The 144,179-nt window shown below is 40.4% G+C and overlaps 3 protein-coding genes across 3 annotated transcripts in view; 1 reads left to right on the top strand and 2 right to left on the bottom strand.

The window, feature by feature from the left end:
• Roc1a (Regulator of cullins 1a) overlaps positions 1 to 3,642 on the bottom strand; it is a 12,338-nt gene extending 8,696 nt beyond the window's left edge. Inside the window, exons 1-3 of the mRNA XM_071597100.1 lie at positions 3,498 to 3,642; positions 3,385 to 3,412; positions 415 to 536 (exon numbers count right to left, since the gene is read on the bottom strand). Of these exons, the coding sequence (XP_071453201.1) occupies positions 415 to 536; positions 3,385 to 3,412; positions 3,498 to 3,590 (243 nt within the window). The 5' untranslated portion in view covers positions 3,591 to 3,642. The remainder of the gene's footprint in view (positions 1 to 414; positions 537 to 3,384; positions 3,413 to 3,497) is intronic.
• A 98-nt stretch (positions 3,643 to 3,740) lies between these two features.
• On the top strand, positions 3,741 to 12,452 carry LOC139698173 (transmembrane protein 237). The gene is made up of 4 exons (XM_071597099.1): positions 3,741 to 4,890; positions 4,973 to 5,094; positions 6,773 to 6,962; positions 8,736 to 12,452. Exons 1-4 carry the CDS (start codon positions 4,060 to 4,062, stop codon positions 8,907 to 8,909), a joined length of 1,317 nt encoding a protein of 438 aa, XP_071453200.1. The 5' UTR covers positions 3,741 to 4,059; the 3' UTR covers positions 8,910 to 12,452.
• A 2,436-nt stretch (positions 12,453 to 14,888) lies between these two features.
• LOC139698119 (DNA-binding protein D-ETS-4-like) lies at positions 14,889 to 91,129 on the bottom strand. The gene is made up of 5 exons (XM_071597043.1): positions 90,654 to 91,129; positions 26,281 to 27,280; positions 17,951 to 18,114; positions 16,918 to 17,032; positions 14,889 to 16,245 (listed from the first exon to the last, which is right to left on the bottom strand). Exons 1-5 carry the CDS (start codon positions 90,693 to 90,695, stop codon positions 15,893 to 15,895), a joined length of 1,674 nt encoding a protein of 557 aa, XP_071453144.1. The 5' UTR covers positions 90,696 to 91,129; the 3' UTR covers positions 14,889 to 15,892.
• Between the last annotated feature and the right edge of the window lie 53,050 nt (positions 91,130 to 144,179).

Raw genomic sequence — 144,179 nt, forward strand, 5'->3', positions numbered from 1 at the left:
CGAATTAAATAATTCATAGGCTTATTTTTGGATAGTAAAACCAAAAATATGCTCACCTCAAAGAAGAAAATGGAATTGTCAGGGTTAATTAATACAAGGGAAATGATAATGGAAAGTGCAGATAGTACAAAAATGTTTAAATCAATAAATTAAATACTACTCACAACTTTCTATTTTTAGTAACAAATGACTTTTGGAGAAGCCCTGGTATTTCAAACTTACATACTTCATCAATGTAAATAAATGATTCGTGGTCGTCAAAAGACCACCACGGACCATTTATTTACACTGATGAGACATCTAAGATTCATTTCCAGTTTTAATGTTCACATTACCAATACATGCACATAAAAATAAGCAAATGATGAATCACTACGTTTGGCTTGTATTACATAAAACTTATATATTGCTCACATTGCAAACACCCCATGCTACTGTACATTCCTCACTGGTCGCAGAGGCTTGATTCGCTTGGCATTCGATACAGAGATCCATTATGTGGTTTCTACAGATCGCACAATTATCCACTACGATGTCTGCAAAGTAAAGGTATAAATCTCAATTACAAAACACTTTAAAAACAATTTTTCTTCATTCAGCAGATGACAAAGAAATTGACAGCGTTATTAAAAAAATAATTAAGAAGCACTCAGCTGCATATGATGACTGGATGACTTACCTTACTCTCTATTAAAAGAAATTGAAAATCATTCACTAATCCATGTCATAACACATTTAGTCAATGAATCTCTATAATCAGGCATATTCCCTAACAGGCTAAAGACAGCCAAAGTCATCCCAATATTTAAAGGAAATGATCAAAAAAACATGAATAACCATAGACCTATTTCTATTTTATCTGTTTTCTCCAAGTTACTAGAACAAGTAATGTTTAATAGATTGTTATGCTTCTTAAGAAAATTTAATATTCTCACTTATTCTAAATTTGGTTATGAAGAAATGAAGAAAAATCACCAGAAACTGCAAAAAATAAATTAATTCATGATTACCTATTTGAACTTAATAAAAAGAACAATGCAATTGATATGTTTCAAGACTTTTGAGGGGTTTTTCACTCAGTTGATCATGCAGTATTGCTGAGGAAACTTGAGAAAAATAGAATCTCTGGGATAGCCAACCACTGGTTAAAATATTTTTAACAGGCAGCTCAGAAGTAGTTGTACTCAGCTGAATCGCAATCATTCACAAACTCACATCACTTGATGATCGAGTAAGGTGTTCCCCAAGAATCTATACAGGGTCCCCTACTTTTCCTTCAATACATCATCAACCTTCCTAATTATTTTATCAATGGGTCAATGTATATGCATGCAGATGATAAGAGTCACCCAACCTCCTCAAAGAATCTACAACCATGCTATAGCAAAGAGAAACATTGACTCTATGAGTAAATGACATGAAGGCAATTTAATGCTATGAGAGGGGCACTCATTTCATGTGCCTCTTTAGACTACAAGAATGGACATTAAGAATCCTAAGGAAAGTTCTAAGGTCCAAGTAGTTGTAGACCTTACTTTAAAAGATAAAATGTTCAATCAAACTCTTCCCTGTTCGTATTTATCTCATACTATAATCTTTGTGCAGCAAAACAAAGCCATGTTCACTCTGAAAACCGATGCTGATATACATAGTTATAGCACAAGAGGTTGTAATGACTTTGGAATAATTGCCCACAACTCATCCATGTTTGCTAAGCACCCTCGATATGCTGTTGTGAAATTCTAGAAAGCTCTCCCAAGAAAATTAAGGAAAATAGATAATTTTTTGTTATTTAAGTCTAAACTAGATCAATTCCTTTGTGATCATCATGGTATACAGTTGATGTGTTCATGGCCCTTTCTCTAGTTAAATGATTTTCTTTTTTAATAACTCTACGAAAATATTCTCATTAATGTCCCTGCCCCCTTTTTTTGTTTTTACTCTCTAAACTTAATTTAATTTTTATTTTGATATAAGCCAACTCAATAATATCCACTCTGTGATGCCTGCAAATAATATGAGCACACAATGTGAAGTGTTCCATGCTTGTTATAAACATGTCTTATAGGAACCAATAAACATTATTATTATTACTTAACAATGAAAGAGAACTCAAACTTGAATGTAATTTCTATAATAATATTGGATAATACATATGTTAACTGCCAGATGTCAAAATATTCAATTTGACAGATCATTTTAACATCAATTTAAATTTATATTTAGTTCATTTAAAAAAAATGCATAGTTAAATTTCTTAGAGGCACATGATAAATTTTTAACACACAAAATAAAGTAAGTTAAGAAAGAAAAATTAAGTAAAAAATGAAAATTAATAGAAATAAGTAAAAATTTAGAAAAACAACACAATCTTAATTTTAAAATATAACGAATCACTGCGGAAGAAATATTTTCAAAATCCTTGTATAGTGTTGTTGTAAAAATTGCATTTGTGTGTTAAATTCTAAAATATATAGGATGGACCAGTCTCCTATGTTTTCAATAAGATTTTTTCAAGAATATAATGATTTATTATTAAAGGGAGCATCTTAAGTATACTACTAGGGTTTACATTAAAATGTGCACTATAACCGTTTAAAAACGTTGTCAACCAGAAATGAAATTGTCGATGAACGATTCATGTATTTCAAAGCAAAAAGCTGTAATTTTGCCCTAAAACTTTTCCTTTCCTTCCTCTTCGGCAGCAACATTCATATAATATTTAAACAACCACCGATAAGAAAGTTACAATTATATGAGTATCGGCAAACAGCTCTAAAAATTCTGTTTAGTTTGAACATACTAAAATCAACTGAAAGTCCATTAAGTGATTGCCTTGTTATTAAAATCGGTAGAGAACTTTCTACGGCAACCAATACCTTTAAATTAAAATATGGCCTAATACACTCAAATACTGAACGTGTTTAAATTTTAATATTCTCACAATTAATTCCAATAACGTACATGCCGACACACTACTCTCAGCATGATTTTAAATATATTTTTTTAAAATTCCATCGGTATTGCCTTTAATAATGTCCAATATGATTATGCATTACTTCACTCGTTATGGTTTTCGATTGATCAAGCATGTCTATTGATCATTTTCCCTTTACATGATCCTATGTAAAATCAAATTTCCTGATACTTCATGTACTGTATCTTACACAATTGTAGTGCTCTACATGATTTTAAACCTACTTGTACCTCTTTGAGCTACAGGCTCCTTGGGACGTACGTTACAAAATAAGTAAAATTCCCATTTATTTTGGTTTAAAACACTAGATATCTTGCTGAAAAAACTGGCGAATAAGTAGCGACAGTATATTGTGCATTACATTCCACAAGTAACGTCAGGCATAGAACAAAATTCGAAAAACTTACCCCATGCCCACAACGCCACAGCGTTCCACTGAAACAAAATGACATGATATTACATATTATATCCACACACGCTCAGTACAAAAAACGAGTCAGCAACTAGAAATAATTCAAACCTTTTTCACTTCAAATCTTTTCTTTTCCCCTTTACAACTACTGGATGTGGGTAATTCAATCTCATCTTCATCGATGTCCATAGCGGATGCCATTATTTGCAAATTCACAAGGGATAACAGTCCTCGATTGTTTTCTTGGTAATCCTCGTTATCCTTGAATCCGCGACTTTCAAACAATTGAACAACCGATTTATAAAGCGAAATCCGCTGACTCAAAAGAAGGAAAATTAAAGGTGGCTCATTGTGGTGCCTCGTTAGTGTATTCACACCAAGTGGTGATCTCAATTTCCTGCAGGATTAGATATAAAACTAACGCCTCCTCTCAGATTGTAGAAATACATTAACGAGCAATATGCACGATTACTCAATTTTTGTGAGGCATTGCTGGTTGTTCAGTTGCAAATATTGGAGTGGTAGAGTTGGATTAGTAACGTAATAATTATAATGTATTAAAGGTAGAAAGAAATTGTTATTGATTTAATGGAGCCACTAGAAAAGTAAATTGCGAATAAAATGTTTACTTTTATTCGATTTTAAGAGCCGAGAAAAGGTAGCGGTTACCATGGTAACAACTGTCACAACGCAGTTAGAACTAAGATCGATTAGATGTGCTGAGGATATTAGTAGAGTTATTTGTAACGAGTTCTGCATTTTTTTGTCCGATGCTTCGTGCCTTGATTGCTCTTTAGTACAAATGTCATTGAATTCTGATGCTTTAGCAGTTACAGAGAACCCAACGACCCGAAATGTAGGCAACAGTGCTATAAATAATGAAACACAAAAAATCCATAGGAACCGTAAAAGAAGCGATCGAAGTAAAAGAAACAGTGGGACAGAAAACCAGCGAAGAATTGATTCGGAAAAAACAAGACGCCGCGTAGTATCTCTGCTAGAAATAAATAATTTGGAACATGACCACAGCGATCCTTCTTACAGTGAGAGAGCTAGAAGAGACGTCGGGGAATCTTCTGTAGCCGACCCGACCATCAGTTCGGCCCGAAGAAAGAGGCGAGAACGCCAACGACGAAAGGCTTCTATTAGTAATTCATGCACTGATACTATTATCACCACTGTTCTCGGGGATTTGATAGAAAAAGAAACCCATTCATCCACAAAAAAGCAAGACGAAGATGTTTTAATGGGCGATTGGGAATTCACTTTCGCACCGCCAAAAACTAAAAATATTTCCTACAAGCAATATGTGGAACAGAAAAGTAATAAAAAATTTTCACCCCGTGATTTGGATGATTTAGACGAAGATGAAAGTGAAAATTCACCGCGGAATACTTATTCCCCTGTAACTGTTGCTATTGCAGTTCAGAAATGTTACCGACCATTCGCCAGCTTTTGCTGCGGCGTACTTGGGGGAATGTCACTATGGCAGTGTTTCACCGTAAATATTGTATTTTGCGTAACAATACATGCCAACTTATTTTATATTTGATTGGGATGTAATTATTTCCTTCTTTTTCCAGATGCTGCATTGGAATTCTCCTTATCAGGAGTCCTTCATGAAATATTATCCCGAATGTGCTCGAGCTTTTCAATGCTTGTATTACTTACTTGCAGTCATTTCATTAGTTTCAATTCTTGACAGGTGAGAGCTTCTATCAATTTCCAAGAGTTACATGTTAGTTGTTATTTTCACAAGCACATTATTGGTCAATGAAGGCCAACGGTAAAAGTTATCTTACCCTACATAACATCACAACATAGGTGCCAATTATGACCATGAGTTGAAGCAAGCCTGATCAAAATTGGATAGGTAACCATTCTCCTCACAATTCAGAGATATTTTAGCTTGAGTAATATTTTCACCGTATTGTAGAATTGTCATAGATTTTGTTCATCATTTGTAATGATTATTTATACCAATGAGATGATGTTACTGAAAATGTGTGTACAGTGGGGCTGTGACCAATAAAAAAGAGTATTGCTTAATTTTTAGATGGAACGAATAATTAGATGATAGGTAATATGGTGATGTTTGTCAAATATTTGCAGTTCAATGGGTGAATGCTTAGAAATGTTTTCCCCATATTAATGATAAAGATGTTTATTGTTTCCTAAAAGAAATGTTTGAGACATGTATGGAACATGTCACATTGATTGCAAATATTTCAGTCTAACACAATGCAGTGTGTGGATACCAATGATACGTTCGCCAAAGAAAATCGTAAACATGAGCAGTAACATGAAAATAATTAATTGCTAGAGAGAGACTTGAATTCATCCATAGTATATCCATGTTCACACACAGGGACCGGTATTGCTGAAGTTTATGCTTTCCCATATTAAGACAGATTGGCAATTGCAGATAGTGATATACGAGTGTAAGATTGAATTCCAGCCGATGCCTCTGGGCACCTTTTATGTCAGTGTTGAAATTTTGGGAACTTTGATATTGAGTCAATACTTTGATGTGGAGAATGTTTTTTTTACGGCTCAGAAACTTGGCCATCAGAGCAATACACAATAGGCATAGATTGGATGGATGTGGGTATGGAGAAGGATGGGAAAGGTGAAGTGGACAGAATGGAAAACAAATGAGGAAGTGCTAGGCATGGTGGGGGAGGAGAGGGGATTGTTGGGAGAAATCAAAAGGTGGTAGGAATGATAGATGCAGGTATTTTGATTTTTGATGTGATCTTAAAGACTGCTTGAGGATAGAACGTTAGGCAAACAAGAAAGGGGTAGGAACGGGATAGGCATATTGGATGGAATGAAGGAAGTATGCAGAGTTGAGGAGAGACTTAATGTAGTAGATATGTCAGGTTGTTTTATTGGGAGAGGCAAAGAAATATATTGTCATTTTACAATTAATTGTATAGGCTTGTTTCCACCAAAACCATACAGCACAGTTATGGTTAAATGTACTTAATTTTTTTCATTTACTGAATTTACAAATGTATCATTTTCTTAATATGGTTCTGTATTGAAGATTATAAGGTTATTTGTGTGTGGCATTAAAAAAAAATGTCATCACCACTGGCAGAGTGAGGTAACTTTCTTCATTGTTGACTACTGATGTGCAGCATTCTCACAGTTCTCTCTTGGCTTTGCTTAATTGCACTTGAAATAATTGGCAATAGTAGTATGTAGGTATGGTCTAGAAAAAGCTAGAGAGAAATTGATTCACATTGTGTCATCAGATATTAATTATAGATGAATGTATTGTTATTAAATATGTTCTGCAAAAAAATTAAAGTATGTCTTTGTATGCTATTAGTCAAATTTTTACTGTAGAATTAATGATAATATTTTATTTTTCTCAGCTGTGATTTAAGTAATGTGGCAAAGAGAAATTTCTGGTACTCATTACCCTCCAGGCCAGCACCAGTATTGATCAGTTTTACTTTAATGGCATCATTAATTGTGTCTCTAATTTCTGCACCCCTGGATGACAAACTTGCTTTGGCTGTGAATAATAATTGGAATTTTGAGTACAACATCACATCAGTTTCGGTGAGGATTTCCATTGATTTGGCATGAAAAATAGTATTCAAATTAAGTGGCATGCATGTTTTATCTAGATTGGGAATAATAAGTTCACGAGAAGTTAGCTGTTTGTTAAGTCACTGCTTGAGGGTATGTTTCAGAGGGGAGGCTTCAGCCACTGGTGGTTGGTATATCAAAAGAGTCTGAGGTCATATATTGTATGTAAACACGTTGCCTGCTTGAAACACAGCAAATTCAAAAATATGTATTACCTCAGAAATATTTTAAGAGGAGTTTCATGCCCTGGATGCTAAAATGGCATCTCAGAACAGGAAATTTTTGCTGCTTATTGATCAGCCCATTCACCAATGTAAAATTGGGAAACATACAGTTACAATTTTTTCCTTCATTTTTACTGGTGAGCAACAACCACTGGATTTGGGTATAATTCCCTCATTTAAGGTGCATTATGAAAGAAAAAGTCCATTACCATCACTCAGGATCTTTCCTGGATGAAACATATACGGGGAATACAGGACAAGCTAACAAAAAATTAAGATTTATTAGAAGAGTACTGGGGTGAAAAGGATAAAGAGAATTGTTATCTTTCACTGGTTAGGCCTCGTTTGTAATATGCTGCTAGTATTGTATATGGGATTCTTGTAGTTGGATTGATTGCCGAATTGGATCGTTTGCTGTGTACAGTTGCTAGGTTTTTAAAACATTGTTATGATAAACCTATTAGCGTAACAAAAATATTAGAGGAGCTAGGATGGGAATCACTCACAAAACAAAGGTCAAGTTACAGATTAAATCTTTTGCATAAATTGGAAGGATGTCTCTTCAGCAGTGATGTTGAAAATATATTCTTACCCCCATCGTAGTACAGTAGGAGAGGTCTTATCAATAAAATAAGAGAGATCAAGTGTAGAACAGATAGATTTGAGATGTCATTTTTTTTCAATGAGCAATAAGAGATCAGAATAACATTGTCGGTCCTCGATAAGAGTAAAAATATTTAGGTCAAAATTAGTCTGGTGTGTGTTCACCCCACTGCCATACACCCTACTTGCTGGGTACTAGAAATTAAACTAATAAAAATAAATTAAAGATCGGCAGTTGAAAACTGGAGGGGAGAATGTTTGGCAAAAAAGGAAAGGGTAGGAATATGACAGGGATGTTGGATGGAATGAAGGAAGGATTTATGCGGAATTGTATAGGGAATTATGGTAGAATTAGATGTCAGGTTGGGTTTTATGGCAGGAATTGTATTGCTGTGTCCAGGCAGACCTATCTTAATGGATAAATGCCAATATTAGTAATACACCATGATTAACATTACAAGTTATTAATTATTTTCCAAGATAAGAATCAATGCAGCAGCAGACAGTATAGATATAAATAGAAATTTATGTACATGGGGTATCTTAATTTGTCATAAATAAACACCGAAATTCTTCGGTAATTTTTCTCAGCTAGAAACATCCTTACAGCATTATTGAATTTCCCGTTTTCCCAAAGCTACACAATGAAAAGTTCATGGCTTTCCATTCTATAGCTTTGGCCCCATGGACTGGGATCCTAGAGTAAATGTATACTATAGTGCTTTAATATGGTTTTTTATAGTAATTCGGTGTTCTATTTGTTGAAAATTAATATTATAGTTATTTATTCCTTTGTATCACTTATTTGTTTATAAAGAAAATATATGCATACATGAATGTTTCCTCAAATGTGTTACAATAGTTAGTAGAATGAAGGCCTATAGCTCTAAATTGTGACCCCTGTCTTTTTTTCCAGGTCGATTGGGATGTTGAGTGGTGGGTCACCATAAACTATGTGAGGTGTGTTGGTGCAGTGGTAACGTGGGTGATGTTCTCTCTCTGCCTTGGCTCTGATGCTCTACAGAACCAGCTCATAAGGTTGCTGGATTTACCAAAGCAGAATGAAAAGGAAATAACTGAAAATAAGTAAAAATCATCAGAGGAAAATGTATATGTGGTAATAAAGTTAGAGATGGGTATTATGAGCTGTTAAATACCTTAGGATTTTAATATTATGAAATTATTCCATTATTTAGTATATTCTATGTATTCTTAGCATGAATTTTTATCATGTTGTCAGCCATTCTGTGTAAAACCAGAATAATACTTCACATAATTACCTGAGAAATGCCAAAAGATTTACACAAGAAACTTAGCTGGATTTTGGAACATGTAAGCATATATAATTGTTTGGGAAAGCAAGTGTGGGACATTTTGTCTGGTCAAAAATCCAAATAAAAATGTCCTTAAAATTTTTATGAAAGCTGAGGACTGATATGATTTCTGCCCTGACAATACTTAAATGGTACAAAAATGATGGTGTTCATAGGATACTACTGTTTGTTGTTATTAACATATATAATCATGTGTAAAAGAAATTACCTGTTTAGTTTGAAAAGATGACGAATTATGTATTTGGTATTAAATCATTGGGGATGGTGTGCGGTTTTACTACCAGTGGAACTATTTTTTAGTGTAATGTAGAAGATCGTCTCACTCTAAGCTTTTATTTAACGTTTAATATGCAAGCTAGGCGGGGATCGTGGTAGTCTAAGGGTAGAGCGTTGGACTACTGACCGTTTGGCCCATGTTCAATTCCTAGGCAAGCCTATCTGGGTACTCTCAGCTCCACTGAAGCTATGTGATTTTTTGGGTACCAGATCTTCCTGGGAAACCGTAATCGGCACAGGGAAAGAAACTGGCTTCCCTACCGTGTGAATTTCACACGCAATTGGGCTTAGTACTGGGTGAACTCCACCATCACCTACCAAACAGACCTTCGAGTTGATTACTGTGTGTATGGTTTTTTTTATACAAGCTAGTTGCATAAAAATGAACCCAAATTTTGCAGTAACTATTGGAAAATGTATTCATGATTAATTATTTGTTAGTTGGACAGCAGAGAGATAATTTCCTTAATGGGATGGCATGTTTCATGAATGGACATTGGCTCTTTTGTTGGAAACATGTTAGTATATACTGTAGAACCCTTTATTTACACTTTTCTAGCCACCCCAGAAAAGAGTGAAATGCTGGAAAATGCAAATAGCGAGAATAGGAGAATTTTCCTTTTATATGCTTAGTTAATTTTGTATGGTATCATCACCAATAACTTCAAATATAATTTATTCATCACAAACAACATAAAATCCTGGCTTCCTGAAGCAGTTATACATCGTAGAATCCTTAACTTATTTCCAAGCCCATGATGTTATGTTGTGTGAAATATCCAGTACATTCAATTTGATTGCCTTTATATTCCTATCAAAATCATGCAGAGAAATGAATTTCAGTAAATTGTTCTTTCGTAATGCACCTTAAATGAGGGGATTGTACCCAAATCCAGGCTGGAGCTCACCAGTACATATTGCAGGAAAAATTTTTAAATATGTTACTCATGTGTGCATTGGTGAATGGGCTGATGAGTAAGCAGCAAAATTTTCTTGTTCTGGGGCTCCTTTTTTAACATCTAGGGCATGAAGCTCATCCGACAATATTTCTGAGGTCGTTCATATTTTGGAAAATGCTGTATATCTTGAAGGCAACAAGTTTCCATGTTTGACCTAGGACTCCTTTGATTTACCAACCACTAGTAACTGAAGCCTCTCAGTTCGATTTGCGTTTTGATTAATAAGGAAGTAAGTCATTGTTTGCTCAGCACCCTTCCATGACTCAATTCCCCCGTGAAGACAGGTGTTTTTGCTTGCAGTATATTAAAAAATAACATTGTCTTGTCTGCACTGAAAACACCTTTTGGGCTACAGACCTCAAGAAGTTTACTTAATTCTGACACCTTCCACCGAGCTGTAATTTCGCGGTCAGCATTTCTACTTTCATCACACAGCCTTGTACACAACATTGTGCCTATTTTAAAAAACTGGACTACTTGAATGTTCGATTTCCAATTTCGAAGGAATGCGCGATATATCTTTTCTTACGATTACGTAATTCATGGGAATATAAGACGATCTGCGAATTAAAAATAGTATTTCACTTTACGTTACCGAGTAATTGAGCAAAACCTGACACATGATGATCTGAGTTACCTCGCCGTTTTACTACTGCGAAGTTGTTCAACCTCAAAATTGTTTTTCATTCGGTGTAGTTTTGTTACGATAAAGCAAGTTTCAAGATTTAAAAGCCGTTTCATTCTTCATATTTTCAACTTGTATGCGATAGGAAGGGTTTCAATAATGTTACTATAATCGGAAAATGACGTATTTAACACAAGTTGTACAATGTATACAGTGCATCACACGAATCTCTTCTGTCAGGCTGAGATTACGAGTCTAAGTAGTTCACATTTTTGTCACTAGTACCCGCTATGTTCAAATTCTTCGTTAAATGCGTTCATACTAAGGCCCTCTCTTGTCTTTTCAAAGTGGATATGTTGGAACGAATTCGTAATAGTTTTGTGATAAAAGTTGATGTACATGAGTAACTGTTTTAGTGAGTGAAATTTTTTAATCCAGCAATTAGCGGGAAAACTGAAAATGAGATCTTGTAAATACGGGGTTCCACATGTATTGGAAAAATATTAATTTGTAAGGTACGTGATATCAAATTTGCAAATTGCGGAACAAAGTAAATTCCGATAACACAAATACGTAGTTTTATTGTATTCAATCATTTATATTTTGCCAATCTGAAGAGCACCTGAATGCTAAATATTAATTGAACATTCCTCTCTACTCTGCCATAATCCATGTTCGTAAGATGGTGTAATGTATGATAATTCTGTTCCTTATTTAAATTTTGTTCATCAACTTGGCTTTTATGAGCGACCTTGTAGATTTTATGCATGATTTTTTTCGAAGAGGTAAATTTAAATGTATCATTAAACATTTGCCCTATGTTAGACATAACACATTTATTACTAAAGTTGATCTATGCCTGAAGAAATGATATTGTTTTAGTGTACACTCATATGAAGTAATCTGTGGAATTGTTAGTGCATTGAGCAGCTCACTTGAATGAAAATTTTAATGTGCAAGATTATGGGGTTTCGAATTTTTTACTTAAAACTAAGATTATAAAATATATGGAATATACCAGAAAATTTTCTTTCAAATCTGCTCAAGGCTACTAACAAAATCAGTCACTTATTTGTAATTGGTGAATTGGTGTTCTTCTTTGATGGCTGGGTGTGTGTTTCGAAACATATGTGAATGGAGGAATGTTGTCAGTAAATGTGAATGTAACTATCCGTCAGTAGAAAATGTAGAACTATCAAAAGTTGTTTTACTCATTTTGTGAAAATGAGATCTAACAATCCTATTTTTGTATATAAAAACATGTATCACTAACATTGTAGATTTACTAGCAATGTTATCAACTAGTATTGTTTCTGTATTACACATGATGTAATAATTGTCACATTACATCAATTTTACTCTCTAGAGCATTAAATATGTATGGCAAGGAAAAGAGGTCCTTCGACACTTATTACAATACATGGTTTAAATAAAGGTTCTATCAGAGGTCATTTAATCTCATTTTCTTTCCTTCATGTACAAGGTTTTGGTAATTTGCCTGTGGAGATGTGTTGCAGGAGTTCAATATTTTATTGCAGTAAATAGGAGGAAATGTGCCTGCATGTAAAAAGTGGAATTATATTTCATAATGTCATGTAGCAATAATACTTTCGATAATGTTCGCAATTTAGGTCGAAAAATGAGCAAAAATAAATGTGCTTTTTAAGATTAATTTCATCATAAGAGTGGGCATAAGGATTAATGAGCAAGAAAAGCTGTTGATCCTGAATATTAGACTCATTACATTCAAGTACTTGAAATGTAGTAAATGGCATTAACATGCAGCCAAAAGTAAAAAGGTTATGATAATCAGGTGTGTGCATGTAGCGAAATATTTAGTGGAATTATGAGAGAAAATGCAAATGTACGCATTTAATTTTTTTTATATGCACACAAAAATTTTGATTTTTTTGGAGGAATCTTTAAAACAGTTAGCTCATGAGGAAGGGTTGGCTTTATTGGATGCAGTAGTAACTCTTCATAGTGTTTGTTTATTTTATGGAGGAGCAATGTCAACCATTTTTATAGCAGAATTAAATTCTTAAATGGTTGATGATTGCTGGGAGGTTATGCTTTTCAACTAATGGTTATTCTCGATGATACCAATTGAGAAGCATAAGAGAAACAAGTTGTGGAATCAAGAAATATGTCGCAAGTTTTTTCCAAAGATATCCTACATCCTCTGTCATTTACCATTATGCTATGTCTTAGGGTTGCTGTTTGTGCTATTAAAATAGCTATTAGGTATTTCTGATATATATATATATATATATATATATATATATATATATATATATATATATATATATATATATATATATACAGGTACATATATACAATATATATGGGTTGCGGTAGTCCAGTGGGTAGAGCGTTGGACTGCTGACCGGAGGGTCCCGGGTTCGATTCCCGGGCAAGGCACTCTGGGCACCTGCAGCTCCACCCAAGCTGAAGTGATTTTTTCGGGTACCAGGTCTTCCTGGGAAACCATAACCGGCACAGGGAAAGGATCTGGCCCCCCTACCCTGATGTGTGAATTTTCACATGCCGTATAGGGCTTAGTACTGGGTGATCTCTACCATCACCTACTAAACCGACCTTCGGGTTGATTACTGTGTTTATGGTTTTTTATACAGTATATGCATGTATGTGTGTATGCAAATTCATACATATATGCATATATGTACTCAGATACATCTAAAAGTCAATTAGAAGCATTGATAACAAGAAAAATTGGTATTTTTTAAAAACAAATGCTAACATGGTGTGCACAAGGCCTCAACTAAATCATGGCAGGAAGCCAAATAAATTACAAATTATGATTGGGTCAGTGTTTTAAATTGAACAACCTATTTGATAGTCCACCTAAGGTGATTGAGAGCAAAATATAAACATTTCTAACTCTCCTCTGAAATTTAGGTGTGTAACGAATGCTCTTTGCAGTGTTTTGGTCATTATTTGGACATTCTGTATGTGCTTACTATAAAGAAGTAACTGTCACATACTAATCTTTTGTATTTTTGTGGCCAAGGCACTTCAGTCTTCCCTCTCTCATTGAGTGAAAATTGAAATTGTTTCTAACTCAGCTGTAGGCTTGTGAAGGGTTATTTTTCCAAGGCAAATAAATGAATGCAAACATTCTCTCAGCATTTCACATTAGTGCCTGAGGATACTTTCAGTCATTGGTCCAAATTTAATGTCAGTCCTGGATGTAGTCCTTCCCTGTATTTCTGAGGGATTTTTTTGAAAATGGTAATAATTTGGGTTAAAAATATCTCCCCTGCTACACTCCTCTACTGATATTTTCTCCAAAAAGTGGAGATTTCATTGATGCTATTGAGGTAGGTATTAAAGTTTGTTTTATTGAGTGAAGGAAGCTGATGATTCTTAACTCTGCATTGGTTTTGCTGGGTTGGTAGGAAATAATTGCCTCTGGGAGAGTTCCAAGAAACTGCGGGAGATGCCACAACATTAACTTTTAACGGAGTCATCCACTAATATGCATTTCAATGCAACAATTTCAGATGGTAAAAATTACTCCCATTGAACAGGAGTCGAACCCAGATCCCTTGATGTCCGGCTGAGTGCTTTAGCCAGTTACGCTCTCAAGGCATCTTAAACTTTCGATGTCTGACATTTTGATGTTCAAAGCACGCATTGAGGGATCCGGGTTCGAATACCGGTCAAGGGGATTGATTTTTACTCTCTGAAATTGTTGCATTGACTCTGGGACAGTGTTTAGTATGGTAGGGGATCCAACAGCTAATCCTACCCATGAAAAAAAAACCTACCTATATTTTCAATATTGCAGGTTATTTTTAAAGTTAAGTAATTAAAGATAGGAATGAAACTCAAAAGTTTGATTTGTACTCTGCCATTTTATTCATGCTGAAATAGCTCACATAGAACAGTTCATCACCAAAAATATTAACATATTCAATAATTTTTTTATTAGTTGTGAAGTAACATGCGTTATCTCATAATAATAATTGCTTTTAAAATCTTAAAACACCACCATAACAAAATTTTAATATTTTCCATGGTATGTTCTCTTAATACACTAGTAACAATAATAAACGTTACAGATCAAGAAGTTTTAAATACATAAAGATAGGTACTCAGATAAGTATTACGCTAATTTTCATTCATTTTGAGAGCACATTAAGATATTAAAATTAATCTGGGCAGTGACTCTGCCTCCACATGGATATATGCCTAACTTAAAACTAATCTGCTTTCACCTCTGACAGTCTCTCACTTGAGAGATCCGCAGAAGATGCAGAGCAAAACATCGATTACAAGTTATAAAAATTTGTTCATAGAACGTACTGGGAGATATATCATAGATATATGGGACTAAAAGTCACCGGCTTTCGGCTGCGACTGCCTTAGCATCCAATGGTGCACAAAATCGGCACACATGGTTGCATGGCTGTCATCAGACGTACTCGCCAGCAATTCACATAATAAGAGATGTACGTCGACAGCGACGGATCCCAACAATAAGGATTTAAAAATCAATAGCACTCTGTCCTTCTCCTCACTAATGGAAATTACCTTCCAAAAGTGGGAATTTAAATATTACATCTTATAAAAATATATATATTAGTATTCATTGATATGTTAATAGGAGCATGAGGGAGAAGGGATGTAGGAAATATAAATGGAACAATAAAATTAAAAAATATATATATATATGTATGATACAGTTATTACTCGGAGTGCCAAATTGGCATACACTGGCCTCCCACACATCAACTGTTGCAACATAATCTGTCCTTGCAGTGAAGGATAGGCGTTGCTCCAATTTGTGCAGAAGTATAATTAAATAAAGGGGATATGGGACTTTGTAACAAGGACTGAGTGCTTAAAGAGTGTTCTAAAGGCAGTAGGGGTGACAGAACTGGTAGACAAGTCGCTGTGACCTCTCAGTCTTGCGCATTATGCCCTTCTTGTAGTACTGCCGAATGGACCGCGACAGCTTATCGTAGTTCATAGCTGGGCGGTTTTTGCGTCGACCCCATAGCCTTGCCACTCGCACAGAGTCCTCAATCTTGAACACCCCTCTACTGCGATCCAGCCAACGGATGCAAGCACCATATGAATTGCCTTGGGCAAGCAATTCCTTGAGGAATTGCCATAGGTGAATGTGTGACCCGCTGCGGTTCGTGCCAGTTGATGGACTGCCTTCTGTCTGGGGGCTTGCCTGTGACATACCAGCCTCTTCCTCCTCTGCAATAGTGGAAAAAATGACAGGTTATGATAGGCAAATATATAGGTAATCTTTAGAGACTGCATGTTTTCATTGATGTCATTTCACTAATATGATCACAAATTTAAAAGAGCAAATATTTGTTATTTTTAGGTCTGAAATAACAGGTGTCACTTATCATCTTTGGGATAATCCAGATTTCAGAACATATATCTCTCCCAAAATCAGTGTGACACCAATGTTATGATGTTCCAATCTTGTCTTTGGAACAATATTCCATTGGCTAGTGCTATATCTTTATATACTGCTCGAGTATGCTGTAAAAGTTTCATTTATCAATCAAGAATACTAATTAACTATAGGTTATTCTCATTTCTTTTGATTTTGTACTAAATAAATTAGTGTAGTAAGAATGGTTTATCTAAGAAAATACTCCATTGTAGCAAATTTTTCTTGGTTAAATATATTTTAACAAAATTCATATGCTAACAATAAATAAATATTGTTCTTCATCTTTTGTAATACAAATACATTGTGGGGGTTCTAGTTATATTACTACTAGCAATTGCATTCCTATGAAATATGCAAAACATTTCAGGAAATTCTTGGAGATCCATGTCAAAACTTTGTGCTGTTACGACTTTGTTAAAACTTGATTGAACCAGCCCTGTTAAAATGAATGAATAATTTACCTTCTGAAACATCCCCGGTTGAACCACAACTCCAGTCCAGTGAGTTTTCCTCCTTTGGAGTAACAACAGCAGCTGCTTTCCATATCTCCAGCTGAGCATGAAGGGTGGAGCCACACTACAAAAAAAAGACATAGTTATATAAGCAATCACAGTGAAGTGAAAGAAAATAAAGAATAAATATTCTGTAAAAAAGCATGGAGCACTTCCTCATATGTATATTTCCATGTACGTATAAGGAAGTATTTACAATATGATACCCATTAATAGAGAAATAAAATTGCACTTTAAAAGAAATTATGATGTATATATTGTAAATTTAAGAAAATGAAAATTATATACAGCCATTTACTTGGCAACAATATAAGCTATTATTAACAAATATTAATCTATTTGATATTTTAAAAATGGTGTGCTTCTGTAAATCTATAAATGTTTGAACTGCCATTTATTGGCAATTGATTACATCATAGCTATTTTTTAACTATACATTTTGTTTCTTTTTCGTCTTTTAATAGAGGTTAGCTGTAGAAATTTAAATCTAAGGCACAATCTGGTTTATTTTGATTTAATTATTGCCCAGGGAAATGAGTAAATTTGAAAGAAAAATACATTTATTGATTGAATTTATCAGAATGGTTTACTCTGTTATATCAGCGTTAACAATGATAGACTTTCAAATATCAATGAGTATTATCTGTTGCTGAGTAAAGAACATATGCATATTTATTTTAAGAATGATTTTAGTTTGTTCAGGCTTGTTTTTATTACATGGTATTTTAAATAGAAACTAATATGCTGATCTTTACATATTTAACTGAATAAAAATTTCAGGTCTCCCTGAAACTTGGGAGTATTTCTTTGACGGACACCTTTTGAATGCCGTGAATTTATTTCATCTGCATGGGCAATCATTTTTTTTATGAAAGTGCAAAATTTTTTATTTAAAATGTGACAGAGTAGTGATTTGAACAGCTTTATTCTCCAGGGATTAACTGAGTGTTTTATTTCAGGTATTCACTGCAGGAATGATTACCTGTGATGCCCTAGCTACAAACTCCTCCTCAGAGAGTGCTGAGAGGGCAGCCCCGTCCAAGTCACTGAACGCTCCTTCAGGAATTGCATCTGGGGGAAGAGAGAAGTGGAGAAGAGTCCACCGAAGCCAAGATCCAACTTCAGCTGAGCTCCAGTTGGATGGTTCTGAAGTGGAAAGAAAACCTCAAATTCAAGTCTCCACAAGGTATTTGCTTTTGAAAAAATAATTATTGAAAGCTATGATAATATTACCCGGTGTGAACTTGAAATTTTCACACCTTGTCTTGACATGTTGAGTCGGTAATGCTATGAATCAAACATACTAGTTCTAATATGATGGATTTGCAGTTATTTAGTTCTTCGAAAAAATGCATAGAAAATAGAAAAGGATAAATAAAATGGAAAACAAAAATATAGGTTCCTAAGGTTTCTAGCTTATAAACCTCTACTGAAATATTATTCCTTCCTCCCTGACTACAAATTTTGGAAAGTGACCTGTATAAGTAATACATAATTCCCATTAACTTTGGAAATACTCATGAAGCTCTTTGTGTCTTGTGACCAGAACCACAGTAATTGAATATATTTGCCCATAAGAACCATACATTTTTTATCACTTTTAATTGTAGTTTATCTCTGTGGGGTTCATTATGATATTAATTTAGTGGGTGAAATAGCTGAAATCCATTAACTGATTGAGAGAATAACCTCATTAATGTTTTGCCATGATATAATTATATATTTTATGCATTTATAGATATGTTAGCTTAATAGTTAGGCATAAAATGCACACCCTTTGAATGTGCACATGGATGGGTGCAAATCTATTTTTTATGGAAAGTGTTCAGAAAAGTTTCTCTTCTGCATGCATTTACATAGATGAAGGATAGATTCTTCTATTTTCAATGTATAATTTTCAAATATATACAACTGACTTCAAACATGTTCTCTTCCTTTCATGGTTTATGAAAGAATCTTCATAATTCCATATGTTATTCAGGAATGAATCATGAAGTTGGGGAAATGCTTACGCTGCGACAAAAATTGCTTTGTCCTGTAATATACATGCATCTCAAGTGATGACCACCTCTTCACATCAGTAATGCGATTATGAAAGTGAACCTTTGGACGGAAAATCTTTCATGAAATTTGGGAATGTGTCTTTTAAATAATTTTTAGTCACTTCACCAGTTTTTCATGATACCAAATCCGTTTACCAACTATTTTATTAGAACAGATTAGTTAACATCTGGAACCATGACTGGAGCCTGGAACATTGGCTACAATTAATTTTTAATATTCGGGTACAAAATTAACTTGATTAATTAGTGCACTCATTGTTTACTGCATAAAATTCCAATGTCCTCACTTTCTGCAATTACTTCCTCCCTGAATTTTTGTTCCATCCCCCTTCTGAAGACTCTAAATCATCCTGTGTTTTCAGCTTCAATGAAAAGGAGATTTAGAATTTTATGCTCCGCAGTCTGGATCCAGGCTTATATGGTATAAACGCTAACTACAAGAATTTGTCCAATTGTGCAATTAGGACATGAACTGCATGGATGTCTGTGGCCAAAGGTGGTGACCTTAAGCGGTGGCTGAAAAATATTTCTATCAGGATGTTTATTCTCGAATTCTTCCTGTCTTGGTTTCTTCCCTTGTGTCTGTATCATTTACCTCCAGGTGCCTATAGACCCTCGAAAAAAGTATGCAGACGGTCTCGTCCGCCGTGCTTTCTTTTACAGACAACTGGGAATACGAAAAATTTCCGAAAAACAAACGGTTGGATCCATCGTGAAACCGTAGCTTTGGTATGTAGGTCAAATCTGCCTCGTTAATCACGCATTATGTTAATCGAACAGAAATGCCGAACGCCCTGGTCAAGATAACGTCAAGTTCATCGTTCACGGTCGGGCAAAGATTACGCGATATCCACGAGGGACACACGAGGGAGGGAGCTGGGGAAGGCGTCCGCTAACTAGTGACTTGTGTCAAAGGCCACGCGGCGAAGCATTACTACTTCCAGCCGAACCATGAGCATCAACCTGCTTTGTGACTTCCCGAGTGATTCTTGTCCCCCTGCCGTGATACAGAGAGGATTCTAACGCAAGGCGACACTTCAAGTCATTAAGCGGACATGATATTACTAATGCATTATCGGCGATTCTTGGAGTATGTTCTTAGCTACCAGATTGGAAAGGCATTTCTGCGGAAGTGGGGAATTGGCACGTAGTTACGCGGAATCTTCGGAAGTTTATCACGAAAACCTTTCCCAAACATTTCTCCAAATAATACACACAAAAGCAATAGTCGCCGGATGAATGAGAATCGAAAAGAATTGCGCCATACATACATCCCATCCTAACAAATTAGGTGTCTAAGTATTTGTTATAAATGGATTGATATTGATCGCATAGTTTAGTCACAGAAACTTCAAGTACTTTTCACAGTTCCTCCTACTGTTTAGTGGAGAACTTCACTCATTTGGAAAATCTGCGAATTTCCCGAGTTTGAAGCACAGCTTCGTAAAGATTGTGTTCCATCCCTATCAGTATTTGACCATTTTCGCACGTGTTACCAGGAGGTAACCTGTCATTCCCATTCAAGGTATTTTACCTTTTGAAAGGTAGGTTTCTGGCGATTATTTACTTCTAACTATTGCGAGAACTTCCTCATTCTTTGCACGATACTATTTATTTCTTCACTTCTTCATAACTCCTGCCTACCTTAAAGCAGTCTGAAAAATTTACTGCCTTCCTTCCTCTGCAGAAAGAAGGGAGGTCCTTTAGAAAAATAGGTACTTATAATATACTAGGTAGTAGGAAATAATATATTGAGTAAATGTTCATAACTAATAAAAATAGCAATTACTTGAGTTATCAGGAAAAATTCGTTTAGGGAAGACTTTGAACCTTTCCCTTGATATAGAGTCCTATGAAGTAACTCTAAAATCTATGCTAAATCTGCCGCAGAACTGGGATACATCAATAAGAAATACTTAAATATACTCAGCGTGAATTTTTTACTTTCTATCTTTTTACTCGTAAAGTTTCGTCGTGGTGATCAATCGCCCTGCCTTGAAACGCAAGAACTGGACTACTTGGATAAGAATAAAACAGAGCAATCAAGTGGGGGGGGGTGGAATGTTACAGATGCCTTTTCCCCGGTCATGTACACCCATGGGCTTGTCCTCTCTCCGTGATTTTTTATGGCGCCACTCATAAGAGACGAGTGTGCTGTCTTTCTCTCCGCTCCCTTTAACTGGCGAGATGGAAAACCTTTTTTGTTTTTTTTTTTACTTTTTTGAGCCCGCCGAAAAAATTCCGAGCGACACAATTCCTCCGCCCACTCTCCCACACCCAGCTCGTCAATTCCACCCCCTCCACCTTCTTGCCAAAAGTAATAATGAGTAAGGTTAGGGGGCGGAGGGGGAAGCGGTCCTTTCTTGACCGCCCTCCCTCCAGCCACCTCCGTCTATCTACCCCGAGGAGGTTCCTCCCACCCTCTCTCTTACCATCCCCCGGTGGGTGGGTGGGTGAAGGGGGGGGAAGGGAGAGAGGGAGAGAGAAAAAAAGGGCGTCCTTGGAGGTAGGGTGTGGTCCCCCCTCTCCTCCCCCGGCATGCCCCCTTTATGCTCTCGCGGGACTATCTCCCCCTTCATCGGGCGGCAGTGCTCTCGGTTTTGCCCATGGGGTGTGGGGTGCCACGCCCGATTCTTCCACCGCCACCCACCCACCCATCTTACGCCCTCGGCCCCACCCCGAACGAGGGATCACCCATCCCTAGCGCCCGCCCCCACAGGCCGCACCACTCCCCGCGACTACAATCCAACATCGGACCCACTCTCTTTCCCTTCCCCTCTCCCCTCCTCCTCTCTCTCCCGGGGAGCGCCCGAGTCTCTCGCTTGTTTACTGTTGCTTCTGCTAAAAGGCAATCGCATTCTATTTAATAAAAAAACCGGTTTGCATCATTGGAGGGGGGATGAGTGATGTGAGAGGTGGGGGTGGTTTGTGGTGCCTCCTGGTGGGGGAAGGTTTGGTGGGGTGGGAGTTTGGAGATATTTTTTGGGAGGGGAGTGAGAGGGAGAGGGGGCGAGTTTTGGAGACCCGGAGAATAGAATGGAAATGCACACGCGATGTTTTTTTCATTATTTTTTTTCCTTGCGGGTAGGGCGAATCCTTCCAACGCCCACTCGCCTGAATGCTAAACGACGAAACAAATAAGATGCCCGCTCGTTCGCATACAATTAAAATCCTCTGCGCGCCGTCTCAAGTGTTTCCCCCCTCCCTTCCTCCCTCAAACTCACACACCCCCTCCTCCTTTTCCAAATCTTGTCTCCATCCCTCTCCATCCTCCCTCCCAATATTCCCCTGGGGATGGGGATGGAGGAGGTAATTCTTTCGTCATTTAGAGAGCCTGAGAGGGCGTCATGGGACTGAGAAACGAATGGAGATATTCCCGCCATTTCCGAAATGTATGGAAATGAATTTACAATTCGTCACTTGATCAATTAGAGGCCGGATACTAAATAACATCTAGGGGTTCGACTCTTAGATGCAAATCTTTTTTTGTCAAGCTTTCTGCCAAAGACTGTTTCTTAAGCAAAATATCAACTATCACAAGACCGGGTTAGCTCAATACCCTTCATAGGGTTTGATTAGTTAAATAATAATTATTACATTTGTTAAGCCGGAACATAATTTTACCGATTTTCCCTCCCAGGGCAAGGAAAGTCATAAAATAAGGTCTCATTTTAAGGACATCAAGGGACTTAATCCCATTTAACAGGGAATACTAACTTATTTAGAACTTATTCATTTGATGAAAACGGGTCTTTTTTTTAACTAGGCTTTAATTTCGCTGGTGGAATCCCGGCGAAAATGCGCCAAAACTGACCAGCAGTGTGCCGCGAGCATTAATCAAGGAATACTGCAATTGCTTACGGGTAATGCAAGGCTTAGCAATTCTAAATACCCTATCCTCAATTGCCCTCATCTTCCCATTATATTAACATTCCTCCATTAACCCCTATATTCCTATTACATCCACATAACTTCATTGTTCAAAAAAGTCTAAACAGTAGTAATTACATATTTATTCAAACATTTTACGCTTTGGGATGCTAATGCTATTTCTCATTGGCGAGGGAGGACGCAAGAAGGAAAAAGGAGCAATATAGGAATCTTTCTTCAAGAAGGAGTTAAATATGGCTACAGAAAACATAAGGCAGTTAATTAGAAAACATCAATCCACCAATCTAGCAGCTTATATTTTTATATTCATGTATATATGGTTTTGACAAAACGTAATAAAAGATTGGAAAGTGTGGTGTTTCGGAGAATATTGAAGAATAAGTGAAAAGATGTAGGAATTAATGCAGTAGTTTTGGGAGGGTTTGGTGAATAAAAAAGAATTTGGACAGCGCTAAACGAAACCAAGTTATGCACCCATAAATTGATAAATATTTCAAAGTCGAAAACTTCAGAAAATTTGGTTTCAGCAAAATTTTGGCCTCGCGTTTGTTTCACTGCCTTGCCCTGTCGCAGTTTTTTTTATAACGTTCCCGTCTTCGATAAAAAGTCGACCTGTGACACCGTTAAACCTCTCTGTGTCTCCGGCTCGAATATTATCGCTCATCCACCCCCACCCAGTCATAATGAATGCAAGAATCATCGAGTGGATTTTCCTTGAAGACGACGCCCGTCCGCGTGAGAAACCGGCGGCGGGCGCTGAGCAGGGCGATGCCCCCCTTCCCTCCTGCCAAATTTTCCGTCCATGTGTGCGTGGCAGTCGCCATTTTGGGGCGTCAATTTGGCTATAGCCGCTTCCATAAAGGGCTTTAAATAAATATGTACTTGTGTGTTCTTATATATACTATTAATATTATATTATATATTTATTAATATATATATATAATATGTATACATATGTATGTGTGAATATATATATATATATATATATATATATATATATATATATATATATATATATATATATATATATATATATATACACATGAAGAGAGAGATACATTTGCTTGTTACACCAGTGCTAGCGAATTTTTGATATGGTTGCTTAATGACCTTTTCCACGTGCATATATCTCTGTACGTGTGTGTGTGTGAATTTTCCCTGTGCCCAGGACAGCCTGGTTGGTTAGGGAACGGGTTAAGTTGCAAGGGTCTGAATTTGCATGGGAGATCTGGCATTGTCATAGAAACGCATTCAGGATTTCTCTCGTTGTTATGGATGCCCTTTCATTTTTTTTACCGCCCTTTTGTCGAAGCGAAGAGCGCTAAGCCGCATGAATTTTGTTTCCTTCACGACTGGTGTTCACAAGATGTGTGCTGAATTCGCAAGCATGTTTTCGAACACTTTTCAGCATTTTCAAATTCTTTCTACGTTTTCGGGGCTTTTCCGGTAGATATCGGATGGATGTGTGATAAAGATGGAATGCTGTCCATTTATTTTTATCCCTTCGAATATACCTACACTTTGTGATGACTGCCGTCTCCTGATTGGTTCCCAGGCGAGCTTCCGAAGACTGTTTTTAAGCGTCCTGAAATATTTTCTCAAAAGCAAACGTTTCGGAGCTTTCTAAACGCTCCTTGTTTAGCTATTTATAATATTAAACTATTTATCATAAATATTTTAGCACAAAACACGTGTACAGCACTTAATCGCGTGCTATAATTATATGCTAATTCCGAAATGTTTAGCAAGCCAAGAAAACAAACTTATTTTTGTTTTAAGGACAGAGAGGTATATTCATTTTGTATTTTAATATTGATGACCGCATGGGTGTCTGAGATTCGTGTATGGATTTGTTCATTTGAATGAGTTCATAGAGGCACATCAAGAGTCTCCGCCTTTACTGCCGAAACGTTTAACAACTAGGTACCTAAAGGGGCGTCAAAGGTAGATAGCCTTGACTTTTTGGGGAAATTGGACCTCCTCTTGACCGAAAATTATCTCATCGGTGAAGAGGACGATATCACGTGAACTATAACACTTTAGGCTCACAACACCAGAATTAGTCGAAGCGGGGTGAATTTCCCCTCGGGATGATTTCATCTGTGAAATTTTAATCCGAGCTATGGTCTCAGATCACCAATCTCGAAGCGAAAACGATTAGCAGCTCTGCGTGGATATTTCGTGGCTTGTTTTCGCGGGCGATCTTTTTCGAAAGTCATGGCCTTGCTGGACGTGGCTCTTTTATTTTTATCGGGCCAACATTCCTTTCTCTTACATTTCTCGTTTGTGACACTCGCTGAAGGTTTCAACGGGCATTTTGTATGATTTTGAAGGGCACTGCTCGCACGGTAATAATTTCACTGTTCTTTTCCCTTCCTGCTTCAGCATTGTTACTACGAAGTTTTTTTCCCCTACAGTATCACTGGGGGAGAATCAAAAGTTTTTAGATTTTTCTTTTAATTTCAAATGCTTCTCATGAGCTACTTGCCACCAATGTCAGCTAATGCAAATAATTGATTGGTTACATGCATATATTCCTCTTTTAAGGGATACATAGATCATTTTAGTACTCGTTTGAGGAAGTTTTAATCGCTCGCCGGTGAAAAAACAGCATTCAAGCTTTTTTTGTGTGTGAACTTACGCCTTAGTGACTGATTTCCGTAATTTGAGTGAATACTTATAGTTGGCCAATATTTTGAGTTTTAATTGACTAAAAATGTCGACTATTTTGCATTTTTTTAAAGACCCCTTTATTTAAAAATCAGTATAATGAAAGTTTTGAACTTATTTTGCCATCTATCAAGTGTGTTTAAGTTATGACTTGATTTTTGAAACACTGCGATGAAATTATTTCGTTATAAGTATTTATTTTTTAGATCTTCTAATTTACACTATTTGAGGATATATAGCGAAAGGCATGAAATGAAGCCCTATTGATTAACAGCGAAGAAGACTATAAATAGATGAAGGTTATACATCAACATCCTACCGGCACAACACTTTTTACTTTCTTAGGGTCGTCATTTACTTTTGTTGGCCGAAACTAAGCGAAAGTGGTTAAGTGGTGGTAGCTAATGTTGATTTCGTGTGTGAATTTAAACAGTTATAAGATCCTTTGGTCAATAACTGCCAATGGACTATAAGATTAATTAATAGCGCTTGACGAGATTGAGTTACGCATCACAAATACCTTACATATTCACCCCACGAACTTGATCGATATCCATTTTAAAATACGTGTTGATTTTGTAAAGTACTTTCGTAACACAGATGACAACCGTTGTAATCTCCAGGAAGTAACCGTTTTGTATCGTCACATTCCACGCGATATTCTATACCACTATCTCCGTGCACTCACCGGGTGACATCCCGAGGACTTTGCAGGTCTCCTGTACGTCCCGCCTTATCTGCTCCATGGCCATGGAGAGCATGGGTTCGATCCTCTCCAGATCAGCCTCCTCCCTCGCATCATCCTCGAGCTCTTCGTCTTCCTCCTCCATCTTCACGTCAAGCTGCTGGGCGGCGTTCCCCATCTCGACGACCGCGCTCGGGATGCCGTCCCCTCCGGCCGCGCCTCCGCACACCCCAGCCCCGACGGAACCCGACTCCTCCTCCGCGGCGTCCACCGCCTCCACCTTAACTTCCGCCAGACCGAACGGCCAAAGGTTAAATTTCCGCTGGAAGCTCGTGTCTCTCAGTACCTCCCGGAGGAGGCGGTGGTCTTGCGGAGGAGGATCTGCTGCCTCCGGCTTGGAGACTTTGGTCGACTCCGTCTGCAGGAGCCTCCGGAGGTTCGTGGCGTCGGCCACCGATGTCGCTGGCGAGCACGGTGTTAGGGGCGAGCAGGTGCTGGGAGTGGGGGGTTGGAGGGAGGCCGCGGAGGATGGAGGCGTGCTGACGGGTGTAAGGGGGGAGTAGTTGAAGAGCGGGGCGGGGGACGGCGGGGCCGGGGAGGAGGAGGCCGTCGAAGGACGTTCCGGAGTGGACGGCGGCTCGCTGTGAAGGTACAGTGGTGGGGGGCAGTCCTCGAGGTGTGCCGGCAGTGGGGACTTAGGCCCGTTGCTCTGGGGTGCTCCGCCGCGGTGTAGGTGTGCCGCGGCTCCCTCTGGGTGTTTCTCGCAGTCCTCGAAGCCGAGGAGGAGTTCCCTGAGGGTGGGTGCGGAGATGGGGGTGGCGACGGCGTGGAAGGCCGGCGGGGAGTCGCAGGATGCAAGGAGGGCTGGCAGGGAGGCAGAGGGCGAGGGTACCAGGTCGCACTCGTCCGGGGGCAGGAGGGACAGGTCGAAGGAATCGGCCGCGAAGTGTGAGAGATCGGGGTGCGGGAGGTCCATGGAGCCGGTCGGCACTGTCTGGGCCATCTGTAATAAGAGACAATGGGGTGGGTTAGATTGTTGGTTTCTGACGAATTTTCGCATGGTCAGAAGGACAATGCTCGCACGCACGTGATCGGACCACGGCTGCTTTTCATGCCGAATGAAAAAAAAATTTTTTACAGTCTACCATACATTCGAATATAGTTTCACTTCGTTCAGAATCGCCGGCCACGCTCACTACGGTTGGCGAGGTTAAAATAAAACCCTGCTGATTCATTATATGCTGACGTAATATTAATATGTTATGACCTGGATGAATTCTTTCTATACGGCCACAATGGCTGAAACCGAAGATTTGACTAAGTATAAACTCATGAAGATTAATCCAAACTATTTGTGAAATAAGCATTAGAAACCATATCGTAATTCATAGTAGGGGGATAATTAGGCACAGTGATTACCCTATCTGAAACCCAAGATTTGAAATAAAAAATGTATCATTTACTATTATATCGTTTTCATACCTAATAACACATACGATATCATAGGCAATACAATTAGGATACGTTAGGCTTCCTATGAAATGTGGTATGGATTTATAAAGAGGATGTATACATGCTTTAGTTAAATAATTGTAAGATAAACTCGATATAGGTTATGAGGGTAAAAAGAAACTTAATACTTCCACAGTAAAGAATTATACCACTTTAGTGTGGAAGTGTAAAGTTTCTTTTTACCCTCATAATGAAGGAATTCCACAAAGTTTAACCTGAAACTGTTATGTTTATCGGTAAAGGTTGACTTTACTTTTATAATTATAGTTTTTACACAAACAAAATAGATAAAATATTAAAATTGCCATGAATAATTGTTGATAAAATATGCTGACATATTTGTCCTTCGTTTTAAACGTTCCATTTCATGAATTTTCTTTAAATCAGGAAAAACAGCTTTTCGTTTGGGTGTTTGTTGGTTCTATCTGTGTTTATATACGGCAGAATGTCTACACAATTTAACTGCTTTTTTAATTAGTGACGAAAATACGTTAATCCCGTCCATCCCATCGAGTTTGGAGTGTTTTAATTGAATCGCTTTCTCCCGGAATTAAGCGTGAGTCATTCTCAAGTCGTCAAGCCAAAAAAATTATTCTTGATTATGAAAAGCAAACCTTCATTATACTTTCTCCATCTCGTCACTTTCTATCTCGTGAAATGGCTAAAACGATTAACTTGATTTTGAAATTCAAACTCCCAAAAAGACACCCGTACCATAAGTCTAAGTATTTCCATGTTAAAGCTGTAAACTCTTCTCTTTATTCCACGGCTGCTAAAAGATTTATTTTTTTTGCTCAATGGCATGAATCCTTTAGCTATCGCTGGCTGGGCTTAGTGTTATGGTACTGTTAAATATTGTACTGTGTGAAATTACGATAGGAAAACCAAATGGTACGAGTATTAGCAAATTACACTCTCTCGACGAAGTAACTACAGCTACCTCTGATGCTTGGTCAAATTATGTCTTTTTTATTCAGCACACTTTTTTGTCACATTTTCTGAGAATTGGTGGGACATGCGAATAAAACGAGTAATCTTTACGTAATATGGTTTATAACTTCCGCAAGAAGACTTGATTGAAGAAAACGCAATTTTTGGAGGGAGATAACGTAGGAAAAAAACACAAAATAAAACGTCTTCACATGTAACTTCCACAAATTCAAGGTTCATTTCTTTGATTCTTCAAGATTCTTGCGCAGTCACAATTACATGCACATATCATCGCAGTAATTCGCGAGCTGTTCCATTTTCCTGTCAGGATGATGCTCATCAGTCAAGTGGCGTGATTAATTTTCCAGGAATGGATCTCACGCGCAGGGTATTATTTCTAATCGGCGGGAAGGGATAATTGAAAGAAAAGCGCCGAAAGTTCCTTTTTATTTCGGAGTCCAAGCAATGCCTGCCGAGAGGCCGTCAAAATTCATGCATCGGACGTCATTATCGTGGACTGGTCCCTCGAAAATAAGGAGGAACTCACCATTTTCCCTCTGCCAACCCAACTCGCTTGTCTGAATGTTGTCGGAATTGTTAAAGAGAGGGAGAGGGAGAAACGTCTCACTCGTGAGGGCCCCGGGCGGAACGTTGCCGTTTTCGATAAGGCTTACTCCCGAGGATATTTCGAGGTTGTCACCTGAAAGTAGATTTTGGACTTTCATTGAGATGAACATTCTTTCGGAGCCATCAGGTGGGAGGCAAGGTCACTTCGGATGAAGCCCTCCCCCATTTAATGATGCATTTCATCCCTGTTATTTTTACAGGATTGGCAAGCGGGGGGGGGGCTGAAGTGAAGTAAGTGCTGCCACGTTTTTCTCCTCCTCTATCCTTCCCTCTCCCTCTTCGCTCGCACTATCTTCCGCCTCATCTGCCTCTCTCAAAACGCTGCCGCCGTGAAAGCCTTCCTCTCAATTTCGACCCGCAAAACAAAGACGCGGGGAGCACTAAAGGTGCGGAAACTTATGGATTCCACCACCGAAAAGATTCAAAACCCAACGTATGGCGAGAGGAAATGGGGTGGAAGGGGAAGAGCCGTGCAGAGGATGCAGTCTTCGAAAATGAGGTAATCTCCACTTCGTGCTTTTCAATCTCTTCATCCGAACGAGATGCTTGTCCAGACAAGTTGGAAAAAGGAGTGACGTGTTGAGTTTCCGATTACGGCTCGATTAATTCGCGACCGTTTTCGATGTGTTATTCTATACTTAAGTACCTTTTTTATTTTGTATGATACTGCATTAATCTTAATAAAATAGTAATTCTTTCGAAATGGTGGCTGGTGAAATGAAAGTATAATCTACATCGAGGATTTCATTGCATTCGAAAATAAGGCAAAAGATCGTATCCGTCGTGCTTGTCAGAACATTTCTGGAACCCACGAAAATTGTTTGGGTCCCTTTATTAATTCGACAATGATGAAAGCCCATTTCATTCCCCCCGAACCGATAGCGTGGTATAATTAATGGTAAATAATCACGATATATATATATATATATATATATAATATTTAAATAAATAAATTAATATATATATATATATATAGAATATTTAAATAAATAAATAAATAAATAAATAAATAAATATATATATATATATATATATATATATATATATATATATATATATATATATATATATATAGTTATTTATTTATTTTCCATCTGCGAACTTTTCATTATATTTTGGGTTTCCGGATGATATTAGTTCCTCATAACACTTTTCACTTGGGTTCAAGTACATTTCAATATGTCACGGGAGAATCGATGCCTAATTTCGTGGCATTCTCGGTGACGAAAGAAATGCCTCCCTTCCGACGCAAAAACACCTCGCGCCGTCGGAGCTGCGCGGAGAAGCCCACCGAGGGAGACCTCTGCCGGTGGTGAGGCGAAATGTTTAGGCAGCCAGGGCGCGTGACCTCGAAAGCCTCCCCCCTCTCTCCTCATTCGTCTCCCCATCCCCCTTATCCCTTCCATTACCACCGACTTCCCAACCCCCATTGCCTTCTCCAACCTGTCCACCCCACACTTCTTCCTCACCTATGCGGGAATTTTTTTCTCCACCTCCCAACCTCACCCCTCTCTCACTCTTAACCCTCCGGGGGTGGGAGATGCTGGCCCTCCCTCTTCCCTCCCTCCTCACACTCACCTCTCGCTTCGTTTTCTACCTCTCTCTCCCCCCTTCTCCTCCTCCATTCCCTCCCCCCATCTTCCCTCCCAATCTCCTAAACCTCACACTCCACTTTCTCAAGGTGACTTCTTCTGGGAGTAGTCAGCGTCACGTTTGGGTTTTCCCTACGCCCTCCCACCCACCCTCTTCATTCCTCCTCCTTGATCTTGGCTCCTCCTCCGCACCATCTCCTCCTCGTCCTGACTTTCCCTTCCGCGTTAAGGGTGTGGGGGAGGGTGGGTGGAGGTAGAGATGCATGGAGGGGGGAGGGAAGGTGTCTGGCAGCGGCATCTTTCCCGCTGGCGCGGAGACGCGATTGCACAGCCGTTGAAGTTTCCGCCGGGTCCGACGCTTCGACCACCGCTTGCATTCGCTCCTTCCGATAATTATATGCCGATGTAAGTTAGACGATCTTCATTCGGGAGAATCGAAGTACGGAATGGTTTATAGTTTGCCAGAAGATATTTTCAATCCCTTTATTGATTGTGCGCAACTTCACCCAAGTCCAAAACCAGCGAGTTCCCTCGTGAGGGCGTGGTAGAAGGGGAAGTTGGGTCAGAGGACTTCGATTATACAATTTTAGACACTCAATGAAATTTTGGGAACAAGGATGGCAGTTGAAAAGTATTAAATTAAAACTATAAAATATACTATTTATATTAATGATGATATACTTCTCGGGAGAGACCAGTCTTGGTTTTATTGTATTCGGGAATCGGGGGAAGGAAGATTTAGTACGCGTTTAATTCCATTAGTTCTGGAGTCTCTTTCCCTTATTTGATCCGTGTTGATCTAACTACCAATAAAGTGTAGAGCCCTGAGAATTCACTCGGAATTAAACTTGAGCGACTTCTACCTTTCTAACTTGGCTTTCTCTCTTCGTGTCTGGCGAGGTTTACATCCTAGTTTCTCCAATAACCCCGTCACACTTACTTTTTATCATAACCACTTTTCACAAATTTAGCGAATTTTCTTTGGACCTCGTCTAATACCTTAATTTAGACTTTCCTGTTGCGTCCCATACATTTGCCGTTTATTCTAAATGTGGATTAATTGAAGTAACTACATGTCTTTTATTATTTTAATTGATCTTTGCCGTTAAATATTTAGGGAATTATTAGGAAACACTCAACTTTTGCCCAGCTGTTTTTTAAACCATTTTTGCTTTAGTAAATGTTTATCATTACTGGAGTCCACTGGAAATTCATATTTATGCGATGTATGTTTAGCAGGCACCCGGTTTCGAACTAATATATTTGGGTATGATTCATTCTTTCCTTTCTCGTGTAAGCTAATTGAAATTATAATTATATAAAGGGGGCCATGGGATGCTATGACATGTATACTAGAAGAATGTATTGACTATCAACTCATACAATAATATTTACTTAGTTTTAGATAAATAATTTTACTGCGCGACTGAATCGGTCAGATTAAAAGTCAGATTCGTAAAAGATATTGTAATTAAGGGCAGGAGAAGGCAAGGATTTGGCCCGCTTCTGAGTTAAGGTTTTGTGGTTGAAAATTGCTTTAGTGAAAATTCGTGTTTGGTTTAATGGTCTGACTGTCGCAAATGAGAGTGATCAAAACCTTCCTTCCGCTTCCGGTTGTTAAAAAAAATATCCCTAAGCCCCGGAAAGCTCGAAAAAAAAGTTGGGAATGAGAAGTTCTAACCATGTGTGAGATCCGGGGAAAACAATCTGCCAGCGGGAATCAGATCAACGCTACGCAAACATCATGTTTTCATTTTCTGAAAACTTACGCGGTCTTAAGTAATACGGTGTCCAATTTTTAAGCATTTATTTTACAAAATTTTTACGCATTTTACAAAATTCTCGAAAAATAGGCATGGGGAGGAGGGAGAAAGGGAGGAATTGTGGCTGAAATTCGAATAAGACAGATAAAGTAGATACTTTAGAGTAGATAAGTAGATAGAGTATTTTGGCTGAGAATGTGGCTGAGAATGGAGTTTGGAAAACTTAGATAAGAGGAAAGAATTATAAGGAAACATAGAAATAATTAAAGAAAATGCATGCTGACCGGAGTGAAGAGAGGCAGAAAGTGAGTATGAGGAATTTGATGAAGACTCATTTCACTGCAAGGTGTCGCGTTGTGTCGTGTTTGGTTAAGATAATACAAGTAATTGTAGCGTTGGCTAGTCAGTTTCTCCATCCAAAACCTGCCCTAACCGCTTCCTCTACCGTCAATAAATAAGAATTAGCATTTTATTTTGCTCTTTGTCCTTTGTCATGAGTAATGCTATGAATTTTGATCGACTCATTTCAGCTGAGGTGGAATTCGTTTTCAAGATCATTTTTGTTGTTATTACATTGTTATTGGTGACCACGTAATCTTAAAAATCTCTCTTGTGTTCTAACTCAGACACAATTGCAATAAACGGCTTCGAACCACGCTCAAATGTGCGCTTATTGCACTCTAAGAGCGCCATTTTGTGAAGTTCAACTGTTATGCTGATTCGGTAGTCATTAAGTTTTATCAGGGAAACTAATCCCCGCCCCGTGACTCTTCGTGTTGAATATTCATTCGGTGCCTTCTTTTTCGTTTTTCTTTAAAATATCTTGCGTACTCGATACTTAAATAGAGGATAAAGGATTTTTAACAACCCTTGTTAATGAATCCTCAAACACGCACGCATTTCGGAAAACTGAGTCACTTGAGATATTTTTGTGCAAATGATATGAAGGCGAGTTCGAGGATCTCTTAGATTTTTTTCATGTGGATTTCAATGTCTGGGTTGCATGGGGTCATTTCTAAATCTACATCACACAATACCCCGCAATCCGCCGCAAGGGCTTGTGACGGGGGATGCTACGGCAACAGTCATGCGTGCAAAAGTATTAGGTAATGTATTCAGTGTGTGTGCGCATGTATATATATATATATATATATATATATATATATATATATATATATATATATATATATACTGTGTATGTATATATATATATGTTTACTGTGTATGTATATATATATATATATATATATATATATATATATATATATATATGTTTACTGTGTTTGTGTGTATATATATATACACAGACACAAAAAATACTCCTAAACTCATGTAATACAAACATCATGTTCACATACACATATTGCTACATATACCGTGCAATAATTTTCTTGGACTAAATCATTAAATTATGGTCTTTAAGTTGATATATTAGCGCTTGGGTCCAATTAATAATTAATGTGTATTTTGCGATGGAGGGACATGGAGTTGACTTTCTCTGTAACGGTGTTTCACTCATTTTATCTTGGTCTGTAGAATCTACTAGTTTAATTTGGCTCCATAATAATCCTCCCGGTGTCGCCAAAGAACTCAGTTACCGTGTACCTTCCAAAAAGCCAATGTCTTACCTTCTTGACTCAAGGGTCTCCCAACCTAATTCCTCCAACATGTCTGCAATTTATCGCATTTTCTATGAACCTTTTCCAATTCCTTAATGTTTTCTCCCGTGTATCCCAAACCCTTGCCGCGTATTCCAAATGTGGTCTAACTAAAGCGTAGGAACACCTCTCTCTCTCCCTCACCTTTTCATTGTATTCTGAAGTCCGTCTAGTTAAACCTAGCTTCCTTGAGGCTGATTCGCATATTCTTCTAATGTGTGTGAGTCCCATATATAGCTTGTATTATTTTAATGCGTCTCATTTAGGAAAGTGCCAACTTCTTGGGAGTCACTCGCACTAAATAAAAGAATTTTCTCCTTATATATAATATAATAATTAAATATATGGTTTCGTATACATGATTTATAGTTATATGCACAAGCATATCTCGCAGAATATTTGGTCGTGCAATGATTAGTCCCTATTTAATGGGGCGATTTTTTCGTAGTTTTTATAATATAAAACAGAACCAATCGAAAATAATTTATCACAGGCTGTTCTATTATTTCACATTGTAGTTTCCTCGCCCATATTTCATCCCAGTGTTTCATTCCATGAACCGTTACTCATCACTGAAACGAATCCCTACGTACGTACGAAAACGCACATGAAGTAGAGCCAACGTGTCTGATACGTACTTAAGCCGATCCATTTCTTGTCCACGTCTAAACGTGCCCCAAACGGTATGTCTCGTGAAACACTGAAACACCTTAGTCTTAGAGAGAGGGCACAAAATTCTTTATCATCTTCGGGAATCCTAAAAGCGGCGACACACTCATAAAAATGAACAACGGAAACGCCGACTCGCGCGCTCATTATGTCGCTGAAAGTCGTTACTGTATCTTGGATAATGAATAAAGAACAGATGCGAAAAGGAACGGGTCTAGTGTTGTGCGTCCCGTTGATAGAACAACGCTAACCGTTCGTTTTTCTTTTCCAGACTTCGGAAAACTCTTTGAATGTTACGTGCTTCATTAAAGATCTATGTCGCACTGGGACAGGTGGCAACCCTGACCACGACGGCCCTAACCTGTTAACCCGAGACCTTCCCCGTGCTCGCAGGTTTCCTGAGGGCAGGGAGGGGAATAAAAGCCCTTTCCATCCATCTTGCCTTAGTTCCGAGAAGCAACGTCCCCTCACCGTCTGCGCGGTGCATGGCGGGAAGGGAGAAAGCGAGTGATTCAAGAAGTTTTTTCAATCGCAGTGACGTCAAAAGGGTTGCGGCGCTGGAGGAGAGTCCGAATGGAGGGAGGGAGAGAGGGGGAGGGGGAAAGGTTGGACGACACAAAAAAAACAGTCACAGGGTAATCTCCCACCCCACATTCTTCCGACCGTAAACCACCCCCCCCCCCACTCCCCCATTTCGGTCCTCAAAAGAGAAGCGAAACAATGACTTTCTCACGGGTCTAGGAGAGTTCCTAGGATGGGGGATAAAAACTTTTGGTATCTACTCCCTATTCATAGTGCAGAGAGGCGTTTCTCACTGTCGCTTTTTTTTTAATACCTCCCTCGACCCTTTCATGGAATGTCATAAGTGAGACTCGCCCGCTGGAGGAACCCGGACGCAATTTCGAGAGGGTCGACGGGAAAACACAAGTGGGCATTTATTTATTTATGCATTTTTTTATGTCCCGTGCGTGTTTTCGTCGGCTGGGGGGGGGGGTGGTGGAGGGGGATGAGGTGTTTGACGTCTTGGTGAAGCGAGTGGAACGAGAACCAAACCAAACTCCCCAGTGTCGAACACACATGACTGCCTCCTGGGATCTTCTCCTGATTGACGTCATAGGGGACCGCGCGATGACGCCATGCGTGGTTGGGAGAGGCTGGATTGTTGCAGATGCAACAACAAGTGTTCCAGTTCCTTGAGAGGGACTGGCTTATTTAAGTTACACGCTCCCGATCTTGGATGAATTATCTCGTCGGTAAGGGTAGAGAGGATGACGGCCGTGGATGTTCACTTTTTCCACCAAGGCGTGAATTTTGGCGGACTTGGTAGGTAGTGGGATTCTGTAGACTCCTCAGGGACTCGTAAAGGAACCTAAATGCAACCTAACCAATAGCAAGAAGGGCAAGAAGTTTGAACGAAATCGCTGAATCCGACAGTACGTCCTTCCTGGCGATGAATTATTCACATCCAATTGAGGAATTCCCCGAACTTGGTAATGTTTAAACTGTAAAAGCTACATCTACATGGTATCATGAAACCCACTGCTAAGGTGTGTGGCAGAGGATGATTCAACACGAGGCATGCAACATTAGAAATTAAATTTTTATTAGTTGGCATCCACAATACGTGTGTAAAAGAATTAAAACTACGTAGTCAATGATCACTTAAGGTGCACTGTGGCATCTAAGTGCGAAACACTTCCCTATGCATACGAGACAAGCTGTTAGTAACATTAAGGAAAAGAATTTAAGGGGTCTACGAATCGAGTGTATTTGGTGTTTCTTTCCTTGCTTTCATTCTCTAGACTCAATACGATAGGAAATGAACAAAATAGAGAAATAAAATAGACCTATGAATCTATAACGTAATGATTTTCTGTAACCGAAGGTACACTCGCTATGTCATCTCTACGTTACATGTTATGTGATTGAAATTAAGTAATTTCTCGTTTCTTTTAGAAAAAGGAACATACGAGTATAATACCCATACTCATAGACTCAAGATGCATTGAACGGATTAATTAGACGACAGGGTCTGTAGAGAAGGTAACTCATGAGATTTCTGAATTTTATTCGTTCATTCGCGTGATCAAAAACAAATTTTCCATACGAATCGTTTCGGATTCTGCTTAATTGAAGTTGGGAGAGTTCATCCTCACTTCAAAGCAAATAATGTCTTTTTCTGACATAACATATTCGACATCTTTGTTTTCCTCACGCTCTGAGAATATCCAAGGATTATTTCACCGCGGTAATTCCATTCTGCATGGCGTCCTTATCTTTACAACTTTCCAGTGCTGGCAGTTGAAAATGATGATCGCGAAATCCGAAATACCCAGGTTGCGAAACGGACAACAGTAGAAAGTTGAAACGACAGAAACCTAATGAGAGGGAATTCGCTTCGTCAATTGCTTTCAGGAAATCTGGCGATGAGTGGCGCGTTCTTCGGAAGAAACCAGAACTTCCACTTTTTCGCGTGGATGAAAACTCGACAGTGTTTTTTTCCTTCCCTGATGCACGCGCTATCCACCCACGATCGCATTTATCTTCACGACTCTTAAGAGTCCCAATTGCACAACTCCATTTATTGCTCAGGTGTCGTAAATTAACGCAGTCGATGGCCTCGCACTTCGATCTTTTTTTTAGGGCTACCAAAAGATCGCGGGTTCCATTCTCCGGGGTTCTCATCTGAATGTTCCTTCAATCCCGAAATTTTATCACGGTGAAGTAATCGTGTTGCCGTCGTATATTAATTAAAGTTGCACAAGGGGCCATCAGGTGCGTTCCTTCTGTCTACGGGTGAATGTGGGATTGGTGGTTGGTTATTCTGAGAGGCCTCTCCATATGGTTGTCACTTCATATGAAGCTACTATCGTTGTCTGAGCGAATTCGTAGAAAATGTCGTTTCGTGATACACAAGAGCGTGTGGCTTCCATGCGGAGCATTGGATCGAAAATAAAATATTCGACCATGAGATGCCATGATTTCCCCCCCCCCCCCCCCCAAAGTGGTTTATCATGGGAGTCCGCTTTTCCATTGTCAACATGCCCTCGGCATTGACCGCCGTATTTTTTGTTATTCCGCATATGAAATCCACAAATTTGTTCCGCGAGTTTTGAATCGTCATAGTTACTTTCGGTGGATTGCTATGTGGACAGTCTTCGTGAAGTAAGTCGAAGCGGGACTAGGAGACCCTTCCCTCGCCTCTCCCTCTTCACTGCCCTCCCTCCCGCCCTCCTCCTGAGAAATAAAAAGAAGGCTCTCCCCCGATGTGGCGGCCTCCGTGCACTCACTCGTGCCGATGTCCATTGGGGTCTGCCTACGTGTCAGGTGTCACGTGTTCTGATTTCTCCGGGGGGGAAAAGTTGGCATCCGATCGCAGTCCCGCGGACGTTTTTGATGTGATTTGAATTTTTAACAACTCCCCGAGTTTTATAGCGGCAGCTGGATGTGCTCATTTTCCAAGGAGGGGAGGGGGAGGGGGTAATTGAAGTCCGCCGGAATAATGTTCTCGAGTACCTAATCTGGATAGAATGAGCATTTTAACCGTCCCAAGAGTAGAATATAGTGCCCGTTTGAGATGTAATTACTGTTATTTGAAATGCGGCCAAGTTTTGTATAGACTTTAAATGAAAAGTAAGAAGCTTTCGGTGGGATGATTTATTGAGGTTCTAATGCGGTGGGCGTGAGATTTCTCCCGAACCAAGGCGGGGGAGTAGTTATGATTCACTCTAATCCCACTCCTCCCGTTGGGAAAGTGGCTTACGGTAGATGGAATATGTTTTGAATTATTACGGCGGAGTAAGTATCACGCCATTTATTTTCACCCCGTGCGACACGCTGGAGAACACTCTGATGTTCACCAGAATGCTTTATATAGAGAGTAGAAACTTAAAACTAGTACAAGATTACAATATTCTAAAATTGGGGAAGAAGTATTGAAATTGATATATGTACATGGCACCCTGCAAGCTAAGGTGTGTGGCAGGGAGTGATTCCACACCTCTGTCGTCAAAATTAAGTTTTGCTTTTAATGTTATTTCTCAATTAAAATTTAAAAAAAACCTTAAAATAATGGAGGTAGCATTGACTACAGCTACGTACACTACGGAATGTAAGAGAAGAACACTTATCTGCGCATGCGAGACGAGGTATTAACAACCAGAAGAACAGTGAAACTAGGGTTTTATTAAAATCATGGCAATCCAGCCAAATTTCTGTTCGAGTCGGTTCCACAAATTAAAATCATGTATTTTTCTTACATACATGCCATGGAAATATCCGTTGGTCATTTGAATTTACGTCTCGAGTTATATTATAATATTAACGTTTATTCCTGATATTCTTAAACAATTTCGCTCCTGTTTTTCGCACATAGACATTCCCAATCACCAAAAAAACCTTCCTACGCTCTCACGCGAATAATTTCATTTGATTGCTGCATCAGCCATAATACATTTGGGTGAATCATGAATGGAATTTAGGTCACCCATGCGGTGTGACGCCTTCAGAAGTCGATTATTTTCACCGTTTGAATTTTTTGATGTTAAAAAAAAATTCATAAGTTTTCTGGGAATTGTTCTTTTTTCCTTAAGCACGGGTCGGCGGAACATTTTTATTAACTAAACCCTTAGCTATTTCCCTACTTAGGAAAAAAGTAAGTTACTTTTTTAAGTCTTTCATAATCTTCCTTTTTTTACGGGCACAACGCATTACTAAAACGAAATGAAATGCCGCTTGGTCAAAATTTCGAATGTTAAGGTAGTGGTTATTGAAAGTTCCAGATGGCGAAGCAAATATTTAAATGCCCATCTATTATTTTGCTTCTGTTTCCAAGCATACCGCTGTGGCAAAAAAAACCAGGATTTGTGAACAGAATCTCATGGCCTTGAATCAAACCCGAACAAAAAATTAAAATTAATACATCATTTGATTAAGTAATTACAATCACACAGACTTCAACTTTATCCTCGATTTCTACTATAAGGGCCATTAAAACGATTTAAGAGCGATTCGAGAAAGCTGATAACTGGATAGGTTACTAATCACTGGTGGAGTTTCTTTCTGTTCATGCTATATGTATACACATATACACATAGTATGTGTACTGTGTATGTATACTATGTATGTATATATATATATATATATATATATATAATATGTATATATATATATATATATATATATATATACATATATAAATACACACACATACGAGTATACACATATACATACATTTTCATTCACATGGGTATAAAGGATCATGCATACAAGACAAACTCAGGATTCGTGGGGAGATGAAAGAAAGAATATCACAGGCTCAAAAAAGTTTACTTGACCGTGAAAAAAGAAATATCTAACTTATGTGAACGTCTCACGGATGTGAATAAAAATGCTAGTGCTATATTGGTGTACATTATATGTACATATTATATATGTAAAAATATATATTAAATTGATGGGGTAATATACTATATTGCAATACTTTTGGCGATGAAAAAGGGCCAAAAATAAAAGGACGCCAGTAATTACACAATCGTCAATAGTCATTAACGTCTGCATCACTGAAATACTATATTTATAGGTCTTCGGATATATTCGTAATTCCTTAGTGACACGTCGTCGATCGTGTTCCGTCTGATCGCACGGAATTATTTTCAAGCATTTCCCTTGCGTCTGGATATACGTCAATGCGCGCTTCTACGAAGTTGAGGATGGTGAAGGGAAGGGGGCAATTTGGGAGATCTTCACTCCCAGCTTCATCTTCCTTAAGGGAGTTGAAGCTGGAGTGGCCTTGAGACGCTTGCGGAGTTGATGATTGTGAAGGAGAGTTTTATGGTTCATCAAAAAGAGATGGAAGGGAAAGGGGGGAGTCGAAGAATCATCTCCTCTCGATTGCCCTGATCGGAGAGTGAGCGGGTGGGTTTGAGAGGGGGATGAGGAAGAGATTTGGGTTCGGTGAGAGGCAGAGGAAAGAGAATGATGCTATCCTTCACGGGCTAGGCCTCAATATGTGCTGTAGCCGGTAAATGGCATTCTTACGAAGTCGACTTGATCTCCGATTTAGATTGAGTGCAGCGAATATGAGCTTATGTAAAACTGTGGCATGATAAACTCTGATTAGATTGCCAGAGGGACTCTCCACGCTCACATGACACCCAGTACAACGCCACTAGGGTGTATGGCAGGGGGTGATACTAATCCAGGCAGTCAGCATGAATATTAAGTTTTGCTTGAAGGATATTTTCCTATGAAAATGCGGAGTACTTAGAATAAAGGAGATAATACCAACCCCAGCTACATTGAGTGCAAAAAACTTATCTAATATCGTAGGGATAGCATACCAGGCTGAAAATCAAAAGACGTCAGCTGAATTTCATTTATGCGTTGGAGCTGAATCTTTTTCTAAAGATGTTTATATTTACATCTTACCCTGCAACACGCTCAAATAGCGTGCGGCACGGGGTTTTATATTGCCAGATAGTAGAGTAATTTTTGAGTGATGAGTAATGGGATTCGGGAGTATAGTTTTATCGTAAATTATGTTTACTACTGTTGTGCTCTCGAATTGCGCTCAAGGAAAATTATTCCTCATGTCGAACGGTTCTGCAGTCAAATTTCCCAAACAATCTCAGTGTAAGGAAGATATTTTCAAAGCCCACTGTTCTGAAGTGGAAAGCTCCAAATAGGGAGAGAAACTCTTATGTCTAGTTTAAAATGCCGTTATTTTAATATCGATATTTCCACGGGCGATATAGGACGGGTCTCGCGAATCTAATATATCTTTTTTCAGCCTTTGTTATTGATCTTCCGTTTCTCCGTTACTAGAAGCTCGTCTGGCATCTTAGTATTTGTAGTTTTGGGGGAGGCGACTGACAGCTGAGGTAATTTGCGTCATTAAAAATGGACAGGAAATGATCAAGGGTGGAGGGAAACCCGGCGTCGGAATTAGCCCACTCCTAGCCTACTTTTAAAGAAAGGCGCCAAGGGTTCCGCAGTTCAACGTCCAATCCGACGGATGGCGTACTCACTCTAAAGTGTTCTCCAGAAAGCACTGCAAGTAGGGATCGGGATACCACTGAATAATATCTACAGCCTCCGGGATTCGCACCCGGGCCCCCTGGGTGGTAAGTCAGTACGTTAGCCACCGCACCATCCCGAACTCCTGGCATTCTTACATGCAATGCAAGTTCTTATTAATAATGGAGATTAAGTGATAAGATAAATTAGTTAGATTTACGTTGAGAAATTTTGGATTGCTTCTTTTCTAAAAATGAAAGGAGGACATGTAAGAAAATGTATAGTATGTAATAGTGAAAATATAGAAACGGTAGAGGGCTATTTAAGCAGGTTGCCGTGAGGTAACGTTTTGTTTTTCGTTCCAGTAATATGAATCATCAGTTACTAATCTTAAGACTGATGCGCGATATGGGCTGTGTATTTTAGATTGGAGCCGATCCCCGTCTGAAACACTCCCGACAGTGGCCGTAACGGTACCATCTAGGCGTGGGAGGATTTGTGGGAAATTGTATGGATTCGCTAGGGCTAAAATGATGTTTTCTTTCCGTTCGCTTGCCCTTCGTGCCAGGGCGCGCGCAGTGTATGAAGCTCGGGAAATTTTCTCACTTTCCATTTCCGTCCGTCCGAGATCACTCAGCCGTCCTCGTCATGAAGTCTTCCAGGAAACTCGTGTGCTGGGTGAGGTAAAAGGTTGCGGAAACCTTCGAGAGGACCCTTCTCTCGTCTCGCTCGCACCGGGAAATACCGGGCCGCCCCCCTCCACCCCCCAAGACGGGAGAGCCCACCATTGTTTCCCTCCTATCGCTCCCCATCCCAAGGAAAAATAAAGACGCTTTCCCTCTTTGAGGTCCCAAGAGGGAGGGCGTGTTGGGGAGTTTGGGATGGGCGTGGGTGTGATGGAACTCTGCAAAAGACTCGAGAAACTAGGTTGCGTCGTGGGTCGTTGCGTAACTTTGGGCGCGGAGTGCTGCTCTTGGACCTCAGTCAAATGCATCGCGTCTTACCCTTCATACCTTTGGTGAACCTTTTTCATAAAGTTCTGGATTACGATTCTCGTATTGAAATTAAGGTCAACGTTGCGGGTGACGCCACATTCGGCCTAACGGTTATTATTGCGTGGGCACAGTAAAACTCCTCGGAGACGGAATCTTTGGGGGACAACTTTCTTTCAAGTTTTCCACTTTAGATGGAGGGGTGGGGAGGAAATGGACATGGAAGTCCAAGTAGAAATCAAAAGGGTAAACTTAGAATTAAATCTAGAGCTATGAAATTATTTATTTTTCAAAATTACGATTCCATCAGGAGAAGTGAGTAATTTCAAGCAGCAGAGGTTCAAGACCAAGGGTGGTAATTAATCCATTGAACAATTTAAATCCAAAACATATTGTTCAAAATTGGTCTGACATTTTATTATCCCTTTGCAAAGGTTCATATATAAATAAATGTAAATATCACGTGAGATATGGCGAGGAGAATGCTCTCTTTGCCTCTCAAAGGCTCCGTCTTTCATAAGGGCCTTACTTGAGAATAAGTTGATCATTGTGCGCTCAAATTTTGCTATTTCTAACCTTTACAGGTCTTAGCGAAATAAAGATTCCGCCTTCGACAGGTTTTAATTTATCATTAAATAGGAGAGAATAGGATCAGAATGGTGCGGTAGTTACTGTACCGGCTTCCCAAGAAGAAGGTACCTTGTGGTCTCAATTTCGCCCGAATAAAGAGTTTATTTATCTATCCCATCTCCGGAGTCTTTTTCAGTATTGTCCCGATCCATAATAGGCGTTCTTTGTGGTGAGGACTTCAGTTGAGTATGCCGTCCGTTAGATGGAATGTTAAACTGTGCTACCCCTTGGCGCCTATCGTAAAGAGTAGGCAAATACCGACACCGGGTTTCTCTCGGCCCTTCTTCCTCGATTACCTGGACGTCCTAACCCTACCAAATTACCCACCTAACCTCTAATGGCAAAATTGACCTTAGCAGTCGATCGCCTCCCCTGATTACTACCACTAAGTAGGTAACATTAAGATACAAGGCAGATCATTAACCCATCTCGATTGATTAAGGACTCCCGAGGATATTTTTTTCAGAGTGAAAGAGAGTTTGAGAAAAACAACGTTCCGGGTGTCGACCGGTCAGTAGACCGCGCCTTGATAAAATCCAGGGCTTTTCGTCTTCCCTTCCCTCTCTCACGCGCACCAGTGATTCCGACGATTTCCTCCTTGACGGAAACTTAGACGTGCAAGGCGGCTGACGTGGTCTATTCTTGTCCGGGTTCTTTTCTTCTCCGGGTGAAAACACTTTCCATTGCGTCGGCGTCGCTTTCGCCCGGGTATAACCGGACGATTGACCCCTCGACCGCTCACTGAATGGGGCTCGATTCCGACAATGTTTTCACTCCCGAGGGTCCAGTCTGTTCAACAAAGGCGGATATATATATATAAATATATACTACCTTGATCAAAAAGTTCCCGGAATAACCACCGTGTGGCGCTCCCATCGTTCCGATTTGAGTTCTGTTTTTTTTGTTAAATTGGTACATCTGTTGTTGATATTCCCTTTAAATCTTAGTGTCATAACTTGACATTTGCAAAAGTTACGTAGCCAAGAGTACATCTATCTCTGTGTGTGTTGGCGATTTTTTACAATTGCAGAAATGGATTTAAATTTGCAACAACGAACTTGTATTAAATTTTGCGTAAAAAACGGATTTAGTGGCGCACGGACGTTGGAAATGTTGGAAAAGTGTTTCGGCAACGATTCTCTAAAAAAACGGTCGTTTACCAGTGGCACGAGCGGTTCAGAAGTGGTCGTGAGTCAATCGAAGATGATGAACGCAGTGGCAGAAAGTCGGTGAAAAAATTGATAAAGTAAAAGAAATGTTGGTCAATAACCGCAAATTAACCATCAGAGAAATAGCGGAGGACTTGAACATTGCCTATGGATCCGCCCAAGATTTTGTGGTTAATGATTTGGGTTTCCGTCGTGTAGCAGCAAAGTTGGTGCCAAAAGACCTCAATTTCATGCAAAAAAGAGACCGTGTTGACGTCGCAAAAGACATGATTTGCGAGGCTGAATCCGATCCCACATTCATCAAAAGGATCATTACTGGAGACGAGACGTGGGTTTATGAGTACGACACGCAATCCAGACATCAGGCAAGTGAATGGCGTTCACCAAATGAGCCGAGACCAAAAAAACCACGTCGTTTTCAGTCAAAAAAGAAGGCAATGCTGACGGTTTTCATGGATTACAACGGTGTAGTGCATCATGAATTTTTGCCAGAAGGCCAGACAGTAAACAAAGAGTATTATTTGGGCGTTATGAGACGTTTGCGTGAAGCAATTCGCCGAAAGAGACCAGAAATGTGGGCAGAAAACTCGTGGATTTTGCACCATGATAACGCACCGTCGCACAGTGCTATCATTATTCGTAATTTTTTGACGAAAAATGCAACAAATACCATCCAACAGCCACCGAATTCACCTGATTTGGCTCCCTGTGACTTCTTTCTGTTCAATCGAGTTAAAAAACCATTACGGGGAACGCGTTTTAGCAGCCGAGAGGAAGTAATGGAAAAATCGCAGGAAGCACTGATGGACATACCGAAAACCGAATATAAAAAATGTTTCGAGGATTGGATCAAGCGCTGGCATAAGTGTGTTGCAGTCGATGGGGATTACTTTGAAGGGGACAATATAGATTTAGATGAATAAACTTGTATTTTTAATTTTCTGAATAAATTCCGGGAAATTTTTGATCAAGGTAGTATATATTTATATATATAAATATATATATATATAATTATATATATATATAATATAAATATACATATATATATATTATTTTTTATAGTCTATCTAAAATACTTATATAAGAACTGTTTTCGACACGTGTCATGGTGGGCAGAATCCATTCGGATTGATTGTACTCTTCCTCTTATCCGGCTTGTATGAGTAATTAAAGCTAGGGTATAGAAGGTTTCCAGCCTCTGGTCCGTTTCACGTTAAGAATTCCCTCCTAATTTTTACGGCAATGTACCGCTTTTAATTTTAGCGCATTTTTGTTAACATGGCCCAGGGGAAACCAAATACTGCTGTCATTTCTCAGGCCAGATCTTTCACTATTGCGAACAAATTAGTGACCTTCTCTGTTAGCCATTACATAGTTTTCAGCGCTCAAAGACGAGGGGCGGGGGGCAGTTTGCAGACGACACAGGACGATGGGAATGCAAGGACAGGTCAGTACGGAGGAGGTTAAAAGGTTAAAAGTAAAAGGGACTAAGTTCATGAAATAACTTAAAGCCAGGCTCATTTGACTTCGTTTGCCCTTTAAATGAATGGTTGGAAGGGCATATATGTACTATCGATTGCAAAATGCTGTCGTCATTTTTTCGGAGAAAGGTGAGAACAATCAAAATAATGGCGTATATGTTCTTGCAGGCACTCTGGTCTCCCAGAAATACACAAAACCATCGCAATCCAAGTGAATGCCAATCAATGAATGCCACCACGATAAATACTATTTTCTGGAAATGATCTTACCTACGCGTGGCAAGAAAATTAAAAGTGATGCTTATAAAAGACCGTTGGGAGGATCTAGCGACAAGAATTCGTTCTACTGGATCTCAAATAGGAATTACGGTCTTCCAAATTTAGAATGATCTACATCTAGGCGCAAAAGGTATTCCTAGTCTTTGAATTTTGTTCATTTAGGTCCATTTTTATCTGATGATAACCAAGATCGGCGACAAAGGCAACAAATTCCGATGTAGTATGGTTGCGTGGACAAATTATGTTCCATATCCCCCCTCTAATTTCATTGATTTCTTTGCGGTGCGTGCATATCCGTCAGTTTCCGTCGCAAGCCAACATCACGAACTGTGGTAAATCATCGAGAGTTTAGGAATGAAAACTGCAGGGTAAGGCCGCGTGATTTATACCGTTGTAAATCGGTGACAGAAAGTGCGTATTGTTTCATGAAACCGATCAGAATGAGATTATTTTTTGAAATGACTCGTTAAAGCCTAACATTAAAGTCTACTCTTTTTACGGTCAAATGCCAAAGTGAAAGGCATGCCGAGCGCACGTCGAACGCAACGGGGCATTAAAGATTAAAACACGAAAGAATAAAAACTTCTCCGCTCTTGGGTTGATTTTGAAGTAAACAAGAATATTCCATTTTCTTGCGCGACGACGATTAGTGATACTTAACCGAATAAATGTTAAAACTTTGTTCTTAAAGAAAAAACATAATTTCAAACGTAAGGATGTTTACGAAAATACGAAATTTATGCGACATGAGAAAAAGTGTAAACTCCCTTTGGAGGAGAGATGAAGTTAAAGAATCTCGCACTGCTGCATGCGAGATGAGGAAATAAAAAGATGTGAAACGATTGGCGTAGTATCTGTTTGTCGTGACCCTAGCGCAGATAGCCGAGCGGTACCAAAGACGACCGAGGCGCCGCCATCTTGCCGAAGGGCTCTGAAGATTACATTAGGATCGAAGGTCGGACGCCAGCCAGCCAGCTTCCAATCGCTCATTCCTTCCCACTACGTCTCCTTTTTTCCCGCCAAGGAGAAAAACCTCTTCTCGGCATAGTTTCAAAAGCCTAATACTGGCACGTTCCTGGCTTATGTATTTTCACTCATCGAGCACTATCGACATATTTAATATTTTTTTAGATTATTTTTTTTAGCTCACTGCAAGCCATTGCTAGGGTTTGTGGTGGGGATTGAATGCACACCATACTAATGTTGAACCGAATATTCCCCCCCTAGCTCTGCATACTTTTTAACTCACTTAATTCCATCCAAAATACCTATCCTTTTCTTCCCTCTTACCTAGCTTTCCCATAATTCTCCCCTCTTTGCCTTCTTCCGCATCCCATCGTCTCTCAATGTATGTCCATCAACTTGTCCTGCCTTCTTCGAATTTCTCCAAAGAGCCATTTATTTTACACTATCATCCCTAGAAAATCATCGTTTATTTTCCTTTCCGTCCTATTTATTCCCTCCATTCTTCTCAACATCCAAGTCTCAAAGCCCCTTTCAATCTACGCCTATCCACTTGCGACAACGACCAATTTTCCGCCCCATGAAAAACTCCACGCCGTATCAAAGTTTCACTGCATATCGACCCATATGGTTCGGTTATTAAATATCGATATGCCTTTATTGTATTGAGAAGTCCCTTAAGTGGATCGCGATGGTGCGGTGGCCAACGTACTAGCTTCCCACCCAAAGGGTCCGGGTTCAAATCCAAGAGTCAGCAGATATTCAGTGGTATCCCGATCCCGACTTGAGGTGCTCTGTGGAGGGCACTTTGAGTGAGTACGCCGTCCGTCAGTTGGGACGTCAAGTTGCGGACCCCTTGGTGCCTTTTCTTAAAGAATAGGTTACCGCCGACGCCGGGTTTCTCTACACCCATTCCTGTCCATCCCTCATGGTGCAAAATACCTCAGCTGTTGGTAACCTCCCCTAGAAACTACTACTACTACTCGTACTAGCAATACCTAAATATTCTGTACAGGTCATGTAAAATGCATGCATGCATGGATGTACTGTACCTCCATTCAGAGCTGCATCATTCTACGTGTTTGATGTAGCTCTGAACTTCTTAATCATTCCCGGTGAACTTTGAAATTATGGCGATCTTGGTTGTCTCTTATTAAGTTTCGGGAAAAATTTTCATTGAAATCAAGGAGATATGGTATTTTGACACATTATACCATGTTGGTGACTTTCAGGGTATCAAGTAGATATTCTAAGAACGTCGTTAATGAGATCGTATATCGAAATGATGCGTAAAAGTATTCACAATATGGTTATGAAAACGTGGGGTCTGCTTCCCCATGAAATACGCGTTTCGATCAACGTTACCTCTGGCGTGAGAGAGGTCGCGACTTCGCATTTGCGATTCCGCGCGTCACGCCGCTTGGAGAGAGTTCTGAATGCGTCATATGCGAACATTCCCTACCTCGAGATCAAAGGGAAACACTGGGAAGTTTGGATTGCATTTTTTTGATTCCAGTGCCTGAGCCAGCGCTCTGGGGAACGCCTTTCGGAAGGCATTCACTCTGGCATGAAATATGGCGACTGATTATGTGAAGGTAATGGTAGATGGAAAACGTACGTTTATTTCACGTCTTGCGGAACGTAGGTGCGCTTCTGCGCGTGATGTTGGGATTGAGATCTCGGCCTTAAAAAACTTGGGGGAAAAACAAGCGAAGGTCGTAAGCGAATGGCGTTTCGAGAGGGAGCGATCGCAGGAAAATGAGTTATGAAAGGCCAACAGCGAGTCATTTTGGATTCAAGCATTCAGCACTATGCATTGCGCACAACTCGTACATGATATGGATGACTTCACTTATTTTTATTCTAATTTTACTGATTAAATTGGGTGTATACACGAAATGAAATATTCAGGAGCCGTCTAAAACAGTTTCCACAAAGTACAAAAGTATACATATCCTTAAACTACTACACCAAAACCCCATATTGTTTACTCGGACCTGTTCAAAAATAATATCTGATGGATGGTAAACATTGTCTCGTAAATATTATTCGTGTTTCTTTAACTAACATCGTTAAGCGTGATGAGTCATTTTTTCCCGATGTATTCGCTATTTTTCCGTAAAATGTTTTATCTATTTTGTTTGCACCATTAGTTGTCTCTGCCTTTAATATTATGATTGAACAAATTCATTCCTATGCAATGAAAGAAACATTTAATTAATATTTGCCCACTTAATTTCAAATTGAAATGGCACGAAAACACGCATCACATGCGCATCAAATTTTTTTTCAGTATTAGTTTTCGTTTGAAGTTTTGGCGGATGAGTTACGTAAATTTTTATACCTTCGGCATTAAAATTAGCGGCCAGTCTGAAATGTTATACTTGGAATACTCCCCAAGAGCTCAATGCCGTTCTATACTAGGCACAACCACTACAGATGGTAATGGGAAGCTTCGGATAGCTTACCTAACGGTAGCAGAATTTTCAGATTTCTTGGATGGAAATGGGTAGATTGTCCATCCAATCCCATCGAGTTTTGATGTAGCGATTTTTTCGTTCAGGCGAAATTGGAATCACATTAACCGCGGATTCCATCCCACATTGCGGTCCCCACTATTGGAACTGGTGGGAAAAAATATTAAGTGAAGGAGGAAGGAAGTCAGAGGAATCCTTGGAGATGGCCTCAGGGGGAAAGAATGGGAGGGGGCGGATTGGAGGAGGAGTGACGGAATCGAGGAAAAGAGGAGTGAGGGTGGTGAGAGAGAGAAAGAGAGGGAAAGGAAGGGTCGGGAAGATGTCGGAAACATAAATAAAGAGGCCATTGACGGGACATGAGACCATCTTTTCCAAGAAAGCCCACCATCCAGTTCGTCCACGCAGACATTTCAAAGTGAGTCGTTCCTGAACGATTATCATACCACCGTTCTCTCGTGACGATGATGGTCGCAGAAAACGGTAGCTTAGAGAGGTAATGGATGGCATAATCCCATCATGAAAACTTGGTCCAGGGGTTGAAGAATGTTTTTGAGATGGGAGTTTTATGTTCGCTGGTAAATACGGTATGTCATTTTAGCTCTGGTCTAACGTGAGTGGCTACCTCAGCGGCCGCGTAACAAGACCATCTCTATCCACTCTCCATTTGCGAGGAGTCCCAGGAGTCTTTTCGTTTCAATAAAAAAAATCACCCGAAAACGAAGAGTTTTGGAAGAAGTGTATGTGTTTAAAATATTTGGATGGATACGAAATAATTCATAGGAGAGAACTTCACTAACATATCGTGCCGAGGATTTAACTCATTTGATAATCTATGTACTAAGTGAAAATATTAGCCCCGGTACAAATTTTATTAATGATTTGCACATAGTCCCATTTCGCAATGAATCTTATGGGATAGTTTGTTAAGTTTTAACTATAAGCTAAAATTAAGGTCGATTAAAATATAAATAGTATCAAAACATCAATGAAAAGTTAGGAATATTCCTCGTAATGGGCTGATATGGGGGTGTCGGAGAAGATAGGGATGTTGGATGGAATGAATGGAGAAAGGAAATTTGCGGAATTGAAGAGGGGCTTATTGTAGGGTTGGATATTGGGTTGTGTTTCGTTAGGAGAGGCAAGGGATATTATCACTGTACCGTTTGGTAGCTTGTTTTAATCCAAAACATTCCTAAACCATTAGAATGCCAATAATAATAAACTGTTAAGACCTCCGTCCAAATGTGACAACAATCGACCCCATTTCACTCGACAAATGATCGAAAAAATCAATAGAGTCAAGACCCAGACACAAGCAACGATCCGTTCGTCGCGATCGGATCGTTCCTTCAGGAGAGGCCCGGTGCCGTTTAAGAACAAAAGAGGCTCGAGGGGGCGATAGCGGTAGGAGAAAGGGAGAGTGTGAGCGTGGTGAATGGGCAACAGGGGGTAGGAGGAGGGTGCGGGGGAGAGAACGCGCGCGAACCACCTCCTCTTTAACTACCATCCCCACCTCCTTCCCGCATTGCTCAACCCGCAAGCACCGCACCCACTTCGACTCACCGCCCCTCCCCTTCCTCATCCCGCGTCCCCTTCCTTTGTCTCGGCTCTCTTCAATGGGATTTATGCAAAACGTTATACGTTAATCATACACGAATGCGCATGCGGCCACGGCAACAATAACGCATTTGCAAATTTGCAATTTGATTTTATACGAGGGGGGGGAAATAAATAAATTTTGCGAGTGAAAAAAAAGGGGACTGAGAAGGGGGATGACAGATCTTTCTTGAAGGTCTTGACACGAAGACGGTGCCCATGGAGGCGTGGTTGGAGCTCGGAGCCAGTTGCTGTGCGCTTGCCGAAGATAGCCCGTCCCACTGCATTTACGGCCTACTAGTACCTATCGGAACTTTATAAGCACACAGTCGACTAAGGTCAAGGCTTTCGCCCTATAGCAGAGGTAGATTGCGGTATTCCTCATTGTGGCAACACGAGCAGTCGGGCGGGGTGGGATACGAACTAATGGCCTTTGGGCTTGTCTGCGAGAACACGATGCGAATACTGCCGACCAGTTTTAAACGTCCACGAATGAACGCAAAAACATCTGGTAACAATTCCAATGGGGATTTACGACCACAAAAACACAGAGGTTGGGTTTTTATTTGAAATGAATACACGAGGCGATTTACACAAATATGTGAAAAAATTGTTATTATATGGTCGTCCACCGTTAAGGTTTTGGATGGACGCCAAGACTATGCCACTTCGTTTCCTAGCCTCAAAAGACAAGACACAAACTTGACTAGCCACACTATATTAAACCCTTCTTCGATTCCGTGCACATTTTAAATTCCTTCATTCCATCCAATAATACCTATCCTTTTCATCCCTCTTCATCCCTTGCCTAAAGTTCATCCCTCAATATCACCCTATTCAGTATTCCATCACAAATCAAAACCGTCCATTATACCTTCGGTGACCTTCTCCAAAACTACAAGTCAAAATACTTAAATCCATCCCTATCATCAATTTTAAACGACTAAGTTTCCCCGTCGTGAAAAAAATACGCTGCGTATCAAAATGTTCAAAACATCCTCACTCAGCGTCCTTGTCATCGATTTCCTCTTCCTGGTGAAAGCTTCTTTGCCCGACGCAATTCTTCTTCTTATGTCCCTACTACTAGGACCATCTTGGTCCAAAACACTTCCAAGTTAAGTAAACTGTTCTACCTGCTCTGAATTTTTGCCTTTCTGTTTTAACGTTTAACTTAGTTCTGTCAAAATGGCGACTGCAGTATTTTGTTAAATACGTACGTTATCTGAATGCGAGAATGACATATATATCTGAGCACTTAACGCTTTTCGATGGTATCCGATAATTGTTCGATTGCCCCCCCCCCACATAAGAATGACAACAATAAAACTCCACTTTAAAGTAAGGACGAGTTACGGAGAGAATCCATGTTTGGTCTACCGGGAACATCATCAATAATGACCTTTCGGCCGACTATGGCGTCGCGCGCAACGTTGACCGTACCTCAATAGATCTTTTGAGTAAGAAACGAGACAAGACCAGAGGCGCCGACTCGTCCGATTTTCCGTAATGCTTTTGCTCGAAAGACACATATCTCGAAAAGTCGAGGGCGAGGGGGAAAACCGTTATTCCTGCAGCGAGGTTGTACGAAGCCGCGGAGTCGTAAGACCTAGCATGTCGCTCGACGACGTTAAATCAACGTCCCGAAGGGACAGTCGCATAAATAACAACCCTGGTCGTGCGTCTTCGCTGTATGGTCTCAATCTTCAGGGGGGATCGTAGAGCTGTTAATTAGAACAGAAAGGGCATCGGCAGTGCTGGTGGGTGGGTGGGAGAGAAGGGAAAGTTTTGAGAAATTCTAGGGCAGGTCGGATGAATCATTTCCCGCCAAAGCGGGGATATGTAAGCGACTCGTGAGCAGATATGACTCCTGGTTAAGGAGATGAAAACGAGTGTGCGAAATTCGCGTTCAAAAGAAAACTTTTTCAAGTCTCAACATGGGGACTGAGGCAAAAATGCTTCGGGATTTGAAAAATCCAGGATGACGGCGTAAAACCGTTAATCGTATATAGTGTTTACTTCTAACAGTTAAGGTGTTTAGTCTGAAAAAATATTCTTGTGTAGGGATCGCATTTCATCTCTAATTACTTAGGTTAAAGTTTAAACCTTATATAAGAGGTTCATTTAATCTCAACAAACTCGAGTCCATACAAATCGTATGAATGCTCCTATAAGAGAAAGTGTCGCCATTTTGTTTCGTGGTTGCAAACAACAAATTTTAAAATCCCATGGCCCATTAAATTTCACGAACCAGCGCTAATGGTATAAGAATATGTTCGCAGAAGTGGTCGAATCAATTTGAGCACTATTTGGCAATTATATTACAATTTCAAAGCTGTTGAATCAATGGCAGCACCGTTAACAAAGTTAACGAAAGTTAAAGAAAAACGCTTGCCGAGGTTAAAACAAAAATAAGACGCCATATTCAGTAGGGAGATGTAAAAGTCGTTCTATTTAGTTGGAATGACTTGAGACGCGTTCGAACTTAGATAGTTACGGTTTATTTTTCATCAAGTTAGACGTAAATTACTGCAGAGTCTGTATAAGACTTCAATTCAGCAGTTGTTTTCTTCGGAGGCTCGTGGTCACATCCACGACACTTCGCCCTCGAACCGGGGTGCACGTCCCAGCTTTCACTCGACCTCAACTCTTCCGCAGGCAACTCAGGCACACAACTTTGGCGACAGAACCGCAAAAAAAATAATAAAGAATTATTTTCCATTGGCCGAGGTCCCATCCCTACGCGCTGTTCAAGATTGTTACTCCGCACTCGACTCAATGTTAGTTCGATCACAACGATCAGAGTGCACGTTTCGTTGTCACGAAGTTCTTTTAAGATTGAAAATACTGAGTAATGTAATCTCCGAGTTGTCTCGAAATGTAAGTAACAGTTGATTGCTTTCGGCAGCAGTAATCAGCGTAATACAATATTCCCTCGAGACATTAAAGGTTTAAGTTTGTCACTTATGAAATAACTATACTGTAGCCACCGGTATTATAAATGAAGAAATGCGTTATACCAAAGTTGATGGTTTCAGGCGTAACTTTGAGGAATGGATTCATATGTTTAATGAAAAATTATCACTTTTTGATTCCACAGTATTTACTTTAGTAACTGAATATGATGCTGATGTTTCTTTATAACTGACGATGACGTTGAACGCGAAACCCGGGTCGTGTCTTTATAAAACACGGTGGAATCACAAATTTAGAGTTTTAAATCAGAAAATGCACTGCCAAATAATGTATATTGCATTATCAGAGCTAAACGAAACTAGAAATGAAATAATGAAATAAATAAGATTAATTAGAAAGGCGAAGTATATCAAAACAAGACATCATTATTTTATTTAGGCAGTTTCCGGGATTTTGACATTTATACAAACTTAATGCATGTGTACCTACACAAGATAATGTACGTGAAGGAGGTTCTTTCGTCTTCTACATGTTTTGTTACATGCATTAAACATATTCATGCCAGATAAGACGTTATCTTTCAGGGTAGGCAAAGTCATAAAAATCCTCATTTTAAGTAACTTCAGGAAAATCGACTAACTCCCCCTAATGTCTTCCATACTGCCTTGTCCTTGCGTATATTTTTCAAACCCGTGACATTCATACATTGTTTCAGACATTTTATTCTCCTCCTGAGACTTTTAATACTCCTCGTCATGAGAGTCCCATCGACCGCATTCGTCCGTGACTTTCTCGGTCTCTTTCCTCTTCCTCTTTCAAACTCTTTCGTCTCTCTCATTAATCCCTTCGATGATTCGACTCGTGACCATTCTCTGAATTTGCCCAAAGCAGCGAAGCCCACCGCTTCTTGTTCATCACCTACGCATTCAATCCACATTCTTTCATGACCCATTCATGTTTCACTTCTGATGACCCGTTCTCTTCTATTTTTTACCAAAGAAACGCTCCTTATCTCCTAATTCATATCGTTTGCTTTCCGCGAGCGTACGAAGCATCACACCCGCGTTGGTCACCGAAAATAGCGTATGGGAATCGAGTGAATCTTAAAAACTTAAAACCTTGCGCGTCGACTGTGAGTTTCGACATCACTCGTGACCGTTCGATTCGGAAGTAAGGGAGAAAATAAATAGACGAAGTGATGTTTACTTCGGGAGTTCGAGAGAGATTAGCCTGCGGGAGAGGAGAGGATTGAACTCTATTCTACATTGGTTATCGATACCAGGAGACGACGGACGCAATTCGTAGCAGGGTGTTGGGTGTGGATGCTGGCTGAATGGGATGAAGTGAAATAAAACTTTGTGAGAGATGAAAGTCGACCGACCTTGCCTTTTTCTTTGATTGGACAACAGATGGTCACCGTGGAGAAGAGAAGACGGGGGCATCAAAAAGGCGTTAGCGAGCTCAGGCATCCAGAGCATGGACTTGATGAAATACCTGCCGATGGTATTTTTAATGGAATGCGGCACTGGAATATTATTAAGCCCGGTTCGAAGCCTTTAAAATCAATAACACAAAAAATTGATAGTTCCCAATACCCTTTCAGTTCCCTCTTACGTGGGTGATGGATGCTGTCGTATGCGTCAACATTTAACGTTTTGATATTCGTATTGAACTCTTTTGAGTTTAAACTCTTAAATTTCCGAGCACTCTTCAAGTGCTTAGAAAAAAAACAAATTTACCAAAGGAATTTTTTTTCAGACAGCCGAAGATATCGGACAGTGTGGTAAAAAGTACAGAGGGAGATTTTCAAATGGACATCCCCCCCATTCGGATTGATCGAAGAAATGGATTCCCCAACACTTCGTGCAATCTGCGCAGTTCGATGGGCACACAAATACGTACCCATATGGCAAATAAAAAAAAATTAATAGCGATGAAATAGAATAAAACGATCTTGACTCGCGCACCGCTCATTGAAACCGTTAAGACACACGACGTTCATGAACCTAATGATGTCTGCAGGGAGTTAAAGGGGTGGGGTGGTGTTGGTGGTGTGGGGAAGGTTCGTAAAAAATACTTCTCATCCCCCAGTGACGACTCTTCCCAGTCTTCTGATTCCTTATAAAACGCCCCGCTCCCCCATTCCACCCGTCCCCCAGAACCTCCATCCACCCTCTTCCACCTTTCCCACCCCCCCCGCCCCTTTCCGCCTCATCCCATCCCGAGACAAGTCGACTCTTGCTGCTTGCCAATGATTTTTCTCGGAAGAGAATGGAAATCGGGTCAGTCTTCGGTGCTTGAGGTGGGCAGCTAGTCGGGAGGTACTTGAGGGAGTGGTAGAGGAGGAGGTGGACTTGAAGGGAGGTAGGGTGGGGGGCTGTGTGGGGGGGGGAAGAAGGAGGGTTTGAGAGAGAGAAAGGGGATGTAGAGGAAGTAGGGAGAGGGAAGAAACCGTCCTCTTCACCTGTCAACTGGACGTAGGATGAAGCTTGTTTGAATGAACGATAAACATTCGCTTCTGGGCGAAGGCTGGCCGAAAAGCCCTTCATTATGCCGCAGCGGAGAACCGCGGGGAAGGTGACGAAGACATCTGAGGTTTCAGGGTCTTTGAGTCCACGCAAAAATGTTCCAGAATCAGATGTTCAATTACGAATTAGAATTAGATTTAAATCTCTTTAAGTTACAAGTTACTGGATGCCACTGTCGCTCCTGAGGTTCATTGCCTTAAGAAATGTTAGTTAAAAGCGTGAAATTATTGAACTCTGCATGGGATGAATCATAGTGTTCTTAATTACATGCCAGGTTGATAATTTTAGAGTAAAAAAGCTATTCCGCTACGAAAGGCTGCGTTTCCGTCACCTACGACGTAATATGCTTAGTTTATTGGAGAGCTTCGACTCTTAAGCGGCAGGCAATATGCAAAAGTACTCTTCTCTAGATATTGTAACAAATCCGCAATTATTTGCAGTTTATAATCATAATTATGGATATCGAACAGCGCCGATAAATCATTTAGAATCTCCTGGATGTATTTCGAGAGTTGAATTATTTTAAAATTTCTCCTTCTCAACTACTCGTACCTTGATGGCTTCGAGGGGATAAATTTTTCTCGTATCTATACATTTGTTTTTTGCCCATTTTATGGTGTACTTGTGATAGCTGGTGCAAGTAATTAATCTTGTCCACGGCTGATATATTTATAATACCTTTTGCTCATTAAATCAAATGAGTAACTATATATTTTACCCTGGTAATCATTATAAAACTAGATGTAATAGGATCCCTCTTCAACTGTGATTGAACCGAGCTTTTATGGCCCGTCCTGTTTCAGTAGTGCCGGGTTAACTGGAATTTTCCCCCTTTATAGATCAATAAATCATCATCTATCCGGTCTGATAATAAAATACGAGTACATTTAAAAAGGCAACAAGGAGCGATGCCTGAAGGGTGGAGTTTTGCAGATGGTGGAAGAAAGAGTAGTCTGAGTGCGAATGTTTAATCTAAATAGTACCGTGCAAGTAACCGCTAAAGTGTGTGGCAGGGGGTGTTTCAACATTACACATGCAACATCTAAAATGGCTTTTTTTAATTGTTGGTTACAATAAATATTTAAAATAATTTCAAAAATGTTGATAATGATAGTTTTGGGTATGCAATACGGTATGTAGGAGTAAAATACTTCTCTAAGCATAAGAGAGGAGTTGTTAGAGACGAGAAGGAAAATAAAATATGATTGGATGAAATAATGACAAAGCACTAGGCTATTTACGAGGGTCATCCGGAAAGTAGTACCCGTTCGTGAAATAAAGACACAAAAGTAAATATTAACAAACATAAAAAATTTTATTTGAAAGAGGATACTTTAAACTACTTCTCAACATAATCTCCAAGCAAATTAAGGCATTTGTCATAACGTGTGACAAGTTTCTGTATTCCTGCTGCATAGTCCTTCGCCGCCAGCTCATTGAGATACGCGAGGGACCCATCTTGCACAAATTTTTGCATAATGCAGATGGTGTTTAACAATTTCATGAACAATTGTTCGAGAAACATTGGGAAAATGCTCACAGATGTCATCAATTGTGACGCGCCGATCGTTCCTCACGAATTCGTCAACTGAGCTCACCAGTTGGTCTGTAATGACAGACGGTCTCTCCGAACGCTCATCGTCGTGTGTGTTCCCCCTCCCCATGTTGAAGTTGCGACACCACCGCCGAACAGACGACTCGTCCATTACATTGTCTCCATACACCTCCTTTAATTGGCGATGAATATCACATGGGCGAACGTTTCTTGCATTGAGGAATTTAATCACTGCCCTCACTTCACAACTGGCGGCGTTCTCAATTTTTTTAAACATTGTAAACAATCACAGAAACAACACAGGCAATGCTAGCGTCACGCAACTTGGCTCAGAGAAGGCAGACAAGCCACTGAAGCTATCTGACCTCGTCCAGCGGCTACTCGCGTCGTCAGCACTTCATGCGGCACGAACGGGTACTACTTTCCGGATGACCCTCGTAGAATGATAAATGAAGATACTTTTTTCCCTAGCGTGGTCACTTAAAGTTTATCTAATACCTTTTAGCTGTTGGTTCTACATTTGTTCTCTCTTGTCTTATTTCGTAATCTTCCTGTCGTAACAGATTGTGGATAATAATGCATTTCCAACATAATTACTTAAAAAGAAAAGCCTACAATTTATGCTAGAGATTTAATCTGTAATTATTTGGCGATTGGTACGGTTTAAGCCAAACGTCTCGCCCGAGTTCTTATTTTTTGTAGTATGTGTTGAAAGAATTCTTCGAGGAATTCCATGCGACTTCCTTCCTCGACGGGATGATTCGAGGGGTACTAAAATACTCGTATATTCCTCATCGGATCATTAAACCCACGCTCCTTCAAATCTCTGACGTTGACGGCCTTAGATCTTGAAATGCCAATGTTCAGGGGCAATGCGATGCAAAACGAGGTGCATTTTTCTGCGTGAAAATCGCCACTTGCGCTAACATTTTCGACCAGCATTAATGCTTTTCCGATAGTAAATTTTCTCGATTTAGTTCGCCAATGTAGTTTGAAAAAAAAATTTCCATTCTGGTGTTTCTGATTGGTAATTTAAAAATATAGTTTCACATCGGTATGTTTTCAAGAGTCGTATAAAGCTCTTCATTGGGCCAGCAAAGACTTGGTTTCCAAATGGATCTCAAGAAGGTTTCGCCAGTTTTAAAGTTTCTTTTTGAGCGACGTTAAGGCTGAGTTCATATCACGTCATTAACATCCTTTGAAGCTCACGAGTGTTACACGCCATTGAAAGGCACGAGGATGAATTCTATTTCGCGACCAATGAGGAGTACTGCGATAGAGGATTAACCGGATGCAGAAAATAATGCCGTAATTATATACCATTGATTTAATGGGATTTGAATAATTGAAAACGCACAGGTAGTGTTTTCTACGTAGCTCCAACCTGGTTTGGAATATTTTGAAATCGACGTTCGGGATGACGGATTGGCTTTAAAGGGGATATAATCAAAGGTTGGCTTGTTTAAAAGCTGGAGGAGGGGAGAGAAGGACGAAGTTTGTACTAAACACTTCACTTCCGAGGGGTTCACTCCTGAGGGAGGAAGTAAAGTCGACAGCGATGGAAAAAAATGGCAAACGATTTTCAGGAGGACCAGAAAATATTTTTTTCAATTATTCTCGACTATTAGATAGTTAACCGTTTAAGGTAGTTTTCGGATGGACAAAGACTGAAAATCGATATTTCTTAGCCTTTCCACAAAAGACAAACTGATTCCAAAATAATTATATTTCTTATTTCTATTTTACGATAGGTCACTATTCGATGTTTTCCATATTTTTCGAGTGTTTTTTGTGTTAAAGGACATGTTTAGAAATTTAACCATTTCCTTTAAGGGTTTGTGGAGCCTGGGTGACTTACTAAATCTGTTTTCAACTTTTTTTCTTTCTTTACCTCTCGTGTGAGTATGTGTGTGTGTGTAGTATATATAGTGGCTTACGCTAGTCCAGTGGGTAGGGCGTAGGACTACTGACCAGAGGGCCCGGGCTCGATTCTCGGGCCATCCACGGTACCTGAAGCTCCACCCAAGCTATGTGATTTTGTGGTTCCCTGATCTTCCTGGGAAGCCATTACCTTCCCAGGGAAAGCAACTTGCCCCACTACCCTGATGTGTGAAGTTCACACGCAGTATAGGGCTTAGTACTGGGTGAACTCTATCATTACCTGCCAAACCGACCTGCGGTTGATTACTGTGTTTAGGGTTAGTATATAAATATATATATATATGTATATATATTATATATATATAAATTATATATATATATATATAATATATATATATTTTTTGTTTTTTATATGTATATATATATATTAAAAAAAAAAAAATATATATATATATATATGAAAATATATATGTGTATATATATATATATATAAATATATATGTGTATATATATATATATATTTTTTTTTTTTTTTTGGCACGCACACGTGTGTGTCTGCGCGTGTGTTAGGCCACCGCCTGTTGTCTCCATTGAGGTATTCGGAACATAACCTGCGTCCCCTTTACCCATTCTAAGTTCGCCCCCGCGACAGGACGAATATCCTCGCGCGCGCGTAGGCTGAGGCACGAGGGCGGTCAGTGTTTACGGAAGGGGCCGCTCTCCCTTAAGACGCCCACCCCTCTTTCCTTCCTCCGTGGCTTCCGAAATAGCCGAATACACGGTTCGAAGGAAGAGTGGCGGGAAGACGTCATGTGAGTGGAGATAAGAGGTGGGGGGGGATCGCGGTTTTTAAGGGACCGATCTGAATACTTGGCTGACGGAAATGCCCTACGGCGCGACGAAAAAATCCTCGGCCAAATTGAGACGCAAGAAGTCCATGAATATTTGAACTGACCCACGTTTGAATTGTGCCGTAGGACGATACATAAAGCGGTATCATATTCATATCGACCCAGTCGATATGAATGATTTTTGGAAATCAATGCATCAACAGTCGATAATTATCGTCGCTTTAACGACATGGAAACTATATTAGACATGTACCATTTGGTAGATACGGTGATTTAGAATACATAATAGAAATAGGACCTCGGCTATACCTGGGGTTTATATGAGTGAAAGGGAAGATTGGACAACATTATCGAAATTTAGATTATCTCTTGTCATATCATTTATTGACGTCATTGTACGATTTACCCATAATTATGTGGTCGATGTTTCTCTTTTACATCGTCGTTCGCTATTGGAAATTGAATGCAGTACACATATGAACCAGAAGAAAACTTCACACGCGACAATCTATTAAGTATAAATAAGCACCATGCAAACATTTTCATTAAATTTTAAGTTGGTGCACTGCGTAATTTAGATATCCACATTATCAATGAAAGGAAAGTTTGGCCCAAAACCTTGGAAAAATGGAATCCCCTCAGTAATTATTTGATTATGCGAATGTACTAATTGATTTTTTCAAACCCAGTAAATAGGGTAAAAGACGCTTGTTATTTTTTACAACGAGCATTTTTCATTTATCGCTGGAATGATGGCAGTTGCCGGACTTCAATAAAAATTTTTATTGGCCAGTATTTCTCAAACTGTGCCTACACATCTCCGTTCATGTGGAACTACTCACAGTAAATGGATGGGATGGAAACGTGTGGTCGATTATTTTCAGAGGTTTTAAGCACTCAGAACATCACAAATACCTCGATATTTTCAGAAAATCCGAAATATAGTAATTTCAGGATTATGATCTGAACGACGATTATGTTAAAAATTCTGAGAAAGTAAACGATTAACCTTTCAAATAATTGACAGGAAGTGAAAATTTCTCACGAGAAGGTAGGTAATCGAAAATTTCCCAAGTACACTTCCGGTGGAAAATGATTTTCGTTTGTAAACTGCCTTATGTTCATTTAAAATATAATATGATGGTAAAATAATCCTTCAAATAAATATCATAAATGTAACTTTATTTTAATATCGCATCTTAGGGCACAAATTTAACCAAAAAGCGTTCGGAGAGGAACCCCAACATTCTATTTTCAAGATAAAACCTTTTGAGAAGGAAATATGGGGGAGCTATTCATTCACGAAGAGGGCAGGCACTCTTTCATGAAGAAATACCTTTGAGTTTCCTTGAAACACCGAGGTAATTATGACACCACGTTATATCAGTAGAATCGACCACATAGAGCTAAATTAATATAGAGATGAGGACCGTCACAGGCACATAGATTCAAATACTCATCCTTCCCTTGCACGATACGCAAATAGTAAAAAAATCAAACCCGAAGAGCCAGAATATATTAACTGAAAGACTAAAATTTAATGAATTATTCAAACGCCTCAATTATTGTACGATGTAAAGAGGCATGCATGTGATTCAGTTTTTTTTATTTATTAGCTAACGTGTAGTCGAATGAATGTCGCAATGTTTTACCATTTCTAATTGATGGTTTCCGGCGTAACTTTACGGAAGCGATTCATATTAGAAATGAAAAAATAGTAGCTTTGTGATTCCATTGAAAATTTATTACGAGACGACCCGGGTTTCGACGTTCAACGCCATCTTCGTGCATGCATGGCTGATGCCCTAAAACTTCCAGCTCGTAAGTCCTTGAGGCGGCTCAGAGAGGTATTGTGTAGATGTAAATTGACGTCGTTGTAATTGTTACCGGTAATCGGAAATGATTTCTTTAATTAGGATAAAAGTGAGACTGAACTTCTTCAAGACATTGCCTTTAATGAACATTTTTAATGAAACCGTATTGGTTGTTAATATATCTCTGTAGGTTGATATGTTTACGGATATACTTGGTCTATCGACACGGAACGCATGAGACATCATTTAAGCGCGAAACGACTCGTATTTTTCGTACATAACTACGACTATCACTCTTGAGGTAGGTATCGACCGTCGACCATGAAAACGAAAACATTTTTTTTTAAATGTCCCCCATTGTTCGTGGGTGAGAAACCACGTAGTTTAAAAAAATATATTTCCTCCTCCTCCTCCCTCCATATTAATGCACCGGAATCAATCGTTGGCATTCCCTTCGATGGAAAACCCCAGATTCTGGTGGCAAAAATCCTGTTGGCAGCACTGGCTTCACCGATGTCGTTTTATATCATCATCCCAAGGAAACGCGTGACAAGGACAGCAGGTTGCCGCGAAGAGGCGTGGGCGTACGGGAGAGCCCAAGTCGAGCGCCACCTTCGCGCATGATCTCGCCTCGCGCGTGAGAGGCTGAGCTCTTGGTCGCAGTGCGGGACGGGGTTTGGAAGGGGGGGAGGGAGCATAGGGCGTTAGGGAGAGGCACGCACGCGTTATAATGCGGCGCAAAGGACAAGCCGACTACGACGGGCGGGCGTGACAATAATCCCGGCGATCCTCAGGCGATACGGCTTCCCCTTTAAGTGGAATTCCCCCCTCACCCCCCTCTCAATCCAGGGCCAAGAAAATCACGGAGATTCGCCGTGTCCCCAAGCGTCTTTGTCATTCCACACGAAACACTGCGCGAACCCAGGTGAACAGATTTGTGTGTGTGTGTGTACATTGTGTTTTGCGAGCGAGAGAGAGACAGAGGGAGAAAATTGTAGCCCCGTTCCGCAACTAGAGTAAACAATAAATCATTTGAGAAGTCGAGGACGCTTCCTTCTTGTCCTAAAGTTATAACATCTGCGACCGATGTTGTTGAAAAATATCACGTGGGTCTCTCATCGATTATGTAAATCTTAACAAACCACAACCGTACCGTATTAAAGCCTGTGTCACACAAACGGGGAACGTTTCCTTACAATTCCGAACAAAAAAATAGCAGCTCCCACGTGGCCTCATATGGAAATCGCATTGAACAGGACTTATTTTTTTCTCTAGGAGTTGTGTGCAACTACCGGTCAGAAGCGAGCCTGGCGACTTGATTGTTGATAACAAAAGAGCGCTGATGCGCGAACTGCGAACGAGGAGGCAATGAAGGACAATACTGCGACGATATAAATAAAAGGAACGCCACGGAAATTGCAGTGCCTAAGGAGGAATGAATATCCATCTAGTCTTCACGACAGCTACTCAATAAGCCCTTCTAAGTCGTCGCATTAGTGTTTTCTCTGAGTTTTATCGTGCGAAAGGACGCCACAAGATTAAGTAGCATACGAGTTGGATCGGATGAGATGCTGTACAGAGACCTGGTCCGTATGACGTATGGAAAACTGAACCCAAAAGGTTATTCGGGTTATCTCCAAGAAAAGGGTTTTCTTAGGTGACGGATTGCTATGACAAAAATTTTTAATTCCTGGGTTTATTTATTTAGAGAGAATATTGCCACTAGACTTAACGGCTAGTTGTCTAGTGGACGGTAAAAAACGCATTTAAGACGTGTCATGTATGGATATTCAGATTCTTTTTGTGAAGTCTAAGTACTCGAGGGAAAAAAAACACTTGGTTTGTGAAAAAGGTACGCCAAAGATACTAGATATTTCTGAAAGTCAATACTAAGCTCAAGTCTACGATTTGTTCAAACACCCTATTAAAGGAGGGAAAAATCATCATAAATATTGATTACTTCCCGTAAATATGTTTACATTTAAAACTTAAGCATCTCAAGTGTCATTTTGTGGAACTTAATCGTTTTCGACTCAAAAGTTTACTGAAACAGTCCACTTAAGAACTGAGAAACTGATTGCATTTGACAAATAAAAGCTATCGCAATTTTTTCAGAAGTTTACAATAACTCTGGGGATTGACTTTTAAGGATGGATACGTTCGTTGCCTTTCCAAACACACACACCAGTCCAAAATGGTATAATTTTACTTGCATTCGATTCTATTCTTCATCCATGGCAATGTTTATTCCATAAGGAGGCGTTTTCTCATGGGAGTTTCCATTCCATTTAAGGAAATCAAACGAACGGCGTTATATAAGTCGCTTCAAGAAAATATTCCGTCCCCATCGCGCGGGACCGAGTTGGTCGAAGATTTTCGTCGTGATAACGAAATCGAAAAACACGTGTCTCGACATTTTCCGCTCCGAATCCCATCCGACGAGAAAGAAGAGGAAAATAAAACATCATTCTCGTCGAAGGTTGATCGTCGCAATAGAGGGGCGGCGGCCCGCTGATGGCTTATTGACTTTCATACCCTAGGCGTAAACACTGTCTTCCGCCCCGCGGAGATAAAAAAATACGCCTTTTCCCTCCCACCACCTCCTTCGATTACCGCCTCTCCCCTGCGATCGGCGGCAGGAGATATAAAGAGTGCTCCATAGACTTTATCGGTCATGAAAACGGTGATGTTTCCCTCGCCAAAATAACACCCCGCCCATGCAAATCCCTTCTTTCAAGATCCAGTCCATGATTTTCGTTTTATTTCCGCGCGGCAGAAAACTCTTTTGAAAAAAGTCAATACGCGGACGCGCCCAGGTATTTTCGATGCCCTCAGGGAGTTGGTTGTTTGTTGCGCGTCGCCAGCTTCATCTGTTTCGCAGGTTGTTCTCTCTCTCTCTTACTTTCCGAGTACCTCCCTTCCCCACACCGACACCCACATTGAATTCCCAGTTTCCCTCGTCCCGCAACTCTTCCCCCGACCCTCGTCGCATCTCGTCTCGACCGTGCGGAGCGTCCCCGAATGAAGAGGTTTGCGCTCTGCGCACGTCACCGTGACCACCGGGATCGTCCACCAGGGGGACGGTCGATCGCCTTGATTTCCTCGTCGTGTATTTCCGATCGCCAGAGTCCTCATGGATTATTGAACGACGAATCTGAAGCTCTCTCTCTCTCCCCCTATATCTTCTTTACATTCCGCGTTAACGCTCCTCCTGATGCAAGGAAGGTTGCGTTGTCTTCTCAACGCCACCCAACGGCGTTGAAGCCTATTGAAATCAGGTCATTCCTTCGCCGTGACAGCCAGTTTATAAATCAAATCGAGCCTCCTTAAGAAGCCGAAACCTCAACCAGAACGAAAATTGAGAATGGATATAACGGAAACATAATTGCAGGGCGTACCCTTTGTATTATTAAATACGATGTAGTTCCTAGCGTTAATGAGCGGAAGCGCTTCATGACTTGGTGAAAAACTTAGTATTTCCACGAATACATATTTTTTATTGACGACCTACGCGTCATAACGAGGTGTACGTACAGAAAATGTTAAGTCTTAAACAATCTTACTTGACTTATCTGAATATCTTGTTCAGTATTTCGTAAGAGTTTTCAACATTTTATAAGATTTTCAGTAGTCGATCATATTGCGCCTGCATTTACGATGTAAGTCGACCTTTTCTAAATAAACTCAAACTCTGTCATAAACACCATTGAACCTTACATTCCCATCTTTCAAACATGCTTTCCACTCCTCTACCACCGGAGTGATGACACTGTGCTCCCCTTTTACGAAGGCCCAAAAGGTGAATTAATTGTATACATCGGGTACAAAATGAGTGTAGTTCTCGTTGCATCGGTGGTATATAAATGTTACGCCTGTTTATTTACCTACCCCTCGATTGCCATTCCAAAAAAAATATACTTTCAAAAACCTACCACGATAGCATCCAAATCAGATTAGGCGACGAAAATAAAACAAAAGAACGAAGCGGAGGGGATTTATTCCCCCGCGGTAAAAATGTTTATAACGCCCACTCGACCGCGCTGCGTCCCGAATAAAACGACGATGGCTTCCTTCGGACGAGACCAGTGGAGAGGAGAGGAGGGAAGGGGGGGAATTATAAAAAAGGACGTAGAAGAAGACACGGCAGTGGGGTGTGAATGTTAACGAAGCCGAGACATTCGTCTGACCTTGCCTGGTTTTCTGTTTCGGAAACGCGAAACGTGAGAAGCCAACGAATTGAGGCGAATTACGTGGATTTTGGCATGGCCCACCCACGAAAAAATCCACTCATCCTGCCCACACTCTCTGTAAAGCCCGCCACTCCCGAATTTGATCCGATCCCCCCACCCCCCCGCACCCTACAACCCATCCCCTTTTCAACCTATTTACCGGCAAATTTCGCCTATGCTCCCTCACTAAACCCACCCCTCCCCCCCGCCCCTCATCCCTCTCTTGTCTTTCGCAGATGACCGTTATAGAGCCCCAACCAATCGGCTTGAAGTTACCTATTCGCGCGCCCACCCACCCTACTTGCCCACGGTACCCCCCTCCTCACCACCCCAAGAAACCCATCCCACCCCCTTCCTAGCGTATACAGCAACTCCAGCTCCCCGATGCCTGACCTCAATGTGTTGGTGGTTGGGCCCCTCTCCCCCTTCCTCCATCACCCCACTCCTCTTCGGACCTCCCCCACTTCTCCTCCATACCTGTTGCACCACTGCTTCGGATCGTCAATCCTCATCCCCAACTCTGCCTCTGAGAGAGAGAGAGAGAGAGACGCCTTCTCTTCTCCTTTTACTCGACACAGTGCTTCTCCCTCCCTGTCTCTCTCTCTCCCTCCCTCCCTCCCTATCCAGCTCCTCACAGAGCACACGCGAGCTCTCTCGCGGCCTCTCTAAACTAACGGTTTCTTCCCACCCTCCACCCTATTCACCCCACCCCTGGGACCCGAGGGCTCTCCTCCGACGCTCTCCCACCTTTCTCCGAGCTCTGCCCTCCCGGAGAAATGGGGGGGGAGGGAGCCCGTCCCATTTCCGACGAGCTCCCGAGTCACCGACCAATCCCCCCCCCCCAAATCCCATCTTCTCTCCTTCTTATTCCACTCCCTCTCCTCCCACCGCCGACGTCTTCTCCTACCAACACATTTAATTCTTCCATCGATTTTGGATTCCTGTAGACATCGTTCAACTACCTATCATATGCTCAAGGTATCACACTCCCATGTTCCTTCTTTCTCTTTTCTTCTCATCCATTACTTATCCAATTCACTCTCTAGCCTTTCCTCACCTTTCTTCTAATGATTTGGGCGGCGGTTTCTATTGTGCTTGTATGGAGCTGTCGAATGTGGAGTAGCTTGAGGTTGTCAAACAGCCTTCCTGTTGATATTCTTATCCTAAACCTCTTATCTCTCAAACAACTGCTTTATCTAAGTCTCTCCTTGCCTCTTCAAACCATTTGGTTGTGGTTTTCTGTCCGGTAACGTTCTCGTAGGTGTTATTCGCGTGGCGGTTTTCGTCCATACGTCTTATACATCAAGTTTCGTCTTGCGCATGATCTCTACACGCCGGGACAATTTCTCGTTTTTCCCCTTATTCCATAAAATAGGCTTCCATGAACCTTCCTTTTTTTTGCTTCTATCAAACTTATGCCTATATATACCCATGGCTGTGCGTTCTCTATCTTAATGGTCTTCGACCTTCACCATGCATGTGGTGCCTTTTTATTATTATTTTTTTTAAGTTCCCCTCGTAATCTCTACTGATGGGCGGAATTGGAGGAACGGTCTGGCAACGTCGCATTTCACCTCCCTCTTCTCCCACCTCATCATTCTCCATTCCCTCTTTCCCCTTCCTCTCTCTTCTCATCCTTCGTCACGAGACGTTGGATCAAGGAGAGCATAATAAGTTTGTCGCACAAAAAATATGTGTCGTCCCCCAAACGGGATACGATTTCGCGCTAAAGCCAGATGTGCAATGAATTGGACTCCGAGCGACATGGGAGAAATTTGTCAAAATTTGCGAGTAGTTTTACCAGTCCTTGCAGGTCGTTCAATGCGAACTATTCCGATGACGATATATTTTTTTAAGAGGACATTTGACTTCAGCCTTGAGGAAATACGTGGGCTAATCGATTTGCTAATATTCCCCATGCTCAAGATCTCAACTTAACTGCGTAATCCAGTCGATCGGACGGGTTATTCGTATTTCCAATCAAGGAAACGTATTGTTTGAGTTCAATCGACCAAATAGTGATATTTACCCACCTGACTTAAGTCTTCATGTTTGCATGGTTCACGTTTACAACCATATTCTTAGACCATGTGTAACTTAGTGTGAGATACCGTTCGCCTAGTAGGATAGAAGGACTTCTGTTCCAGTTCTTTCACCAAGATAAAACAGCACATGCCATATGAAGAAATTGCTGCAAGGATTAACATAGCAACCATACCAGAGAAGGACTTTGAACTGACGACCTCTGGATTCTCACGCTGAACTGCTATCTACCTGAATTAAATAGCCGACTAAGATAAAATATATCAATGCAATAATTCAACCAATTCATACCACGCTTGAACATTTAAAAATAATTTTCGAGGAATTTTCGTGTGATTACAAAATTGAGAGAGCACACCGTAGTAATTGGTACTTTCGTACTTCGACGTAGTCACGAGTTAAACATTGTCTTACTTTTCACTGGAGTTGGAATCGAAAATGTGAGGTAACATGATAGGGACGTGACGTTAGCCATTTCTAATAAAAATAAATAAGAGCGGACTCAGGTTTCGCATTTTGTGGTTAGTGATTTGAGATATGCCGAAAGTTGATTTGAATTTTAGGTTGGAAGTGATTTTTTCTTAATGTTTTTCTTTCAAATATTTCTTCGAGGCGGTACGAGGGACACTGTAATCCAGAGGGTAGAGCATTGGTCCCGGGTGACAACTCTGTGGGCACCCTCTCCTTCACTCAAGCTGCTGGATGTTTCTGCTGGTACTAAATCTTACTCCGGAGCCACAGACGGAGCAAGGAAACTGACTGTCCCCCCTCTTATTACCCAGTTAGTGTATGAATTAATACACAGTTGGGCTAAGTGTTAGTTGAGCCATACCTTCACCTATCAAATCAACTTTCGAGTCTAATACGTACTGTGGTGTACATCGGTGCGAATGAGTGCATCCAACTAATTTTTAACCTCCATATGTTAACAACGATAAAGCATAAGAAACAGCTGTTGGAGCTAGGGATTTGTTTACATACTGAACTAAGTTTGCCCAAAATGTTGGCCTGCACATTGTATTGTGGGCGCAATAATTATCATCTACTGTATACAGCCGACTTTTAGCTGTACAGGACAGGCGATCAACAACCTTTTATTTCGTGTTGCCATCCACCCGGAGCATTGAGCAAAGCGAGAAGCTGGATAATGATTCTGATGGGGTCGGTATCTCTTCGGGTGGAAATGAATTATAACCCGGCATCTTTGCGAGATTGCATCAAGCATAGTGACCGGCAGTCCTGTAGTCCTTCACGTCTTCAGCAACGCCTCCGCCACATCTCGGTAGACGTACTATTTACATGCGTAGATGACATTAACTCTGTCCGGAATACCCAGGAATCTTATAGATTAGCGGTTTGCGTTGTTGCGGTGCGGTTCGAGATGCGGTCAACTGCGGTTCGGAAAGGTTACTGGGTACTTTCAAGCCATGTTGCGGGGTCAAGTTTGGCAACATCGCTGAGGGCACACTTACTCGCTGGTTCGGATTGAAACAGGTATTCTGTCTTCCGAGATGAAAAAAAAATTCTTCGAAACCCGCGCAAGGCAAAATGGGAGGTTGTTGGGAGGGAGAAGTCGCTATGGCACGCTGCGTGTTGCAGTCAGTCGCGGCGCAAACTACGCAGTCCCGACTACTGATGATAATGTTGGCTGAGTGTGTCCAAACCTGCCTCATTGAGAGCGGTACATATAAAGTGCCTATGATATCCCAATTGTTACTAGGACTAGGTAGAAAGATTTGGTCTTGGCTAATAATAAGTAGGTACACTTTAGGAAAATCAGAAATAAGATAATACTACATCGTGCAGTGCAAAGAGTTCATACAACTGCCGCTAGAGTGAGGAGCGTTTTCAAACTTAAAATGGAGTGGTTTTGTGCACATGAAGAATGTGTAACCATTCGTTTTTTTCTCTTACTTGGTTTAACACCCATCGAAATTCATCGTTAATTGAACGTCATTTCGAAGCTGGCTATATGATATCAAACCCATGTAGCTCCAGTCACGGAACAGCCGGTTTTTACGGTGGGCAAAATGGACTCACTTATAGAAGCGTTTTCGACGGGCATGCAATCATGGCGATGAGGTTGTTGAAAATGTGTACTTGTACAGAGAGATATGTGAATTAGTAAAGTAAGTTCAAGCTTTCTTGTATATGTAGTTTGGAAAGAAAAAATTAGAAGAACTTAGAACTTAAACCTACCTCGTTGTTTCGATTCTCGAACCATAAGAAAAGCGAACGTCATGCAATGATAATATCAAGATGTCGCTGATTCAAAACTTTATAAGGTTAAAACAAAGATGATGGGAATGCCTACGTAGCTAAAGCTTTTGGAAGAAGTGCCAGTAATAGAAGTTTTAAAATGCATGCTAAAGACATATGAAGGCATGCCTTTCATGATTAAATGAAATGCAATTTAAACAAAATGAAAATCAAGTTTTTTTAACTGTGCTCAGAAAATTAATCCAACCGGTTTGAAGTCAGATTTAGAAATTTGACAGGACACGATTCCTCTCCACTTGGTCCAAAGTCAGTTAGCGTAAAAAATCATTTCGTCTGATGAAACTTTCCGTCATCTCAACAACGTGTTGCTCGGGAAACATGCTTCATGTCACCTATTTTTCATTCCCTGTCTTAAAAATCTCATCTCACGCTCAAGGTCGTCGGATGTCTAACCTTTACCGTTAAAGAGAATTGCCAGCGTTCACGCGAGAAGCTTAATTTGTCGTGCCCTTAAACGCCAGAGATATGCAGATTTATTTAGGTTTCAGTATGCTCACCCACGATCGATAGAGAATTCTCCAAAACCTCCTGAGTCTTTTCCTTTGATCGTCAGATATGATAACTTGTTTATGTCGGAACATCACCATTGTGGCATGAAGGACTAATGCGAGTGTTTCAATTCTTTTGTTTTTACATCAGCGTGCTTATTTCTGTCAGTAAACCGTTCATATTGCCTTTTTACCGAACTTATGTTATACCATATAAACCATTTTAATTATTTCACCCGTGTGTGTCCATTCTATGCGTGAAGCATTGTATGCCACAGATCATCATATTCCGTTCGTATCCATTCCCTCCTTTCTGTACAGCTGTATTCAGTTCACGCATGAAGAAACGCTTTTTCATGGAGAGAAGGTGATTATTACGTCTTTATCCAAACATCGAATGTAAATAGTTTAAAATACAGTATTTCAGGTAAGCTTACACAGTTATAAATGCTTTAATATTCGCTATAAAAGACGTCCTGCACTAGAATCACGTTTTTTTTGGTGTGTGTGAGTGTGGCACTGGAGAGGAACGGGACACGGAATTAATTTCCTCAACCTAACTAATCATTATTGCAAGAACGCTCTTTTATGTTGGATAAAGGAGTTGCATGCATAAGCATGTATTGGCAAGGATTTGTGACGTTTTACGACCAACAGTAACAAGGTAGAAATTCGGAATTAATCAATAAGAGCCAACCAAGTCAGTGTACTTGAATTCTTATCTCACTCTGATGCAACGTCCGCCATATATTTCCAACCTCTTAACTGAAACAACTTCCTGAGACGTTATACACTCGTTTATCATATGCGGGAACTGTGAGTTAATTTTTCATTTTAATTTCGATTTGCTTTGGGAAAAATTGGTATTTTTTATTTTTGAATTTTTAAGGATTTTAAAATGTCTCTCTCTGAATTCTACAATAATAATAATAATCAGTGGAAACGTAACAAAATGTTTTCATTATTTCGTGATTATTGTCTCTTTGAATAGCCAATCCTTTCTCGCTTCTTTCACTCCTTTTCAAAAGAAAACCTTCCCATTCCTTCGCCCATTCCCCTTTCTATCTCTTTCTCTCTCTTTCTCTCACGTGTGGCCTAATTGGTTGGGAGTCGAACGCAATTGTCGCGGCGAAAAGCATGCCTAAGCACACGTGCTGGCCTCGAGACACCGCTCCCATGAAGCTGCGGCAGGCGGCGTCGTGCCGAATCTCAAAGGAACTGGGCGGCGGGCACTGACTTTAAGACGACGGTCGTATTCTCCACGGTTAAGTCCACCGCCGGTACCGTTAAGCTTAGTTTTGTCTTCCCAATGTTGACATTACCCTATTATCTCCACCCGCGAATCCAAGTGACGAAGCCGAATCGGGAAATGACTCACATCATCAGTCTCCGCAATTTCTAGCGCTGTTAAATGTGCGCGCGTGGTTCTAACAATTCTTCTTTGGGACGAAAGCAGAGGGGAACATTTGAATTTTTCGATGACAATATCAAAATATTAGTAGTAGTAGTTATTAGGGAAGGCGAATGAGATGTCATTTGCGCCATTAGGGATAGGTGGATAGGGATAAGCCAGGGGTAGGATACTTATGGAATGGAGGAAGGGTGGAAAGGGAAACCCGCCGTCAGTATTAACCTAGTCTTAACCATAGGCGTTAAGGGGTCACACAGTTTAACGTCCCATCGGACGGACGGCATACTTCACTTAAAGTACTCTCCACATCTCACTATCCCAAAATCGGGATACCACTGAAAAATCCTGCCACCTCCGGGATTCGAATCCGAGCCCTCAAGGTGGGAATGCAGTACATTAGCTACCGCTACATCTCGATTCCCCAATATAAAACTCGGCTTTCCTCCCTGCCCTTAGTTTTAAATAGGTCCGAGATCATTTTTGAATGGTAGAGGAGCAAAAAATTTGAAACAGATAATTTCCCGGCGTGATTGGAAATGTTTTTAGAATACAATCATCTCGTGAAATGAGTTTTACTTCAATTTCCGAATCTAGGAATATCCGAAGAATACGATCTGGACCAGCAGTTGATCAAATTGAACGTATGTTCGAAGTTCACTTCTTCCAAGAGTTTTGATAAAACAATCGACGGATACTATCTTCCCAAAGATCAAAAAACCTTTACCCTTCAAGGAGTGAATCTTGATTGGTCGTTACGAAACTGGCACGCGTGTCTTTTATCACGTCCATCCCGTATAGATTCAACATGGAGTTCACGGGTCAACTCGTCCGTACGTTCGACCTCCAAAGGACTGTAAAAAGCCACGGGGCCACTGCCGAATCTTTTTTTTTAACATTTCATTCTTGAGAAGCTGTAACCCAAAACGTGCAAGAATTCTCGAGGCGCGAAATATACTTTATAGTCTTATGTCGTAAGGAACCCCCCCATTAAATCGTCCCCCCGAGGACATCACCGAGAGAAATGTAATTTCCCGCATCGACGTGTAGATTTACGAGTTTCAAGATAACGACTTGATGTCCGATTGGAGATAAGGGGTAAAGAAATAATAGGATATATAGTATATATATTATCGACCGCTCGAGAAATTTACTCTTTGTCGTAGCGAATATGTTTATTTGGTCGTTATCATTCCTTACATGGCGAAGTTATATTTTATCCTTTAGAGAGATAGGGAGAGAGATGTATGGGGTTTGCGAATGACATTTATATTATTATGCGGGGTTATAATATGGCACGGCAATTTGATCCCAGTGAGATCGAGCTGGAACTGCCCTTCGTCGGAGGAGAATGTGTTTGGCATTACCAAAATTTGTTTAAAGTTTTTCCCTCTCGACGGGAATTATTAGAACCCTTGTGCTAAATTCGCAGATCAGACCGATCCTGAGCTAAGACGTGATGATGGTCTCCCTTATCTCGCGAAAATACGCGATTACAACACAAAACTATCGGCATCGGGTGCATTAAATATTCCCTCGGCTGCTCATTAGGATTTTGACCGAAGGGTTGAGCGGAGGACCATAATAATTATTTTTCGATCAGTTCCACGCGAGATGGGAGCGTCATGGCGGCCGAAATAGTTTTTAAGGTCGGACGGAAAGAAAGAAAGATGTGCGAGCGGGGTGTAAGGAAGCGGTGGGTCGTTCGTGAAGCCAGTTTACGGATTGGAGGGGGTGAGGGTTGAGTGGGGCGGGGTGGGAGTGGGGTGGAGAAATTGATGTATTGGTGGAGGGAGGAAAATTGGAGGGAAGGGAGAGAGTTGGTTAGGGCCGAGTTTTTGGTTGGGGCCGGAGGGGGGGGTGGAGGAGGAGGATTTGGGAAGAGAGATAGAACGGGGATGGGGGCCGGGGGAAATTAAGTTCGGGAGTGGCCTAGGCCTGGGGGAATTGTGGTTACGGGAGGAGGATTTTGGGTGAAGGGAGGGATGGGGGTGATGATGGAGAGAGAGAGAAGCCTGCCCAGAAAGAAGAGAAAGGGGAGATTAAAGCGGGTGTTGGTGGACCGTAGCGACGGAAAGACTTGAGCTTGTGGCAAGTCTCGACAGTGCGTAACACTGGAAGTTCAATCCGATGCCAATTCCACAACTTTTCAATCGATTGGTATCAACTCTGCCATAATTTTGCGAGACTAACTTTACTGCTCTCCAGTAATCAGAGGGGCGAATATACATACTCCCAGCACAAGGTGAATAGTGAAAGCTCTAGGTGATTCTTAAAAGGTCATGCCTGGCTATCTTCAAATAACATGCACGGGCGTAGACAAAATTATAATGAATCTGCATTAACTATCAGAAAAAAAACATCTGGAATATGGAACCAGGGATACCGATCATGGACCTAAATAATTGTTAGTGTTATCGCTATAACCATGTGTAATAGACGCGTTTTTCGTCCATTGGACATACATAACGCAAAGGAACGCTTTGATTTTCCAGTTTTTATTGGGTAACGGCACGACGCGCTTCACCTACACTGCAGCATTCTTATTTGAATAGTGACAAAAAATATGCATAAAATGTCTATAACTATCAATAGAATCATTTCCCTAGCCATATGAAGCTTTGGCAAATTTTTAACTTTGCCCCTGAGTGTGCTAGAGTGAAATGAAACTCCTCTCGCCGCTGAGAATGAAAAAATCATGGTAAAACACAGAGTTCTTTTTCATTAGGGATATCAAAAGTTTCCATGAAATCACATACATGACTCTCTTATTTTCACTCATTTGCACAGCTTTCGATCATAAGGTTTTCGATTCAGGTTCTCGCACTCATCTCCCGGTTCATTTAGACCGAAAAAATAACTTTCATGCTACCAACTTTCTTTCCTACATCATCATCACCTTTCAACCTGCGGAGGCGAAGAATGAGTTGAGCAAAAATGTGGCTAAAATTTACTCCATTAAAATAAATAGCAATCGATCGAAAAGTTTTAGAATTGTGTCGTCCCACCTCCTATGATCCTTAAAAATGTCAATTAATTTTTTTAAAAATATTTAATTACTTTTTGAAATTTCGTTCCGTCAAGCGAAATTTCAACAAATAATTTTGTGCTCTCTGGGAATGTAACTGTTGTTCCGCACCTCCCTTGAGATAACGAGAGGCCTTAGACTTGACTGTAGGTTCCTCAGGGACTGAACCACCTGGGGTGACGCAACTCCAATACTCGAGGCAAGAATCGAACTCACGACCTTTGAGGTTAGCAGGCAAGCGCGTTACCCACCTGATTAACCCCGGCCAGCTACGAACGATCTCAAGGCTCTTACGTTTTCGTTATCCACCGCGTTAGTAGTAGTAAGTGGTAGGTTATAGCGCCCGAGTTCTGAAGATTCACGTTCGCGCCCCAGATTCAAAGGCGACGGAGATGCTGAGTGAATTTCAAGTCGTGGATTTCAGTTCGGCCTTGGTTGGTTTGGAAAGGGGGGGTGGGGTATTTAGCGCGGCAGCCTTCCCCTCCCCCGACTCCAACCCAAAAACCACCCCCCACCCTCTTCACCACAATGTTTTGACGCTCAGGTCGTTGGAAGAGCTTCGTACTCTCTGAATTAAGCATCCGAAGATGTGCCAGTACCCGAGAAAGATTTCGTGGAACTACGACATTTATTGCGTTTGTTAAAATGTCCGAGAGAACAAGACGAAAACATCCCCCTTCGAAAATATAACTGTGTCACAATTCGTTTGCCATGTCTCCTCTTAGGGATGTAACCGCAAACTTAATGCATTGGTCGGATCTATCACAGTCGTCGCGATTACGTACTTATATTCAAGATTTCATTCTCACGTCAAGAGTTCACTACGTGTACCTCCTTCTGTAGCAGCTTTCTGCAGTCAGACAGAGATCCCATTTCAGAATCCACAATGGAGACTAATCCCATTCTAATTGTGGTTGAGAATCATTCCTTAGCAACGAGAGCGGATAAACCTGCCAGCCACTCAAGAGCCCACTTATCACAAGGAGGGAATTATTAGGACGCCTCCAGTAATTTGCAGATAGGACCCCGCCCGAATGATATAGGAGGAAATTGAATCCTGCCCCGAGAGATGATGTGATTTAATGGTTACTTTTACCTCGAAATATAAGCGATGTCATCAAAACTTAAATAATAATCTACATCGATACAATATCCAGCAAAAGCGTGCGGGGTAGAGGGATTCAATTATTTTTCTATAAATTTAAGAACTTTTAGGACATATAAAAGTAATAATATCCTGCGAATAACCATCAGCCGTGAAAACTAATCCAGAAGGACGAGACGTGTTGGAACGGAATCATCGAGCGAAACGTTTAAATGTATGGCTCACGAAACACTAATGGGCACCCTATAAAAAAACTATGCCTACAAATTCCTATGAACTTTATCGTCATTTCATAGCAGTTCCCCCTTCTATCGACATCATTCCTTGTTTACTACCTAGAGTAACTACAAAAATGTGTGATTGAGTGACAGTTTTTGCCGGCAGCAATTCATATATGTAAGCATTTCATGTTTACCCACATTTTGCCCGATTAATAATCTGCTGATCTAACATCAGCTGCCAATCGCCACGTGTCGGCACGCAGGCCACGGCGTGTTCGTTAGTTTTGTTTTCTTTATAAGAGAAAAGCCTTTGGACCGTTCAAAGATATTCTTTATTTCATGTCATCGAATTTATTTTTTCCCATATGTCACAACCATGCTCCTGTCATCCGTCTAGATGATGACCATAATTCACGTTTTGACCTTTAATAAGCAGATAACAACGAAAGTATGTTTTTGATTGGCGCGCACACACTGGTCAGTAAGTGTTTTGATCGCTTAACGGTCGAAGAATCCTCGACTCACACATTCATCTGTACATATTGTTAAAGTTCAAGGGAGCACAAGTATCGCCTCTCGAGGCATGGTTTGTACTCTCGAACCCAGGGTTATCTGGCTAACCTTCTACTCATTGGACTGTTTCCAAACGAACGACACGGGAGGAAAAAGATAAGACTAAAAGAGCCAAATCAATTTGTTTAAGCTAACACCAGCCTTCTTACAGACTCTTAAATTATGGCGAGAAATTCGAATTGGACACCGGGATCGGCAGTTTCATTTTTTTTTTTAAACTTCAGTTTCGGAAATTTATTTTTCTGCAAAGATTTTTTTTATTAACCTCGAAAGATACGAATTTCCGTGTCAGTCATTGGTTTTCGAAGATGACTATTTCAAGAGGTATGCGGGCACGATGATGAGTACATGGAGACTAGATTTTAAAAAAAATTAGGTGTGTGTTTTTTTTCAGTCAAACCGAGAGGGAGAAAAATTGCGAATGGCAACGGGGGTTTCGGGAATAGTAGAACTGGGACGTGGAGACGAATTTTTCGCTCGTTCCCGATCGGTGAAGATAATGGACAGCAGAAAAATACAGTTCCATCATCCTGCCCCTTTTGATGCTGTCTCCGTCCATCTTACCCAAAGAAATCACTCAGGACTGGCAGTTAGTAAGTTGGTTTCCTTTCCGCACGTTTTCCGCCGACTTCCAAGCCAAACCCTGCCCGTAGAACATGTACGGTGATTACTGGTTGGGTATGAAAATTTTCTCCCGGGAATTTTTAAGTGCAAGGCTCACTACTCGCACAGCGTTTTTGCTAATAACGTCTGACTTGCCGGGTCTTGATTCCTACTCCGGATCGGGTCGGACTAACCTTGAGACGAGAGAACCGGAGGGGAGGAGAAGACGTCCCCGTCCAAGCCACCACCCTAACTGTAAAAACAGAAGCGGAGAACGAACAATGCCAAAGTTTACTCAAGAACACTGAGCGAGTTTCAAAGACTTATCTTGTCAGTCCATTTATCCCTCAGGATAACCCTGTGTGAACAATTTCCTCCCGATGGATGGATAATTGCCTTTGGATGCGTCCTTTTTTTTGTTCGCTCTCGGGATTGGGAATTTACGAGGACGCAAATCATAAAGCATAATAATAAGGTGGGGAAAAAAAGTGCAAAACCCGATCCGGTTTCCATCGCCGGTATCTCGTCTCCCGATCTGCCCCTCCCATTCCCCTGCCTACCCCATCCCTCTCCATCTCATCCCCCCTCTCTTCCCATCACATCGTCCTCCCTCCCTTCTTCGCCCTCTTTCCCTCTCTTACACGTCCTTCTCCGGACGAACCCGTTCTTCCACCATCTCTCATCCCATCCCCTCTCTCAATCTTTTGTGCCGACCGCCTGGAATATTTATTTTTTTTCCATTTTTTTTTCAAAAAATAAAAATAAAAAAAATTAATTTCATTCGTGCGCCTAATAATGGGCAATCGGGGATTGAATGCATATCAAAAAGAAAAAACAACGATTCCACATTCGTATTTGTACTTATCGTGTTGCAACCTTATTAAAATGCGTCGAGATCTGCATCTTTCATGTGTGTTGTTTTACTAACTTCCATGCCCGTTTTTATTTTTCGCCGCGAGATAGAGGGATCTGCGTGGTGACCTTCTGGGTGATGATTTGCGAACTTGGCTCTAAGGAACCCGCGTCCATCACTGCACCTTTCCCTCTCTGTCTCCAATTATAAAGGGATGATCTTTTAACCCTTTACTTTTTTATATATGAATTCTGTGGTGAATGCTAGGTTCTCATACTTTGGTGATGATGAGTGATAAGGTCAGGTTCATTTCTAAATCTTATAGTCTTTTAAGTCCGATAAAAATTTTAATCGACATATGTTTTTCTCATTTTGGCGACCAATGAAAACGTCTCCACACTTTCCCATCGTCACTCCGACTTGAACGGTTTTGGTCGTTCTTTTTACTCCTCCGTTATATTTTACTGAACTGGTTTATTTTAAATTCGTGAAATCATGTCGTCGGTTATGTTTTCCAAAAAAAAACAATTCACTTCGCATTTACAGTCGCAGCCCGAAGTGTTGAGGAGAATTTCAGTTGGAAGAGCGTTTGAAATCGGAAATGTTTTAACGGAGCAGGATGAGTTTTAGGCGTGCAGGTATTCTTTTTTGATCGAGTGTTTTTCCTCATTTTGTTTTCTTCTCTTTGCTGGCTCGTCCCCGAGCATAACAAAGCGTACCTATCAACTTGTTTCTCTCCTCGTTCCTCACATAATTCCTCTTCTCTTCCCTTCTCGTCCTCTCCCTTCTCTTTTCTTGGTTCTTTCTCCGCCTACTCCAACCCCCCCCCCCACCTTCGGTCTCAGCCATCCTAATCACGCCCTCCTCCATCACGCCCTTCCTTCTTGACTGAGGGGCGGCCAAATTTCTTCCCCCCTCCCTCCCTCATCTCGAGAGGGAGAGGCAATCTCCCCGGCATTATGCTATGCTTGTTTTCCGTTCACCTCATCGAGGGAGAAGGGTTAGGGAAGATGGGATGGTCTCTTCGGGTTTAATTATCGTCCTCCGCCCTTTTTTCCGCCTAAACTCCCTCCCTCACTCCACCATCACTCCTCTCTCGCCCCCTCCCAACTCTCCCCCAGGTCCCGTCCCACCTCAACCCCCTTTCCACGCCCTGCCATCGGATGGAGAAGAGGCAGTACGGTGCTGGAGAGAAAGAGAGAAGACTGGTCGTCCGTGAGGGACTGGTCGCGACCGTTTTAGAACGTGATCTAACTCGAAACGTCGTCGTCGCCACGTAATCTTTTTCTCGTCTCCGAAAGGAGGAGCAAAAGAGAAGTATTGCGGGAAAAAAAACGAGGCGAATCCTCCTCCGTTGCGGACGCGGTCAATAATCCATCTCATTCGTTCGGTTGTCAACATGCTACTCGCGCGAGCACAAAGAGTTGTACGCCCGGGAGAGTTCGCTACCTGTCACCGTGTCAGCTCTTTCTCGGCCCCTCGTGTTGTCGTTCCGAAAGCTTTGTGCTGCGGCATAAATCTATACGTGGAAGGTGTTTAGGGCATTATCTGCCTACTTCCCACAGGATTTAATGGGTACCCAACGCAAAATGCATACATCCCTTATAATCCCGCCATGATTCCTTTCTATTTCCTTTTTTTTGTCGAGCATATCACGCAGGTTTTCCCTAAGGAACATAAAATTTTAGTGTCCGTTCCGTTGATGTTTTCTGGGTGCTAATGTCGCTTTCTTGTCGCAGCTGGGCGATTATTTGCGAGAGTTAACTGTCAACTTAGCGGCGAAACTTCGCGGAACTGAGTCTTCGAGGAATAAAACAGTAAGTTGCCACATGCATATATGTAGCATGGCCAATAAGGTTTCCTCAGCGTTAGGAATCAGCAGGCGTCATTTAAAAACATCCACGAGCATCATGCATGGGCTTGATAACGTTGAACGTTAACGAAATCTAGCTCGTGTTGAATAAATGCATGTGGAAGAGAAAACGCTAGGCTGCTGTTTTATGTAATCACTCCCAGACACGACCAATGTCGACTACCGACCGTGATTAACCGTCTACTCTACTCTTCCTTGGAATGCTCCACGGAGAAATGAGGGAATATCTTCGGAAAATAGATGCTCTTCTCCAATATTTCGACCCTTTTCACCCAACTGACTCACCACCCTGATTTTTACTGACGACTGATTTGGTCATCTCTTAAGACTACGCGCTCGGTTGTTAACTCATAAGATTTCTGAGCCTAAGACGCTTAAGCCCATCATAAATAATAACTCAGAAGAGTCATATATTATAGATAACCCTAGAACATCGTTAGTTGGCGTAATATTTTAGTAGCCTTATAGCACATCTCCTATCGTAGCATTGCTTTTATTCTTTACTCTGCTAGTAGCGGTAAAAATTACAGAACACACTCAAGGGTCGTTTCGTAGAAACAAGTGATGAACAGACGAATCTACCTGAATCACCCGTTATTTAACATCGGCAGCATGCAGCCCTATCTCTCTCGAATAGTTAAATAAAACGGACAGCACAGGTCTAGGTCCTTGCGGTGCCGAAAACGCCAATAAAAAGCGCACGGCAATCTTGACATTCCCGAACAGGCGATCTGTTTTGTGGCCGGGAAGTGACTCCGCATTCTGGAATCTCAAGAGGATTGGATGCTCCCGGTGGCTCGTCGTGGCGCTAAAAACCTGCGGTCGTAATTGGTCTCCCTGGAAGACGGCGGCGGCTCGCGGGAGACCTCGGGGCCAAGTGCCGCGCATTGCCGGAGAGAAGTATTCCCGTTAATAGAAAAGCTTGTGGCCGATGGAATGGTGCCACATCGCGATTTGGATTCGCAATGGGGATCGAACGTGGGGGAAGAGGGGAGGGTCACTACTGCCGTTCTTTTTTTTTTTAGCTTTATTGGTTTTTACCTGAGGACGAGCGAGGATATGCCATGGTTTTTAGTATGAAGAAACAACTGCTACCAACATTTGCGCGAGAAATTAATGCAAAAAAAAAGGTTTACCTATTTCTGTTTACTTTTGAAAAAAAAAGACGTCCCTTGGCTTCGGCAAGTTTCAGCTAAGTGTAGAATGACGCACAGGTGTCCGAGGTGGATATTTGTTCGGGGATATTTGTGCAGTGAAAGTAATGTGTGACTTAATTTTACACGCTGACTCAAAACTCCAGGCAATGCCCGATATGCAAGACTGCAATATTTCGCATGTGAAGGGTATGACACGGACAGAGTGGTCAGTGCTGAGCATGTCTGCAGTCAAATGACTCTGCCATTGACAATGAACATTACGGCCAGTGGCTTGGCGGAGGACGGTCGTCCTTTAAAAGACACTTCTCCGCCATGCACTTGTCTCTCTCTCTAGCCAGTACCGTAACATCGAAACCGGAGTGTTATGCCTTCTATTATTCCTACAATGTCTCCTTGGAGGAACCAAATCTTTCAGGTGATCCCTGCGCCTCGCACACCGTCGACGTTCACGATGGAAGCAAAGGGAAAAACATCTGAACGGAAAGAGTAAAAACATCTCACACACTTGAGGAACACACATCCCCCATTCCCTATCTCGGCTTTAAAAACCCTAATTTTCGTGAGTCCTTTTATTATTCCGGATTTCGGAAAGGGGGAGGGGTGGCGTGAGGGGAGGTAGAGGCCCGAGGGGGAGGAGGGAAGGTAGAAGGAGGGAGGGAGAGAGGGATAGAAAAAAATAGCTCCGGGGGTCGTTTACTCCCCGCGACAAGTAAGAACTTTTCCACTCCGGTCACGTCAATCGTCGTGGGATTATGGTGGTTTGCGGCAGATAGTGGGGGCAGAGTGATGGGGTGGGGTGGGGGGGGGTTTGGATGCGGTAGGAGGTGGAAAGGGCAGGTGGGGGAGTCTGTGTGAGAGAAGAGAGAGGGTTTTAGAGTAGGGAGGGGCAAAGGAGGATGAAGGGAGGGTCGAGGAAAAGCCTTGTCAGAAGCAAAGGGTTTAATAGATGTTAAAGGTGAGGGGGGAGGAAGGAGGGGTGGAGGCTGGAGGCAGGATAGGAGAGTGATGAGGGGCTTGGTGAGGGAATAAGAGAACGACATAGACTTCGAAGAAAAGAAGGACGAGGGGAGAGAAGATATGCCGAAAGCCGCAAGCGACATTCCACACACTCGGAATCACTCTGTCGCCCCAGAACTTTCCTCCTTTCCTCCGAAATCCCATCACCCTGTCCCACCACCTGACTCCCTCCTTCCCTTCGGAATTTCTCTTTCTCACTGATGGTGCTCCATTGGTCTAAATAGGTCCCAAGTACAGTATCTCTCAAAGTTTAATCATAACAACGTTGAATTAATCAAAATAATTCCCACAATGTGACACTTCGCAAGGATGACACTAAAACTCGTGGGCATATTTGTTTTTTTAATGAATGCACGGATATTATATTAAATAAACCTGAGTATACCCTGATTATTTCACATCTGGTCAATGCCTTGGTGGCGTCGCTTGCCCGTCCTTCGATTAAGCCTTTGTGCGTATTAAATAAACATAGTTGAGTCTATGGACGTAAGTGGATGGAAAAACAAAATCAGGAAACGGATAATAAGTAGGTGCCTTGTCTTGGTAAAAAATCTGTAGGTTAAAAATGTTCAATTTCTGACATTTCATTCTCTCTCGCATCCGATTTATCTGGACTCTTTAACCTTACTAAATGCCATTAAATATGACGACTATTATTTTATTCGGAAAAGGATTATTATGTTGATACAATGGCAAGAGAAAACTTGTTTATACGCATCAGGAATAATTGATCGTATCGCGTCCGATACACGCCACTGTCAAATTATCTCCTTTTGATTTGCATTTAATTGTTTCCCCTAGTAACCGGGGACTGCTTCCCCTGTATCCTCCGTGGTGTAAATATATGTAAAAACATTTCCTTCATCTGATTAAATTTCAAAGGGCCTAACGTTTATATCTACGGGTAATCTTTACGTGAAAAATGGCGTCATTTCAGTCGCTCTTCCTTAACCACCCTCCACTTCCACTCCACTGCTCCATCCCATGTTCTTTTCTTTACCAGAGGGCTTGAGGAGAATGAAAAAACCGCGTCAATGTTCTTCCAAAAACCGAAAGAAAGCGTTGCTTCTGGCAGAATCACACTATATAATAGTAATAATTTGTCTTTACATTTTCACGTGTCTCCAATAGCACTCCACCGACTTGCCCCAGTGATTGTAGGCACTTATATGTTTTTGGATACTTCATTCGTCCGATAACGATAAAAAGAGAGGTCCATTAAACCCTTTATAACGTGTAATTATGAAAGCTTTGCGGGTGTTAAAACTAAGCTATTCCTTTCATTCCATTCATCCCTTTCCATTTGTATCCCGAAATATGGTAAAAATTTATTTTTCTTTTTGAACATTTCTAACGTTCCTCTCAGCAATTACCATGGCCTTGTTCTGCTATATGCTTTTATCATATTAATATTTAAAACTATTAGTCGACGATTTCGCCCAGGATAACAGGTTAGCAAACCTGTTGATGGCCACTCTATTCGAGCCTGAAGCCATTAAAATACGTAGGTGTGAGCTATAAATGAAAAGGGTGTATAGAAATTAAGTACACGAATAGGGAATTTGGTTTTTTTCTCCTTCTTTGTTCCAGGTGGTTCTAATTTCCATAAAAATCTGGGAGTGCCCTCGAAAAGCCATGAATTAATTATGAAAACTTCGTTTTCGAATATATATATATATATATAAATATATATATATATATATATATATATATATATATATATATAATATAAAAATGGTAGGGTCGCGGTAGTCCCGTGGGTAGAGCCTTGGACTGCTGACCGGAGAGTCCCGGGTTCGATTCCCGGGCAAGGCACTCTGGGCACCTGCAGCTCCACCCAAGCTGAAGTGATATTTCGGGTACCAGGTCTTCCTGGGAAACCACAGGGAAAGGAACTGGCCCCCCTACCCTGATGTGTGAATTTTCACACGCCGTATAGGGCTTAGTACTGGGTGATCTCTACCATCACCTACTAAACCGACCTTCGGGTTGATGGTTTTGACTGTTTTGACTTTGACTGTGTTTATGGTTTATATATATATATATATGGATATATATACATATATATCCACACATACATATTTCTACATCCCTGAGATGCCTTCCATCACGTGTATATATTTATATATATGTGTATATATATATATATATATATATATATATATATATATATATATATATATATATATATATATGTATATATATATGATGTAGAAGCACTCACAAGAGAAATATAACATATAGACGGCACAAGGAAACACAAAAATAAAAAAGATAACTCGTAGGACACATTGCAGAAAGTTTCAGGCGGTTTTAGTAGGTCAAGTTTCAGAAGGTTTACGAACGCTCTTCGGCGACGTCGCAAGTATAGGCATATACTTCGGCACAGAACTTACCTAAACATAGAAAAACAAAGAAAGGTCACTCACGATCATGTTTGTCGTTTCGACGGGCAAGTCATTTTCAGAATTTCGGGATGACGGCCTGCCCATCAAAACTAAAAACTATTCGTTTATGCAGGAGTTAATATATATTAATGTATATATAGATATATTTATGTATACTTATATGTATGTATATATGCATATATATGGATTTATATTTTGACATATATGTACATCTCATATATATATATATATATATATATATATATATATATATATATATATATATATATATATATTTAGCGTGAGCGTTGATGCATATGCACGTAGGTTATTCTAACATTTTTGAACAATTACAACTAACTGTGTATTGGTTTGTCATATTCGTAATTGGGGCTTCGAATTCGACGATAGGTAGAAGATAGATATTCACAGACATCTGGTGCGCTTCACAAAAATACGCATTGGCATTTTTTGAAATATTTCATCGATCCGGAAACAAGGTGCGAGAAAGATGAAAAATTACCCACGGGCGAGGAGAAAGAAATCGCTACTTGATTTATCGCGCAACGACGGAAACACATTGCCTCATTAACTATAAAATAGAAAACGTGATTGGTGAGAAGACCCATCGGAGATATTCAAAGCGTGCACTTGCTGCAGTGTCAAAATTTCAATCATTGTCTCATACACGAAGGCTTTTTACTCAAAGAGGCGCTACTGGTATGGTCTCATTTTTGCATACGCCTGAGTAATTAATATGCCGTGGAGTACGGACCGTTACCCAGGAAGAAAACCCATTTCTGATCTTTTCACCAAAAATTTTATGCATTTTTTTTTAATATCCGGACCGGTTTCGGCACCACAAAGTCATTAACGAGAAACTGGTCGTCTTATTTTATCTTTGTCGGCGTAAATGTTTTCGGACGTTTTCTTAAAGTACATTAGCCTGCTACTTTGCCCACCTGCACTTACACTGGGGTAAGATGAGAAAATGAGTTTTTTTTTTGACGTCTGGCGCCCGTGTATTCTTTGATGGAAGTAAGAAAATTGGAACCGTGATAGGGTTTGCTTTTGAATTTCTCATTTCTTCGCCCAAGATCAAGATCCTATATCTTGCATTTAACACAGGTGCAATTTCAGAAAAATATTTCGGACATGTCTTTCAAGACATTCAGATGAAATCCAAACGGAGGATTGGTGTATTTTTAGATGTCATGACAAGGGCAAAAAATGAATAAAAATACTAAAATCAAATACAATTAACTAATGAAAAAAAATCGATCAGCAGGTTGTGACCTTTTCGCTTCTCATTAGAGTGCATTTTTTTAAATTAAGGCGTGAAAAAATTGTGATACGCTTAATTTTGTTTTAGATACTGGATCATGGAGAGAATATTGTACTACACCTTTTGATACCGATATCTCGGTTCCCAGTTCAGATATATTGGAATTCTATGTAAATAAGAATACTGAATATTCAAGAAAGGTCGCGTCATTTCGTGACACCGCGAAAAATGCTTTACCAGAGTACTCTGGTGTTTATTTTGCCAGTGATCCCGGTCTTTTAAGTTGGAATGGTTATGAGATAATTCGTATGGGGGTTTAGCAAACTCGCCTGATCGCAATTTCTCTCTCGTAAGATACAGCTAGTATTTCTTTTGGGAATTGTAGTGGTTTTTTTCAGTAGCTTAAGAAATTTCAAAGACAAAAGTTCGCGGGGAACCTGAAATGACGATCTACGTGCCCAATTCCGCCCTAAAAAAATTTCACTCATCCACCCTCATCCCGTAATTTCCTATCATTCCTAGGCGTGTCTTCGGTCCAGGGAAACCTTTCCTCCCTTCCCCATTACCTCCCTCCCATACCCACCACTAAACCTATCGTTCCACCATGCTATTACCCACACTCCCATGTATTATGCCCCCCCTCCCAACTCCCCATACTCCAGTCCCCCATACCTGTTTCCCATTGCGTCGTACGTATACACTCCCAGATCCCCACTCACCAGCTTCCTCTCATCCCTTCCTCTTCTCCCTTTTTCTCCACCCCCGACGCTTATTTATCCTTCCCCCATCCCACCAACATTTTGCTGGACACCAACTCAATCGAGGCCGAACCAGTACATATACCATTCCCCCGAGAAAAAGAACCCTTCACTCCCCTGCTGTAGCATAACATCGCGATGGAATGCAGTGATCCCGGCTCTCGATTGGAGCTTTTAATGCCATAGGTAGCTGAGAATGGGATATGGGGAAGGTGGGGAGGAAACAATGGAAAGGCAATTCGATGCTGGACTTTTTGTTTCACCTCACGTCGGAAAAGAGAGAGAGAGAGATCTCAGTAAAGTGATGTAGGGAGAGCGGGAGACATATCGAGATTTACACGTCGCCATGTCCACCCATACGTGCGAGCGATCCTGCTCGACTCTTAATGAGTATCGTGGTCCCGAAGTCCCAAAACATTTTATCAGAACGGGAGGATCCCTCGGGATTCGGGGAATCTTCCCGTTTCCCATTTATTGCATGGAAGATGCCCACGCAATCATGTATCCATGTATAAATATATCCCTAAACACAGTTATCAATTTATCAATCCGAAGGTAGGTTTGGTAGGTGATGGAGGAGGTTTTCGCCCAGTGCCGAGAGCGAGTGAAATTGACTCAACAGGGTAGGAGGGCCTGTTTCTTTCCGTGTGCCGGTTATGGTTTCCCAGGAAGATCGGATAACCAAAAAACCACTAAGCTTGGGTGGAGCTGAGGGTGCCCAGAGTGGCTTGTCCGGGAATGGAACCCGGGCCCTTCGCTTAAGTCCAGACCTCTGGACTAATGCGATCCACATATATATGCTTACATGTATGTGTGTATATATATATATATATATATACACACATGTATATATATTTATATATAATATACAAAAAAATATATACCAACCTATTTATATATATACAAATATATATTTATACATACATTATATATATATTTATATATATATATATATATATAGTACAATATACAGTAACACACAATATAGAAACACAAAAAAAAGAAGAACACTCACATGTTATTTCTTGATATATATATAAATATAATTATATATATAATTATATATATATATATATATATATATATATATATATATATATATATATATATATATATATATATATATATATATATATATATATATATATATATATATATCTCTGTGTGTGTGCGCGCGCGCGTGTGTGCACGTAATTCCTTTCATCCCCTTTCCCGCATAAATTGAATCAAATTCTTTTCACCATTATCCTATAATGCAAATAATATATCATGCAAATCGCATTCATTAATTAAGTTGCCAAGCATGCTTACCTTAGTGTTTGCAGCAAAAAGACTGGATTTTGTCAATGATTAACCGAATTGGTATAGGGTTTGTGAAAATTACGCATTTTCCACGCTAAGGAATGTTAAAATTTCAAATAAAATTTCACGGATGATTTAGAAACATCTAATGATGGCAGAATTAAGGACAGCAATCGGAGTATTTCTTATCAAAATATAAGGAGAGACACCAGTGATTCTACCCAGACATTGAATGAAAAAAATATATCTTTTTGTTTAGTATTCCATTTGAGTATTTTAATTAAAATCTAATTTTTTTGAGTTGAGGGAACTAATCAAATTTATAATCTTCCGGGAATGGAATTCGGACGTCAACAACGACAGTTTCGAGGCAACGCAGTTTGGCCTATTTCGGTAGAGCCATGGGGTGGGCACGCTCCTAGGCAGAGGCATTGGCGAATCGGACACTTTCTACTCGTTTCACGGACAAATGAACGTCTTGCAAAAAAAACTCCTATATTTTCTCGTGCAGATAGAAAGCCCTCATTTAAGTTTCCAGTTGAGGAGAAGAGCCATCACTTGGGGAAAAAATTCAAGCCAAAACATTCACGAAATATGGGAGATTTCTCAGATTGATTGCAGTTACGGTTTCAGACTGATGGAGCGTTTATTTCATACAGACAAGCTCTCTTGCAGAAAAGGAGGGACTTTTCGAAAGACAAAAAAAGTTACGCCCCGACTTACGCAGGTTTAAATGCCAAAATTACGTACACCTTAAAGTCGAGCGAGTTGAGGGGTTGTTGTAATCGATTACTACGTAAAGTTTTAAAATTGCATGCAAGAAACGACAAGCAAAAAAAAAATAAAATTCGTAAAGAGAGAAAACTCACCGATTCCCAATGACCGCCCGTGGGCAGCAACAGGTCACACATCGAAAGGGCTGACCCGGCGCAGTCGCTTTCGCGAATAAGTAATGCGTGTGAAGCGGTTAAACACGGCGCTATATCGAACACTTGGGTGCAGGCAGGCGACACGGACGAGAGGCAATACGTTACTTGCCCTGTTTCAAACAGCAACAACAACAGCTGCAACAAAACAAAACAGCAGTTTCTTACAAGTCCACTCTTCTGTGTGTCCTCTTTTCAAACGGCGAACAAAAAAAAGTCTTTCTTTTGCTTGCTCTTGAACGATTCCCCTTTTAAATCTTCCGAAGTCCACTCCTTTTTTGCCGCGCTATAGTGAATAATCCCGTGTCGTCTTCGCTGCTGAGGCGATAAACAAAAATATTTTCCTAGCTCATCTCACATTCAAAAGCGACTGCGCCGGTTGCGGGAGAGTTAGCCACTGCAGAGCTTTCCTCTCGAACCTCTGGGTATCGACTGCGAGGCCGGGGGAGGGAGAGACGGAGGGAGAGTAGGATGGCGCTGCGATCGCTCTCGTCCTTTGCCCCCCCCCCACTCTGCCCTCCTCCACACAGACCCTCCAATACCTTCCCTCCTTTCCAACCCTCTCCTCTCCTTCCCGCTCCTTTCTCTTCTCTCTCCCCGTTTACATCTCCCCATCCCACCCATCGTCGCCATCGCCTCGGCGCTCGTCCCACGCAAGGAGCCGTCTGTTCCCGCCACATCTCTCAAGCCCTCCTCGCCACCTCCTCCTCTTCTTCCAAACCCTTCACTTCGTCCTCACCTTTCTGCGCGCAGAAAAGAAACTTAAAAAAAAAATTAAAACGCGCCCATCTGGCGGAGTGCGAGAATGTCTTTCCCGTCCCCGGGAAATCGCCCGTTTCCCATCGGGAGACCGCTCGGTTGTCGCTAGAAGGAAGGGTGGGTGTGGCGGCTAATGTGTAATGGCTTCCTATCCCAGGTATATGGGTTCAAATCCTGACTGTGACAGAAATGTTCAGTGGTATCCCAGTTCCAACTGTGTGTAATGTGGTGAGAACTTGAAGTGGAGTACGCCGTCCGTATGATGGGACGTTAAACTGTGTGAACCCTTGGCTCGTGTCGTTGATATAGTAGTAGGCTAATGCTGACGCTGGGTTTCTCTCCTCCCTTCTCTCTTTCATTCATTCGTGGAAAATCCTACATCAGTCATATTAGCTAACTATTCCAAATGGCGCAAAATAATTATTTTGGCCTTATCCCCTAAATGACTCTGTTACTTGACTTGACTGAGCTAGGATTTCGTGTGATGGACATCATTCCACTCCTGTTGGTCACCTGGAGTTTTCTGCCCCGGAGTGACAAATTTTGCCGGCAATATCTTTGAGCTACTACGGTGGTAGTTTGACCAGACTTAAAACAATTATCTCAAGGTTAAGGATGGGGTGTAATGGGGCAGTATCAGGGACTGACATGGGCGGAACAAACTCTAGCTCCACGACTGCCTTCATTTACTCTTTTTGGAAACTGCGAATGGTACACGACATGGAACTGTTCCCCTGCTACCCTGACGCGTGGATTCTTCCTATTAAAACCAAACATCATTGAATTGCTTAAGTTCTTGAAGTTTGGGGATCTATTTGGTGCAGTTACTATGTACTGGTTCCCACCCTAATGATGTAGTTTCGAATGTCGGAGGGAGCAGAATATTTTCCGTAGTATCTCATCCCATTGCTTGTATGAGATGCTTGCTCGAGTTGACCTTTTAAGTGGATCACGCCGTCCGTCAAATATGACTTAAAATTGTGTCATGCCGTGGTCGTTTTTGTTAATACCATGCTAGGCTAATGCTGACACTTGGATTTCTCTCTATCTATCCTTCCTTCATTCCCTGGACATCCTACATCTATCGAATTGCACACCAATCTTCCCTAATGGTGCAAATAACCTTAGCTGTCGGTCGCCTCTTCTCGTTAGCCCCTCTTAAACCTTTAACTTTATTTCATTAACCCACCAATCCGAATTTTCCCAAGAATGCTGGCCGTTATGTCATCCTTGCGAACGGAATGTGGAGGAATAGGGAAGGTAATGGATATTGCGGAAGCTTCGCTTGTCTTGGCACCCAATCCGTCCTCCCCTCCCGTTAAATGTCAACTTGGGAGCGCTCGTAAAGATTGGTTCGGTTTGCCCATCCTAATACTTCGTTCGTTTGGGTACATTTCTCTGCAGATAGCATTGCTGAATATAGGATTGGAGGGACAGGAGGCTAATCCACAACCTGCATATGTCTCAGACTGCTCAGGTGCGGGAGGGGGACAGAGAGTCCGGATGGGCAGTGTCAAGAAGAGGTGTAAAGCAGGGTTGTCCATTATCTCCTCTGCTGTTCAACGTATAAGTGGAGGAACTGATTAAAGAGGCATGGGAAGAGCTGGAGATAGGTATGAAAGTCCGCGGTTAATTGGTAAAATTAGTTAATTTTACTGATGGCCAAGGTCTAGTTTCTAGTTTGTCAGTCAACCAAGGGGTTGCAAGCATTGCTGAGTGAATTGGAAATTCAGTGCGACAGATATGGGATGAAAATCAATATTAATAAAACAAAGGTTATGCGATTTTCTAGAAAGAAAAAGGCTAAGCTTAACATTAAAATAGGAGGGCAAAAACTAGAGCAGTTAAAACAGTTTACGCATCTCGAAAGTGTTTTGGACCAACACGATCAAAGTAGTAGGGACGTAAGGAGAAGAATTGCGCTAGACAAGGAGGCTTTCACAAGGAGGACGAAGTTGATGTCAGGGGCGCTGTGTAAGGATGTTAAGAAAAGACTCATAAAAACTTTGATATGGAGCGTAGCTATGCACGGTGCGGAAACGTGGTCATTGAAGCAGGAGGATAGACGTAGATTGGAGGCTTTTGAAATGTGGGTGTGGAGAAGAATGGAAAAGGTGAAATGGACAGAGAAGAAAACAAATGAGGAAGTACTTGGTATGGTGGGCGAAGAGAGGGGTTTGTTGGGAGAAATCCTATGGAGGCAGGAAAAGTGGATGAAGGGGGTATTTACCGGCAGTGGGATGTTGAAGACTGTAATAGAGGGGAGAATGTTAGGCAAACGATGAAAGGGAAGGAGCAGGATTGGGATGTTGGACGGGATGAAGGGAGGAAGAAAATACCCATAGATGAAGAGGGACTTGTTGTAGAGTAGGATGTTGGGTTGCGTTTTGTTGGGAGAGATAAAATATTTATTTTTATAGTTGTGTCCATTCAAAACCTACCTTAACCAGTAGATTATCTAATAATAATATTGCTGACTGTACTTGAGTCCAATTCCACTGTGTTTTTGTTACCCCGTAGGAGTCGAAACATCTTTTTCAATAAAGGAAGGGGTCAGATTGCTGCGACGGCTATATATTTCAGAGTAAATTTTAGGTAGCATTAGGTTATGTGCGGACGATAGGATGAATTACCGGGAGATATAATTGGGAGGCAAAATGCACAAGTGGATGAAATATTGAAACCCCTCGACAAGGTCGCACACGACTCGCTGATAAGTAAACTGAATAATTACGGTATTAACGAGGAGGTATTTAAGTGAATTAGAGAATTCCTATGACGTCGTAAACGACAGGTAGCAATAGATGGCGTGAGCTTGGAAGAGGTATTTTTAGCATCCAACGTTCTGGAGGGAATTGATATAAAGATCTTTCTCTTCAAGATGTACATGTACATCAGTAATACCGTATCCCCAGTAAATAGTGGCATTAGGCTGTTTGCGGATGACACGGTGATCTACAGATTGGCGCAAGGTATTGGGACTTAAACCTTGCAACTTTTACGACAGTGGCATATTGGGAAGAAATGGTAAACTCAGCACCGAGTACAAAATTGACTACTTCGAAATACGTACAGTATTAGTAACGAATACAGAAATCGGGCGTCATTCTTACAAAACGTTCATCGAGGAGCGAGCACGTTTAAAGGTTTCTGGAGTCCCGTTGAGGAAACTCAGATTCATTCGACGATTTGTCGGAAAAGGTAATGAAAATGAAAGGAGAAGTGTTACTTGGAACTTGTGAAGCTGACCTTGGACTATGGGGCAGGTATTTGGAACACGTCGGGGAAGAAGTTGATTAAGAAGATGGTAAAGGTGCAAAGAAGGGCCGCTGTTTGTAATAGGAGAGCGTTAATAGAGGAAATAGGATGGGAGTCCGCCTAAGCACTAAGAGAGAAGGCGAGAATAAGGCTATTTGAAAGGTACAAGCACATTCGATTTGACTTATGACACCGAGAAATCATTATTGCCCTTCATTATCTCGTCAGATTGGAACATTTGGATAAGACGAGGGAGATAAACTGCAGCACCTATATAACCAGGGACTATTTTTTCCCCCTTACAATTAGCGATCACAGCAAAAACAAAGCTAAACAACGAAACACGACGATTGATGATCCTAACAGCGAAATATATGCCTCGAACACGTCCGTTTAATTGCTGGTGAAATAACACCCTCTGCCACACACCTTCTTGACGACTTGCAGGGTACGGTGTTGATGTGAGACTATTGTACTGGCTTCTGACTACTTGGCCCGGAATCGAATCCAGTCGGTGGCATGATATTTCAGTGGTATCCCGCTCCCAACTTACGATCCCGGTATCCCGTTACCGCTTCAGTTCGTTGTCCTTCGGATGGGACTTCAAATTGTAAGGCCCCTTGGTGCCCGTCGTTAAGAAAGTACGCTGATGTCGTCGCCGACGGGTAACAGATTACTACATCTTTCTTCCCCATTCCCTGTAAATCCTTTCTCTACCAAATCACCCACCTATCCCTAATTCCCTAAATATCTGCGCTTTGATCTCATGTCATTATCTGAGAGTTAAAAAAAAATCCAGTTTAAAAAAGAAGTTAACATAATGCAATGCGGAAAAGAAAGAAGAAGGGAGCAAAAACAATATTGATCAAACAGAAGAAGTCTGAAGTGGTGAAAGAATTAGCTTATCTGAAAGATAGGTTCGCCTTTGATGAACCAAGCAACCACAGAGTAGAGTACCAGAGAGAAATGGATTTTTCTAGAGGGAAGGAGTCACAGACGCCCAGAGGTCACTCAGGTTATCGTCTAATCCGACGGACGGCGCACTCCAGTTATACGGATTGGGATACTAGGGTAGTAAATACGCATTGGGAAGCACTTATCTATCGTACGCCTTCATTAATACTACTACTAATAGTAGTACGAATAGCACTACGACTATTACTACTAACACAGTTAAATCTACTAGTACTTCTTATTAAAGAGAATTCATGCTTAAGCCATATGCACTTAAGTATGTTTATAATGTATGTGATTCTTTGATAACAGTCGGTTGTTGTAGGGTTGGTTTTGTTTTGATTCTCAACATTGGACTCTCCAATATTATTACTTGATCTCTTCATTTCTTTTTAATTCTTTCATTTTCCAATTCCCCTTTCATAAATACTGTATTATCTGCTGTCTTCCTCCGTTATTTTTCTTGCCCTGTTTTTATCGACAGTTTACATCGATGTAGCTGTTTGGTCTAAATAGGTGACCAATGAGTGGGTGTATCCCTTCACCATCCAGGGTTTTGCAGAGATTTTTAATACACCCACTTAGCCTAAAGCTATCTTTGGTAATCCAACCTCCATTACTTATATATATATTTTTAAAGTTTCTTCAGTCATCTGCAGAAGAAATTGCGTCATCCGATTTTCTGCCTCCATAAATATCCGTCCGTAATCCTAATATGAGCTGTTCCAAGTGAGATTTGTTGTGCTGAAATGTATGGCAGGCAACCCTAGCAGTTGTAAAAAAACGATCTATCATCATTTTTCGCTAAATTAAAATGACATTAAGTAAATTTGTTTCCAATCCATAGTTTCCATCAGAGAGTCGTTTATTTTTTCTTCGTTCCTGTGATGGTGCTTGGATTAGAGTTGTTTTCTCCGTTAGAAAAAACTTAATTGATTTGCTTACAGTTCCTATCAGTCTTATCCATGTCAACAACAACAACGACTTTTATATCATTCCAGATAAACAATATGGAATGTTTCGGGAAGGGTATTATTGATAGATTCACTTTCACTCGATAAATTATTGTCAAATATCGACGAATATGTTTTTTCATGGTTCGACGGTTCATTTCTGAATTTTCAATGGAAAAATCCCGTTCTCGTGGAAAAATCCGTTTCTATGTGAGATTGTGTTTCGTCATTGCCTAATCGTATTGTTGGCCGAAGTTATTATGTAACTAGTCTTATTTTTGGTAGAAGGGATGGGAGCGGGGTAGGAGAGTGCGGTTTGGGAATCAGAAAAGATCGCGGAGAGAAAGCAGTTGAGCTATGAAGTGGTTTGATAATAACCAACACCTGATTCAATCATTGCCACAGGCATTGTGTGCGTGGAAAATGGAAAATGCCAGGAGAATAGGTAGGTGCCAGTTGTAACATGTAATGGATCGAGATAAAATTAGCCATACAGCTTCTTCGCTCCATATTTTTGTTGCCATTAAATACGATTAAAAATTCATAACAGATTAGAAGGAGTAGCATAGTGCCAAGTTTGGAGTATTGAAGGTTTAACCGGAGGAAACTTGAAATCTGGATAGAAAGAGCAGCCAAGGAAACAGCGGGAATGATGGAGGATGAAGAAACCATGGGGCATGGAAGGGCTGCTTAAGAGAGTGGATAAAAGAAGAAAATGGAAGAACTTGAACCATGGAAATGGGGAGAAGAATGTGCAGAGAAATAAAGAGGAAATTTTTAGGAATGTTTGCAGGAAATTTTGACCTTTCTCGGTCGGATCTCATAAACATGAGAGTTAATATGAATGGAATCCTAAAACTTTTTCTCGCACGCAGCCAGATACCATATTCTACCAAAAATAAGACTCTCTATATAACTTAGAGATAATCAATACGATTATCAGTCTACGCTTCTATTACCTATCCTACTTCGAACCTTATACCTGAGAAATCTGGGTTATGCCTCTGGGGACCTGATTCACTCAAATTGTGATATTTCTTGTACAAATTCTTCCCGGAAAATTAATGGGCGACCCAGTAAAAGATCTGGCCCTCTTGCTACCCTGATTTGTGAATTTCACAGACCACGAGGTGAGATATACGCTCACCTATCAGTCAAGTCCTGGTCTAGGAAACCTTTTTATTGAAGCATTTGGTAGATTTAATGGATAAATTGCAGAACATAGGAGTAGATTGAAGTAATAGGAGCCTTATCCGTATCCTGTGCATGTCATAAACTGCTAAGGTGCGGGATGTTGAGTCCTGATGGGCAATAACCTCATCTTAGTCAATAAAGTAACAGAGCCAAGGAAATGTAGTGAAATGATGAGTTCAAGGATATGAATGATTTTACAGATAAAAGGAAAAGCAGAAGCGTTATATAAATAGGAAAGAGAATTTTCTGGACGGAACGAAAGAAAATCTATACCTTCCATCAGAAATAAGACTGCGAAGTAATTGATGGAGCCAGAAGAGATTCAAGGACGGTGGAAAGAATACGTAGAAGAGCTTAATGGTAAAGATATTAGTCCGGCTAGTTTATAAATAGAAAGGGACTGTGACGTAGAAGGGGTTACTTTGGGTCCAGGAATGTTAGATAGCGAGATAGAAAAATCGCTATGGGAAAATGAAGTCGAACAAGTTGGTTGGAGTACATAAAATATATCCCCGCAGAATTACTAACGAGTTGTTAGGGAAAAATACATTGAAGAGATTCTTTGATTCATTTGCTAAAGACGTGTGAAAAATGGGGTAAACATGTAGTTGTATTTTTTTTTTAAACAAGAGGATCAAGGAATACAGGGAGCACAGACGTAAAAAATCCTGCCCACCTAAGAGTTTTCTTGCAATCAAACTTTTCAAATCTCAATGTCATGACTATACTTTTTTGTATATTTCTCCGTCTACCTAATATGTTTTACTATACCGCAGTGTAAAGTCTACAATGGTAGCAAAATAGAAAAGCCTAGAAGCACTCGGGAGAACGTTGATCATCAAATTGAGGATCATTGTTCTGTGGGAGTAGTTAGAAAAGATAGCATGAGTTGAAATTACAATCAAGCTGAAGACAATAAGACGCAAAGCATTTTGGGAAAAAAGCTTGCTACACGCAGTGAGTAATGCCAATCGAGGGTGTTGGAAGAGAAGAATTATAAATTCAGTCTCCGGTCAAGGCTAATGATTTTTTTCTTTGCCATTTATTCAATTGTAGCTCTGCCTAATGGGAAGTTTCACACTGGCGGTTATCCAATCATTCCGATTCGATGCTTATCTCTTCGTGGTGTTGTACCTTTCTCCAATTTTAAATGAATCCATCATCTGTATCTTCTTCTCTCTCCCATTCTCTTTCGATTTATTGTGCCTCAATTGCAGTCTTCAGCAGAAGTTCTATCATCCAATGAATTCACCCTCCCCCTTGTGCTTCCAATCAATTTCCTTTCGTACCCACTCTTTCTCAGCACATCTTCACAACCCAGTCCGTCCTCCCATATCAAATCTTCTCTCTTCCTCCATATCCATCCTTCAATGCTCCGTTCAATCTTCTTCCTGAGCGCCCATGTTTCAGCACCGTACATTGCGTAGAGTATGCTGCCAGTATATGGGATCCTCAAGAGATAAATTTGATTTCGGAATTTGATCGAGTTCAGCGGAGAGGGGTTAGATTTGTCAAAAATTGTTATGACCAACGCAGTAGCGTAACTACTTTGCTAGAAAATTTAGGCTGGGATTCCCTTACACAGCGGAGTTTACAATATAGATTAAACTTATTAAAAACATTTAAAGATGGGTCCTTTTCCGATGACATCAAGAACATAATACGAACCCCAACGTATTACAGGCGGAGGGATCACGAATATAAGATTAGAGAGATTGACTGCAAGACTGACAGGTTTTAATGGTAATTTTTTCCAAGAACAATAAGAGACCAGAATGCTGTATTCGAAATCCCCCAGGAGCCGGCTCGACATAATAAGTATTAACCCACAAGGTAGCGACTGCGCATGGTTATACGATTATATTAAAATATTTTTTTTTGCAGGTTCCCCTCACCTTTCCCCATCCATTTGAAAAAACCTAACCCCCTCATCCCTTACCCTTGCCTCCTGGTGCTACACCCCCTGCCACACACCTTTTTGGTGGCTTGCAGGGTTTTGATGTAGATGTAGATTGCTATACGCTTCGCTAATTGTAAGTTAAAATTTTTGCCCAAAGGTCCGCACAGTTACCTTCCCTTCTTAGTTCAATTAAAACCGTCATTTGTCATTTTTGCTTTAACTTTTGGCGCTATTGAGCTACGCAATTATTCTGTGATAGTACTAACTAGCTTTTTAAATATTTTTTTACCAATCATGCAACACGTTTGAGGAAAAATCCGCCAGCCACAGCACACCGTGTAGCGAATTATCAAACTGTCTGCTATTCCTTGAAAAACAAGTACGTAAGGACGCAAAGTGGAGGAAACCAAAGGGGAGCCAATGCAGTTATGGGAATGTGAAACAGCTAGCAGAAAAGAATGTGGAGGCTAACCACTATTAGGATCGATCATCGTTGACCGTGACGATGATATACTTCATCCATCACTTTCGTGCCCGACCACTCCCATTTCCATTTAATTCTACGACTCGGGAATTTTTCTAAGCGCAGTCACTAATAGGTTCTCGTTTCGTTTCTCTCTAGGGTTAGCATTATCTCTCTCCTAATCTCGAGCACGGGCGGATCCAAGGAAGGAGCCTCTCTGAAAGCCCCGACCAACCCCCATTGGGAAATTCTTTTGGCTCTTGTGAAATTAGAAATAAATTATCAATTATAAGCCCGACTCTACTTTTGAATACATGTCTACACCCGGGTATAAAATGATCCGCTGAAGAGTACTTCACGGCCTCTTAATAAGTACGATTTGTTGAAAACTTTAACGTAAACGCTAAACTCTATTCAGAGGAAAAAAGTTATAAAATGATTTTGGCACATGTATGAAAATTTTGGGAAGTTGAGTGATGGAGAGATAAAGAATAGGCATGTTTAATGGAATAAAGGGAAGCAGAAAGTATTTGGGATTGAGGAAGGGTTTATTTTAGCGTGGGTTTTCACGTTGTGTTGTCCCCCACTCTAGAGGTTTTCTAGATGGGCTACTGATCTCGTGACTTTGCAGAATATCTTGTCGGTCATCCACCATTCCGTTTTCATTTGCGTTTGGTCCATTATATTGGACTGGATAATTCGAGAAATATTCCCGGGCAAGGCACTCTGGCCACCTTCAGCTCCACCCAAGCTATGTGATTTTTCGGGTACCAAGTCTTCATGGGAAACCATAACCGGCACAGGGAAAGGAACTGGCCCACCTACCCTGATGCGTGAATTTCACACGTCGTCGGGCTTAGTATTGGGTGAACTCTGCCATCACCTACCAAACCGAGCTTCGGGTTGATTACTGGGTTTATGGTTTTTTTTAATTCGAGAAATGTGAACGAATGAAAACTATGGTGACGGATGTGTTTAAATCATTGGAGAAACAGGAATATGAAACAGGGAGAGGTAGGGAACATCTTGGGTTGGGAGAGAGCAATTATCAATAATTTCGTGCCTTGATCTCGTGTACGCGTGAATGGCCAAAAAAACACTCCCGTTTTTCTTCATTAAGTAATGATTTTTGCCTACATATTTTTTCTTTTACCGATTGGGGATTTTATTCAGAGTTATAAAAAAACAACTGCTGTAATCACCTTAGGTAATGGGTAGAGCTTACCACGTATTAAGCCGTAAGGCGTAGGAAATCCACGCAGCAGGGTAAGGGTGAGGAAGGGCAATTTTTTTCCAAATTATGCCATAAATTTGCTGGAAATATCTGGTAAATAGCCGAAAAATCACACAGTTCGAGTGAACCTGGGGGCGCCGTGTCCAAAATCACTGGTAATCGAAATTGGGCCCTCTGACCCTTAACCTTTAACTTTTCCCGCTTGATTACCGAACTCCCCTTAACATGATTATGATATTATTGTTACTATGTTAGTCTAACGTTTCGCATATGCTAAACCTCATCTATTAGACACAAAGAACTGGAGTAAAACCATCCTCAATTCCACACACTTCCAGTCTCCCTTCACTCCGTCAACCTTCCCTGTTATTTTTCTCCCCCTAACTCGCCTACACAACATTCCCACAACGTAACAGTTTTCAAAATTCCATTGCCACTCAATATGCCTTGCACTCTCTCTCTGTGCCTCTTTTGGATTTATCTCTACAGCCTCTTATTCTCCCCCATCTTGCCGAGTAATTCCTCGTCCGTTTACCTGTCCATCCATTTTACTTTTCCATCCTTCTCCACACCCTCTTCTTTCCACCTCAAAAGCCTCGTACAGTATACTATATGTCTATCATCCTGCTTCAATGACCAAGTTTCTGAGCCGTGCAAAAAAACAAGTCTAATCAAAGCTTTCCCTTATATTTTCCTTACATGTCTACTAAAGCTCCTCATCATCAACTCCGTCACTCTTGTGGAAGCTTTTTTGCCCTAGAGCTATTTATCGTGCCCTCTCTACATCACAGCCTTCAACATCTCATCGCAAATCAAAAGCGGTAACATACTGCAGCTTTCTTTTTTGGAAACGTTTCGCGTATGAAATAAGGAAGTTATGTTGCCGCACCCTGTTCCTTGCATCCATCTTGCCTCCCTTCTTCGCATATCTCCCTGCAACGCTCTATCATCCCCGATCATAGCTACTACTGCTTCGTTTGATTTCCTGTCCGCCCATTTCACCTTCTTCATCCGTCTTTATATCCACATATTAAAATTCTCCATTTTTATTCTTTTTACTTGCATAATATACTGCAAGCCATCGCTAGGGTGTGTGGCAGGGGGTGATTAACACTTGACTATTTTTGATCAAAAATACATACTTTCCCCTCCGCGTTCGAACAACGAGGGGATCGGGATTGGTGCGGTAGCTATTGTACTGGCTTCCCACCCAGAGGAACTGGGTTCGAATCCCGGCGGTGTTGAATATTTTTCAGAGGTAACTCGATCCCTTCTTGAGGTGCTTTGTGGAGGGCACTTTGAGTGAGTACACCGTCCGTAGGATGGGACGTTAAACTGCGGACCCCTTGGCGCCTTTCGTAAAGAGTAGGCTAGAGCCGACGCCGGGTTTCTCTCCACCCTTCATCCTTTCCTGTCCATCCCCTATGGCGCAAATGACCTCAGTTGTCGGTCGCCTCCCCTAAATACTACTACTACTACTCGAACAACGTTATTCTGATCCATTATCGTTCTTGGGAGAAATGCCATCTTCAATCTTATCTGTTCTACACTTAATCTCTCTAATTTTATTGACATGATTTCTCCTACCGAAGTACGATGGGGCGTGTATACATTTTCCCTGTGTTTGATTGCTAAAGAGATGTCCTTCCAATTTATGTAAGGCACTTAAAATCTGTAATTTAACCTTCGCTTCGTGAGTGATTCCCAACCTAGATCCCCTAATAATTTTCATTCGCCACTTAATTTGCCACACGGGAAAATCGATTTCAATTTCAAAAGGCGTTTATTTATCCAAGCAGTTGTACATAGTTTCAATATTAACATTAACAACAACAACATTTTTATAAAATATAGCATATGCATCTGACAAGGAAACCCTGTCATAGGCAATCAAGTGGAATGGGAATAAATACGTAGGCGTCCATCGTTGTTGGGTGATTTGCTCAATTATCCCTGCGCTTATTTTAGCACGATTCCGAGGTTTTATAGAGCAATAAATGAATAAAATGTCGATGAAACCGTAATTTAAGGTTACGACCCGCCCCTCGCCCCGTGGCAGAAATATACCATCAAGGACGTTTCTTCTTGGGAGGGTTGGGGGGGGGGGGAGGTCAATTTTTTACATTAGCGGCCGAATGTTAAAGTGTAGGATTTTAATATTTGATGAAATGAACTTCAACAGTTATAAAAAAAACACCGCGTAAATCCATATAATTTCTATGAAACTGTATTTAAACGTTTCGGTGGTGGTTCTATTCCAATCCTTTTGGCGAATAATTAATTTCATAACTCTTCTAAATAGGCATTTCAGTCTGAGCTGTAACTTTGATAATATTAGTCTAAAGGCTGTCTTAAGAATCCCACAATTACCTACTAACTTTATTACATTTTTAAAAGGTGTGACCCTTCTGTATTACTATGAGGTGTTTGTGTGTGATATTCGAACCTGCCACAGCGTATTGGTTTGAGGCCTTATGTAAGAGAATTCTGAGGTTGACGGCTTGATCATCGAAACGTGTAATATATTCGTGAGTGTCCTTTGTTTGTATTTCAACGTTTAGTTAAGTTTAGAACAAGAGTTAATACACGCACGTATATTATATTTTATTTATTTTATTGGTATATATATATATATGTATCGAAAAAATCTTCGAAAAGGAACGCTCTTCAGCGATGACACAAATATATAAAAAAATTGATTAAAATATTTTAACCCAGAAACGCAGAGAAGAACATGCTTCTCTGTGTGTAAATGTTTTAATCAAAGTTTTATATAATATAATATAATATAATATTATATATATATATATATATATATATATATATATATGATTTAGTCCGTTGAAACCGGGTCGACATCAGTTTTATATAGTTAAAATTGATATTATTATATTATTTGGACATAATACACATTAACAGACATTTATTCTACGTGACCGTTTGGTGATTCGATCCTATCCTTTCTCCCTGCACATGGTCAAATCAGAGAAGCACACTATTTACATTCTTTTCCATTGCTCGGTGCAACCTAAAAAAATTCACATTTTAACAATTTTCCCCCATTCCTAGCCCCGTTTCTCCTATTTTTATCTCAAACCCTTACCAAGTATGTATCCCATACTCAGCGTGGTCAGTTGACATCTGTGCTTATCTCTGCACAACCTTTCATTTGTTCATAACCTCTCAGTGCAATAATGTGGGCAATTCATTTACTTACAATGACAATTTTGCTTTCTCAGACAAATATTGGTTTACTTTACAAAATCCCAGTAATCTTTCTTCCAGCATTTGAAAGTTTATGAAAAAAAACATCGCGGGTACACCGTCCTCAGCACATTGAGTTGATACTTGCATGCTACACATTGAGTTGACACTCGTATGTTTATCCTGGCATACCACAATTTCGCATCCGTAAAATAGTGTATGGGAGAGTGAACTTTTAAACGCTGAAAGTTTCGCTTCCTAAGGCAAGCATACATTATTATGTATTCCACGCGCTGCCAACAATCGTTCTGCCAACAATCGTCCTCCCAACATTCGCACAACTTTTGATCGCTTCATCCATCCTATCATACTATATTTCACAAATATTCAGACAAGTCACGCAAAATCGCCCGCAGTTTCATTATTTTCGCTGTTTGCCCACACCATACATTCATTCTTCCAACTTCTCATAAATGGAACATGACTGCTTTCGTCTTGGTCGCGTGTGTCCACAATATTATCCACTCTTTAAGGTACCTCACGGAAGCCCTCCATTGACCCCTACTCTTCCCACATTACACTCAGTAATACAATGTTATTATCGTCGCGGTTTGGACACGCCCCACCGCACTCTCCTGTGACTGCTACTGCAGGATAATAAGTGGGTGTAGATAGATCTCCGTCATCTTTCGTTCATCGGGCTGAATGCTTGAGAGAGACGCGTGTCGGAGGCAGAGGGGCGGCACGTGAGCGGAGATTCAAGGAGCCATCCGGAGGGAGTCAATCCACTCAGATCTTCGTTTTCTATGCCAGTGTTGTGCGAATTCCTCATCAGTTCCATACGTAACGTCCCTGTATTCTCACCCACGTATCCATTATTGCGTGCTCGCCTCCGTTCGGGATTTTCCTCACGGACGTCGCTTGAACGAACCCTGGTTCATTTGAAATAAAAAAAAACGAAGAACAAACATGCATGGTCGTCGCTGAGGAATTTATTGGACATGTTTCGGAACGTTGATCCGTGATTATGATTGGAAATTTTCATGCGAGCGAAAGAATTTTTTATAGTGGCTTTGCAAAAACCTTTCGGGTTCAACGTACATTTGGAACCGGAATAGGCAATGGCCAGCCCATCGTAAAGTACGAGAGCAGTTCAAAAAGGCGTGATCATAAACATTTTATTCGCATAATTTATCGTGGAAAAAAATTATTTTACATTATGTTGTTAGGTTAATGTGTAATGTATATACTGTATAAGTTTCATTGATATGGCACCTGCATTGCGCCAGCGACAGACATTGCAAGTTGAAACGTGTTCAGTATGCTTACGGCAAAGTTGGAGATAACGCGCGACGAGCAATTCGCTGCATTGAATTTAGCTTTCGACTGAAAAAATCGCCAGTCGAGACCCAGCTGATGCTACGGGAAGCTTACGGTGGGTCTATTCTCCCCTTTAGAACAACAAGAAGATGGTTTAATATACTTTTAGGGGGCGCAACACTGAAGGTGCACCCGGAGCTCCAGTTGCTGCTCATACGGAGGTAAACATTCACACTGCTGCTGCCATTTTGTGAGAGTTACGTCGAATAGCCTTATGACAATTATTCAAAATATTAAACATTTCTTAGGGTAACACCCAAAGGTTGGTAACATAAAAACTGCACATGAGATATAATTTTGCGCTATGGGTTCCGCGACTGCTCGTACTCGAACAACAGGGCATTCCATCCATCTAAATTGTATCCCGCAAACCACCACTAGGGTGTGTGGCAGAGGGTGATTACACACCAGGCATATACCATCAACGATTAAGTTTATCTTAATTTTTAGTCACAATGTTTACAAGTAAAACAACTGAAATAATGTAGATTACGATACCTAGAGGCAAATGCGTTGCTCGCGTACAGGGCTGTTCTCAGTTAAGTTTGATACGCATCAACGTTATAATGATCCAAGGAGACACTCGTAATTATCCATTGGAGTTGTGGAAAAACAATGAATTTGTTTGTTTGCAAACAATCAATTGCCGTTAACAGTTACTCTTGCGAACACCCTTAAACAAGCAACTACATTTGTATACAACGACAACTGTGTTTGTTCGTTTTCGGGAGACAAAGGTGGCGGCCTATATTGTTGCAATTCATTCAACCTCTTCACTTATTCGAATTTGAACCACGACTTGGTGGTCAACGGGAGAGCTAACTGCAAGTGAAACGAGAGGTTGGATAGAGTAATGTACGAAAGAATGTAAGATTGGATACAAACGGTTTATAGTTTAAAAAATGAACCTAGGGGAGAGGGAAGAGTACTCGTACCTTTCATGTAAGGAATGGTATAAGATCTGATGGAGGCAATTAAAGGTGCAGTGTAAGAACAACTCGTGCGCAAGGGAGTAGGGAAACGTTGATGAGGACGAAGATAAAAGAGGGCTTGTCGTGAAGAGGAGGAAACATTACAAGAACGAAATGAAAGGAGGTGGGGAAGACCACGAAGACGTTACGGAACGAAATTAGTGACGCAGAAGGCCAAATATGATGAGGTTGAAAGCTGCTGAAAGGTTATCAAGGAAAAACTAAAGAGGGGAAGAACCGAAGGAGAACGCAAGAAAGTGGATTGATAGGATACGGGGAAGAAGCGGAATGCGATAATATCGAAGATGGGAATGAGTGTGTGCCGTTAAAAGATGAAAGGAAACAGTGGCAAGAAACACGTATCCTCCGAAGAAATATCAATGAGCTTTTGTATTGGCAGTGTTTTCAACATGCTCATTTCTTCCTCCGCTCTTCACGAGACTTCTTCAATGTTATCACATTCTGCTCATTTCACCTGAAATCTTACCCTTTCCAACCATTACTGATATAAATGAACCTTTTTAGATGAAATTAGATTTTATGGGTGTTTATAAGATTAATTGGCTTATCTCAGGTCTCTGCTTTCCCTTAAGTTGATTTTCTACTCGTCCAGATATCCCTACACCTTTGAATTAATCTTAATGGACTGCTTGCAAATATTTCGATTTGTGCGGAGTGAGTATAAATGTTCTAAAATATTAGTGCCTTTACGAGGTGCATTCAAGTTTCAAACCTCCTATTTTTACACCTCCTAAAATCAGAGGTAATATAACTAGAATGCCCCTCGTACAAATCATTTTTATTGGTATTTGGATGATTGTGACGTACCGGAAATTATATGACATTGGCACAATAGGATGATTGTCACTGACCAACTTGTGCAATCTGCACATGTTTCACTGTTCAGTGAATTTCGATGGGTTTTAAAGAATGTAAGCGTAGAAAAAGTATGATGCATGCTCTTCCAGCACACTACACGACGCCATTTTAATTATTGGAACCGCTTCCTCACTCTATCGGCAGCTTAGCTAACCTTCTGTACCATACGGGCCAGCCATCTATGTGTTTGCGTTTGCAATGAGTTTTCGCGTATATTTAGCTCAAAAACATTTTAATGTTAACTCCCGATCCCAAGAAAACATGGAATGTCTTCAGAACTTGAACGCTTCGGTGTTCGTCATATGCCTGCGTGTTTTTTTCTTGAATATTTTTTTCATTTCCTTTCGTTCTTTTCGACGACTGTCTTCATGAGGCCATCGTATCTTGAAATGAGTCTGATAAGGTGATGCCTTCTCATTTTCAGTGTAAATTAAACCTCATCTGTTTCTCACTCCTCGGGGAACCTCTCCAAGAGTTGTCCGACCCGTCCATATGATATCCTTCATTCGCTTTCTGCATCACATTTCCATTGAATCTGATTCACTCGTACTCCTTTTTACCGACATTGTCGCTCATGGCTCACTAGTGTGCATAAACATTCTTTAACTATATGTTTTATTTGGTGTTTTCTTACTTACAGTATGGCTATGAATACACATTATCTGCTGGTATACACACGTTCATTGCCTAGGGTATTCTTCTCAATATGCCTTGTTTGGCTTTCTAATCGATTCTGATGTTTCTTCTCAAATAAAGGAATTTTCCCACGTCTTCTGGCATTGAAAATCCCTCAGTTTTATGTTTGTATATTGTTTTTGTGCATGTTTGTGTTTGCTCATCTGTTGCAGACTAACCTTTGCTTTATTTTTGTCTTCTTTCCGATCATCTGAATCCACAAATATCAAATTGTCCCTCATCCTTCGCATTATTTGGGACTAAAATCTATCTGAAAATAGAACATGGCAATAGGAATACATGGTGTTTGGTTACGGAAAAGTTCCATCAAAAGGTTACTCCTATTTATTACTTATTCTACCTATTTTTGAAACTGACCCCATGCCATCTTCTTCCTATTATTATGAAGATCCCTGACTTCTGTTATGCTTCACCCAGTTTCCCTTAGGAATATTTTATTCAATTCGGGAAATGCTTCCACTACCCTGCATCCATTATAATCGAAGCAAGTTTAATTTATGATGGGGTCTAATCAGTGCAAATAACACTAGTAAAGTTTTCTATTTAAATAAATTGATTTTGTCATTCAAGTGAATTTCTACGCTTCGTTAGTTTGATATTAGCTTCATAAAACATACCAAGAGACAAGTACACAGGAGAAATTAAGGACGTAAAACAGAAAATCTTACAGGGGGTTAGATGGAATTACCACTGAATAGAGGAAACTGAAGGACTGCAGTAAGTTAATCATCGGATTGAAACACTGAAAAGGATGATATCAAATTCATTTAATTATTCATATTACTGTTCGTCACATTTATATCTATGAGGAAGATAAATTCATGGTCATTGCAAACTCGCATTGATAAAATTAAAAAATAATAGCATTCATCACCTTTTCAAAAAAAATCATGTAGAAATAAAAAAAATAAAGTGCATTCTTTCCAAATCATTTCACAAATCCAATTATGAGGACCTTTTGAGTTCCAAATATGTTATTTCGAACGAGTTTCTGCCAATTCTTAACATCAAGCCTGATTATACTCTCATGTCCAAGTATTTCTCTTAGTCGATTAAGATTACACCTACCTATCGAAATACATAGTGGTGAGGGACATGTAATTTCTTCTCCAATGAGCTTAGCGAGCATGTAGGAATATCGACGTGGCGAAACTTATTAGCTATATGTAGTAATACATCTACGTAATACCCCGCAAGCTGCCGCAAGGGCGTGTAGAGGAGGGTGTTAGGTCACCATCCGTAAAAGAGAACAAAACCACATGCTAAATCAACTTATTTATGCAAACCTGCACCCATACTGGTGTATACATTTATGCAAATACCTTTTTAACTTACACGTATGCAAATACATATACCATCAACTTACAAACTCATGCATCTTAGAATGTTGTAAAAATATATCCAATAACCTGAAAGCTAGAATTTTAGTAAAAGTAAGAAGGCGAAATTCAACTATCACGTGGACATGCAACATACAATGGCCTCCGCCACTAAGGACACCAGTAGGGAATGTAACACAACACTGTAGGCAGCGGGAGGGTCCCCCCCCACAGAGAGAGACGAGAGATGGAATGGGAAACTTAAAAAACAAACAAAACAGAGTAAGCAATACTGTAACGAGCACTACATTCTTTAATGGCATTCGAATGCGGCCATGCGGGAATGGTTTTGACAGCAAAACGCACGAGGTTAGTGAAAGTGCATGCAGTTGATTAGAACTAATTATACCCTAGACGCTGTGGGTGGCAAGTTGAATTTTTGCTATGCATAACCATGCAACTGCTATCCCGCATTGTCCGTGGGAAGAAGGAGTCCTTGAGTCTGCCAGTTCTGGCATCTATTTCCCTAATTTTATTTACATGATCCAAGTGACCAATGTATGTTTGAGTTCGAATAATTTTCGAGACCTCGGTGCTGAAACATGCGGATCTGAATTTTCAATGGTTCCCGTGTGGTAATTCATGTTTATCAAATGAAGAATACAATGTATCTTTCCACTGTCCTTATAATTTTAAGCCGATATCTTTCTTCCTAAGGGCCACGTCACAGTCCACGGCTTAATTTTCCAAGTCTTTAGTTCCAATTGGAATGTTCGGGACATATTTAAAACCATGATCAATTAATTTTTTGTGCTCGATATCAAGTTCTACATTTGACATGTTAACCACTCTGTTGTGAAAGACGGATGGTATAGCTCCCGCTGTGGGCTTTTTTGAGGAATGCTTTAACCTTTCAAGACGGTTAATTTTATTACAAATGACTAACCTCTTCTTGTGCGCAATTTCACTGCTTTTTTGTCAAACGCAGTCATCCAATAATGTCCATTCAATCCAACTAAGCTCTTGGCACAGTTCCGTGTGTAACAGGAATCTGTAGTGGTTGATGCTGTTTCTCCTTGCGTACCAGGTTTGCAGTTCTTCTTTCACCCAAACTCCCTGTGCTGCTCGGACTGCGTGCCTCGCTGCTAAGGAATCGCTGTTGGTGCTCAAGTTGACGTAGTTCGGAATGAGTCCAAGATTGATGCATCTGCTATTGAAGTAGATATTCAAAGATGCCACCCTGTACTTGATGGTCAGTGTCCGTTAGAGTTTGGCCTTTTTTCGCTATACTTGCGTTTTTTAAATATTCAATTGTTCTGGGGCTCAACTTTGTGGATATTCATGTTTATTAAATGAAGAATGCAATGTAACTTTCCACTGTCCTTGGTACAGTGGAAAGATACATTGTATTCTTCATTTAATGCATCTGAATTCATGTAGTAAGTTCAATCTAGCATTGAATTGTATTTCTTCTAATGATTCCCTCCCCAAATCCAGAAGTATTTCCGAGACGCTTTTCGTTTAGTGTCAAAAATATTGTAGATATCAAAAAATTCCATCGTCAGAAACATATACAGTCATCCAAATTTAACATGAAAAATATCTTCCATTTCGTGGAAGACTTTATAATAATATACTTTATAACTTTATGCAATTAAGGTACTCTCCACTTTGATGTGGCATGTCTGTTTTTGAATCCTCTGCCACACACCATGCAGGGTGTATGGCTTGTAGATGCAAACGTGGATTACAACTCGTCTTCTATAGCACTCGCATTGAGAAAAATATTGCAGATCCGTGGTACAGATTACCTATCTTACGAAGTCTCTTTTGGAAAAGTTTCCATCTTCCTTGTATATTTATTTAATGCTCACTCCTCTTGCGTCATGAGGAATTACGAGCGTAAGCATGTGATGTGACTTTTTTTATCGTTTTCTCTCTGCTGGTAATTAATTTTAGAAAAAAAATCCCACGCTTGGCGCATCTGTTCTCGTCCGTGGTGCTCTTTTTTCCGCCCTGAGAATCCATCCGTCCTTGCCTCTGTTTGCACGACTCTCCAGCTGGCCGAATTAATTAGAAGTGTTCGTATTAGGTTTGGTGAACATTTATTTACCCGAAGGTGCTGACTACATCACCATCTTATTCGATAAAGTACCTTCTTGAGGTCGCTAACGGTAAATCACTTGAAATTTTGGTTACATACTGGCCTTAAATTATTGTCAGGCTTACGAATTCGAAGAGGTTTTACCAGTTACACGTTTCCTGGTTTGGCGGGGTTCAGAAATACTCATAATCAAGGTTTTTAATTATATTATTTCATTCATTGTTTATTAGGATATGATTTCAATAATACAATGATCACTAAAAATAAATTGTTAATATGATAAATAAAAAAACTGTCGCTAGAGAATTATTTAAGCAATTGAAAGAACTCAAAAACATTGTATATTGAAAAATTCCAAGACACTGCTGGAGATACCGCAACTTTTAGCGGAGTCATCCGCTAATATGCACTTCAATGCAACAATTCAGAGTGTAAAAATCAAATCATCCTGTACAAGGCGAATGATTTTTGAACTCAGAAATCGTTGCATTGATTGTACATTGGGTTCTTTTAAATCATAGAACAGTCCCACGAAGTTACGCCTGAAGCAATTTCATCTGCATCTCTACATAATACCATGCAAGCCGCCGCAAGGGTGTATGACGGGGGATGTTAGGTTACCACCCGTAAAAGAGAATAAAACTACATGAAAAATCAATACATCCGTGAAAACCTACACCCACAGTGACATATACATTCATGCAAAAGCCCTTTCAACTTACTTGCATGCAAAAATATTCTATCAATAAACAATTATACTATCAACTAAAAAGTTTTTAAAGGAGAACGCCTGATTTAAAAATTACAGTTATGCCGAAATTTATTTTTTCGAAAAACTACCCTTGTCGATCGACAGGAGAGATCAGATTCGATTCCGGATGGCTTCTATGGGTACCCTCATCTTCAACTATGACCAGTGATTATTCGGGTACCAGGTTTTCGTAGGAAACCACAGACACCGCAGATACTGGACCTGACCATCGACTACGTGTGGATTTCACACGCCGTCGGGCTTAGTACTGGGGAACTCTAACACCACCTACCAAACGTACCTTCGAGTTGATTACTATGTTTACGGTTTAATACTCTTTAGGGAGCGTTCATCACGGACATACGTACACGCGTGAGGGGTGGAACACCTTGGATGAACGAATCATATGGAAACAAGAAAGATCGTGTCACTTACTGAACAGTTGGATAAACTAAGCTGGTGCCTCGAATGTGGTGGTAAAACCATATGTTTCTAATTTGAGGTGAACGCGAGGTTAATTGTTATATTTTGGAATTTCTAAACTGGATTAAAAATTGAAATGGCCACGGAAAACGTTCGTGGAATCACATGTCATGCATGTCCAATGCCCATCTAAGAACACCTTGCAAAGCTTTGAAAGATGTTACATTTAACTGTTGCACCTCCAAAGATTCATTATTTTTGGAAAAAAAATCTACCAAAAAACCCCTTTCCGTTCCATTTACAGCATTCGTAAGACAAGTTTGAAAGTTTGAGGGGGGTGCATATTGGAAAAGACCCAGTAATAGCTTTGTCTTAATAGGCAAAGCTATTGCTGGGATATCCTTGGAGGAATTTATCACAAGAAGTCCTAGGAACCCGTCGTATTTGTCGAAACTGGTTGTAGTGCGTGAAAATGTTTTTATGAAAAAATGCCAAGTTAGCTTATTCAGTGACGGTGATTTTTCACAAAGGAGGGGTTGAAGCCATCGAGTTCATAGTCCTATGAAGTTTATGGACAGCAAAATGGAGTAATACATTATCCATAGGGAAGGACATCATAGACTTCACGACGAATTTTTAGCCTTTGGTGAGTTTTTATCCAGAAAAAGTCTTGGTTTTTGCAACGTTTATATCTTCGTATTCCGTTATCCCTCTTTTTCCTCAAGAAAAATTAGTTATTTATTACGGGATGACCACGTGAATGCAGTGAAATAAAAAAAAATAGGATGGCCATCGTAGATTTTCTGCTTTTTCCCAACTATTGTTTGATTACCAAAATGATTTGCGCCCGTAATCATGTACGCCTGCGTAAGATTGACCCTTCGCTCCTTATGGACTTTGAACAACAACACTCCGTAGCCGAAAGGTACGTTTTTGCATTAAAAACAATAGTGTTGAGTTAAATATTCTGTCAATGATAGTAAAAATTGTTGACCGAATGCTAGGAAACGATTGGTAATAATTTTATTGATTGTCCTGTTTTGCTTTGATACGACTGAAATCACGCTTCAACTCGCAGGCGATCTCAATAGGTTTTCCGTCCTGACGTAATTCGATTTATTTCTCTCCAATTGCCGTGACATGTTGATTCGCAGTACGCTCTCTACCCGAGTCGTTACGAATGAGAAACTGTTGAGCAATCAGGTGACGGCGTATGGATTTCCCCTGTCAATGAGAAAATTCATGAAACGGTGAGCATTGGCATAGATATAGGGTGAGTAAGACTTGGTGAGAAGAATGGCAGGGAATGAAGGGATCAATGACATGGATTGAAGTACTGACGAACGTGAGAATCTAATTGCAGAGTGTTTAATCACTAATGGCACAGCTCACCAGAATACAATGTAAATACATCCGCTAAAATTCCAGAATTGCACTTTAAGAGAGACTTTTTTAAGTATTTCACCGTAATCAACCATGTAATAAAAAAGTATAGAATTGTTAAAAAGGACGAAGCGTGGGAAGATTTATGGAAAGAGATAGAAAAGCCTAACTAAAAAGGAAAAAAACGACCACAGTGTCAAAATAAAAATAAGGACGCAAAAAACAAATAAGAACAAAAAAACTCTTTTTTAAATAGAACTATAATTGATTGGAACCAGCTGCCTGGAGGTTTGTTAGAGCCCTTTACATCCAATTTTAGAAGTTTTAAGTATAAATGTAAAGCAGCCACTAGGTGATAAACTTCATTTTAGTTATTAAAACGTTTGTATGTAATGTGGACGGCATTTTGAACGTGATGTGGAAGTTTGTTTGTATGTGATCTGGAAGTGTCATTTTATGTGAGAATATTTTGTCTCCTATCTGTTTTTCTAGTGCGTGTATGTATGTATTGTTCGTTGTAAGAGTGATCATTGACCAAACTTGACCGTTGCCACCAGGAAAATCGCCTAATTGCAACTCAATTCTTAATTAAATAATAAAAAAAACACAGAAGCAAGAATGTAATTATTTGCGACGTTTCCTTGCTTTCTACTATCAATGCCTCCATCTGTATACCTGATGGTCTCCGGTCAGCATCAATGCACAGCTAACTCGCCGTATCCTTCTGAAGCTTCGCCTATAATTTTGTCCTCGTATACGCCGAATATAATTGAGTACCTGCAGCATTCTTGTCTCTCGTCATTACTCACATTTTTATCGTCACATCCTCTATCCTCATCACTACTACCTGTTTATTGTTTTGCTTATTAGCTAATTTGTGTTCCTCTCTAATTTCCCAGTCAAATCCGTTTTATTTTAGGACACTCGCTCTCTCAGGGCAAGGCAGATAATTACTTAGGGGATGATCAGTTAGGATTTAGAAAGGGGAGAGTCACGCGTGATACCATTGCAGTGATGAGATCACTAAGATAGGGGAGCATATGAGGATTTATATACGAGGGTCATCCGGAAAGTAGTACCCGTTCGTGCCGCATGAAGTGCTGACGACGCGAGTAGCCGCTGGACGAGGTCAGATAGCTTCAGTGGCTTGTCTGCCTTCTCTGAGCCAAGTTGCGTGACGCTAGCATTGCCTGTGTTGTTTCTGTGATTGTTTACAATGTTTAAAAAAATTGAGAACGCCGCCAGTTGTGAAGTGAGGGCAGTGATTAAATTCCTCAATGCAAGAAACGTTCGCCCATGTGATATTCATCGCCAATTAAAGGAGGTGTATGGAGACAATGTAATGGACGAGTCGTCTGTTCGGCGGTGGTGTCGCAACTTCAACATGGGGAGGGGGAACACACACGACGATGAGCGTTCGGGGAGACCGTCTGTCATTACAGACCAACTGGTGAGCTCAGTTGACGAATTCGTGAGGAACGATCGGCGCGTCACAATTGATGACATCTGTGAGCATTTTCCCAATGTTTCTCGAACAATTGTTCATGAAATTGTTAAACACCATCTGCATTATGCAAAAATTTGTGCAAGATGGGTCCCTCGCGTATCTCAATGAGCTGGCGGCGAAGGACTATGCAGCAGGAATACAGAAACTTGTCACACGTTATGACAAATGCCTTAATTTGCTTGGAGATTATGTTGAGAAGTAGTTTAAAGTATCCTCTTTCAAATAAAATTTTTTATGTTTGTTAATATTTACTTTTGTGTCTTTATTTCACGAACGGGTACTACTTTCCGGATGACCCTCGTATCTGTTTCGTAGATTTAGAATTGACTTTGAACAGAGTAAATTGGATAAAACTAATGAATATATTGCAGAAAATAGGAGTACATAGATTGTTGGGGAAGGAGACTTAACCGCAACCTGTTCGTGTCTCAGACAACTCAGGTACGAGTGGCGGATGGGCAGTGCTAGGAATTGGAGTAAAGTAGGGTTGTCCATTATCAGTGACGCTGTTCAACGTATATGTAGAGGAATTGTTTGAAGAGGCATGGGAAGAACTGCAACTCGGAATGAAAGCCGGTGTATATTTCATAAATCAATTAGTTTTTCGAATTATCAAGCTTCAGTTTCTCAGCCCGCCATTGGGTTGCCAACTCTGCTGAGTGCATTTTACTTACATTCCAAGCTCCTATTCTGGCTAAATTGGTCTTCTTCTTCTGCGTTTTCTGTTTTGCTGTGGTCGATTTTCCTTTGCAAGGGTTTCGTGAGATGACGACCGCGGAAGCCTTGTCTCCCCCGCTGCCGGGCAAAACACATGGCCGAGATTAGGCCGAGTCTCGTAGTTGTCAGGGCTAATTTTCATAATGGTGCCACTCAAAAATTTTAGGATGAATAATTGAGGTGATCGCCCGTTTCCTTCCTCGATAATGTTTTTAGCTTGACACCATCACTCTATGGTCGCCCCACTTGGGTCAGACGCCTTTTTGCCACCTCATTCAGGAACAAACCCTGCGTGGACTAACTTTCGTCTGGCTCCTATCATCAGAATAGGCAAGAGGACGGAATGAAGGAAGGAAGGCAATATGTCGGATATTTGTAGGATCAGATTGTGTCTTCGGCGAGGTTTTGGAGTGCTTAGTGTCTTGTTTGTTGGGGGTAAGAAATGTGGTAGTCCATACGTAGTGGACCCGTCATAAACCAACCTTCGTCGGTAGACCACTCTTGGCAAACTCTCTTCTACTGGCTGTGCTATTTCATCCCACTTCCTTGGAATATTTATAGTGACAATGAAGAATTGGGTTGAATCAAGTAAGATTCCGGAAAACACCCAGATTTCATAAACATTTAATGAGTACTTTAAATTGCTTGAAGCGGTACTCGTATTTTCTTCTCCTCATTCTCACTTTTTCATGTAGAATTTCCGAATCGTGATACTCGTTCTAAGTTCCCTTCCACTTCTACATAATACCCCGCAAGCCGCCGCAAGGGCTTGTGGCGGGGGGTGTTAGGTCACCACCCGTAAAAAGAAAAACGCAACCATTTGCAAAATTAACTCATACATGCAAAAAATTACCCACAGTGGCACATACGTTTATGTAAAAATCCTTTCATTCTACACGCATGCAAATACATGTACTATCATCTAACAAACAATGGCACCCTGGGATGCAGTAAGAAATTTATCTAGTAACGTGCAATTTGAAAAGTAGGAAGGCGAAACTCCACCACCACATGGACATACATCATAAAGCAGTCTCCTTGAATCTGTTGAAGGTTTATTTTCCCGGAAATGAATGTGTGGTCTTTCGATTCCTGGAATGACCCGTCTTCAGGCATTTTTGTGTTAGTTTGCTTGCTCCGCCTTATGATTAACGAAACAGATAACTTGACGGATAAGAATTAGTAAAGATATACAAGTATGTTGATTTTCTAGGGAAAACATTTCTTAACACGGTGGTTATGCGTATTGGGCCGTTCACAATTGCGAAGTGTCACCTCTGACATTTTAATGACTATTTGTAAAAGAAAGTTTTTCTAATACGCGCAGATATATTAAGCGAAAACAATCGCGGCCTCTCTGTTTGCCGGGAGATGGCGACACAGGCTAACCCAATTTCATTCGTCGATATTTCTTCAATATCTAGTTACACTAAAGTTGTTGAGTATTACAGTACCGTTGATTAATGTCAATTATATTTTTGTTCTCGGAGTGTTTTTTAGTTCAATATTAAAATATAACTGTCATTGCAATAGTTTTTTCCTGATTGAGAGTAGTCCACATAAAATATATGCTTAACATGTACTAGTCTGCTGAAGAAGTCACCTGGTATAATTTAATTTATTTCGATGAAAAACCTGAAGTTGATATCCTTGTAGTTGGGCCATTTGCATTGTAACATGAACAAATTGACGGTTATGCATCAGTGTGAACGTTATCATGAAAATACTTTCCACGCTAATGATATTGGTAAATTCTTTCCGATTGGTCTCTATCAGAAGCTCTGTTTACATTCCTTCTTTATCTTTTCTCTCCCTCCAGTACTTCATTCACTAGTTTCCTCATGGTCCTTTCTCCCTACAATGGCGGTCTCTTTCGTCCCTGAGTGGTACTCTCGATTGTGAGTTAGTTTGAGGTCGACTGGTTTCCTGTAGATATTCCTTACATTCTTTTCTTTTGATGCAACTGCTTTGTCCTGGGCACTTTTTGTCTCCTCTATCATTTCAATTTTGGTTTCCTCTCTGGTAACGCACTTGTTGGTCTTCTTCGTGAAGCGGTTGTTCTCAGGTACCCGTAAAACATCGTCTTCTCTTGAGCATGGTCTTAGCAATTCTCTTTACATGTTGTTTAAGTCCTCCTTTTTCCTCTTTTTCTATGAAATTTTGAGGTTAAATAAAGGTATAATGTTAAACAAAAATATGGACATTCTGTTTTAGGCAACACTCGTGTAATGAAAACTCTTAGCACATAATTTCTCCTTCGTCTTCTCCTCTTCGATATAGCCACTTAGGGACCGCTTGCCAATTTCAGTTCCTGTTCTTTATTTGTTTTCTTATTTTCTATATCCTTTTATCTTTTCACTGGATCTTTTTTCGGAACACTAAAGATATGTTTTATTCTCTGTTCTACCCCGTGAACCTTCCAATTTCAGAACTTAATCCCTAAAAATCTCTCTTTCAGTCGCCTTTTTTTCTTCAATGTAGCTCCTTTCCAGTCCTTGCTTCACTTCTTGGCAGCATTATGTTGTTGTCCTCCTTTCCCAAAGATATTTGAAGAAATCTTTTTTTAATCTATCAGCATCCATAATGATAGTATTTATTGCTTTGCTTGTTCTTGCTGTTTGTTTTTTTATTGTTTCTGTTTTATTTTCTATACTTGATCCTCTTGATTCACTAAGAAAGCAGCCTGGACTTTGAGGTTTTCTTCGGATATTTTCTTCTTCCACGCCTCATCCATATCGGTGAGCTAACTTCCTCTGGATCTCTCTCTCTCTCTCCGCTTGTATTCTCGTGTAACTCGTGTTCTACTCAAGGTTGTTCATTTGTAACCATATAGGATTTCTGACTTTATTACTTATGGTATACTAGGGAAATGAGGGGATTGGCCGGTTAAAGCAGAAGGCTCTAGCACCCTTGTAATCAGTCTAACCCTAACATTGGAGCCACCGGGTTGTTTGGACGCCCGTCACCTGGATAACTTCGGCTGCGCGTCGGGATCATTTCACGGGAAGTTCCGCATTGAACCCCTCCCTAAAACTCCTACTTTAAAATCATTAAGTTGGGACTAGCAGAATTAGTAACTATTTTTTGTAAATGATTATCAATAGAATAGTCCACAATATGCCGTGTTGAATCAACCCGAGTTATGGGTGACCTTTTGAAGATAAATAACATTCCCATGGATATGGGAATTAAAGAGTGAATATCTGCATGAGAAGATGTTTCCTCGTAAGCCACGTGCTATCGCTAATTGATGATTATAACCCATCGTTCAATAAGTCCCGGGACTAACTAAGAAAACAACATTTGTTTCGAAAAGTTCATTTTTATCCATCAACATTATCACCTTCAAGAGTTATGCAATCATTCCAACGGTTTCTAACTTTTTGATACCATTTTTGTAAAACTATGTGTCCTTGTCCTCAAAATAAGCTTCCGTTGCAGCGATGACTTCCTCATTCGAGCCAAATCTTTTTCCCTGGAGTACGTTTTTGAGATCAGCAAACAGCCAGTAGTCGCTGGGGGTTAGATCTGGAGAGGATAGTTGGTGGGGAAGCAGATTTAAGCCCAACTCGTTCAATTTGACCATTGCATTCATTTACATATGGCACAGTGCATTGTCTTGCTGAAAGATGATTTTTTTCTTCTTCGTGTGCGGCCGTTTTTTCAAGATTTTGTCCTTTAAAAGCACCAATAACTAAATGTGATAGTCCCTATTGATAGTTTTTCCCTTTTCAAGGTAGTCGATGTGAATTATACCTTGCGCATTCCAAAATATATTCCATTATTCAATAATTCCCGGGACTTATTGAACGATGGGTTATAATTGTTGGGCTTTTCCAGAAAGATATCGCCAACACCCTATAGGACTGAATTCATTAAAAGTCAATTATTAAAAAACAATATTTTTTATTTATTTATGTACCCTGCAAACTACCACCACTAGGGTGAGGGGCTAAAGAACTGTACGCTAAATTTTCCCAGAATTCCGCGAATATTCGAATAATTTCAGCGTAGAGATTGAGGGCACTCTATGTAAAAAAGCACTTCTATCCTCCACAACTGAAAAATTGTAGCTGTAGACTACGCGCGTACGTACCTGTTGGTTGCCATTCAAGTGTCTCCGCGACTGCTGAGTTTCTTCAAAAGGTCAAATTGACAAGGCTGACATGAAACATATTTTAAACGCACGCTCAAAGAATACCGGAAACTTCAGGGAGTGGGCATTTGAAGTTATTGATGAAATGTGCCACTTGTGAAATCACGGGACGTATTTGTGACCTTCAGAACTCTTTCCAGAGAATTTTCCATTGGTGCCAACCAATGTTTGAAAAACAAAGGTAAGTTAACTCTTGATGATTTATTTTTGGACCGGCTGTATCGTAGCCTCTTTCTTAAGCTCCGCTCGAATTCACGCACTTACCGTGTCCAATTTCAGAAATGCAATGGGAAAAGAAATAATAATTTGCGTTTCGCATTCTTAAATGGTGTTTCAATTTCGCAAAATCAGTTATTTAAATCAATTATGAAAACGTCAGCGTTTGTCTTCTTCTCTGTCCACCTGATTTTCTCCAATGATCAAATTAATCATTTAATTCGATGCATAATATGAATATAAATATTAAACCCTGTTTTTTTAGTTACTGCTTATCTGAGGAAGTTAAGGCCATATTACAGAATAAAAAGAGACGTTTCAGGCGTGATATGGTGGAATATCATAAATAATTAAATACTAAAAATTGGCAATTATATTTTGCAAGTGGCATATTCAATCAATTACATCAAATTATTAAATATTTTGTGGAAAATATTGCCAATTTTTAATATTCAATTGGCCATAATACAGGCCCCCGCCTACTACGGTAGATCAGATCACCAACGTAAAATCAGGGGGATTTATAGTAGGACGGATAGATTTAAAATGTTTTTTCCTCGTATCATTATAGATCATAATAGACATGACAGTAATCGCGTAGGAGATAGTTAGAATTGGTAGTGTATATGTATATTTTTCGAAATTTTGCTTGTTTCTTCCTGTATATTATTCTTTTCATATAATAGACCCATCTTTCTAACAATGCTACAGCGTGATTTGACTGCGTTTCGTTTTAAAGGTTTTTATTTACCATAAAAATGGATACAACATCAATATATACAAGACAGATTTTACAGCATATGGTAAATACCCGTTATAGGCCGAAGCCTCTTCGGGCAGGAGAAAAGACGAAAGTTTAAATAATATTGAAGCGGTTGCATGTTTGGCTTATGCAAAAAACATTGAATAATTGCTGTTTCTATTTCTATTTCTCCGGGGTGGCATTTGGCCCGGCATTTACCCGAGGGAGTGAGGAAACCCGGAAAAACCTCACTCAGGCCGCCTTAGTTAACCGCGTTTAAGAAAAAACATGTGTTACCGTGAGGCGGTGCAAGAGGGGGCCAAAACGTGAAGCGTCAGAGTTTTATTTACATATGTAAGAGCAATTTGGTCTTCCCTCGTTTGTCCGTTAAGCGGCAAGGTCTTTTTTCTCCGTGATACAAGAGTGTTTTACAGAATTTACATACAGAACATTTACAAAAAACTTACATTTTACAGAACAAGCATTTTTACATGAATATTTACAGTGTCATTTGAGAAATACAGATGAGGAAAATTGCAATGGTTGACAAGTAGGAAAAGTACTTCAAGTGTTACAGTTGGTAATTTTTAGTGAGAGGCATCGTTCCGTGAAGCGGCAGAAAAGTGGTGAAACAGATGATGACCTCTTCTATTGTAGTTCTTCGGTTGCTTATTGTCGATCTTGAGAATCTTGAGAAGTAGAGGTGAAAATGGTGTGGTATCGGAAGATTTCAAGTTGTTGGTATTTCCCTCTCTCACGTTGATGGTGGTTGGTTGGTCGGCTGAGCTGGATTATCTAGGAGAAAGGGAAAAAAAGCGGCAGATTAAAATGGTTTTTAAAAGAAGAAGACTTCGGATTTACTGTGCGACCTTTTGAGAAGATTTGACTGCACACATCCTGTTATTAAATATTGTTGCGTATCAGTACTGTATTTCGTGTGATTGAGGTTTCCCGATTCCATGATGAAACTAATACTTGTGTAGAGGTAACATGATTCGGTTTTGCATTTGGTTTTCTTCTAGTTTACGGATGGTGGCCTAGCACCCCCGCCACCCGCCCTTACGGCGGCTTGCGGGGTATTGTGCAAATGTAGATTAGTTCCGTATGAATTAGTTCGTCGAAATATTCCAAGTCACTCGGATGACCGAGTGGAAAGTAGTTAATCCATCGTAGCACCCGGCCGGGGTCGATGGTGAACTGGTATAGGAGAGTGGGGTGAGCGACTCACGACATAAAGTCGACCTTCCAAGTGACTCCTATAAGTTTCAACTCCAGCGTGCAATCGCCAGTTCACGACGTTAAGAAGGAAAGGTGGACGGAGATATGTTAAAGGCGCGTTTTAGAAGAAAAATCGTCGAGGTCTGATTATTCAAGTCACATTAATCGAAGTCGCATTCGTTCGAGTCACATTGTTGATTCAACCTTGCCAAAGTCAAATAGTTGAACTCATTGTTAAATTAGCATTTGTGAAAGGCGAAAGAATACAATGTTGCCACCATTTCTCACTCTACCATCGTGAGTGCATGCTCCATTGGAGTATGGAGATATTGCATCTTGATTTGGTTCTTCCCTCAAGCTGGCTTAACTCCTAGATTTCTGAGAATGCACCAATGTGTCTACAGACATGGCCGTTAAAAATTTGAAGTTTTAATGAATCCACATGATATGTAATTTTTTAAATTATTTTTTTTCCTTTTAAAAAGGTATATAACGTGGGTTCTTATAGGCGAAACTGACATTTAGTCAAAAGATAATTTTTGAAATGAAAGGAAAACTCCAGTTTTAATAATATATTCTACCTAATATTTTACCTTTCGTGGAAACATATTCACACCTTCCAACGTTATTTCAGGTTATACGGGTCTAAAGTACCAATATTCTCGAAAATCTTTTCGCGAAGGAGGAAATGGCGCCTTGAATCAAATACTCGTATTTAGAAACAGTAGAGAAATACTCGCATTTCTCTATTTGTTATCAGTTTGAAGTTGAAGTGATTTGTTGACTAATGGCCAAAAAAGAATCACCGTGTATTTTTAGCGATTATACAAGGCATAATTTTCATGCTTTAGAACTAATTTTTGAAAAACATTTATAAAAAACAATTTGTCATTTATATGTGCCAGTAATGAATACTACTTACTTCATAAGCACTCAAATATTCCTTAAAATTTGTTAGTCTAGTTTTGCTATGCATCATCAATTTGAAGTATTTCAAGAATAATCTTTTGAGATTCAAGTGTTGTCCCATTATTCGTAATATTATAAACAAACTAATGCGATTTTTAGTAAAGCTTAATTGATTTGATATCAAGTAAAAAGAAAAAGGAATTGAGTGAAGAAAAAAAATTTACGGAGGACACTTTTACGGAGGAAGAAGAAGAGAAAAACTAATTGGACACCTCCTGAGGCATGATAACTTGCTGAAAACCATAGGTGATTGTAGTATGAATAGAAATATTCATAGGGGAAGGCTAAGGGTGTAGTACCATGAGAAACAAGCTGGTGGTGGCAAATGCAGGGACTCTTCCAATGAATGATCTACTAGCCAGTGAGTGATCTACCGCCATCTATCAATTAACTAGGCTAATAAAATAATCTGAAGGACTCCATATTACTTATCTTCGAAGCTTAGGAAAGATAATAGGCAAAAGATAATGCAGTAATTAAAAGTTTGTGCATCATACACTTCGGAGTATTGCCATTGCATTTAATTAATTTGAATGAAAAATTCTACTGCATTTTCGAATGTCCAAAAAAATTATACCTGGTTAATCTCTGGGAAGTGTCCAAATTTCAACACTTACTTATTTAAGTAAACGAAGAAGTATAATCAACAACACAACCCTAAAAGTTCTCTGTTTCTTGACTAGAGGACTGCTGGAGGTAGATATCCACATATCGGATGAATGCCAAAATGCCAGTGTAAGTGAGCCATGAGGTAACGAAAATATTGGCAGGTATTAATAATACCTAATGAGAAAAAACAAATTTGCACTTTTCCACAGATTTATTGGTAACAAGCAAAGCGTTTCGGTTCAACATCTACAGGTACATCTTTATTACTGGTTCTGTGAGCCAAAACTTGTTGTACGTTACCAAAGAATCTGTGGAAAAGTGAAAATTTGTATTTTCTAACAATGACAAACTTCTACTTCATCTCGCCTGAATCTTTTGAATGTATTAGTAAAACCTAATAATATTTTACTGTTCAAACAAAATAGATCTTACCGGAACTAAACATTAAATTGCCTCAAAAAGGGAAAAAGGCACAAGCGAATCACAGTGTGTACTAAAAACACAAGAGACAAGAGAGAAATAATACTTAAGAAAACAGGGAGAAAGGATTAAAAATTAGACATTATAATGGTAAAGCGTTAAACTTTGCAGTTTCTCATAAAAACATTAATTCACACTGTAATACATCTTGCTTTGCCACAATTTACGAAGCTTTATTTATTTAATTTTATGGTATAAATAGTTGATATAATTGATTTTTGAAGTTTATTGTCAAATTGAGAAGCTGAATGGTATTAGGCCTTGCATTGAACTGGTTCATTTTTGACCATTTTGATGAATACCCTCTTCAGCTACGGGTCATGTAATCATGGAAAGTGGTATTTAGCAGGATTAGATGAGAATGTTTTTCTTACGGAAGCCGAATAGTTTAGGATATAGATACAAGGGAGAGGAATGATTTTAATATACCCAAACATTGTTCTACCTGCAAATGTAATGGATATCCCAAAAAATGGCTTTCACAGAATTTTGTTGGCAAAAAACAATGAGCTCTACGGCCTCTCAATTAAATAAGAATGGGAAAAGAAAACTCCAATGGCCGTAATAATTAGTTGCAAATCTCTCGTCAGACCAATTGTTTTGTTGGTTTGGAACCACGTCAGGGACCAACCACAGCCTCTCGACCAGAATACCCTCTGTGGTGGTTTACGGGAAATTAATCCGCGTCAGGGACCACACACAGCCACACGCACACTATCCTGACTGAAATCCTTCACGAGGCTGTGAGACCCTGTTTAAGAATTTCAGATGGAAATTGAATCCTTCACGAAGCTGTAGAGTAGACCCCGTTAAAGATTCCAGGATATTCTCAAGCACACACTTTGTGACTGCTACAGACCAATAACACACACAAGCACTCAAGAAACACACACTCAAAAGGGCCCAACTTCTGGGAGAATCTGGACACAGGTAAAGAGCGCAACCAGGAAATGCGTCGAACAAGCGTGTTTCGGCCACAAAGTGGCCCTCTTCAGCGAACCGAAGGGAAAACACTTCCAACAACGGAATTCTGTTGCAATGAGAATACTCTTAAGGCAGTCATTGAATTACTCAAGAAGACTATACCATATGAGAGATGAAAGTGAATGTTAGCATAGGAGACCGTTTCGAGTTGTTAAAATAGAGGTGTAGATCGAAAAGAGTTGCTACAGAACTAGGATACAATTTGGAGAGATCTGCTACAAACCATTTTCATTTCATTTGCAGTACAAAAAGTCTGTGACGAGGTCTTTTGTATCTGATCCTACACCAAAAAATACATTGGTTGAGTCAACTAAAAAATAGAAAAATCAAGTTATTGGTTATGCAGTTCGCTTTATTTAATACTTTTATTGCCAAGAAAAATCATTCTATAATGTAAATTGTCATTATTTAGATCTCGGGGATATGAATATATCCATATGAATAATACCATTTTCACATTAATACCAATGAAGTTTAGATTCACCTCCAGATGTTGTTGCATCCATCGCTGTAAGTGGACTTTCACTACCGCGTTAATCACAACACTGCTCTTTCTAGTTCACCACAATACACAAGCAGGAAGGCCAGTAGGAATCATGGGTAATCAACGTATGCGTCCGGCCTGAGAATGTTAGCCAATCAAATCAAAATGCTAAAATCAACAATTTTAAAATGAGGGAACGACAATGTGAGCTTTTGATTTTAACCATTGATAGAAGTAAAGTCGGCCATTTTAATTCATCAATTCTGAATTGTTGAGTTTGCCAAGTTTTGCTCTCAGTTTAGAGGCACATGTGATCTGGTGCGAAAAACATACGGCATCGAACACAGCCGTGGTCTTAGGAGGATTCATATAGGTGTTGGCATACTATAAAGATAAAAGTCAACTTTTCCAGGGTCTCCTTCGGAGTCGATTCCTGCATGAGATAATCGCCTTCGACTTTTTCTAATTCGCCGGTTGATGTACGTATGTCCCAAACTTCCCGAAATATAACGGGCTCGATGCCTCGCTCCATCTCCCTAATCGCCATCTAAATATTCCTAATTGTACTCTCGCGTTTCCAATTCGGGAATGCCCTTCCGCGGGACGTTGAACCGGGCCAACCTCCATGCAAATATTTGCGTTCGGGACCGTCCAATCATGGAATCGATTCCACGCGGAACGCCTTCTCTTAATAGTCGGGTACCCACGCCCTCCACGCTCGCCTATTGTGACGGGGAGATGAATTCTGAGCAGCAAAAAAATTAATAATTTAGTTTTTTAAGGAGGAAGGCTTAGCTAAACGTTAAAATAGGAGGGCAAAAACATAGAACAGGTTGAAGAGTTCATCTACCTTGGGAGTGTTTTGAACCAAGATGGTCGTAGTAGTAGGGAGCTCATAAGAAGGATTGCGTTAGGCTAAGATGTTTTCAAAAGGAGGAGGGAGTTGATGACAGCAACGCTGTGTAAGGATGTTAAGAAAAGATTAGAGGAAACTTTAATATGCTGCGTTGTTTTGTTCGGAGCGGGACTTGGTCATTCAAGTGAGGTGATGGGCGTAGATTGGAGGCTTTTGAGATGTGGATGTGGAGATGGATGGAGGAAAGTTAAGTGGACAGAAAAGAAAACAAACGAATAGGTGCTAGGCATTGGGAGGGGGGAGGGGATGTTGAAAACTGTGATAGAAGGGAGGAAGTTAGGCAAGCGAGGAATGGGTAGGAATAGGATAGGCATGCTGGATGGAATGAAGGGAGGAAATAGAAGTATCAGTACTTGTACGCTGAAATGAAGAGGGACTTATTGCATTGTCGGATGTTAGGTTGTGTTTTTATGTTAGGCGAGACTAATAAGTATTGGTGTGTTCAGTTTGGCCATCGAAAAACTACCGTAAAAGGTAGACTACCAAATAAAGTAAAAATAATTGAAGATGAATGAAAGTATCCGTGCCTTGTTTGTTCAATGCCAGGTTGTGGTACTGAAACGGTTGGGGAGTGGAAAGAAAAACTTTTCTCGCGAAGATCGGCAGCGGTTTACCGTTAACCGCGTGAGGCTGAAAGAACGTCGGGAAATTTGGCGAGTGTCCATCACAGTGTCTCTTCGGGTCGTCACGATTATTTACCTCCCATGTATGTGGGCGTTAGCGCTCCTCCCTTGGCCGCGGGGTTTATAAGCGATGAGTTATTCTAGCGCGTAGTGCACATGGCGTCCGCGAATGACCCCGCCGACTTCAATACGTACGATCAAATACATATTTTCCATGGCTAACATCTTCTTCGTGGCAGGATTTCCTCTCATAACCTGCCTACTATCCGGCCAACAATATGCTAACTCGAATACTCACTCGTGACGTGTCCTTTATTGTTTGCCAACACTGTAGGCTATGTGTCGTTAAGTGACGTGGCAGTTACGTATTAGCATTCCCTTAATTTCAGTTTTGCCAATCGCTACGGAATATTGACGTAAGTAACTAGATGTGAATGTCTTCGTATAAGTAATGTTTTTTGTGTGTTTCATGAAGTGAATGTAGAACGAGTAACTGTAATGTGTAGTACAGGGAATTAAGGATATCTTGTGTATAGTTTGAGCCTATAAATACCACAGTTTGCATTGTATGGGTCCATTAGAAACATACCCTGTCTCGCTGGGCTACTGATGGTAATAAATGAGAAATATTTAGTGATTGAATTTCACCCAAAAATATTTGCATGACAAATATGGGTTGGAAAAAAAATCAAAAGTATTATTTCAAAGATGCAATTCGTTCGTTCATTTAATTTTTGTTAAAAACTATTGTCGACCTCGCTGGTTAACAATCGTCCCGAAGAGTTTGTTCACAGCAGCTCTCCAATCTATATCCTTTACCCTGCATATCACCTCATTTCCCTTGGGCTGATATTTTTCATTCCCTGCTTTTCTTAGGTTATCCCTGCTCATTTCAGCCTTCCTTTGAAATTCTACCCTCTTATATTTCCTTCACTTGTGGGTATTCATTAAGCAATAATGCCTAAAGATGTTTGCAGTTAGTTTCATCTTCTTCTTGTAAGTGCTTCTTTCTTCACTAACTCTTAGAAGTATTTGTTTATTTGTTGCTCTTGTTTATCTATTTTATTTTCAAAATTCTTCGCCAGCACCGCATCTGTATCGCTTACGATCTTCTTTTCCCTGCCATCGCCCTCGTCTCACATCCCTGGAAAGGTGCGCTCCATATGCTTGTTCAAGTTTTAACGAACTTCTTCCTCATGTTTGTGTCAAAAGCTTTGCCGGTACTCACGAAACTGCACTTCTACATCCTTCTACATCTATGTACATCTACATAATACCCCGCAAGCCGCCGAGAGGGCGTGTGGCGGGGGGTGTTAGGTCACCAACCGTAAAAAGGAACAATACCACATGCAAAACAACAACATGGAAAATTACACCCACAGCAGCGCACACACTCATGCAAAAATCCCTTCATCCAATACTCATGCAAACACATATGCCATAAATCAACAAACAACTGCACCCCAGGATGCAGCACGAAAGCCATCCTACAACACGCAAGCCAGAGCACAAGAAGCACAAATGTAAAACACCACTACCACATGAGCATGCACCACAAAACACTCTACCTCCCGAGGAGACTGTAAAAGGCAGGGAAACACAACCCGTAACACAACCTCGTGCTTTCTCTAGTGAAGTCATGGGTAACATGACTTGATTCATCTACGAATATCAAGGTTTAATGGAGTCCCTTCGATTTTTTCGTATTATGAATTTTGCTTACTTGTATCCTCATTATGAAGACATTATGAAGAAGTGGCCTGCGTATCTCTTGATCGTGGTAGGATAAAGTACCATGTTTGGCTTTTTCCATGGTTTTTAATACGTTGTTGAAAACTTACCTTGGTGGGAATCTTATCAATGACAACAAGATGCAATGCGTAATACTTGAAGGGTGAAGAAATCCAGATGAGCAAGATTTTAATTTATTTGCTCCTGAAGATTTCGTGATGTAGAAGTAGTATCGAAAACGATCCGTTAATTTTCAAACCATGTACGCACTGGCGTCAGTTGGAGAGGGATAATGAATCATTCTTACTTGCGACGAAATAGGAAATAATTAAAGAAGATTGTGTAGTGTAAGACATTCACCACCAGGCAAAGTTAGGCATGTACCACGGTTAAACGTTTACAGTTTAAAAGTTTGGTGTTACGCCAATTATTTCCAGTAATATCCTGGGTTAGGGAAGGTTTTCGATGAACTTAAACACCATTCACTGCATTAAGCTTCTAAGCCTTGAAGTTTAAAACGGATTATTAATAAAAGTAACTCGTTACTTACCCCTGCATACTTTCTATTTACTTCATATTTTCATCAAAATTTCATTAAAAATGGCTATTCCTTTCCTCCATTTACCTTATTCTCCCCTCTTGTCCGCAACATCCCACTGCCACTCACAATTTCTTCGTACACTTGTCCCATCATCTACGAATCTCTCCCAATAACCTTTTTTCTTCCTATACCATGCCTAGAACTTCTTAGTTCATTTTCCTTCTCGTCCTTTTTTATTAAATCCATTCTTTTAATGGAGTTAATGGTATCCTTATCTCAAAAGTCTTCAAAAGGCTACAGCTCTTGGCTCAACAGCTACATTCCCAAATCATACAGTACAACGCTTCCGCAGCAATGTCTTCCCTATTATATTTTTTGCATCTTTACTTGTGCTGCCCATCATCAGCTGCCCAATCCTTGTGAGAATTTCTTTACTTGACGCTATTCTTCTCGCAGTGCGCTACCTACTTTGCCCAATCCCTTCGAAAACACTTCATACCTTGTTGAACTCTTGGAATTTATTTCCTCCAACTTTAATCATTATTCGCCTTTAATATATTTTCATTAAATGCCCCATTGCCTTCGTTTTTTTTAAATGATTAAATCTCGTCCTACACACTTTACACCGATTCTGAAAATTTTTGTATAATTTCATGTGAACTTGATTTATAAAAAAAGACATTCCTGTCGTATTTTTCTAGTTGATTGAAAGTCTAGTTTTTTTTACCGCCCGCTGTGATTGCATTCCACGCGATCACGATAAGGAGTGGAAGTGAAAGAGGGATGGATGGCGGAGGACGGCTTGGAAGACCTAGAAACAAGAGTTGCGGGGAGGGGGGATTGGGGGGGGGGATTGCGTGGTGCTCTAAGGCAAGACGGGGCAGTAATAACGTGTTCCTGAAGGCTTGAATCACTTGAACTTTGGCTAAATTGAACGTAGTGCTAATTTTCCATGCAATTTCGTGACGAAAGACGTGACTAAAAACTATTGCAAGGGAATCATTTGCACAACTCTGCCTAGGGCTGTTTGAGATTCATTTTCCATTATCGACCGGATCCTAAACTCTGTTTTATGGGCTCTTTTTTGTTTAAAAATAATTAAAAGTGTGTTTTTCGATAATCAACAAATGCAGAAGAAGGTTGTCGACTGTTGATATTCCATCTTCGGGTATTTACGAGTGACATCATCCGCCGGAGTTATTTTGGTGGCGTTTTTTTCACGAACGTGGTCCAGTGATTAGTGAACGAATCATTTTTTTTTAATTTGACCGACTATTTCGTGAGCGTTTCCACTACGATGTGCTAACTGAGTTCTCAGCTCAAAATGGAAACATCATTTAACGCCTAATTCGTATTTTTTTTCAACTCCGGTTACGCGCGAATTTATTTGAGATTCTATTTGATTGTTTCCGATTTGGTCCGAAAAATAATGTTCATATGTATCTGCACAGCTATATCCCCAATCGCTTATGCACCATGTCAACTTTTCAATTGGGAGTCCTGACTGCAATCATTATCATCACCATCATCGACCATGAATCCGAGGATTGATTTTGCTATCGCCGCTTTTCGCCAATCGCTTAATCCCTTCATAGTTCACTTCACGGTCCTCTCACAGTGACCTTCATTGAAAAAATTGTCCTTTCGGTTATTTTTCGCTTTTTGCTAAGGGTTTACCTTAAGACTTCTCTCTTCTCCCACATTTTGGGTAGCTTCTTCGTCTGTTCTTCAGTGTATCTTCCCTTAAGTATATAAATCGAGATGAGCTCTCACGGAGGTCAATTATCCAACGCAACATAGAGAGTCCACTATAAAAGTATTTCTCTTGGAAAAACAAATTTATTGATCGTACTTATAAAAATGCTAAAAATTCTTCAAAATACTCGTCCACTACATCAATACGTACACTTGCGGAAACTTGTATGCCATGCCTGAAATGCGCCCTGAAACTCCTCGGCGGGAATGTCTCTCAGGAACGTTGTAACATGCTTTTGAGTGTTTTCCACGGTCTCCCAATGCTTTCCTTTCAGCTCTCTTTTCTGTCAGGGAAACAAAAAAAAGTCGCAAGGAGCCAAGTCGGGACGGTAAGGGGGCTGAGAGACCACCGGGGGTGGTGCTCCGGGCAAGAAAGTTGGTAACGATGAAGGACGTGTGGCCGGGGGAATGTGGCGTGTGACTGGGTGCTCCATCGCGCCATGTCATTAAATCGAATAACACACTTCACGCTGAGGCACGTCTTTCAGCTCAGACTGCTCGGAGCAAACTGGCGACCGGCTGCGTTGGAAGGGCAAACCCCCCAACACATTTCCAGACCGGTTTTACCGCGCTGCCATGGATAGTCGCGTCATAATAAAATCATACGCATTATTTTCATAGTATTCCATGTTGGCGTTCTATTCAGAGTACCTGGAGTTAAATGGGAACGGCAAAACTCGCCTCTTGACTCACCAAATCTCCATCCGATCTGGAACCAAGATATATTTCGAGATCATTTTCATCAAAAATTTGCCCCGGCATTCTTTGGTCACTTTGGAATCCATAAGGTTTTAACACTCCTGAAAAAAGTTAAAACAGGGGTTAGATACATCACAACACTTTAGGCCATATAGCCTAAAAAATTTGTTCCCAAAGCGCCGTCGTTGGCAGTTATCCTGATCCCTTATTGTCTTGGAAAAAAATAGCATTTTAAATCTCTCGTTTCGGTACTAGTGCTGTATAATGTTACTTGTATTATCTCTCCTTCTGTAGTATGACAAAGCTAGCGTTGTATTTTTAGCACCAACGTAAGGGAGACCTGTATTAAATTCATGCAAGGGATTTATTCTATACGTAAATTGCTCCTCGAATGATTCCCAAACTAGCTTCTATATTAATTTAGATAAGCAGCTAAAGTTGCCATAGCGATGTACTATGGGGACTGCTAAATAAGGAATGATTATAATTTTTCAACAATATACTTTGACTCATCCTCCAAATTTTGATAGTTCCTCAAAGTAGTCCCCATTGGATGTAATTCACTTTTACCACCTCTTGGACAAGCCCATGGCTTGAAAACTGAGTTTGAATGCAAATGAAAAAAAATATCTTTGTAGGAATTCGTGGAATTAGCGATTTTGTTTACATTATTGATGTTCTTGTGCCTATTTTCGCTTATATTCCCGGAACTCCCGAGGTATCAGAATACATTCCTGTTAGTAAGTAATCTGCAGAGGTTACATGTTTTTTTTGTTCCAACTATTTTACTACTGTGGAATAAAAGCAATGGCGAGACTTGAGTTACATGGAAAAAATATTTTTTTTAATTGACCTCGAGGTGGGTAGTGATATGGGTTGGGGGAGCAGGTAGGGGAGGGCGTAAGCTACATCTACGCCTACGCAATACCCTGCGAACCTTCGCAAGGACGTGGACCGGGGGATGTTCGGGCACCAGCCATACATGCAGATATCTTTGCCAATAACCCTCCTTCGGTGCCTGTACCCTATTAACCACATCTCCCCTATCCCTTACTAGTACTACACCACCTTATCCTTTCAAACGTACGATTGATACCCCTCCACGATTCCCTTTTACTAATGACTTGCGCTTTGCACACTTCAACCTACCAACCATTTTACATTCGTGAAATTTATTTCTGCATTTGACTCTCAAAGAAACTCAAAAGAAATATATCAACATCTCCTTCCTTTCCTGTTACATTTCTAATACTCGAAATTGTCCTTGGAGTGATTTTTACCTTTCTTCCTACCATCATCGAGGATCGACAGGCTCACGAACGGCGTGGATGATTTACATATATGTACATATATTATTTTTATCTCGATTATTATCGAGTAATCCCTTACGGTTTATTGTCGCTGATTGATCGAGTTATCTACCAAATCCGTCTCCAGCGTCTGCACTCCGTTCTAATATGAAAATGTACCTTGAAACGATCACTTTAATGTTAACTAATGCTTTCATTCCAAGTCAGAGTGCTCGGCTTCCTTGTACGAGTGCTGTCGGTTCGAGCTCTCTCGGTGCCGCACATATGAAAGCAGTTCTCTCTGCCTAGTTGGTGAAAGGTCAAGCGGGGGAGTCTCTCTCTCTCCCTCCTCCGTTTACCATGAGCGCCGGGGAGAACGTGTACGCGAACGGATCGCGTCCATACGTTCAATGCTAGATAGATGCACGTACCCTGATTAATTCGTTTTCCTTCAGGGCCCGGGGAATGTCGCAATCGCTTCGACCGCGGCTCTGCACGTCGCCGCCTCCTTCGACGACGGAATCCGCGGCGTTACGAAACCTGAGTTTTGTTTTTTTTTATATTTTGCTATCTCGTGAGATGTCACACGCCTCAGGGTAACCCCCCTCCATGCTGGTAACGATCGCTATATTAAACCAATTTAAGTACCTCCACCGTCGATGGAAAGTCGACTTAACGATCTAGGAAGGCAGCCCAGCCCTCCCTCCCCCCGCCCCACACACAAGGCCTCTTTAATCGCTTATGAATTGCCGTGCGCGGTTCGACCTCGTTTTGTTTTTTCTTTTTAAATAGATTTCCTCCTCCCCACTGCCCCCTTTTCGGCCTTATCTTCGAACACGGTCCATTAAGGTGTCGCTTTAGCGCCTTCGGGAGAGATTTGCATCGAATGGAGTACGTATCAATGATCGCGAATTGAAAACGTTACGCTGCGCGCCCTATTTAAATTATAATGCGAGACTCATGGGATGATTTACATAAGATTAGTAATTCTTGTCAAAACTTAGTTGTTTTTCATCATGAAAGTGAGCGGCTTGAAGACATAAGGTGAATTTAACTAAGGTTAAGTGAAATGCGAGTTATGCATTTCACACAAAAGAGGTCTATACGCGAGTAGACAGGAATTAAAAAAGCAAACCCCTACAGCAAGCAAAAAAAGCAACATAGAAATATGTCCAGAAATGAAATTTTTGGAATGAAAGAAAAGAGGAACAAGATGTTAATTATAAAAAAATATGCTATTGAATTAAGCATTTAAGAAAAGGTCAAATACGTACTTAGGGGCTACACTTAAATCCAACTTTTCATTGGGTACGCTTACAAGAAGAATATCCGAATCAATCTTAGAAGCTAAGTTTAATTTGACGGATTGTAGGAAGAAGTAATGAAAGGGTAAGAGAGAGTTGTTGCATCCCTTTGATTAGGTAAATTTTGGAATACGCGGCAAGTATTTAGGATTCATGGCAGAAAGCTATTATTAAGGAATTTGAGAAATGTCAGGAAAAATTCAATAGAATATTGAAGTTGGCTACAGGAAGAGACTGAGCGTTACGGGTATACTGGATAAATTAGGCAGGGGGCGCCCTTGATTCGCAGAGTAGGCAAGGCTTAGGGAATTTTAAATGTACGGAACACCGGAATGTACGTACTTGGGATAGAGGAGCAATTTCTTATGGACACACAATGCATAAGGGTAATATACGAGAGATACCATCATTGACGTATTCATTTATTTGCTATTCCGTCTCGTGATGCACAATCCTAACAGAATTTCACGTAACCACTCATATTCTCTGACCCAAAAAGGAAAAAATAATATGTAAACTGAGATACGTAAACTGTTCTACCAGCTCTATTTTTTGCCCTCCTATTTTAATGTTAAGCTTAGCCTTTTTCTTTCTAGAAAATCGCATAACCTTTGTTTTATTAATATTGATTCTCATTCCATACCTGTCGCACTGAATTTCCAATTCACTCAGCAATGCTTGCAACCGCTTGGCTGACCGACAAGCTACAGGTAGAACAGTTTACGTATCTCGGAAGTGTTTTGGACCAACACGGTAAAAGTAGTAGGGACGTAAGGAGAAGAATTGAGCTAAGCAAAGAGGATTTCTCAAGGAGGAGGGAGTTGATGACGGGGACGTTGATGACGGGGACGTTGAGTAAGGATGTTAAGAAAAGACTCGTAAAAACCTTGATATGGAGCGTAGCTATGTATGGCGCGGAAACGTGGTCATTGAAGCAGGAGGATAGACGTAGATTGGAGGCTTTTGAAATGTGGGTGTGGAGAAAATGGAGAAGGTGAAATGGAGGGAGAATAAAACAAACGAGGAAGTACTTGGTATGGTCGGCGAGGACAGGGGTTTATTGGGAGAAATCCTATGGAGGCAGGAAAAATGGCTGAAGGGGGTGTTGACCGGCAGCAGGACGTTGAAGACTGTGATAGAGGGAGAATGTTAGGCAAACGAGGAAAGGGAAGGAACAGGATAGGGATGTTGAACGGGATGAAGGAAGGAAGAAAGTACTCATAGATGAAGAGGGAACTGATGCTGAGTAGGATGATGGAATTTGTGTTTTGTTAGGAGTCACAAAATGTTTTATTTAGTAGCTGCGTCCATCCAAAAACCTACCTTAACCGGTAGATTACCTAATAATAATAATAATATTATATAATTATACAGGGTCGCTCCCAAAAGTGGCAGGACTGATTTTCTCTGGCGCGAACGTAGCGGTGGAGGAAGGTCTGCCTGGCAGGGTAAGGTGGAGGGGGCGCTTAGCAACAGACCAACACCAACCTCAGTCGCCTGCGGGCTGTCGTTGAGTGAGGACACCGTTTTTAGTGAAGCAAGTTTTTTGTCCGCGTCGAAAAACAAAATGAATCTGAATTTAGAGCAACGTTATTCCGTGAAGTTTTGTGCGAAACTCGGGAAGACGGCCACTGAGACCCTCGATATGATCAAGCAGGCTTATGGGGACACTGCCTTAAGCCGTTCCACAGTATTTCAGTGGCAAAAGTTGTTTAAAGAGGGTAGGGAGCTCGTTGAAGACGACCATCGCTCCGGACGGCCGTCGACGGCAAGAACTGACACGAATGTGGACAGAGTGAGAACACTGCTGAACACAGACCGACGCTTAACCAGTGAAGAAATTGTAGACCAGTTGGGTCTGTCTGCATCCAATGTCCAACGCATTATTTCACAGGATTTGGCCATGCGCAAGGTGTGCGCCAAGATGGTGCCGAAAATTCTGTCATGGCGCGCTCGTCGTCAGACAGCTCCTGGCCAAATACGGCGTTGCCACGTTGCCGCACCCGCCCTATTCTCCCGATCTGGCACCACCGGACTTCTTCTTCTTCCCCCTGATGAAAAGACAACTCAAGGGACGACGTTTTGACTCGATAAAGGTCGTTCAAGAGGCTTCGACGAGGGTCATCAACGGCATCCCCAAAGAAAATTTCCAGCGGGCGCACGGGGAATGGGAGCAACGTTATAAGTGCGTAGCAGCTCAAGGAGCATTTTTTGAAGATTATTAAGTCGATGTAAGTATATCGTCATTAAAATTCTTGTAAAAAATCAGTCCTACCACTTTTGGGTGCGACCCTGTATATAACATGTATATATATGCATGTATATGATTGTGTATTTTTAATGTAATATTTTTACATAAGTGACTCGCCCTAACATCCACCGCCACACTTCATATTTGTGAATTGCGTGCTACTGTTTTTAGATGCATGATTTTCCGAGAGTTGGTGAGGAAGTATTCCTTTTACTTAAAAAACAAGTTTCATAGGCTAATTAAGCCTAATATACGAGGGTCATCCGGAAAGTAGTACCCGTTCGTGCCGCATGAAGTGCTGACGACGCGAGTAGCCGCTGGACGAGGTCAGATAGCTTCAGTGGCTTGTCTGCCTTCTCTGAGCCAAGTTGCGTGACGCTAGCATTGCCTGTGTTGTTTCTGTGATTGTTTACAATGTTTAAAAAAATTGAGAACGCCGCCAGTTGTGAAGTGAGGGCAGTGATTAAATTCCTCAATGCAAGAAACGTTCGCCCATGTGATATTCATCGCCAATTAAAGGAGGTGTATGGAGACAATGTAATGGACGAGTCGTCTGTTCGGCGGTGGTGTCGCAACTTCAACATGGGGAGGGGGAACACACACGACGATGAGCGTTCGGAGAGACCGTCTGTCATTACAGACCAACTGGTGAGCTCAGTTGACGAATTCGTGAGGAACGATCGGCGCGTCACAATTGATGACATCTGTGAGCATTTTCCCAATGTTTCTCGAACAATTGTTCATGAAATTGTTAAACACCATCTGCATTATGCAAAAATTTGTGCAAGATGGGTCCCTCGCGTATCTCAATGAGCTGGCGGCGAAGGACTATGCAGCAGGAATACAGAAACTTGTCACACGTTATGACAAACGCCTTAATTTGCTTGGAGATTATGTTGAGAAGTAGTTTAAAGTATCCTCTTTCAAATAAAATTTTTTATGTTTGTTAATATTTACTTTTGTGTCTTTATTTCACGAACGGGTACTACTTTCCGGATGACCCTCGTAGCTTTCGGCATGGCTATTTAGAACAGAAATATCTGTACTGGAGGGTTATAGTAGAGTATACTACTGACACAATACTGCCAGATGACGTAAACATGCCTAGGGAGTTTTTAGTGAAAATTTAATTTTAATTTCACATCCATCAAATTCAGTGAAAAAAGCTAAAGAAATTATCGGTTTAATCTTGTGATTCATATACATTAAAGATACTTCTTTGTGTCTCCGACAAGAATTCGTATGCGAAGACATAATTATTGGATTACGAGCATTTAGGTATAATTACCGCTAATGACTGTGTATCTTTAGAAGAATGTGCTCTACACCCACAAAAAACACTCATAAAACTACACATTGGAAGGAAGTGAGTAACTCCCTTGCAAATGCACACTATTCTACCTCCGCGTAGTAGTTTTAAGGTCATTGATTAACGTGGGAAACCGCAACTCGGTGAGTAAGCTTTAGATCATCGTGTTTAGCTCTTGAAATAACGCAGCAACTCACGGCGATTAGTAACTAACCTCGAAAAAGAGTGATCGTTGGCAAGATTTTTTTAATAGATTGGCATCGATTGTAGTAATTGTCCAAAATGCCATAAAAATTTGGAATGGGGGCCGTTAATCGATGATAAAACGAGGGAAATTTACTCTATGTTCGTATATGAAGTCTCAGAAATTACGAAAATTCCTTCATTTTCCACCATCAAACTCGGACATTTTTCATTTTCCTGTATTTTCAACGCTGGATTCTTTCCGCCTTTGTTTCTCTTTTGTTGAAAAGTGATTTATACGCTGTAAAGAATGAATTAGGGCGGTGACTCAGCTCCCATTTATGAAAGCCGTAATAGATGGCAGTTTGTAACGAGAGGCAATAGATTTTGTTTAATTTTTTTCGACTACACTAAACTTCGCAACTACCTCTACCTCATTATTTCAACCATGGTTCTTTTTTTCTCAATAGTCTTCTTCAATCTGGTACTAGTTTTACCTAGCAACGGGCACCTGAGCCTACCCATCATCGTCCAAGAACAAGGGGAAAAGATGTTACTTCTAATGTAAATATTCTAAACGTTAACTATAACCTCTTGGGATGTGGATGTAAGGTAGAATAGCAAAAAAAATTGGAAACGGAGTATAAAAGTCGATATTATCACGGTGCTCATATTTAGTACTGAAATCAATATTGAATTAATGGTTCTTCAAATGGTATTATTTAAATGGGGAAAATATTAGTGAATTGAATTTAAGTAGATTTTCAGTCCTGAAAACAGTCTATTTGCTATCCAATCTTGAATCTAGGAACGTATCACAGATGGGCATAGGCGTTTCAATTGGCTACCGATTGTTGTATTGGAATCAACATTGGTTGACTAAGCCAAAGCGTTTTCGTTTGAAAAAGGCGAAAGGAGAGCTGAATTTTATACTAGAATTCATGCGAGACTTAATACCGGTTCAAAGGAGATTTACACGATATGTATTTCAGTACGTCTACCTCATTCCCGCACGCCGCGGCGCACCGTCGAAAGCCTAGTGGCAGGAGTTGTTAGTGTACTAGACATAAATGCAGAGAAATTAGTTTATACTAACATTGAATACATGTTAGCTAACACACAAAAACAATCGTGCTATATGTATCACTCAATAATTTTTGCGTCTGACCAATTCATCAAACCCTATTGTTCAATTCGATTTATTCAGGCTTAACTTTGTGGAAATCCATTATCAATGAAGTAAAAAAAAACCAATGAATCTTTCCACCAAATGTAACCAAATTTCCACTATGTAACCAAATTTTCACCATGTACCACCATGTGCTTCCACCAGCTTCTTAAACCCCTCGGCATAGAAGCTCTCCGCCTGAGACCAATTCACAAACCGTTCTTCAGTTCCTCTTCGGTTTCGAAACGTTGTCCACCGAGCCACTGTCACAAGTGCTTGAAGAGGAAGTAGTCGCTAGGTGCAAGGTCAGGACTGTACGGTGGGGGTGGAGGGCCCAAAAACTCTCGTCCACTGGACATTCTTTGCTCTTTGTGGTGGTCGGTGAGCATTTTCGCTACCCACCTTGCATACAAGTTGTGGTATCCGAGGTTTTCTGTGACAATACTGTAGACAGCAGTGCGTCCAAGTTGAGAAAATTGTTCAGCCAGGCCATTAATCGCCAATCGACGATCACATCGCAGTTTTGGTTCCACATGCGAAACAATTTCATCGATTAGAATACTGGGCCTGCCACTTCGCTCTTCGTCATGGACATTTGTTCGTCCATTTTTAAAATCACGGCTCCATTGTCTAAGCTTTCCTTCACTCATAACTGTAGGGCCATAATTTAGGCATAACTCCCGATGATTTTCAGTAGCCGACAATCTTTATGCATACAAGAATCGTATGACAGAACGCACTTCACAGCAGGCGGGATGAACGATTGTCGCGGACATTGTTGTTTGCATGCATGGACAAGCAAACGACTTCTGAAACAGAACAAATGCTGCTATAAATTCTCAATGAATCATTAGATGGCGCTGCAGGAGTAAAAATGTATTCTGAAGCGCCAATATTTAAATATAAGCGAACGGCCCGTACTTTATGAACATCTCTCGTAATTCCCTCTGTGTCGCAAGAAAACTTAGCTATCCTGTACTTTTCTAGTAGTGGTCTTAATCTTCGTGGTCCCGTCTTCTTTTTCTAATAGTGGTCTTAATCTTAGTAGTCCCGTCTTCTTTCTACCAGAATCAAGAGTCTCCCTGTCCAAGTCATCCAGCATTCCTTCTGTTACCCTTACTGGCTTCTCGTAGCAATTTTTAACAATCCTATCGGATATTCTCTGAATCTTATCAGAATCATTGATTAAAGATTTTTTCCTGCGAATCCCAGTTACTTGCCGCGTGTTTCAAGATTGACCTAACTTAAGTGAAGTGACACCTCTCTCAAAGCTTTTCATAACATTATTCTACAACTCGTCTGATGAAACTTAGCTTCGTAAACGTAGACCCACATAAATTTTAATGAGTTTACCTCATGAAAAGTTTGATGTCCGCGTAATCCCTTCAGCATTTGCCCTATCCTGAAATGCTTACCTCGATTCCATTTATTTTAAAGCATGATTGGAGTGCAACTTGTATATCAACATTATAAAAAAAATGTTTTGACAATCGGACTCTCCAAACCCGCCAAATTTTAAAAATTCCCGCTTTTTTTTTCTGAATACCCCTTGTACAACAGTCTTAACGAAGAAGAGAGGTCTTGGTAAAAATCTGAATGCAAGAATTGCGGATCCAGAAGAAAGGGAGGGACAGTGAAGTTTTGAAGATAGTTTTGGAGTTGAAAATGTTGTGCCAGCAAGATAGAGGGAGAGTGGGATTTAGCATGGAAGTTGGAAATAAGGGAGCAAAAAGGTACTGGGTCTTTCCCAAAAGTGAGTAGAATTGATCGGGTGGAAAATATATTGTAGTTCATAGTACAATAAACTGAAATTATTCCAAATAGTACCCTTGTGCATCGGCACACCGATTCCATAGCCTCTGGCATTCTTGGTACGCTTCCTCGAAATCGTCGACAGAAACCTCTTTCAGGCACCTCGTCACGGCTGCTTTGTCGTTATCCACCATTTCAAAATGGTTAACTTTCAAACTCCTTTTTATGCTTGAGAACAAAAAGAATTCCGGTGGTGCCAAAACGAGGGTGTAGGGGGGATAGTGCTGCAACGTGGCCACTTCGTGCTTGGCTAGGTACTCGGTCACAGGAGGGCGGTTTGGGACGGCGCGTTGTCGTGGTGCAGCCTCCATTAGGCAAAGATGTACTTCCTCACGGTTTTACTATTTTCCGCAGCCTTTCGAGGACTTCCATGCAAAACTTCATGTTCAGTGTCTGTCTCAGACGCACAGACACTTAATGGATAACGTCTTTTGAGCCGGTAAAGGCTACGAGAAAAGTACTACTTTTTTGGGACATACCCTGTGTGTTCAGCTGAACCAAGATGTATTTTATTGGAGGATATCTAGGATATTTAGTGACGTGATAGGTGGAGCTTGTAAGTGCAATCGTTCTGGTCCATTAAAACCCAACCTATGAAACTAAATTACTACTAATAATAGTATAATAATTATCATTCACCCTGCATTCACTGTAATATTAAACGAAGTCATGCTACCGTTAGGCGTTGAAAACGTTGCTCATTTAAACTGAAATTCGAACTTAAATGCTGAAATTTGAAAAGTGAAAAAGCAATTTCACATAAAACTTTATTTATGCCCAACGATTGTGTCGATGCTGGGAAAAATCATTAATCCGCACATGGTGACAATGGCTAGTGTCTAAACTTGACTCGTAAAATTGATAAAAACTGCACGAAATCAGTAATAGATCTAGCTTAAAAGATAGGTATCTTTTAAGCTAAATCTGTTTCGTGATTGATATAATATATTCTTTAGAGATAGTCGATTTTAGTTTTCTATTTATTTAATTCACCTTTCTACATGATACCACTCACTTCTAAGCACATTTCGTAACGCTGCACCAGCTTCTTTAATCCTTTAGAACAGAAGTTCGCCGCCTGGGGATTGAACCAGTTGATAACGGCGGTCCTGAGTTCCTCATCGTCTTCAAACCATTGTGCTCCAAGCCACTGATTCAAGTGGAAGAAGAGGAAATAGTCGATGGGTGCAATCTTACAGTTGTCGATAGTGGTCGAAAACCGCTAGTCCACTCAATATTCTTTGCTCTTTGTGCTGGTCGGTGAGCATTTTCGGTACCCACCTTGCACCCTATTTGTGGTATCCGAGCTTTTCCATAACAATCGTGTATATAGTGGCGTGTCAAACAAGAAAAAATTTATCAGCCAGGGCACTAAACGTCAATCGTCGATCAGAAAATAGTTCTTGGTCTACTTGTTGGACGATGTCACCGGTCTGGACACTAGGCCTGCCACTACACTCATGTACATTCGTGTGGCCATTTGTGAAGTCTCGTCACCACTTTCTTAACCTTTCCTTCAATCATTACTGTAGGTACATAAACTAGGCACATCTCCTGGTGGATTCGAGCAGCTGATTATATACTTTTGCTCACAAAAATCGAATCGAAGTACGCACTTAGCAATTGGCGGATACAACGATTTTCGCGGACATTGTGATCTGCCACTGTTCACCAACAAGGCAAACAACTACTAATTCAAAGCAATAACTTCATTGGCTTCGGAAACAACCAATAGATGTCGCTGCATGCGCACGAATTCCTTCTAATCCTGCAATATTTAAATATAATAAAACGGCCCTTTTTCTTCGATTACGCCACGTCATATAGACAAAAAGTTTGAATAAGTTTTAGTCTTGAGAATTGTAATGACTTACGGACAGTATACCGCTTTCTGGTGCATGTAACTCATTGCGCTCATTTTTTTCATTTTTTGAAAACACATGTGAATAGAATGTTATCAAATCAATAAGTAAGTTGTTAT

Source organism: Hetaerina americana, unplaced genomic scaffold (genome assembly GCF_022747635.1).
Source record: "Hetaerina americana unplaced genomic scaffold, ioHetAmer1.1.p SCAF_8, whole genome shotgun sequence".
Lineage (NCBI taxonomy): Eukaryota > Metazoa > Arthropoda > Insecta > Odonata > Calopterygidae > Hetaerina > Hetaerina americana.

Bases quoted from the DNA above. Each gene is read 5' to 3' on its own strand.
- LOC139698173 (XM_071597099.1), top strand. From the start codon at position 4,060: ATGGTAACAACTGTCACAACGCAGTTAGAACTAAGATCGATTAGATGT. The intron at 4,891-4,972 runs GTAAATATTGTA...TTCTTTTTCCAG, and splicing joins CACTATGGCAGTGTTTCACC to ATGCTGCATTGGAATTCTCC. The intron at 6,963-8,735 runs GTGAGGATTTCC...CTTTTTTTCCAG, and splicing joins ACAACATCACATCAGTTTCG to GTCGATTGGGATGTTGAGTG.
- LOC139698119 (XM_071597043.1), bottom strand. From the start codon at position 90,695: ATGTGTGACCTGTTGCTGCCCACGGGCGGTCATTGGGAATCG. The intron at 27,281-90,653 runs GTGAGTTTTCTC...CTCTTATTACAG, and splicing joins CGGGCGGTCATTGGGAATCG to ATGGCCCAGACAGTGCCGAC. The intron at 18,115-26,280 runs GTGAGTGCACGG...TTTCCACTTCAG, and splicing joins AGTCCTCGGGATGTCACCCG to AACCATCCAACTGGAGCTCA.